This window comes from Silurus aristotelis (assembly GCF_946808225.1).
Source record: "Silurus aristotelis genome assembly, chromosome: 4".
In the NCBI taxonomy this organism is placed as follows: domain Eukaryota; kingdom Metazoa; phylum Chordata; class Actinopteri; order Siluriformes; family Siluridae; genus Silurus; species Silurus aristotelis.
The window spans coordinates 18,136,526-18,252,643 of record NC_139577.1 but is presented as its reverse complement, the minus strand read 5'-3'; the positions used below and the strand labels follow the sequence as shown (position 1 = coordinate 18,252,643).

At 36.9% G+C, this 116,118-nt stretch overlaps 8 protein-coding genes across 11 annotated transcripts; 4 read left to right on the top strand and 4 right to left on the bottom strand.

Moving 5' to 3' along the window:
- Positions 1-25,019: 25,019 nt before the first annotated feature.
- On the top strand, positions 25,020-29,445 carry gdf10a (growth differentiation factor 10a). Its single transcript, XM_083539506.1, has 3 exons — positions 25,020-25,539; positions 26,105-27,006; positions 27,394-29,445. Exons 1-3 carry the CDS (start codon positions 25,311-25,313, stop codon positions 27,583-27,585), a joined length of 1,323 nt encoding a protein of 440 aa, XP_083395632.1. The 5' UTR covers positions 25,020-25,310; the 3' UTR covers positions 27,586-29,445.
- A 378-nt stretch (positions 29,446-29,823) lies between these two features.
- znf488 (zinc finger protein 488) lies at positions 29,824-34,031 on the bottom strand. 2 transcript variants are annotated; one of them, XM_083539505.1, is made up of 4 exons: positions 33,644-34,031; positions 32,950-33,169; positions 32,573-32,804; positions 29,824-32,429 (listed from the first exon to the last, which is right to left on the bottom strand). In XM_083539505.1, exons 2-4 carry the CDS (start codon positions 33,163-33,165, stop codon positions 31,414-31,416), a joined length of 1,464 nt encoding a protein of 487 aa, XP_083395631.1. In that variant the 5' UTR covers positions 33,166-33,169; positions 33,644-34,031; the 3' UTR covers positions 29,824-31,413. The 2 variants fall into 2 exon arrangements, with proteins under 2 accessions (XP_083395631.1, XP_083395630.1); XM_083539504.1 differs by lacking the exon at positions 33,644-34,031 and having other exon boundaries at positions 32,950-33,263.
- An 840-nt stretch (positions 34,032-34,871) lies between these two features.
- antxr1d (ANTXR cell adhesion molecule 1d) lies at positions 34,872-54,281 on the top strand. The gene is made up of 18 exons (XM_083539503.1): positions 34,872-35,294; positions 37,221-37,292; positions 37,415-37,486; positions 37,577-37,658; positions 37,763-37,793; positions 37,895-37,968; positions 38,063-38,131; positions 38,247-38,327; positions 38,448-38,508; positions 41,134-41,232; positions 41,433-41,502; positions 44,583-44,661; positions 45,471-45,566; positions 45,665-45,700; positions 47,063-47,161; positions 47,506-47,673; positions 48,283-48,363; positions 53,345-54,281. Exons 1-18 carry the CDS (start codon positions 35,134-35,136, stop codon positions 53,615-53,617), a joined length of 1,704 nt encoding a protein of 567 aa, XP_083395629.1. The 5' UTR covers positions 34,872-35,133; the 3' UTR covers positions 53,618-54,281.
- Positions 54,282-55,864: 1,583 nt separating this feature from the next.
- Positions 55,865-70,758, bottom strand: rrp12 (ribosomal RNA processing 12 homolog). Its single transcript, XM_083540626.1, has 34 exons — positions 70,517-70,758; positions 69,882-70,102; positions 69,707-69,790; positions 69,418-69,494; positions 69,023-69,128; positions 67,964-68,080; positions 66,698-66,836; positions 66,464-66,591; positions 66,263-66,361; positions 66,054-66,145; positions 65,854-65,965; positions 64,449-64,549; positions 64,122-64,236; positions 63,802-63,944; positions 61,978-62,099; positions 61,810-61,874; positions 61,544-61,706; positions 61,150-61,304; positions 60,941-61,008; positions 60,631-60,724; positions 60,212-60,370; positions 60,019-60,099; positions 59,831-59,936; positions 59,106-59,213; positions 58,857-59,014; positions 58,675-58,766; positions 58,176-58,334; positions 57,831-57,997; positions 57,598-57,708; positions 57,242-57,288; positions 57,083-57,158; positions 56,904-56,971; positions 56,354-56,436; positions 55,865-56,268 (listed from the first exon to the last, which is right to left on the bottom strand). Exons 1-34 carry the CDS (start codon positions 70,653-70,655, stop codon positions 56,166-56,168), a joined length of 3,858 nt encoding a protein of 1,285 aa, XP_083396752.1. The 5' UTR covers positions 70,656-70,758; the 3' UTR covers positions 55,865-56,165.
- Positions 70,759-71,565: 807 nt separating this feature from the next.
- Positions 71,566-82,395, bottom strand: zdhhc16a (zDHHC palmitoyltransferase 16a). Of its 3 annotated transcripts, none has more exons than XM_083539491.1 (11): positions 82,295-82,395; positions 79,085-79,318; positions 78,770-78,964; positions 78,568-78,653; positions 78,446-78,474; positions 77,843-77,976; positions 77,624-77,719; positions 75,421-75,497; positions 75,187-75,310; positions 74,722-74,792; positions 71,566-72,229 (listed from the first exon to the last, which is right to left on the bottom strand). In XM_083539491.1, exons 2-11 carry the CDS (start codon positions 79,310-79,312, stop codon positions 72,127-72,129), a joined length of 1,143 nt encoding a protein of 380 aa, XP_083395617.1. In that variant the 5' UTR covers positions 79,313-79,318; positions 82,295-82,395; the 3' UTR covers positions 71,566-72,126. The 3 variants fall into 3 exon arrangements, with proteins under 3 accessions (XP_083395617.1, XP_083395616.1, XP_083395618.1); XM_083539490.1 differs by lacking the exon at positions 82,295-82,395 and adding an exon at positions 81,432-81,605; XM_083539492.1 differs by lacking the exons at positions 77,624-77,719; positions 82,295-82,395 and adding an exon at positions 81,432-81,590.
- mettl18 (methyltransferase 18, RPL3 N3-histidine) lies at positions 81,897-84,171 on the top strand. Its single transcript, XM_083539493.1, has 2 exons — positions 81,897-82,150; positions 82,282-84,171. The coding sequence occupies exons 1-2, from the start codon at positions 82,028-82,030 to the stop codon at positions 83,155-83,157; spliced, it is 999 nt and encodes a 332-aa protein (XP_083395619.1). The 5' UTR covers positions 81,897-82,027; the 3' UTR covers positions 83,158-84,171.
- A 119-nt stretch (positions 84,172-84,290) lies between these two features.
- pgam1a (phosphoglycerate mutase 1a) lies at positions 84,291-86,642 on the bottom strand. The gene is made up of 4 exons (XM_083539501.1): positions 86,375-86,642; positions 85,533-85,807; positions 85,211-85,391; positions 84,291-84,864 (listed from the first exon to the last, which is right to left on the bottom strand). Exons 1-4 carry the CDS (start codon positions 86,511-86,513, stop codon positions 84,695-84,697), a joined length of 765 nt encoding a protein of 254 aa, XP_083395627.1. The 5' UTR covers positions 86,514-86,642; the 3' UTR covers positions 84,291-84,694.
- A 4,297-nt stretch (positions 86,643-90,939) lies between these two features.
- On the top strand, positions 90,940-92,600 carry marveld1 (MARVEL domain containing 1). The gene has a single exon (XM_083539502.1). The coding sequence runs from the start codon at positions 91,507-91,509 to the stop codon at positions 91,993-91,995; it is 489 nt and encodes a 162-aa protein (XP_083395628.1). The 5' UTR covers positions 90,940-91,506; the 3' UTR covers positions 91,996-92,600.
- Positions 92,601-116,118: the final 23,518 nt, after the last annotated feature.

Here is a 116,118-nt window from a genome sequence, read left to right as displayed (position 1 = left end):
AAAACATGTAAAGTATTAGGTGAAGGTACATTAAGAACAGATGTGAAGAAAAATGTCAAGAAAAAATGTGCAATTAAGTTGTGATTAATCATGATATAACTTGTGACAAACATGTAATACGATTCGATATTTTAATCGACTGACAGCCCTAATATTAATATGACGTGAGGTCCAGTTACCAGCGTGACACTTAAACAGGTAGAATTAATAACTACTTTTTACTTAAGTACATGTCAGAGTCCAAACCTCTATACTTCAACTTTTACCCGAGTATTTTAAAACATGAGTATTTGTACTTCTGCTTAAGAATGTGTGTACTATTGCCACCTCTAATCAGAGATAACGTTTGTCTGACCTGAGCAATGTCCTGAAATTCGAAATTCCGGTATTGATTAGTTATTTAAGTAAAGGTTTAGTGTGACGGCTAGAAAACACAGCCACGTGCCAAAAAGTGTGCATCCCAAGTCATCCAATTCATCCAAGGCATTGGAGTATTTTATATTAAACACAACAAAGAAGATTGTAATCTGCAAGTTATTGCAAAGTGGAGCTATTGTGGCATGGATGTACCACAGTGATGCACAAGGACATGAAAAGAATACACACTGGAGTCACGGATGAAGGCGAAACATCAGCACGGTAAGCAAGAACTGTATAATCCTCATGTGAAAATGGTATAGATTAATTAAGTGCTATTGTGTAAACCGATTGTTTGCTAACTTCGGGACAGTCGCACTGGATCTGTTCTGGTGTGACTCGCAGGCATCAGGTTGTGCAATCAGTTCACTCGTGACATAGTGATGATTCAATTGAAACGATGTGAACAAACACTAAATCAATGAGCAGCAAATAACACTGCAAAGAACACTGTTGTGGTTTTAAGCTAATGCTTATGCACTTGCACACCAATGCATATTTTTTCCTTCTTTTAATCAAGCCTGTTAGCTTTCGGCGTTTCTCCCGTCCATTCTCTTTTTATAGCATGTGTCGACTACAACTGTAACTTGTCTGTTTTCAAACGTGTTTTACTGTGGCTTTACCAAGTTCAAATGCTTGTTTTCAATGTTTGTATATTTAATTCATGCATATATCATCATTATACAACATTATACAACATTAAATTAATTATATATTCTAGAGCTTTTATCTTCACAAATAACAAAATGCCTGTGCATTTTTCAAACAAAATTGTCAAAACAATGTTGCATGCATTTTATATAGATAGTTTTAGGCATGACTGTCAACTTGCCATCTACAATTATCATTAAAAACAATACAAATGTTAATTTACAAACATTGCTTCACCTTTATACTCAAATGTTGTTTTCTTTGGGTTTTTTTTTTTACATTAAGAAACAACCCAGCATGAGTGAATTTGTTCAAATGAGAAATCCCCAATGCACTCAACAAGTAGTTACTATAGTTTTTAAAACGACATTAAAGGTGATTAAATTCAATATGTGGCTTTTGCTTTTTTTAAAGTACACTTTTATACATAAATACCTTGTTTTATATAGTATATTAATAGTAAGTATTTTTTTTATATAATAAGTCCAATCAGCCAATTAATAAAAAAATTTTTATCATCGTTAGTTGCAGCTCTATTTGGTTTCATAAGTGATCAAATAAATATATTTTTTCTTGTCTTGTCATAATTCTTGTCTTGTCGAGGATGTGGCAGTTACCAGCAACATACGGCATCATTGTCTGTGGTAAGTTTGAATGAATAATATTTATTGTTATATTTCACAGTTCCTTCACAGTTACAATGTCAGAATGGCTGGTTGTGAATGGCAGCACACTAGGATTAAAGCTACAAAATGCACTATAACCGAAGGCATTTCATTATTTGTTTTGTCTGTAGGCTCTTTCTGCTCCATATCAAACCAATTCATGCTAAGCATTGACCGAAAGATCACAACTGAACATTTCTACATTGATCTCAGCAATGTGCCGGATGTTTGGCAGTGACTACTGTTTTAACATTCTCATAGCAGACCATGCTGATCTTGAATGGAGAGTGAATTAAGACTGGACATAAACCTTTTTTGACAATTTCTTAAGAGTTCATTGGCACAGATATCACTGGACACATTATTTTTTGTTTCTTTGTTTGGTTTTGGATTTACTTGTTATTTTGTTTTGTCTGTGGCTTATTTTGCATTTATGGAGTTTACAAAGTAAAAAAAAACCTCTTTTTTTGGATTCCTGTATTAAAGAGGGATATACTCAACCACAGGCCATCCTGTGAATAAGGCGAGTTCTTCTTCTGATGAAAAAAAGAAGGTTTTGTACATATTGGAAGGCATGGGGGTTTTCATGTCCTTTAAGTTTATACATTCCTACAGAAAGTATGGTTATGCTTTCAAAACAATTGCTTTATGATTAATCTGTTCTGTTATTAAAATGTGTGCTGCCTTGTTCAGGTTATTAAATACTGTATGTTGCTTCTGGTAAAGTTTGTAATTATTCAAAATGTTTGTTCTGCAATGTGAAGCGAACATGGAGCACATTCTTTACTGCTGTTTTGAGAAGAAGAATTTCGGTTGTCCGGTGTATGTATTTAATATGTAGTTGCATTTAGAACTGTACAAGTTGATATTAATTGTTATTGTTTGTTGTTATTTAAAGGTGTAAGGATCAAATTCATCATCAAAATCATCATTGCTTTTCATGCCATTCAAGAATAAAATAAACTGAAGGACATTATTTTTTTATTTATTTATTTTTTATTTTTTTTTTAACGATGGACACAACTGTCAGTATTTTACTGTAGATTTTACAGTTCTCTTATAAGTTTACCTAAAGAACAGTGCAACTGTTTTACAGTAGATTTCTGGCAATCACAGCTGCCACTGTAACAATGATGTAGCACATATGACCTTTTGGACTATTGCCATGCAACACAACCCCCATTATTTCACGACATGCTAAGACACAGAGTGAAAGAAGGGATACTCAATTTGGTGACTTCAGAGGTAAACTATGAGCAATGGTGAGTCAAGTCTGATTTGCATCCTATTAAATAGTTCAGGGATCCTCCAAGGACAGACAAAGTCAACGAAGTAACCAAAATCAATACTGAAAAGCACTTACTGTTGGATGTCTGTAGGTTAAATGGAATATGTTTTGGCATTGGAGTTATGTTTCACTATTAAACTTGCAAGCAAGATGAGGCCAAGGTTGTGAAATATAAAAGGTGTTGCAGATGTGGGAACAGGCCTTGGTTTGGAAGTGATGCTGTTAGCTGTTCGCATCAAGTGAGCTCATGTGTTCAGTGACAACCTTCCATTGTATTGTAGATATGTACTTCTTTCTTTCTTTCTTTCTTTCTTTCTTTCTTTCTTTCTTTCTTTCTTTCTTTCTTTCTTTCTTTCTTTCTTTCTTTCTTTCTTTCTTTCTTTCTTTCTTTCTTTCTTTCTTTCTTTCATGAACGTTCCTCACTGTCAGCAACTTAACCTCTCTACCAGCCTCACATTGTGACAGAATGAATAAAAACACCTCTGTGACAGCCCTCATCCCCCAGACCTAGCCACTCTGATGAAATAAAAACAAATGAAAGTTTTTTTTTCTTTCAAAAACAAATCATAAATTCAACAGGAGAAAGTGAATCATCTAGTTTCAGGCTCATTGGCAGGGTCTCAAGTCTCAGCCCATCTTCCGAACTCAAAGTTTCCACGACATTAGAGCAATTATCATAAGTTCTTCCAGGGAGTCGGAGACATTGAATGAGTACCCGTCTTCAGAATGACTGTGGGTTGGCTCTGCGTTCTCAAAAGCATGTGTGTAAAAATGAACACCTTTCTTTCTAAGAGGTGCTGTTATTCTTCTCTGCAACACTGTGTTCATTATTTAGATATTTTATCTCGAGACATTGTGAACTTTGGGAAGTTTCTTGTGTAATGGTGATTATGCTGATGTCATTTCCCACCACAGCTCAGGCGAAATCTACATTGCGTGTTTTAAGATGATTAATCAAAATGATATCTCAGTGCTGTATAGAACCCAGTTTAAACAGTTTCACTTCTGAAGTCAACACTATCCATACGGTGCTTCCGTTTCTCAGAGCATTGTATATATTCAGACAGTTGATCATTTTAATAGGGCATAACAAATAATAGATATTGTTTCAAAGTGATTAATCAAAAGAGTTTTGCAGAGCTTGTTGCATAGAATCAGGCAAAAAAACAAATACGGCTCATGTGTCTGATAGATATTAGTCATTAATAGTTTAGAGAAGTGGTGAAAACACTATTAAATGTAAACACAATGAAACACAGATAAAGGAAACAGTCCGTACAGAAAACCAGATGCAAGGTTCATCCAAAGACTGCGCACAATAAGTAATAGCCGAGGTTTGACTTTTATGAAGAAAACTTGGTGACAAGGTCCTAATTATTGTTTAATTGCTATGTGTTGAAAACAGGCTAGTTAATCAGAATGCTGTCTTCTATTTGTTAACTTCTGAGCCCAATCAAAGGTATAATTAGCACCTGCTTTCAATTATATTACTGCAACGTCAAGCTGGAGTTACAAATAGATAAATCATGTCTTGCATCACAGAAAATGTGCCCAAATTAGAAAACTATTAAAGTGAAGTACCAGAAACTTAATCTACCCCGTGAAGATCGTTTATCTTCATCAAAGAGGGCTATCCTTGAGCAACTCAGCCGGGGCATGTAATTGAAAAATGCAGAGAAATGTGATTGTTAGCAGCGATAATAATTCATTATGTGGAGCACCAGGAACTCAGAGAGCCATTTGTTTTCATTAATGCAATTTTAAATTACGTCTGTGATTAAAATGTGACTTTGACAGCCAGAGGGGCCTTAATCGAGAAGACAGGCCTGATAAGACCTTTAATTCAGGTCACTTGTTTCCAGCATATGAGCCATGTGAGAGATGCCTTTTACGTACCGCCTTCATTTTGTGCTTGATTTGTTTCTGAGTCATCCAAATTGATGGGCACAGCACAGTGAGTGCATCATTTTGCCCAGCAAAAACACAACCTAGAATCACAAAGTCACCAAAATCACTTCACTCTAAAAAAAAAAAACACCAAAAAAATACAACCATAAACGGACTCTTCATTCAGCATCTGAATGACATTTGTCAGAACAAAAGAGCAAAAGTAGGTCACTGTCATACAGATAACATCAAATGACACTGAGTTGTTGTTCCTTCACTTGTCATATGGTGCTAGAGCAGCAACAGCAAACAGTTTCGATTGCTCTGATGCTAAATGAGAGTTGATCCATTATGTCACAATGGGAAGAACCTCATCAGATGTGAACTGGAAAAGGTTATTTCATCAGAAGGATTGTGTGAAAGAAAAAAGAACTCATTCTGACTTCATATGAAAAAAAGAAGCTGGACAAAAGCTTAATCTAATGGGATTTGCTTCAGAATGTGTGAGGGGATACAGTTACACAGAGTAATCATGAAGAAATGGGTGTTTGCACTAAAGAAATTGTACATACATTTGTTTTTTGGTCTTTCAACCCTCAGTTAGCATGAAATTTAACTTTCACAGTGTTCTTTTGGTGTGAAAAGAGAATATTGTGTTTCTAATCCTAATCCCATGATAAGAAATATGATTAACATTACTGAGTTTTAGAAAACCAAGACTTTGGCTATGCCACATCCATTTATTTTACTGAAGAATAGAAATACTGGAAATAATGAAAACATCAAGGCCAAATTTAGGAACCAATTCTCATTAAGTATGCATTCAATTACAGTAAATCTGTAAAACAATAATATATAAATTAAGTAAATTGATTTTTAAGCATTATAAACATACATTTTCCATGCAAGCAAAATATAACAAATTAATTAATGTTAAAAGCATATTTGTTATAAGTATTATCAATTTATCTGACAAAAAATTATCTGCTCTTGATTTTTATATGGAAATCTCTCTCTTTTTTTTTTTACAGTCATGTCTGTGTGGCTGGCATGCTTTGCTATGTGCTTACTATCACCTGCTGTAAATGTGTAGTTTCCTTAGGCTCTAATGAAAGGCTCTTTGTTTGGGTCAAGTGAGAACATGGCTGCCAATGACATCATCTGTTAGGATGGAAATACTGAGATAAAAATGGGTTTTATTTTTATTCATACTGTACAAGTAAATGCAAAGACATTAAGGAATCATTTACACTGACACATTCTTAACCTGTGTTAAATATAATGTTAATAAATGTGGAGGAAATGTACTCTCATGCTTTAAATCTACCAGTAGGTGGCACAAGTGGCTTCAGTGATATCAGGTAATTAAGATGAAGTTTATAGAGTTTGAATTAGGATTTAACTTATTATAGTATATCATATTTCTAATATTGTCATATTTATGAATGTTTTATATGCTTTTGGTTATTTTAGCCCATTATACATTTTTGTTGTTTTAAAGAAAAAAGAGCTTAAGGTTAAGGAAGGATGTATTTTTAACACTGTAGGAGTAGAGTTGTGCACTATATGGACTAATCCCAGGTGTTTACAATTTATAACTGCTGAGCTGAATTGGAAATGAGTTACAGCCTCTCCTTAAATGCAAAATTTGCTTGGCCAGCACAACACACTGACCACAGAGAGCAAAAAATCATGCTAAATCAAACTGCCTATTTGTTAATTGCAGTCACTAACATATAAAGCCAATTATATGACATCTTTGTTTATTCCTATTAATTAGTGCTCTAACCTTATTGACAACATGCACTATTATTAACAAGCATAATTTTTTCTAAAAAAAATTTTTTTTTTATTTTGTTTTATTCAGCAGTAATGTGACACCACTGTTAAGGAGACATTATGCCATAACAACCTGCTTATTCTGATACAAAAGTGAACACATGGTTCTTTCTCATACAGCAGTGAAATCAGCTCAGATTACTACACTTCAACACAGTTTCAAAAGAAAGCTAAGAAAAGGAAGCAAGACGGTCATAAAGCATGGTAACTTGGTAACATTGTATTCATAACATTGGTTAAATTTCATGGCTTTTTGTCCAAAAACAATAGGAGTAATTCGAGTAAGAACATGATGAATGAAGAGTAGGTAATTTCTTGTTCACATATGAAATGTCAATGAATTTAAAATGCACAAGATTATGTGACCCAAAAAATATTTAATTGGAGGAAGAGAAAAATGAAAGTTTAAATTTGTGCATTTATTTTTTCTCTTGTTGTTGACGGTGCTTCTGTTGTTATTGCTGTTGTTGCTGTGTCATGCATAATTATATACTGATAAGAATGCTTGTGGTGTGTATAAAGAATGCCATTGTGCTGTTGCTCATTTACATTTTACTCACTATGGCCCTGACTAAGACAAAATGATTATGAATGAATTAATGAATCAATCAATCAATCAATCAATCAATCAATCAATCAATCAATCAATCAACAAAATGAGAAATGTCAAAAAGTCTGCATGTAAAACTGAGCCAATCTGATCTATCCAAAAAGAAAGGGATGCCATAAATTTCTGCTATAGGCAAATAGTAGGTCTACAGTTCCTGAGAGCATGATTGAATAAAAGCCCCCCCCTTGCTTTTTTACTGCTGCCATATAAGGTCACTTGCATTGTGGTTCCACATGATTAATGTCACGCAACAATGAATGCTCACTCATACTCCCTTTTTGTGAAATATGAAATTCACAAGTCGTTAGGCAGTGAAGAAATATAAATTTTGCCACCTCTGTCTATATAGCAATCCAAAAAGCAATAAATCATAACTGATCTGCTACTTTCTCTGTAAAATTCACACACATATATATATATATATATATATATATATATATATATATAAATTATACAATATAATCTATATAGCAATATCTTATGCCCGAGAGATATGCAAAAGTTTTCTTTTTGTTTCTTTTTATTGGTCCTATAGTTATCCAAGCTATTTATTTGGTAAATGTGAATAATGAAACACTGATGTTTAACATAGCACTCAAAACTTTAGTCATAGTTTAAGATTTCTGATGTGCATTGTGTGACTTTAGTTTTACCTACACTGTGAGTCACACCACATCGCTCAGCGGGTTAGTGTGACTAATTTGCAATAGAAAGCATTTGTACATGGCAAGGCCTTTAGCAATTTATGTTCATGGGTGGCACAGCGGGGAGAAACGACAGGCTTTGTACACAGCGTCATCTCGCAATGTCTTATTCAGCCCTAAAACAGAGCTGCTGTGTTAGAGACATGAAGCAGGTTAGCAAAAATAAATCACAGCTGCAATAGGGAGAATGAGAGTTGTATACTGTTTACTTTACACAAATCCCTAAACAAACCATTTCAAGAGGAAATTAGTGTTTGGTCCATAGTGTAAGCGGTTCGTTGCTTTGTATAGTTACACAGCTGTCAAATTTACAAAAAAGAAAAATGTTTATTTATCTAATATTAACCTAGCGCTAAAAAATGTTTGGATAAAATGAACCGAAGCTGGAATTAACCCAGGCCTTTGGTTAGCAGTAGCACTTTTAATAGAAATCACCTGTTTTTAAATCAACTGATACTTTATTAATGCTTTGAATCCCAGTATGTGTAACATTTTTACAAAAGATTAAAGGAAAATTCTCGCAAGTGTAAACTGCAAACCAATCATTTCTTTCACTTGAACTCTTTACAGTCGAAATAAAGTTCTGCTGCTGTAAAACACTTAAACACCTGCTCATATCTGATGACTCAAGAGGTAAAAAAGTCTCAGAACGCACGCCAATATGCAAACATATGTACATGTATACCATATTGTGCTCAAGTCCGTTATCAATATTCAGCTGTTTACTCTATGTATATACACACACACACACACACACACACACACACACACACACACACACACACACACGTACTGACATGAGAGAAGAAATGTAAGATTTCTGCAAACAGACCCCTGTCCAGTGATGGCTGGCTGCTAATAGAGTGGTCAGGCAAGGCTTTTATGAAAGGTGTAAACATACCAACATGCTCCAAGAAAAACAGACTCTCCAGTCTTGACATTTACCCTGGCCAGAGCTGGAGGGCTTGCACTTTACTGAGAGAAAAGCCTCATTGATGGCAACTGCTGAGGTTTCCTTCCATGTTGAAAGTGTTGGGGCTCTGTAGGTCATGGGGAAACACTTGCTTTTTCCACACTAACCAGCCTGGAAGAAGGTGGGCCTGGGGCTATCCCTGTTTGGACAGGAACGTATGAAAGTCTTAAGGAAATGGTAAAGGGAAATCTGTTTTTTCTTTTTTAAATACAGTGGAGGTTTTTAGTCCCTGGAGAGAACCTTTTGAGTAAAGGTAATATGAATAGCTGCACTTTTTACACTATGGCAAGATCTTTGGGAGAAATTAAAATGAAATGCATTAATGATTGTACATATTTAATGCAACAGATTATCAATATACCACCCAGCTTTTACTTTTTGCATTCTGCCCATGTGTTGCTTTTGTTTCTGCACTGAATAGAAAACTGGTTAAGGAATGTGTTTGGGGTCCTGTGTTCTTTGTTTAAAGTTTGTTTTGGTTTTCATTTTAACAAGCTTCTGGTAGTTAACCTCAGTACTGCAAACACTAACAGCACAGGAACCGAACTAAACACAATCTTAACAAAAAAAAGATCCAAATGAAAAATAAATGGTTTTCAGCTGGAGTCCTTGTTTGACTGTATCTCCTATTTCATCATTATATATTCCATTTGAAGAACTTTACAATACTTAGAGGCCTGTGCTACACTGGGATACTAAGAATTTAGAACTTTCTGTAATTTTGAAACCTTGGGATATTATATACCCAGCACTGACACTTAGAGAGCTATGAATATTTTGTTTGACTTAATTTAATTTTCACTATTTCTGATATATATGACACCTGTCTTAGCTCTATTTCAGGCTTTACTGCCTACATAGAGCATTGTTTTTTGCTAAACATAATAGTAAAAATAAGATTATAACTTTTGCCATGTGTGAAAAGACGCTGGCTTGAAGAGTTAAGAGGCAATCTGGAATTACTTAGACTGGCACATTAGATTTTTGCACTGCAGTCAGAAATCCTTTGAAATATATGTGGGAGTTTATAGTAAATGATCTAAATTAACTGTAGAGGGTTAACACTGTGGCTCAAGCACAGACTGTTTTCTTTCTAGAAAGCCTACAGATAAAGGACATCAGAGCAGCATGTCACACCTGCTACTGACTTGGATGCTGCCACAGCTGAGATCAATTACCCCTTCGTTAACACCATGGCACTAACCGGGCATACAAAAAAAAAAGATTTGACCAAGAATGACAGGATTCATCAATCCTCTGCTGCACCAGATGTGTCAGTGTTACAGCAAAATGCTGTCAAGGACGAGTCGCCAGTTCCCATACACAGGCCACCATCATGGTGAATTTATTTTTCTTCCTCTCTTGAAATATTATGTATTCTTTCATCTTTAAACAATTTATGAAATGCTTTTTGGGATTTCTACATGTGCAGACTTTATTCATTTATTTTACTTTGTATATTGACAAAGAGCTCATAGCCACAATAAGTCTTTCAAAGTGAAAAATATGCTGTAGGACGTTCCGCTAGTTTTGCTCTGTTTGCTTTAAGACCCCTTTGGCTTACTGAGCCGCTTCAGCTTGTTGGTTTTACTTTCATAGCAGTCTCCTTCATCAGTCTCCCTCTGCTCTGAGGGCTGCCACTAGAATAAGATTCCTCCAGAGCTAGTGTATAACTGTGATTGTGCTACGCTTTGGCAGAGGCCATCACTTTCCCAGCTCACCCCGTGGATGTGTTTTCAGCATGCCCAGCAGGTCTCTTATGCTCCACAATGGCAGCTTCATTCACAGCCTGAGAAGGCCAGCTGGTGTGAGAGCTAACCAAATAATAGCTTTATCTGCTCCTGCCTACTGACCTGCAGGAGAAGAGCACATGACACCCTGTAAACCTGGACCACAGATTTGTGAGGGGGGAAAAAATCCCGGGAAATTTCAGGGGCTATAAATGGTATTAAGACCAAAGCTCTAGAGAAAAAAAGGAGTGAAAGAATTCTTGAGATCATTCAGTGTTGCAGAACCATAAGCGCGAACACCAGCACTTTTCAGTTTAATGTTCTCTGGTTCCACTTTGTTAAAGATGAAACTAATCAGTGGTGCATGTAAAATTGGCAGCCATTCCCATGCCTATACGGTATCCTACACAGAAAAATAAATAGATAATAAACTTGTCTTGTCTCACTATTAACTTTTTTTATTTCACTAAATACATTATCTGTTATATTGTTACTCGTATTCATTTTAGAGCCACGTGAATTAAGCAGCATAAATGTAATTTTTTAATCAGTATGTGTTTAACATTTTATTAGCATTTGTTTGATTTAAAATTGTTTCCATCTATCTTTCTTTATCTCTATTTATCTGCTATTTTATGCTTAGAATTATGCTGTTCTTCAATCCTGAGAAGTCCAATGATATAGTGGTTTTGATCATAACCCATATTCATATTTCATCCAGGCTACAGAATGGTTTGATGTTTAAAGTATGTGTGCATGTCTTTTAATCCTGAGTACATGTATCTCCAGATCAAAGAGCAGAAGTATTTTATTCTCCCAGTCCTGATCCTATTTGATTTAGGGAAATCAATTGGATTTTGGAGACTGTTCATGCCATTAGCAGTGGTCTATTCTGGGCAGAGGTTAATGAAACCATGGCATTTGGGTTAGAGTAAATACCCAGAGATAGCAAAAAAAGGCCAACTTTCGGAGTACTAAATTACATTAGACTTTCACCTTGGGTAGCCCTAGATTAATATCTATATCTGTGGTTCTGGAAAACCTCCCAATATAACAATGACTTCGGCTTCAAATTCATTTTATCTGTGGCCCAGGATCTCCACAATTAGTAATATAAACTGTAAGCATACAATAGAGATTGGGCATTTACTTTATTCTCTTTGGCATGATGGATGTCCTTGCAAAAATTTTAATTTTGAATAGTTGCAATAATTACATCTTTAGTTCTCAGAATAGTTTCTTAAGTAAATCATGTATACATACAGTAATTTATTAGAAACTGATATTTTAATATTTCTTTTAGATCACTGAGCCTCTAATGGCCATCACAGTGTTTGTGGAAAGGTAACTATTAAATCTGAAATCCTGAGACAATATCCTACATTTATAAATTCTCAATCCTTCATTTGACTACACACATGTGCATTTTGTTAGAACATCTTTTTCCATAATGTGGAAATGCTGTTCCTTTAGCTGTAAAACTGATCCTGTCTTCATCACCCTGGCCACATCTGAGCTGATCCAGTCAGGAGCCTGTAAGCTGGGCTCAGAGCGCACATATACACAATTGCCCCTGTGCCAGAGTGGCTGATTGTGTGATGGGGAGTGACTTTCTGACCTGTTCACATAGCTAATAAAACATTCATAGGGAGAGAGGAATTCCAGTGTATAGTTTTCCCCTGTCTGTGATGTATAGAATCCTGCGGTGACCCCATAGAGAGTACTGTTCTGTCTGCAAACAAAGGTCTGCTGTTTCCCTCCATGTCATCACGAGCTACGGCAACACTGCTAACTGCTCACCGCTAAGCCAATCATATATTTTTCTTCCTTCACAAAAATTCTCTCAATAAATAGTGTTTCTCTGCAATCTCCTCTTCCCAATGTTTCTTATTTTGACTAATGAACTTTAGGTCCTGCAGGTGGCCAAAGGTTCTGTGAGGTTTCTTGTGTTAATGAAGGGAAAAAACTTTTCTTTTGTGCTTGTTCTTTTCCACTTCTGATTAGCCACATGTGCTTTAAGTCTTCCAGCAGTGCATTAATGCATTCGTTGTTTTGTAGGTTTGACAGTGTTGTGAGATTCTCTTTTTTGGTTAATTATTTTCTACCTTTATAAAGACTTTATTAAAACACCAAATACAATGCCACAGCAGGTTGTGAACTCTTTCACAATTGTTTTGGTAGGAACAACTTTAAACATCAGCTTGAATTATGCTATGGGCTACTACCTATTAATATTGTGAACTCCATATTAGGTTAAGAGTCAAGACTTAAATAAACTTAAACAATGTACACTATTTTTTAAGTCAGAACAGAAGATGTAGTCTTTGCTAAAAGTTTCATCAAATAGGGGTCTTTTTTTCTTCAGGCATCAAAGTGATCTAGATGACATAAGAAATATCTCATCGCCTATTTTCCTTTTTTATTTTATTAGCTGTTAGTAATAAAAACTATTTTATTAGTTGTTTTTGTTATTTGTTGTACACTGGATTTGATACAGTTGGTGTGGTTCCCATTGCCATTGTCACAGTATGTGAAATAGACACATTTTATTAACTGTTATGTCTATTGCTCTTAACTCTTAAAACTCTGTAAAGCTGCTTGTTTGTTATGAAAAGCGCTATAGAAATAAACTTGACTTGACTGCTCCTTCCCTACTCATAAACAAATTGTTCATGGAGTGAGCATAGGGCATTATGGAACCTTCCCCACTGGGAATCAGCTAGTACTTAGTTGCTTGCATTTTTTACCTCTACATGCAATAATAAATCTACTGAACTAAGTGGGGCTGGAAAGGTGAAAAAAATCAGTGAAGCATTCTCTTATATATTTAAACAGCAACATTTATTTTTTTAATTGCTGATTACTTAACATTAGTAGACAGGATGTCATAGGTATGGTGTTGCCAGTTGTGAAAACTTGTAGAATGCATGGAGTTCCACCCCCCTCTTCTATGGATGACTTGTTATAGCTATCAAACAGAAGATGCTTCTTTATTCTTAATCCACTTGGTACACTAATCTATTCTGGAAAATAAACAATCTATGTGATACTTGTTGACATTTCCAATTCCATATTTCTTTATAAATTGTATTCAAATGACTGAAAGCACAAAAGAGTTATCAACAGCTTTGTTTAATATTACCTGTGGCAGCTGGTCATTTTCAGTAGATTCGCTTTTTTTTTTTTTATCTCTTGGCAATGACAAAGGACAAGGGTTTCTCAACCATTCAAAAAATATAAATGACTTGATTTTCAGTGTAACATAATCCCCTTGGAGCCACTTCTTGGCAGTTGGTTTCATGGTCCCCAACTGCAGCTCTCTAATCCCTACCCCCCACATGTGTGAAAACCTAGCACTCATGCAAAGTTTGCCTTGAGGTTGAGGTTCTGTTCACTAGTATGCTTTTGCAGATAGAAAATTTTAACAACCTCCAAAGACACATTTCTGGTGTTGGATATACAATGACACAGTTATATTCATTAACATATAAACTGTGAGCTGATGTTTCCTGAAAGTCCCAGGAGCCCATGACCTTAACCCTCACAAGGAACCCTAGGAGGAGCACTAAGCAGGAAATTACACACACAGGACTGGAAGCTAAATCGTTAAACTGTTACGTTTTGCTGAAGCTTTGACTGTTAAATTCTTGTTTTCATGTAATGATAAGTAGAAGACTTTAAATAAAAAACATTTTAATGTTTATTGTGCATATTTTTGTTAAATTGACTTAAAGATTAAGCCTGTAAATAAGATTTAATTGAAAAAACATTTTATTAAAAAAATTAAAAAAATATATATATTTTTTATTAACAAAGTTGTTTCCAAATCAGCAAATTTTATTTCTTATGATTAAAAATAATAATAATAAAAATTGGCATGTCTACATCGTCTTTAGCCAAGTAAGCATTGTTTTCTTGTGACCTCTAAAACTATTATTACCCTCATAAAACATACAGCAATCTGAGAACACTCTGGGAAGGTCAGCACTTTCTCCAGCCTATGTGATTTTTTTTTATTTTTTATCTCTTTTCATGTGGCGCACTGGGTCGCAGCCTCTCTGGCGCTGGTTTCCAGATCCATTTGGGAATATGGAATATCAAGTGTAACTGAACTCTTAACTTTTACCATTATGCTGCAATTTAGCAGATCAGCCCTGCATTTAATGGTCACTGATACCATCTTAAAATCGCACAAATTAGTAATTTGGTGCAGTTTACTACTGCTGTGACTAAAGTGTGCACCGTAATTCACATCTCCAATTTCTTTGCTAAGTTGTTGAATTCTTTACCTTGTAAAAAACACTCATTTCCTGTCTTATTCATTTAAATGTGATCTAGAAGAAGTATAAAGCTTTGATACCAGCATGTGCTGAGGTACTGTACTGTTAGGAAACTTATATCAGGTTAAACGCATCTTAGCTCTCTGTTAGAACGATCATCTCTGCAATTCAGAACCCTGAGAAGATATGTGCATCATAAGTATAATAGTAAAATAAATTAAATATACTACATTTTAACGCAGGCACGAATAACGAATGTTCACAGGCATTCCCAGAATTGTTGTATATTCCCAGATCTCCATGATGGTACAAATCAGATTTATCTTCCATGCTAAATTGTGCTGCAGCCTATGTTTTGTAGACTTAATGAATTTGAATACCCATAGGCAAAATTATTCATTTTTTCCCTCTTTGAATTGTATAAAGTCTTGGCACATGTTTCAAAAAGCCATACTTTCGCATCAGACAGGTAAAGGCAAGTGGTAAATGTGTCTAGACATCTGAGGTTAAAGTAATTAATGAGCTTTTCTTGCTCTGAACACAGTGTTTGATCAGAAATTGTTTGAGTTATATAGCCTAGGGATGATTTTATTTCGACTGGTAGAAGGTTAAATGAAGTACAGCAATGTGTGTTTTAATAGTTTGAGTTTAAAGGACTGGGAATTTACATGGACCTGAAGTTAACCCAGTATTATGTTATAAAAGAGAGGAGTTCTTTTATGTGGCATGCTTTACTGTTTTGGTGTCTTATAAATCATTGTAAAGGTGTACACTGATGGAAATAAGTAGGGTGTATAAACTTACACTGTACCATGAGTCTTGGGGAAATAATCTGCTTCCATCAAGAGAAAACTGCATGCAATTCTGTACATAATCCAATCTATCCACATTTTATTATTTAAAAGCTTGGCATTGCACACATGCATGCAAAAGCTAGACCTCAGCCATGCTGATATATGCGGTTGGAAGTTTTGTGAGAAGCTTATCATGCTTTCATTGTGAGGAAAAGACAGATGTACATACTAGCCAATCTAGCATCTGGATCCATTTTCCTCAAAGTGGGGAAAGAAGAGACATCAAGAGATGAGACATTTTTGTCAGACTTCATGCAAGTTGGAGGACATTTGTATACTAGTGTTTGTTGTATTTGTCTGAGGCTACTGTAGTCCAGTGAAAAGAGATCCATCATATTCACAAATTTACAACAACTATGAGAGAGAGTATGCTTGTTATAAAACAACCACTTACTGTGCATTAATAAAAGTGCATGACTTAATCTCACAATCCAAGCACAGGCTTAGTTAATTATATTTAGTAGGCAAGTTTGAAAAAAAAAAAAACCAAAAAACTACTGGATATATAATTCCAGCTGTAATGCAAACTGCAATTTCTTTTTAACCTTTTAGGAAAATGTATTGATTTTGTAACAGACATTATTGACTGTTGATCTTCTTAAGTATTTATCACCATTTTGCCCAACAACCAATCGCTGACCAACATTGTTTGCCAATGCTTTCAAAGATCATTCACTGATGAAAATTGTTTCCAGTATAGTCATTCACTTATTACCATTGTTTTTCTCATCCCCACAATTTAATCTTTATTGTAAATCTTTACTGTATTTATAAGTAATAAAAATCAATTGAATTAATCTTTAAACTAATCTACTTAATTTATGTCTGTTTCCCAATTTCCCAATTGCCACTACTTTTTCTGCTTTTTTTTAATAAGTATTTCATTTTGTAAATTGGTTACTAATTGTTTTCACTCTGTTCTACATGAATACTTGTTGTGCCATGACCTATGATATGTTTCATTTTTCTATATATAAAAAAAAGATATATCATTAAGGAATAAACATGTCTATCATATATCATATCACATATCATATCATATCATATCATATCATATCATATCATATCATATCATATCATATCATATCATATCATATCATATCATATCATATCATCCATCCATCCATCTTCTACCGCTTATCCGAAGCCGGGTCACGGGGGCAGCAGTCTAAGCAAAGATGCCCAGACTTCCCTCTCCCTAGCCACTTCTTCCAGCTCTTCCGGGGGGAGACCAAGGCGTTCCCAGGCCAGCCGGGAGACATAGTCTCTCCAGCGTGTCCTAGGTCTTCCCCGGGGTCTCCTCCCAGTGGGACGTGCCCGGAACACCTTCCCAGGAAGGCGTCCAGGAGGCATCCGGAACAGATGCCCGAGCCACCTCAGCTGACCCCTCTCGATGTGGAGGAGCAGCAGATCTACTCTGAGCTCCTCCCGAGTGACTGAGCTTCTCACCCTATCTCTAAGGGATCGCCCAGCCACCCTGTGGAGAAAGCTCATTTCGGCCGCCTGTATCCGGGATCTTGTCCTTTCGGTCATGACCGAGAGCTCATGACCATAGGTGAGAGTAGGAACGTAGATTGACCGGTAAATCGAGAGTTTCCCCTTGCGGCTCAGCTCTTTCTTCACCACGACAGACGGTACATCGACCGCATTACTGCAGAAGCTGCACCGATCCGTCTGTCAATCTCCCGTTCCACCCTTCCCTCACTCGTGAACAAAACCCCAAGATACTTAAACTCCTCCACTTGCGGCAGGAACTCCCCACCAACCTGAAGTGGGCAAGCCACCCTTTTCCGACTGAGGACCATGGCCTCGGATTTGGAGGTGCTGATTCTCATCCCAGCTGCTTCACACTCGGCTGCAAACCGTCCCAGTGCATGCTGAAGGTCCTGGTCTGATGAAGCCAACACGACAACATCATCTGCAAAGAGCAAAGACGAAATCGTGTCGTCACCAAACCGGACACCCTCCGGCCCCTGGCTGCGCCTAGAAATTCTGTCCATAAAAATTATGAACAGAACCGGTGACAAAGGGCAGCCCTGCCGGAGTCCAACATGCACCGGGAACAAGTCTGACTTTCTGCCGGCAATGCGAACCAAGCTCCTGCTTCGGTCGTACAGGGACCGGACAGCCCTTAGTAAAGGGCCCCCGACCCCATACTCCCGGAGCACCCTCCACAGGCCGCCGCGAGGGACACAGTCGAATGCCTTTTCCAAATCCACAAAACACATGTGGACTGGTTGGGCAAACTCCCATGAACCCTCCAGCACCCTGTAGAGGGTATAGAGCTGGTCCAGTGTTCCACGGCCTGGACACAATAGAATAGAATAACATTAAATTTAATTTAATTAAACAGAAATATTTGGCATATCATATCATATCATACCAAATATTTCTGTTTAATTAAATTAAATTTAATGTTATTCTATTCTATTGTGTTTGTTTCTATTCTAATGTATTCTATTAAATTCTAATATTTTCTTTTCAGTACCACTGTGGTCACACAAGATTTTTATTACATTCAGGGTCTGTATTTTATGACTTGCTATGATTTAATACTAGTGGTTGAATTTTTTCTTTCTTGGTTTGAAATTGATCTTGAAGATGAAAATTCACATCAGAAAAAGAGCAGACAGATTGCTTAAGGTTTCATTTAAGGTTTCATTTAAGTAGATATATGTTGAGGCAGGTTCCAGAAGATGAGTTTACAGGTAACTGAATTTTACCTTTTATCCAAATACCTACACAGCGTTTAAAGGTAACAAAAACAGCTGAGAATGCATTGTTGATTTAGGAAGTCTGTGTTTGCTTGCACAGGCATATGACATGATTAGGTTTAGCTGCTGAGATAAAGCAATCAAGATAGCACAATCAGAATTTGCAGTTCTTTTGCAGTGTAAAAAAAAAAGCTTTATGATTTCCTCCATAACATTATAGTAAAAAAAAAAATTTACATATGTTTCCAACATTACTGCAGCAGGAGGTATTCAACATTCCAAATATTGGGGAAGTGCTACCTGTAACTGAAAATGGCAAAAACCTAAGAGGATTTTACTAGGTTTATGTGACTGGATAAAGCACAGGTTTCCACTGGCCCTGGCCCAATTTGGTGTTTTCCTGTCTCCAACCAAATCTGTTCCACCTACATGATCAGCTAATTAACTAATTAACAGCTGTTACCTTCAAGAGAAAGTAGGTGTGTTAAAGCATCAAAATCTGCAGGTTAGGGGGGACATGAGAACCATATAAAGTATCACAGCCTTTGTCTTTAGTAAATAGGAATTGGTGTTCTATTAAGCAACATGGTGCTATACCAATATGATTGCCAATATAAACATTAACACATTAAAATGAACATTCCACCTTTCTTTTACATGAAACAAGTGTGAGCTGAGAAGAAATAGTGTAAAATCGGATTTAGTTTTGGTTTCTGAGCAATGCCACAGAAGAGCAATCAGGGAATGTCAGGGGATCATGAGTTTAAATTCTGAAACTTTCCCAAATATTGGAGGTGCTCTTTGGATGGATAGAAAAGCAAACTGTTTTTCCTCTTTTAATCAAAGCAACACTGGAAAATTGTGGGTGTTATGTATTTAGAAGAAGGTAGATAAAGCTTTTCCCTGTGTGTGTTACACTGCCTTGTGATGCAGCATGAGCAGCAGTTTGATGTAAGATGTGGTTAGCTGGCTTCATGTGTGTCAGAAGGCACCAGCTTTTATCCTCTTCTAATTGGTGATAAGAATTGGCAGGGGTCCAAATTAGAGGGAAATTGTGTGTGTTAATATGTGGGTTGGTGTGTGAGGGGGTGTCTTGTTTACAACAAGCCTTTTATTACTGGAATGGCCTAACCAGCTAGTATACAAACAGAGTTTGTACATACAACTCATTCTGAGTTGCAGAACAGACATCTTAACTATTTGGCTTTTAACAATGACATTTGAGAAATGACTGCTAATACCTGTCTATTTGATTTTACCATCTTAATACACAACAAACCCAAAATAAAATAAGTCAAAGCTCATGCTTAAATGCATGTACCATTACGAAAATTTTAATATTGAACAAATGAATAGAAAATAGCAAAAAATAGCAAACAGCCAAGCCAATACTCAATCAGCCTCAATGTATTCACACAGCATATAATAAAATTCTGAAAAATAGCTAAGAAAATGTTTTAACCATGCATTTATCCCCACGTAGATACTTTGTATTCTAAGAATTTAAGCAGTTGTTTTAGAGTGTTACCTACAATGGCCTTTTGTCTGTCAAGTGGAGCCTAGAGGTCAGTGCTGAGACAGCTTGGCTGCCATTTCTCTCATTCACCATGTCAACTTGTCACATAGTCATTATCATCATCCTGAACTCTAGTCTGCCACTCTTTCTCTAATCACACACATCTCTTCATAATTAAACCTATTTTCATTGGTGCACACAATAAGAATTGTAGATATGTTGTCACATTTACACATTTATTCTACTAACATGCCAGTGAAATACTTGGCTAAAAGATGAGCAGAGTAGACGTGTGGTAGTTAAGAAATCAACAACCTCATGGTGCTACTACTTTTATGAAGACATTCAATATGTACAAAGCATGGTTTGTTCTTAGGATTCAACACAGGGGAAGGAGGGGTCAGTATTGAAGGATAGCTAATTCTGATTGACAGAGAGCCAAAGATCAAAGAGGAGCTGTTGCAGGAAGTTCAGCAATCACAGTAGTAAGGGGTGAAATCATGTTAGCTACAAAGCAGCAGCAGTAGAGTCTTTGCAACTCAGACAGCACGAGACTTTCATTACCTCTGGACCAAGACAAAGGGACAGTCTACATCTACTTACAGAGCCAAATGATCTCATCCCCTTTACTGGGCCAATGGCCTGAACTGGACAGACAGAAGGGAAACGGACATGTCAGTCTAGCTCTTCCTAGGACCACAGGCACATAAGTAGCATGCAGTCATAATTTGGATCGAAATTCTAGCTGTCTGTGCTACGCTGAAACTCATCTGTTTTAGATTTTTTTTTTTTTATGGGGGGAAAATAAAAAAAACATGTTGTCTTACAAGCGTGACAAAAACCACTTCGCATGCTATCTATCTATCTATCTATCTATCTATCTATCTATCTATCTATCTATCTATCTATCTATCTATCTATCTATCTATCTATCTATCTATCTATCTATCTATCTATCTATCTATTATATGTAAATCATTCTAGAAAACAAAGCCTGCCAAAAAAAGTCACAAATTCTTTATTATGCAACTCAGATTTGATATGTTTATAGTGTAATAAGTTTGCAAGTTTGGTATATTTATTACAGAAATTTACTGCGGAACAGAATTTGACTGACCCTAAAGTTACTTTCAAATGCTTTCAATTTGCCCTTCATGCTGAAAGGAAGCTATAGGGTTTCAAAAGCATATTAGTGAACACTGAAATGTGAAATGGCTGTCCTGCTGATTGCATAATGGCCTGAAAGCTTGAGCATTTGAGTTTGCCTGAAATGATTGATGAACAGCCGGCAGAATAGAGAACTGCAGGGCTAATTGGGTTTGCCTCACATAGCTATACAGCCAACAAAATAGAAAGGCCAAAGACAAACAGAAGCAGCAGCCAGTAATTTACCTTCTCACTTACGGAAATGTCTGCTGACAGTTACAGATGGCTGTTTAATATATGTCTGGGCCAGTGCCATGGATACTGTGCAGAATGTAAGTGAAGCTTGTGGGAGTTTTTTTCTTCTGATGAAAAAACTGGGCATTTCAAATCTCATGTAAAATGGACACTTAATATTACTGTTTGCTCAGCACTTAAAGAGTGACACAGCAAATGAGTAAACCAAAGTAAATCCAAAGAAGATCATCAGTACAATGAGGTTTTTGTATTTCCTAAAAGTATGCATCAGAGTAAAAGATATAAATCCAAAATAAATATTTCATTATCTTAAATAAGTTGCAAATAAATCTCATTATTTCACTGCTTACAAACCACTGACATAGTTGCGTCTTTTGCAAAAAGTCTTTAACAAAAAACATCCAGTCAGTGGATTGGAGGGTTGTGTATAAATAGAAATACAAGCACAGTTTATGGGCCACTAGCTGTTTTGTAATAAAAGAAAAACGTACACCAAGTGTCCTCTCTACGAAATACTTCTGCCTCCATTATGAATTTTAACTATTATTATACTATTAGGAAAATAAATAAGTAATTGTAACATTTACATTTGCATGCCATGAAAGAAGCACACTTTATTGGTGCCACAAAGATGCAAGTTTCTGGTGACACTCAAGAGTCAAAGATCTTCTATGACCCAGAATTAATTTGGATTCCTTGACCCCTGCACTTACTTTGCTAAGTGTTAAAACAAGTATTTGGTAGTATTCCTAAGATTAATGGGTGAACCTGCCCCTAGTGTTGCTCTTTCATGGTATGCAGTTGACAAAAAGAAGTTGGGAGGAGGGACAGATGAAGGAGAGTTACAGAGTAATTTTCTGATTTACTCAGCAACAGTGTCCTAGTGGACAGAGTCTCAAAACGTTTTATGTGGTCATAAGACACATTTAAGGGTAAAGAGAAAAGGGAATCTCCAGTGGAGTCCCTAAAGGGCCTGAGAAGATGTTTAATGGTGCTGTGCTGCTGTTAAGACCAAGCTTTTACCCCCTCTCTACTGGAGCTCAGAGCTTTCACAGAACCACATTGTTGGAACAGCACCACAGAGACGCCGATGAAAAAATAAATAAATAAATAAATAATCAGAGGTGACTGGGGCGTACCCCTGGCGAATTTCTTGGGACTGAAAAGTGTCGATAAAATTGAAGAAAAAAAAGAGAAGCCAAACCAAGTCTAAGTAGATTTGTTAGGATAAAATTATAAACGTTTTACTTTTGTAATGACATAAATTTAGTGAAGTATAGTCAACCAAACATACAAATAAATTAAATGTGAGGTTGTTTGAATATGCCACTGTTTGCAATGGACCCAGGCTATGAAAAATGATGGGCAAAAGATTATACCTAATAATTCAAACTACTTTGAAATTGCTGTTTAAGAGGCTATACTGTAAAAATATACACCTTTTTTATTTAATTATTTTTTTATTTTACACTTTTTAAGTGTTAACTAATATAGTCTCAGTGTGTGCTGTAGATGCATGTCCATGCTTACTGTTATTGCTCTATTATTAAGTAAGTAAAGATAAAAACAGTTTTGCACAAACTTAAAAGTAAGCCGAAAAGGGAAACAAAGAAAGGACAATATCAACAAGCATTTCAACTAATTAATAGATTTAATTTACTAAACACAACATTCTTCATAGTGGTTGAGGACAGTATGTTTTTGGCAATTTTCCAGCTGCTTTACCAGTTTAGGTATAGTACTTAAATTAAAACAAAGATTAAAGTTAAAAAGAACTAATTATTAGAGTTGCTGAAATGCAGAATCATGATCCAGCATGTTGCTGCTCAGGTTTAAAACAGCAACAGAAACAGAATTTCAGTAAAACATCTGCTTCAATTGATGTTTAATTCGCCTGGCATTTGTTCCCTTTTTGAACAAGCTGATGTGAGCTTGCTGAATTCTGTGTATTATCTTCAATAGATTTTAACCAATATTTCACACCTTAAATATGTCAACAAAAATATTAGTATCATCCAAAATAATTCAGCAAATATTCCTAAATCATCTGGTTTTAGGAAGAAAAGACAGTGTCTATTAAAAAAGCTAAAACTCACAGGCATTATATATATAAAACACTCGTTTAACGTTCTGTTTGTCCATTTTTATAAAAAATATAATTAAATAAATATAAAAGAGTCTAAATTAAAACCTTTTACCCCACACACAATATTTCACAACGTTCTTTTTTTTACATAGATATAGAAGATATAGAACTGAAGAATTATTTTTAATCACTACATTTGTTTTGCTGATGCACCATGTCTCAAAAATTTACACATCCAACAATTAAAACCGTCCGTGTGGAAACATGGCAAAGTTCTGTTTGGCGTCCTGATGATTTACGTAATTTAAAACACCATAATTACTTTAACCAATTTACAAGAATATTTGTCTTCATGCTCTATGTTGACTATGGTTTCACTAATAATAAACATACATTTGCTTAAAGCATACATATTTATCTATGTCCATTAAAACATTATTCAAAGTACTATTAACTATTAACTATTAAAAGCTTGAGAAATATTAATTTAAGGTACATTTAGAAAAGATAAAAATGTGTAATTCACCACGAATCACTCTCATGGCAATCATTCGATTAATCACGATTAAATATTTTAATTGAGTAACTTATTTTAGTGGAATTCTTTGAAGTTTTCATGAGCATTAGTGCTGGTTGGCACAGATTATTAAATCAGTTGGATAAATGCACTTTATAAATGCACTTTTCGAGCTATGCTGTTCTTATATCCAATCAAATCCACTTAGTTTATTTCTTCTGTGTTCAATGCAGTTGAATAACATAATTGACAGTTTCTAGTGTCACAGATGTTGAGACATGTAAGTCTGAGTCAATCATCATCTCTGACGTTGTCAAACCATATCACTAACTCATATCATTGTTAGTCTGGAAATAATATCATGAGCTTAATATTAGCACATTTAGCATTAGGTGAATAATTAATAATCTAAGCAGGGCATAATTAATTTGTTTGACAGTCTGATTTTTATAAATAATAGATAGATGAATAATGAAAACTATTGAACTGAAAACTATTGCTATTAAAGCACAACTGTATGAGTGAGTAAAGGAGGTTTTGCTGAGAAAATGTGCTGCACAGTGTGTCTAAGTGAACAACTTTATCTGGAAGGTTAAATCTTTTTATTGTTTATGTTATACTTACGATTTCAATTGTGCTTTACTTGAAAAAACTTTTTTTCATATATATGATTCTCAAATGTCTTGTAATAATTAATACAATAATATACCAGCTTGAGCACTAAGGATGTATCTTATTTCAGGTCTGGTGTGAATGCTGATCCACATGCTAGGTTTCCTGCACTTTGCATGGTGTAATATGAGGTATTGCAGTAGTAAGTGTGATGTGTTTGCTGTCAGGTCTGTGTGCTTTCGCCTGCTTTCTGTTGGTTCCTGAGCGCGTGCGTCAGCCTCCAGTGCAGCAAATGTCCTGAGGCACGTTTTTGGTGGCGCTCAGTAGAAACACGCGCACATTCAACAGGTTACTCCAAACACTGCGGAGTCTCTCCTGATACTGTTATTCAGCACGTCAACAACAGGAGAAAAAGCTACTAAATCTGATTACATGGACAATTCATCAAGACGGTCGTCTGCATGCGCAATCTAAAAGCTTTGTAGAGTTTTTTGTTTTGTTTGATTTTGTTGCGCGCTCGTACTTTTTCAGCTAAAGACCGTGCACTTGGATTTTATTTCTAAATCATGGCGTTTAAATGCATTGTTTTGGTGCACCTGCTACTCTTTTCCATCATGCATATATCTGGCTATAAAGTGTCAGACTTCGTGTTGGATGTCCCACCTGGTGATGTCAGTGACAGCGAGGAAAGCGACAGGGTTTCACGGCATATGTTTAAACTCTACGAGAAATACAACAGAGAACAGCACTGGCCAAAAAGCACCAATACTGTGAGAAGTTTTAAAGCCAAGCCTGGTGAGTTTGGAAACATTTCTTCTTCTATATAGTGTGAATTTTACGCAGTTAAAAAAAAAAGTCTAATTTTACTCTTTCACTCTTCAGTCCTGAGCACTGTGTTTAACTAATGCATTCTCTGTGCTCATTGAAGAATAAGACAAATACAGTATATTGTATATACAAATGTCCTAAACTTCTTTTTATATTCTTCTGAAGTTATGAGATGGTCACTGACTAAACCCTCACCAATAAACTGCATCCATGTGCAAATGAACTGCAATTGAACCCAGAAGCATAAAAAAGCTTTACGTTGGGTAAATTCAACAGATTCCCAAAAATATTTCATTCTGCAAAAGCATTTTATTAGAATGTTTTATTAATATCACATTACTAGATTCTAGGCAGGCTTATAAGGAAGCTTAAATAATCATCTCCACATGGTTCCAGCTGCTTTAGGAATAATTTTGTCCCTCCCAAGAACAAAAAGCCTGCTGTGAAAGTGATTTTTCTTCTTTTTTTTCTTTTTTTCTTTTTTTTTTTACAATGCCTGTATAACCACCGGTTGTTCTCTGTTTCCCTGCAGAAAGCTTGGATCAACGAGTTTTGTTTTACCTAAATCTAACCTTGCTTCAAGAGTCTGAGCTCGTTCTCACCTCCACACTTCACTTCTTTTTTGACAAGCGTCCACGCCAGAGGTCTTCGATCTGCAAGCGCTTCCACGATTCTTTGTGTCGCATCCAGGACCATCATTACTTACCGCCATTTCATCTTTTATTCCGAAGTTGTTCCGCTGATTCACCTCTGGGCTCAATGATAGGGAACATCACTTTTTACCCACACAGTAGAGGGGTATGGCAAACCAAGGATGTGTCTCAAATCATAAAGGAAGCAAGACTCAGGAACCAGGCTGTGATAACAGTGGAGTTTGACTATGGCAAAAAATATCAGAGGTACCAGGACCTCTTGTCAGCCTTCAGCCTTCCATACATCCTAGTGTATGCCAATGACCAAGCAATTTCAGAGCCCAACAGTGTGGTCATGAGTTTACAGAGGTATGACCCGTTCCCTGCAGATGAGAAAAGCCCTCAATCTTCAATCACTTCAGCTGATATGCGGGTTAAAAGGGACTTGTATTTTCCTGACCCTATCCAGAACAACGAGCTTCCTGAGGTGGAGTATCACAGCTTTAAGGAGCATGATAATTGGGAAAGTACTTATCTAGCACTGAAGCCAAAGCCTCCCAAAAAGGAGCAGAGAAAGAAAGACCAAGGGAATGTTGACAGGCCAAACAAGTTACAGGTTCTCAGCTTTGATGAGAAAACCATGAAGAAAGCACGGAGGAGACAGTGGAAAGAGCCTCGCGTGTGTTCCAGGAGGTACCTGAAGGTGGATTTTGCAGATATTGGCTGGAGCGAATGGGTCTTGTCCCCTAAATCCTTTGATGCCTACTATTGCGCAGGAACGTGTGAATTTCCCATACCTAAGGTCTGAACAAACCTTTACCGGGTACCGTACACTCATAGATTAGAGTAAATAGTTTGGACATCTTGAAATATTTAAAAATGCCAGAGAATTACTTTAGCAGAAAAAGGCATTTAGTTCCAGCATTATTGAAGCACACAATCATCAGGTGTAATTGCATTTGCATCATTATAACTTTGACAGGGGTATTAGAGGGACTTGTTTTTCTTGAATACCTTTTTTCCACTACTTAAAACAGTCAATTGTGGGGGTTTTAAGTGTTGTGAAATGTTAAGACTGTGTCCTCACATATGCTAAACAAAGATATAGACAGGGAAATGTGTTAAAATGTTTATTTTGTCCATTATGTAAACTACATTCTTTAATTTGTTTTGTTCTTCTCTATTTTAGGTTGTTCGCCCTTCCAATCATGCAACCATTCAAAGTATAGTGAAGACTGTTGGTATCATTCCAGGCATCCCAGAGCCCTGTTGTGTACCTGAGAAAATGAACCCACTCAGTGTCCTGTTCCTGGATGAAGCCAGAAACATTGTATTAAAGAATTATCCAGACATGTCAGTGGAGACATGTTCTTGCCGATAGGCACAGTGGTCAGTGGAATAACCACATGTGGAGACACAGGCATGTCTTGTGGTTACAAAACCAAAATGAAATGTGAAGAGGCAAATTGTCTGTAGCTGCCACATACTGTACAATGAACACTGCAAAGTGATGTAATTCTGAAGGGCTTTACACACTCATTCATATTTACAGTTTTCTGTATTGTATAGATTCTTTACTCATAATGATGAACTGTATCTCTGAGAAAACACTCTGTAAATGTATTAAGAGGTTGGTTCAGTAGTTATTCCATTGCTGCTTTCTTTAAGTCGTTCATTTTAATGGCAAATAATGGCAAACAGTAATGGTTTTTTTTTTTTTTGCAGAGATTTCCAATAAGATGCAGAGTTTATTTAAATTATGCTTAAAATTAAAAATATCCAGAGTAGTAAACACTTCTATAGTACAGCAAATCCAAGCACAAGGTAGTCCGAATGCGTGGCATTTGAATTCATTACTTTGTCAATATGTATTGCATAACATCAGCAGACACTCCACAGATGGAGATTCAGCTTTGAAAGCAGGCTTCAGTTTCACGACTGTTAAGCATTGAACTACCAAAAAGCCACTCATATTTAAAAGTTTTCCTTGGAATATTTCCAACTGGTTGTGTGTCAGATATAAACTTCTCACCAAGGTCACCCATGTGTTAAATTATCCTCAGACAGGTTGTGTTACCTTTAGAGATGCTATCAGAATTATGATTATGTATTATCTTCTTATCCATGTCTACATAACAGTATTTAAAAATTGACCTAAGTGTGAAAGATTTGGGGAGAATGTATTTGTATACAAAACATAAGGTAAGGTCAATGATACAGTATGATATATATGTTAGAAAATGTATTTTTGTAAATGTTTGTTTAATTTTAAATTATGAGCTGAAATTAGTTATATGTATAGTGATATATATATAGAAAATGTAAACTGTATTTGTAAAAGTTTTGGTTTTGTAACAGCATCTTGATATTTACTGGTAAACAAAGGTTTTGTTTAGAGTCTTTTGTTGTTAAGATCTCTGAATAACATGTGAAGAGGGTCACCACTGATTGCTCTCTGAAAGAACCCTTCTCCACTTCGACATCAAAAGAAAGGACAGACGAGTTCTTGCTTCTCCTAGTCGACGTTTCAAACCCACTTCAAGAGCAAGCGGGACTTTGAGAGCAGGATGTTAACGTTTTTCGCACAACAAATGATGTCACTCCTTTCAGACACACTCAAGACATTGTCATCCACAGCAGACCAGAAAGCTAATGATTTATATGAACATTAACCAGTTAGTGGTATGATTTTTTTTTTTAATAAGATGAATTAGTTTTTTGGTTGATGTGTATTTACAAAACAAATACATGATGTGGTAATATTTATGTAATGTGTCTGATTCTCATGAATGCATTTTCCAGATTTATGACTGTCATGTGGTACCAAGTTAATGATACATTGCACTCGAAATGCATTTAAATCATTTTTGGCATTTGTATGATATATTCTATACAAATAATGAATGTGGTATTCAGAAGATGGTGAATGAACTAATGTTAAATGATTTTATTAAGTTTTCACAAGTTCATTATATAGCTAGCATTGACTTCAATACTAGCACGTCAATAGAGCGCTTTAATTTAGCAAATCAAACATGTTTAAATTTGTGCCTTACTTTTCTTACTTACAGTATATCAACCAGCACCCACTAAACAAATTTGACATAATCACCAAAAAGGAATCTCCAATACCAGGATCTGCTTTGAACTACTTCAATAACGGTAAATGTTTTATCAAGATGTAAATATTAGGCAGTTTGCGATTTTCAAATGATGCCAAGTCAATAAAGTCTGTAACTAAGAGACAAGTATTGCTTATGAATGGAGAGAAGACATTTTATATACAGTTAAAACATTTCCTTCCTCATCTGATTAACAGCTACTGCAAACTGGTCACTAATTATGACAGTATTATACTGGAATTTCTTCCACAAATTGACGACATCCAGCAGTAAAAACTGCTGAGGAGGAACGTTGACTTTCCTATGAACTCTCTCTCTCTCTCTCTCTCTCTCTCTCTCTCTCTCTCTCTCTCTCTCTCTCTCTCTCTCTCTCTGTTTTTGAGAGATCCCCATAGTCTGCATGTGATTCTTATTCAAAATATAGTACAGGGCTCCCTCCACAGGACTGTGAGTGTATGTGGGGTCAATAACTTATTTGTGATATAAAAACATACCTACACTGATGAATTGACTTTTACTCAATAAAATATTATACAAGTCCTCTTATAAAAGTACTCTTTTTTCATACATTTACACACAAACTCACACAAATACCAAAAGATACCATACTCAACATGAATTTAAGAGCTATAAATTCTGTAAGTATTAACAGAATATTTTTAGAATAAATAGAAAGATAATTACTGGTTTAGCTTGTTAAGCATTTTTACCAGTTTATAATGTTTTTTGTTTGTTTGTTTGTTTTTACAATTCATACTACTTCATTATGACAATTTCATAGTAACCACTGTCACAAATGGATTTTTGCAACATATTAGTATCTAATGAGTGACATTAGCCTATTAGTCGATTCTCTAATATTTAGAGAATGGCCAAAATTCATAATGTTTGCTAATTCTGCTTTCTAAATCCCATAAGGTGACTTCTTTGAATATTACTGCTGAAGAAGCTTGAATGAAAATCAGTAGAAATGGTTGAAGTGAATATTTAAACATCTAGAATTTTGTTCTTATTGCCCCTAAAAACATACAGTCAAGATGAATTAAATAGTTCAAGTTGAGTTTGAATCATTGTTTTTTAAATGCTATTCTGGACCAGTGATCATAATATAAAAATGTATTACAATATACTAGTTTATTGCATCATATATGTAATTTCTTGTTAAATTGAATGAATCATAGATAAGCCTGTTTTTCTGTTTTATTGTGCGTAACAAATAATATGCATTACATACCCCAAATTAACATCTATCCATATGCAATAATCTAGCTTCATGTACTTGGACAGACATTTTCAACACTTAATTTAAAATATTTTACAATCCTTAAGTCATTAAGTACTCAGTGACTACAACGACAATTAAGGATGAACTCACACATGCTTCTTTGCCTTAAAAGCAAGACTTTTACTGACATAATGTGTCACCAAATATATAACATATAATATAATAGTATATCATTTTCCAAAACAACTATTATCAAATAAATACAGATTTTTTTGTCCTTTTGTTTTGATGAATGTGACTTTATCATAATGATTATTATATTAATCATCTTAATTATAAAGATGATTAAGATTCCATTATTACCTTAAGAAGTTATTACTTTGACTATAGTGCAACTATTAACAACTAATTAATACAAAAATATAATGACAACAAAAAAAAACCTACTGATGGATTAGTAAAGTTGCTAGTGATTAGTGAAATGTCTAGATGTGGCTCTATATTTTTAAACCTGAGATTTATAAGGCACTGTTGGCTGTTGCACAGCCTTGAAATATTAGTATTGTGTGGTTCCATTTTTTCTTTCATCTATCAGAGAGTGGATAGAAAGAAGGATAAGATAGACAACTAAGGTCAAGAACTGAATTTTGTTGAGTTCTGTTGCCATCTTGTGGAGAAGCAGAAAAACAACATCTGATTAAATGACCAGATTAGATTTCCTACTTTTTAAATATGGGTCCTATTTATTTACTTACTTACTCCCTTATGATAATAAGAGAAGTAAGTATTATATGTTCCCATATAATGGCCGAATATTCGCATGAAACCATTCTAAACCAAACAGAACATTCAGGTCCATCGTTTAGTTATGTGAAGTCATGTGACGCGAGAGATGGTGACGTTCGCGGAAGTACTCGTGACAGATGGGGCAGGTAAGTTTCTGCTCCCTTCTCCTCCGACCCTGAGCCTCGGCGGCGAACTCCTTCTTGTGGTGCGAGCGCATGTGAAACACCAAGTCCGAAGTCATCCGGAATGAGAGGTTACACTTAGCGCACCAGTTCTGCACCGTGACGCCCAGGGAGCTGATGGTCGGAGGAAGTAGAGGGAGCGAGGTGGTGGGCTGTAAGGGGCCGCTGATGTTCCTGCCCCACATTTCCGGTGCGTAATGGAAAGAACCTGGTGCGCAAACCGGGGAGACTCTCTGTGTACACGGGTCGCCTTGAAACAAGTGCGAAGGCAACATCTTTCTGTATCCTAAAGCTGCCCGCTCTGAAACATCATCCACAGGACCAAACTCTCTCTGATGCTGCTGGTCCTCAGTGATGCTGAGTTTTCTGGGCTTGCAGAAAGCACTCTTTTGCTCCTCATGCGCACTCAAATGCAAAAAAGCACTGGAGTCGGAATGAAAGCCCAAATCTCCATCTTTGTCCAATTGTCCAATTGTTATATCCTCTGTTTTAGATGACGGTTCCGATTTCGCTTTCTGGATCGCCGCAAACGCGCTGCACTTTATGCTTTTTAACTTAGAAGTTGGTGAACTGGAGACTTTCATGGTCGCCTCTGTAAAATCGTGCTCATCCCCATAGTCTTTATGGACGCGACCCGTGTTGTGATTGGTCAGGTTTTTTTTCTCCAGCAAAACAGGTTTTCTGCATCTTGGACTCAAAGTTTCTTCGTACCTCCTTTTTCGGTCCTCCGAGGACCTTCTCTGTTCCAGGTCCCTCGCGATGTTGTGGAAGTCAGTAACACTGCGCTGTCGCTTCTGCTCGGTGTCTCCTCGCAATGGCTCCGTTTTGGCTTGTGCGCACAAAAAGCGACAATGAGCCAGAAAGGGGTTTTCGTGCTTGAACGCCTGACCGCACTTCCTACAAGAGTAACCTGTATAAAAAAGAAAATCAATATTATAACACCTGTATGCATTTTAGTGTATGAGCAAGTTGGACCACAGTTCTCATAAGAAGTAATGCATATCTGAGACTATAGACGCACATTAATAACGTAACTATATGAGCAATCCTCACCTTCTATCAGGGCCCTGGTTTTAATGTCGCTAAAGCCTAAAAGATGAGACAGTTCCTCGTCGTACCAGACGAGAAGTTCCTCCTCTTGGCTAATATCTCGGATAGTACGGAAATACAGCTGGTCTCCTTTCATATAGGCCTCTGTGTTCTGTTCTTCTGCGTCCACAGCAGCCTGCACCAATCTGAGCCATGGAACCACTAAAGGAGAACTCTTTAATGCATCCGGATCTACCTGTTGGTAAAATGTGGTCAACTGGTTTTTTATTCTATTTATGCACATACTAAAGAATACTTGCAATAATTGCATGTGTCGTGTTGCCCAATAATCCCATAATACCATACTATTATTGTTGCTCTATGAGGCACAGACCACTCACCCTGAACACATAGGATTTTCCTCCTCTGTCGAAAGACTTCAACGCGATGAACGCTATTGTGTCGTAGAAGGTGTTATGAAGCACACAAGGGCCGAAGGACACACCGGCCGGTATGTCCTGTGTAACCTGGACACTGGTTAAGAAATCGGGGACGTGATGGTGGAGAAATTTGCTGTCGTTGGTCCATAAAGAGCGCCGCATTAAACTATGTTCCATAGTCCTGAAAAACATGATAGTATTTTAGAAATTCTGCAGAATAACCTGATTAATCAATCCATCAATCAATCCATCAATCCATCTATCTATCTATCTATCTATCTATCTATCTATCTATCTATCTATCTATCTATCTATCTATCTATCTATCTATATATATATATATATATATATATATATATATATGTGTGTGTGTGTGTGTGTGTGTGTGTGTGTGTGTGTGTGTGTGTGTGTGTGTCTATCTATATGTCTATCTGTCTAGAAGAATCTACTAAGTCTGGGATATAATTAAAATATTATGCCTTTTTAATTTTCTGTGTTCTTATTTGCTGATAAAAATAAAAATACACTATAACACTCAATTTTTCGGATTCCGTTTTACATCAAATGGCACTGATTTATCCAATCCGTGCCAAATGTCGTTCACCAGCATTTCTAATGTCAAATTTAAATAAAAAAAGTTAAGGGTTTAACTTACAGAGGGATGACGGGATGCTCCACAGCTCTGGGTCCAGCAGAGGAGCACACAGAGAAGCACACAGAGAAGCACACAGAGGAGCACACTGAGGAGCACACTGAGGAGCACACTGAGGAGACGTGTGTCTGTGTGTGCGTGTGGGTGTGTGATGAGTCTGAAGTGTGGGTCCGATCTGCTGCCGCTCGTCTGAGCGCCTCTGCATTTTTACAGCGCGCTCATTAGAGAGGGGGGAGGTGAGAGACCACTGAGATCTCCAGCACAAATAAGCAATTATCTCTGAGAAACTACGAGACTCAGAGTAATATCAGACACCAATGAAATGATTATGCAGCTCTTTACGCAATTCATTCAAACCTTCCTAAACAAACAAATATCAATTTTAAGTTAAATAATACATAATCGTATATCGTACAGCAACAACAATAATAATAACAATTATAATAACAACAATAACAATTATTATTATTGTTATTATTAATAATTATAACAATAATAATAAAGTCCTGATAATAGAAGCAGGCAAACAATATCCGAGGACTAAATATGGTATAAACCGCTGCATTCTGAAATTATTACTATAAAATTATTTTATTTCCATAATTGGCAAATCCAAGATTAAGTTTCTCACAACTAAATGAAACTTAAGAATTCAAGAACCATTGTTGTCGTTATTGTTATTGTTATTATTATTATTCATGATAATATGTAGCAACAACTTATTACATATTATTAGTCGGGGGTATTAGTGGCAAATGTTTTCTCAATACTGTATGAAATCGTGTGTGTGTGTGTGTGTGTGTGTGTGTGTGTGTGTGTGTGTGTGTGTGTGTGTGTGTGTGTGTGTGTGTGAGAGAGAGAGAGAGAGAGAGAGAGAGAGAGAGAGAGAGAGAGAGAGAGAGAGAGAGAGAGAGAGCCTTGAGGGACAACTTCTTTGACCACTAAGATTAGTTTAGAATAGAATAAATTGTGTGTGTGTGTGTGTGTGTGTGTGTGTGTGTGTGTGTGTGTGTGTGTGTGTGTGGATCAGATTTCCAGCTAAGTCCTGCTTTATCTACTGTACTCTTGTGCTGAACCCAGTGATCACTTCATCCAGAGACAATGTTGGCCAGGTTGTTATCAGGCGCTTTTTTTTTTAACACTAAGTATACATGAACATTATAAATCCTTTACCCAGATGTGTCTTTTGTTAAAGTTGAATGCTGCATGCACAGTAACTGAGCATTAGAACAGCAGCAGGTTTGGTAGTGTAGTGCAGTGTGTTTGGGTGAACAGCACTTCCTCTGATAAAGTGCACTCTCCGTGTCCGGAGTGTGCACTAGAGGAGGGGCGATTCAGGATGGTTAGGAAGCGGACACTGAAAGCACTGCTGCGTTGAACACACTGACAACTCGATGGCATCTGAGTGGAATATGTTCGCAGGGAGAGCTTTGTTTCTTTTCTGAGGAATTATGCGAAATCTGCGTTTTGTCTCTTGTTCAGTGTGGGACTGAATGAGTTGTTTGGGAAAGATGGCGCGCCCTCGGCTTAGCTTTGGTTTGGCTGTGGTAGGAATGGCGATGCTTATTCTTCCAAATGGAAAAGCCGAGCCTAGTGTTAAAGAGAAGGAGAGCTCTTGTCAAGGCGCCTTCGACTTGTATTTTGTCCTCGACAAGTAAGTGCAGCTCTGAAGAGTCCATGCGTTCCCATTATACAGATATACGCCGAGTCGCGCGTGCCAAACACCACTTAACCACGAGGTTCATTATTACACCTATTAAACAGCGTCTGCATGCTTGTATTTACATTCCGCAGCGAATAGGACATGAAATAATAAAAACTGTCCACTCATTTTACTGGGTTAGAGATTAATATTACATCCAGTCAGGTCATTTGAATGAAGATTATTATTTGTCTCGACTTGGACTTGGATCTCATGTGTTTCCTGCATCTTTAATATAGCAATTTTTAAGAATAAAATCTATCTATCTATCTATCTATCTATCTATCTATCTATCTATCTATCTATCTATCTATCTATCTATCTATCTATCTATCCTCCCTTATGTTGTCTATCTGTTGGATGTTTATCAATGTAACAGTACCATGTAAATAGAGATATTTGTGTTTGAATATACTCAATAATTCACAATAATGAACATACTGTACAGCTGATAGTCACCTAAAGTAACTTGCTTGTACTATACTATATTTTATGGCTATTATCAGCCTGTAGGACCTCCTTCCTCCTTTCCAACACCCAATACAGGATAGTGTAGGTCTCAGCTGCTTGTCCTCTGCAGGAATTAGGGAGTGTTTCTGAAGCATCCAGTATATCCCGATCACAGATTAGCAGCAGCTCTCAGAGATCTGTGAATAGCTTAACATGCTCTAACATGCTTGAGTACAGTAGTAATGACTTTACTTTTTATCAAAAATGCTTATGCATGAAATGGACTTCAGATTACTAAGTCGACTAAAAAGGGAGATTTGTTTTTCTAAATAAACACACAATAAGGCAACAACGCATCTTCACATATTTGAATTGTTTTTATTGTGGAAAATTAAATCAGCATTTTTAAAGTGATACTGAATTGGTTTTAGGCTAAGAGAAGTAATTTATTATTATTCAAGCATTTGTCCATTTCTCATATTAGACAGGCATAAGATATGTAATTCTGAAATAGATATTATGAAGTTATTATTGTCATTTCAGTCAAAAGCATTAGATTTTTCAGTATCATGTTGCATGATACTGAATGTAAGTATCCACCAATTTGCCTTTTTTTTTTTTTATGTTTTCTGAGGGTAACTTAATACTAAACTTATTTTTTTTGTCTATCATACAACCCCAATCTTAGTTGTTCTGGAAAAATAGATTTAGTAGATTATAGTAAAACAAAAAATAATCACAAGTGCTTTCGAGTATTCTACTATTATTACCGAAGTACCTATATCATTAATGCAATTATATTCTGAATTATTTATATAAATGTTGGATTGAGTTAAAAATACTTACTATTCTTTTTAAAAAATCTGCTTTTGGTTTCACTGTTAGAATCTGTGGTAGTTCCTTTATTTGTAACAATACAAAATGATGCTGAAGAGTTCAGGATTGAAAACATCTCTAAAAACAATATGCAAACCAAACTCCATAAAAAGAGTCCAGTGCCACATTGTATAGTCTTCTTCCAGACAGGACATACGCTATGTTACAGCATCAAATTGCCAAAATAGGATTAGCAGTGTCTTAGATTGCATATTTGATTTGTTGAAGATGTTGGTGTACATGCCAGCTCTACTCTCGCTCTCAACCAGTTACTCTTGGCTCTTGCCATCTGTTCCAATTCAACAGACTTGATCCATGAGAGGGGGGACACACAATCATTTGACACAAAGGCAATTAGACCTTGTAGAAAGCACTCTGGTGCCTGTAATTAATTAGTAATCTGTATTCTTTGCACAAGGATGGTTCACCAGGTACTTCAGTCAGACCATTAAATATAATAATTAATGATTCATAATAAAAAAAGCACAATTCAGTGGATATATTACAGTGCAGATATCAACCAGGTTGTTCTAATGGTGTGCTTTAACTCAGATCTGGAAGTGTCAAAAACCACTGGACTGAGATCTACTCCTTTGTGGAACATTTAGCAGAGAAATTTATAAGGTATTTCATGTTCTGGTTTTGTTGGTATTTTCTCTTTTGATAGTATATCAGTCTGTGATATTTAATGCCATAATTTTCTCTATATATTTTCATAAATATTCAAAAATGTATTACTTTTATAGCCCAATGCTAAGGATGTCCTTCATTGTCTTCTCTACACGTGGAAGTATTATCATGGGACTAACTGAAAATAGGTAAGACAGCCAAACCTGTCAATTTATTGTCCTTGTTTAAATAACATGTATAGCTTATAAATCTGAGGCTCTTCTTTCCTTAATAAACAGGGATGAGATCACAAAAGGACTGAGCGTGCTAAAGAATGTTGTACCAGGTGGTGACACAAATATGAACCTTGGATTGCAAAAGGTATCATTTAGTGCTTCTTATTACACTTTAACATTTACCCTGATGTTTTATTTTTTAATGTATTTCGACATAAATGCTTTGCTGTACTTGCTTTGCAATTTCAGGCAAATGAACAAATATATCATGGAAATTATGGTGAGTTTCAAACCAATATGCAGTAATACTGCATTTTACCTGCTTGCTTAAACCAGGTAATCTACCATTGTGTGATATTTTTTTGTTTTTTTTGTTTTCAGGGACAGCCAGTGTTATCATTGCTTTGACGGATGGCGAGTTAAATACATATCAGTATATCACAGCACAGCAAGAGGCAAGTAAACAAGCTAGTGGTGGCCTTTTTTTTTCGTTTACTTAATAGTGCATCGTGTTGATACATTTTTATACCTTGGGGTGTCTATGTGCAGGCACAAAGGGCCAGATCTTTAGGAGCCATCATGTATTGTGTTGGAGTGAAAGACTTTAATCAAACACAGGTACAAAGTACAACACATAAACAAATTATTTATCACTATGCTTACTGAAAGCTTTAGTATTTGGTTGCTTGTAGAGTCAGAGAACCTACAAGAATAACATTGTACTGTGTGTTAGTTGGCTACTATTGCAGACACCATTGAGCATGTGTTTCCTGTTGTGGGAGGTTTCCACGCCCTGAGAGGAATGATCGATTCCGTATGTTTTGTATTGTGATTGTTTCAGTTTGTCTTTATAACAAAATAAAGCTTATGATTATAGTGTTTAACGCATCATATTTTGTAGTTTTATAATTCTTTCTTTTTTCTTTTTTTTTAGATAATCAAAAAATCATGCATTGAGATTTTAGCAGCAGAACCATCAAGTGTGTGTGCTGGAGGTAAGAACTTTAGCAGAGGTTATATTATTTAAATTGTTTTGTACAGGGATTTCAAACATTTTGTAGTCAAGGACCCCATTAAATATAAAATAAATTCCACAGATGCACTTCATGAACTTTAATTACATTATATGTGTAATCTTTTTTTTTTATAATACTAATAAGAATCTAATTCTGTTGTTAAACTTTGCACTGACACAACTGACAGGTTCAAGCTGACCATTTATTTGACTTGACTTTGTCAAGGTTTGGAATTAAATCCATTTAGTTTACTAACTATTAGATATGAGTACATAATAAATATGATATACCCCAGCTATGCTTCATGGACCCCCGGGAGTCCCTGGATCATACATTGAGAAACAGAGATACTAGCTAATACTGTGAAGGACATACAAATATATAGAAATTAAATATTTAGGATGCAGAGGTGGGGTTGCATTGCTTTTGTGTCTTTTTACTAAATGGCCGCTTGTAGTATAGTGTGTCTACCGAAGATTGCTCCACACAACTCCTCAGAAAATGAAAACTGATTGTCTGAGCAGCGCTAATCTGCTCAGTAGCCTTGACACAGTCAGTGTGCTGTAAGTGCAGCTTTCTGCAGTAAGTGCATACTAAAAAGGTCATGTCAAGCCTCATCCATCCTGTGCACTATACACACACAAGTGCTTAGTGTCTAATGAGCTGGCTAGGAGCTTGGCCATTTAAAAGCACATATCCCAGACAACGGGTCAGTGTATTACAAAGTAGAAAGGATAAAGCAGGCTTTAAAAAAGAAAAAGGAACAGCTCTTTGATATTATTTCATCATTCTGTCACCATGTGGGATGCATGAACAATTATAGAAGATATTAGAGATAATTAATAGAAATATTCCATTCATCTTAATAACCTATGATTATGTTGTTACAGAAATTTTGTCAACTGTTTTTTTAATAGTATCTTTAAACATTTGTATTAATGACTCCAGCCCAATCAAATTTGCATTTCAGTTATTGATGTATTGTTGGAATGAATTTATTGGAAATGTTTCATGACCATAAATGGCATCATTAGTGGAGCATATTGGCCAGTAATGAATAAAGATGCCCTGAAAATATATAAATTGTGAAAAAACACCTGGACTAAAATTTATTTATCACCACCCATTAGGTTTAATCATTGCATATTGACTTGCATTATTTGGTAATGATGCAGAGAAGGATGCATAAACCCACAGTAGATTCTTACTTTTCACATATAAGCTATAATTTAATAGCACATGTATTGCTTATTCAGTTATTGACAGTGTCATGTTCAACCCTCTCAAGTGTGAGGCTGATGCGAAGTAACCAGGCCACACAGGCTGAACACAGGTCATCTCTCACCACAATGAGAACACAGCCTGATATTTGACATGACAGATTATTGCGCTGATGACTGCTCAGCCATTGCCCCAGCAGCCCAACGTACATCGGCAGTGATTGAAGCCCCATCTTGTACGTATCACTTTGGCTCTGTGAGACCTGGCTAGTCAAGGTCTAAGGTGTTGATAGGAACTGTCGGTTTTCTCAGCGCAGTGTGACGGGTGCAGGTCCACTGCGTACCAGCCCCTGATCACCATTTTGCCCCAAGTAGTATCCACTGCACTCCACAGTGCTGACCTTTATCCCCCATGCTGCCCTGTCACAACCCGACACACCAAATCTGACAGTAACAAAGGATGAAAAGGACATGGATGCTGCAATCAATGAAATTAAAAAGAATTGGTGATATTAACCATGCAAATGTCCCATTAGGCGGACAGCACCACAGAAAGCCAGGAAAGGCAGATTGAGGCTGAGACATGTCTTTAGAATGAAGGCAGTTATGTTTACTAATACATTGAATATTCGTATAGTTGTTCACATCTATTGACAAACATGAATTAACTGCATTATTTTATATATTTGTTGTACTTGTAAAGAAAATAGTATCTGATAGGATGAGGAACCACAGTTAATGTAAGGGTAGGGTAGGTCTTGCAGCAGTAGCATTCACTTGACATTTACTGGCTGCAGCATATCTTTAATGGAATCATGGGCAGAGATGGATTTTATTCACTGAACTGTACAGTTAAATGTTAAATGTCGAAAAAATGCTCATCTACGTAAAGATTTTCTTTGAAAATGAGGTGGACCTTTTCAGCACAGTTTCTAAATTCTTCTCGTAATCTTATTATCACGCCGCATCCTGTAACACTTTCCGCAGTCGAGTCTGTTTTTCTTTCTAACATATGCTACGTAGAAGCCATCAGTAGAGCTACAGCAGTGCCTGAGGCAGCAAAATGGTCAGACAGCCAGCTTTGTCAGCCACCAATGCAGTCTGCTCTTCAGTCAAACAATACACAGAGATGTGAGAACTACATGACTTTTATTCTCAGTGAAAAATATGATCTCTCACTTTATCTGATTGGGCAGTGATTTTTTTTTTTTTCTTCGTTTTTTTTTTATTATTATTATTTACTAAGATGTAATCACAATCAAATTTTCTATCATTTCTTACTGTATATATATTTTTTTAAACAATAAGTCACTGCTAATGTATGTGAAAAAGAGTAGCATCACTGACCGTAAATATAAACCATTCTGGTGTATATTTCTTGCAGAGGCATTCCAAGTGGTTGTAAGAGGCAACGGCTTTTTGTACGCTAGAAACACAAATCAGGTCTTGTGCAGCTTCAAAATAAATGACACAGTCACAGTGAGTAAGTAACAGTGAGTTTGCATAACTGTGCAATTTTTCCTAATTATATTAATTAGTAACTGTGGTGGATTTTTACATACATTTATTTTCATTGGTAAATGTTGCCATTTGGACATTTAAAATGGATGATGAATGTTTAATTAAGACCTCTTTCAAGCATTTCCAGGTTATTTATTTACTGTTTCGCTTTTTCGTTAACAGATGAGAGACCTGTAAATATTGAAGAGACACTTCTGCTTTGCCCAGCACCAGTTATAGATGAAGTTGGAAAGTAAGTGTGAAAGCTGATCACTACCTTCTTTGCCCTGATACATCACTAACCTTGAAAGATTTGGGTCAGTGTCATTGTAAATATCCTGCATCAGTCAAGCTTGCGTGTATTAACACAATGAGACACCAGATGTGTTGTGCAGAATGTTTAATTGCCATCTCTATGAGATGAGAGATAACTGCAATTGGCTTCTCTTATTTGAGAACAAGTGAATGTGTGTATAAGCCTAGAGCATAGAGAGCTTGCAAAAATGAGCCCCCATCCACAGAATCACAACAAATGAGCTGCTAGTAGACGCACTCTCTGCTTCAAGCTCGCTGCATAATATTGAGCACCGCTGGCTTTAGACACCTTGAGGAATTTATGTCTTGTTCTTGTCAAAGTAGATTTTCTGTGATTGAACCAGTTCTTGTCAGCTGGGGAAAGGGCACCATTTTCTAAATGACTTTATATATATTTAATATATTTATATATATTTAAGCAGTTTGACCAATCTCCTCTCACCACACTCACTACCAAGGTACCTTCACATGCAGAACTGCTTCTTACTACATGTATTTATTTGCCCCCTCCCTAATAACCTAGATTATCTATTGTTACCATGGTTATGACTTGCTCATGCTTCAAAGATTCTCCCAATCTGGTTTTATCTGGCAAAGAATGATTTAATTTGTCTGTACTTGACCATAATAAACAAAGAAACAAAGGTGTATTTTTTTAATTGCTGTTAATAATATTAATAGTTTATTGCTAATGGGCTATTATTAACAATGCATTATTATTTATTAACAGTAAACCTTTTTTTAGCAATATGTAAGCCAAGCAAAAAGTTAGGTTATGTATTTAACTCGGAAGAAGTAAATGCAAATTGAGCTTTACCTTTACTCATGTGTTCATTATGAGTGCACCTGTATAATACTGTAATTAAGAGATTACAAAGGATCATGATAAAGACCATGTTGGTAATAAAACATACTTTAAATAACAGAAAGGTCATATGTAATGTATAGCACGGTTTTTACAGATTTGTGGATGGCTATGTGAGCTGTTTGTCATGTTTAGAGAGAAGATGGTTGAGAGGTGGGGGAGAGTAAGATTTTAGGGCAACCCCCCCCCCCTCATTTCGATTGGAGCCTTGCCTTATAAAATAAAGTTGTCACTGCTGTCACCCAAATGCATGATGACTGAAAGGCTCTTGGACAATGTGCTTAAAAAGGGCCAGCCACTGCCTGATTGATGGAGAGTTAGATGGCTCTGTCACCGGAGCCCCGTTCATTCTGCTTCTGCTCCCCCTGCCAAAGGGCTATCAGGGACTGAGCAGGTCTTCCACACAAGAGCAAGCAGTGCAAGGGACATAGGGAGAGAGCTAGTAATAAAGGGGTTAAACCCTTAGAGTAAGTTATTGACAGCTCTTCTTCTGTCTGTTTATATAAAACGTGGGATTGTCCCAAAAGAGAAAGCGTGGATATTTTTTATTTCTACCAGGCTTGAACTGTAGTGCCCATGATTGAGCCAAACATGGAAGCATGTCAAGAAAGATCGTGTATTAAAAGTGTTAAAAGCATACCAAAAAGATATTTACGCTATCATTGAGAGATGATAAGTTGGAATCTCAATGAATTTATGTTCACCTTTTTGACTAAAAGTATTTCGAATAAGGATTCCAAGAGAGATTTATCAAACAGAACCACTCTTTTGATAATAGTTGTTGATGTTTTCATAGATGTACATAAAAAAGGGCAATTAGCACATTCCTCCAGTGTTTCAGCTTGTGCCTTCTTGTGTCTCACAGGAAACTTTCATCCCTTACAGCTGGTAGCTGTTGAATCTTTTCAGATATCTCGTTAATGTGACAGAGAAAATGGGGGAAAGCTTAGTTTGAATAGGCAATATGGGGTGTGAAGGAGTTTATACTCCACCAGAACATATGACTTTTTTTCTTTTTCTTTTCAATTTCTAAGATTGTGCTCTTAGACTGGTCAGAGCATGTCCTTTTCCTGTTGTGCCTTGTCTTTGGTGAACCTTAAAACTAAACTCACGGTACTTTTTTATTTGCTGCTACTGATTATTTCTTTAATGATAAATAAATTATTATAATAAATGGCAAACATGCATAAATTGCCATTTAAATGCCTTTTCTGATGAGTTCTTCTTTTCTATTCTATTTCTATTCCATTTCTTTCTTTATTTTATTTTTTATATATAATATGCAATGTATTAAGGTGTAAATCAGTGATACAGGACATAATGATTGAAGTGAATGTACAGTATTACATTTTTATGTGCTTTCTACTACTGCATGTCTGTTATAGAAATATTATATATATTATATATTCTATAATATTTCTATACACAAATTGACATCATCCATTGATCTATAGTAGGAGTCATTCTTATAATTATTTCTGAATTTAATAAGCTGTGAATGAACAGTCGTATAAAAATCCCATGGCATTGAGTTGTTTTCTGTTTGCTTACTGATGTTACTAACTAAGCTTGACAAATATGCAGAAAATGATTATACATAATGAGCAAATGTATGGGTGTGCCCCTGCTGTTGTGATAATGACTTGGGGCTTTTTTTTCTGGGGCTTTTTAAGGAGGAAGAGAAGAAAAATATTTAGCTTTTTCCTTTGTTTCCTCTTTATTCTGTTTTTTAACCCAACCCACTTTTATAATTTAACTTTTCCTTGGAGTTTAGACTTTATACCAATCTATCATCCCATCTTTCCTGATATATCATCTAAACCTAACATTGACATTGACATTGATGTCTAAATGAAATGAAATCTGATGTCTAAATGGCTCTGGCCAATGAAATGAACCTTTCTACATTCTCTCAGCATTTTGATGGTGAAAACTGATAAAACAGCAGATAAAAGTGCACTGGAAGTAATTTAGGCAGCTTTTTTCCCCTTTTTTTCTGTAGAACTGTAAACATTTAGACTTATCCAGCTTTATAGTCCAATCTGCCAGGTCGGAGATCTGATGGAAGAAAACTGAGACAAGCTTGTACAAGCCATTGGAGGAATGTTCTGGCTAAAGGTTTGATTTGTATCTGTGTTTGTGCTCTGATGCAGGGTGATATATCTTCAGGTCAGCATGAATGAGGGCTTGTCTTATATCACTAGTTCGGTGCACATCACCACTACTGAATGTGTAAGTATATCCAGTGTGTGGTACTGATTCCTGATGCACCACATCCCTCTTATCCCAAACACTTAAAATATTTGCACATCCACATTTTATGAGTGGCAGAATCTCATCCTGGATACTATAGACTTGTACCACAGGAATGTCACTACAAATTGAAAAAAGATCTCGAATATCATCAAGTTTATCGAGTATTTTCAATAATACAATTTCAAGTAAGCCAAATATTATTGATGGTTATATTTAATGAAAATATTTTATTAAATGCATAATGAGAACTGCAGCTACCATCGAGTTATCTTAGTGCTGTAACAACAAATAAAAAAAAAACTTTTTTTTTTTTTTTTTTTTTTTTTACACTTTTCCTCTGCTAGCTTTCTTTTTATGGGTCTAAGTTGATATTTTTGTAAAGTTGCTACATTACAGTGTTTATTGATAATAGTGTTACTCAAAATACAATTAAGCTAAATTGCTGTTGAGGACAAAAATTCCAGTGCAAAAAAAACTAATAAAAAAGATAATGTTCCTGTGTCTCTGATTTCCTTTTAGTATCTCTCTGCCCTTCTTTTGGTATGCATTTTCAAGTTTTTCTTTCCTTCTCTTTTCTCTATACTTTTGAGATCTCCTCTGCTTTCTTTCATCAGAGGAGTCTGTTTAATTTCAAGTAAGTTCACATTCTGATCTGTGATAGTTCCTCTTAGACTTCCTAAGTTTTCCCTTCATTCTTCTCTACTTTGTGTTGTGTTTTAGCTTGTGCTTATAATTGTGCTGGTTTGGAAATGATATAAATGAATGATGTATTTGTCTAAATGCAGTTCGATGGTACCATTCTCCTTATTTCATTACTGGTGATTTTCCTGCTTGTGGGTCTACTGCTGATGTGGTGGTTCTGGCCTCTGTGCTGTACTGTGGTAAGTATCCACATATTACAGTTTTTTCTCTTTGCTTTCTTTAGTATTATTATTAATAATATGACTTTTGATAAAAATTCATTTTGTAATATAAACAGGTCATTAAAGAACCACCTCCTCCACCACCTGAGCCTGTAAGTTGAATTTTTTTTGTAATACATTTGTATTGTATTGTTTATTTTTTTTAATCATCACTGATCCAATACCTTTTATTGAAAAGAGGGCTCATGCCAACAAATTGGATCAAATATCAAATGTCAATATCGGATTATTGTACTAATTATATTACAAACTACGTTATTCTTGTGTGTATATTAATAGTGAAATACTTCAGGATTAAACGAAAAACTTATGTTGAAAAGATTTTAAAGTAAACCATATTTGACCAGAGAAGAGAAAGTGCTGTTGATCCATCTCTAATAGTACCTCTACATCAGCAAATATAGAATCATGACCGTATCTATACTTTTAATCAAAATCTCCACAATAGATTGAATAACTTACAGTGCTGTAGGGTTTAAATGGATTTAGGACATGCCCACACTATTCCTTTCATTATAACATTTTCAATATTGTTTTCAGGCCAATGTAACTGAGATAACATTCTTCAGTCTTAATGGATTAATTCAAATGGATATAATTGAATATAATTTTTCAAATACATTGTGGATATTTTTAAATGTGTGCATTAAATGTTATCAGGATATTTGCTTATTTTGTAGAAGCAAACGTACAAAATAAATCAAAAACATTAAATTAAGACATGACCAAATGTATATCCACTTAAGTTATATATTGCTTTGAATAGCAGCACATTCTGAAAGCAAGGAATTGTGGAGATATATTACATTGACATTAACTATCGTTAAACCACCTCCCCTAAGACCCAATATCTGTAAATTAAACTATGGTTTTAGATCTTCTGTATAAAACCAGACTGGTTTTATCATAACTAAGAAATGTCTTCATAAAGCTTCTCTGGCTTACATCTGACTAACCCAATTAGTGTCACTGACACAGTGACATATGTGCTGGTAGTGCAGCAGTGCAAGTGAACAACTAAAAGGAGAGAGTCTAGACTATGACTCCAGCATGATAAAGTGCAAAGGGACGGTGCAGCAGAATGTGCAGAATGGCCCTCTTGTCTTCGTTTTGTTCCCAGAGGTCAACGGCGAGCAGTCACCAATGCTGATGTGAAATAAGAGAGCTTTGTGGGAGTATGCTTAGAGTGTGCATCTGTGCTACTTAACACTGAATCTATAAACAAGGACCCCTGTCTGCTTAGGTTTAATGGATGCAAGTTTCCCTTTAATTAGGAATAACAATAAGCATGCTATTTGTGTCTTTTGCACTATTCAGCTGTGTTTTGTTTGACTGGAAGCAGACTAAGAGTAAACTCGAACAGAAACGCTTTTAGGCCTTGTGCACGCTGTGACTCAGGTTTAAACTTTTAATTAAACAAATTACTGTTTGTGTGTGTGTGTGTGTGTGTTCAGGAGTCTGATGACGAGGATGGAATGCCAAAGAAGAAGTGGCCTACAGTTAATGCCTCTTACTATGGGGGCAGAGGTGTTGGAGGCATTAAACGAATGGAGGTAAAGGGTTTTTTGCCTTTGTGATTTTTAAAAACTTTTAAAACAAAGTTTTAAAAGAGATATCAGGATATATTGATTTGCTGAGCAACTTCGAATTTGAGATTGATGCTATTTGAAAATATTAAGTATTACTACTACCATTTATATCAACAATTTAGGACAAATATGACATGAGCCATATGCCTTCTAATTAATCATTTTGGGGTTTTTTTTGTATTGTATACGTATATTGTAGTATAATTACGTATAGTATAAGGTGTAGGTCAAAATTGCAAATACACAAACGTAAGGACTTTTACGTCCTATTTTCTCTACATGAGGTTTGTTGTACTGCTATTTGTTAGGTGCGCTGGGGGGAGAAAGGCTCTACAGAAGAAGGCGCTAAATTGGAAAAACCCAAGAATGCAGTGGTGAAGATGCCTGAGCAGGAGTTTGAGCCCTTTGAGCCCAAAACAAAGAGGTCAACAACACACGGTCGTTCACAGCAGAGGAAGTGGTACACTCCCATTAAGGTACTGAGTCTCTCCACAGATATTAGGCTTTAGATTCATGCACATATGAATAATCAACCTTTATTTTTCACATATACATTAAAGCACACTAAAAATATGTTCTTTGGATAACCTCAGCCTTTTTAAGTCAGAGTGCAGCGTCAGTCGTGATGCGGCTCCCTCCTGAAGCAGAGAGAGTTAGTGACCTTGCTCAAGGGCCCAACAGAAACAGCTTTTGGCTTGAAATCCCAAATTTCCTGCTCATTAATCCAGAGCTTTAATCATTAAACCACTGCTCTGATATGTAATACAGATGCAGACAGTGCAGATAATGGAAAAAGAAAGGAAAGAAAAGAGACTATGTGAATTTTTGTTTATAATGTGTTCCTAAACATTAAATGCAATTTTAAATGGATAAAAAGTACACAAATAAAGCAAATAAATGAAAATGTTAATTGTTGGAATTTTGCTGTTTTGTAAAAGTAATAAGACTTTTATCAATGTGGACATGTAGAAAAATATCCACGACAAGATGGTTTGATGGGGCCTGTCATGGTTTATTTCTTTACATCATATTGATTTGTACACATTCGGTGAGTGATGTTTGCTGGTGTTGTCTGCCCTGTTCAGGGGAAACTGGATGCCCTGTGGGCGCTTCTCCACCGTGGGTATGACCAAGTGTCCCTCATGAGGCCGCAGCCAGGAGATCAGGTAGGAATAATATATAAATCCATCCAAAATATTATTTCATGTATTTGCTGTTACAGTCTGTGTCTGAGTGAGATCTATGGAATGTAGTTTTATCTGGCTTTAGTGCCTAGAACTGGCATGTCTTTTTACCTTATAAGGAAGTTTAGGGGCTTATTCAGAGACTGGTCTTTTTTTCTTCTTCTTTTTGTGTTCACTAGTATATAATTTGATGTGCATGATTTCACTTTGTGAATTTTGTATTGGCTGCATTTGGTGTTTGCATTTGTGTGCAGAAAGAAAGAGACAACAATATTAGTTTTAACTGGCTCTTTGCTGCTGCTCAGCTAAATAATTTTTTAGAAATGTAAATCTTGCACAGGTTGTTGCAAACAGCGTTTTCTTGTAGTTCACTGAAGTAGGTTCGGAGATAAGAGTGACTCCATAATCAACCTGCACACTAAAAAAACATGGTGAACCACCTTCAATGCTAATAGTGACTTTCTTTCACATGGAGCAGATTTGCATCAATACAGTCTCTCCTTCAAGTCCATTACCATCCCATTTTTCAATGTGTGAGATCTTCTGCGACACGTTGCGTTATTGTGCCACAGCAGACCGTATCATGGCAACACATCTGCAGGGCTTTGAAAGGCATCTTTCATGTGGGATGCAGCGATGAAGACCATACAGTCTGATTCTATTGAGATAGCCAAGCTATTGCTCCACTCTCACTGTGGACTGACTCATGTGAATTTTCTGCTATTGAGCTGTGCTGCAGAATAGGCTGCTTGTTTGAGGCAGGGTCAGTGCCCAGCTGCTCTATATACTGTGCAGAAGCTTTGAAAAGTGTTGGGAAAGGCAGCAGATTCACTAAAGAAGAGGGTTTGGCCGATAACAGCTGTAGCATTGAGGCTGGTTTGAACATGTCCACAGTAAGCCATGTGTTTCATGCCCACCTGCAGGACAATGTCTCATGAGCTGCCCAGGCACAGACATACCAAAGTGAATACATTTCCAATCTTCTAGGAGTCACTCTGTTCATGTACTCTAACACACTCACTGTTTACTATATTTCCTTCACTTGCTGATTTCTCTTCAACTATTCTTATTCTGTTACTTAAGTAAAAGAATAAAACAAAAGTGTGTGGTAAGGTATTAACCAAATGATATTATGCATTGTAATATAAATAAGTTACACGTTCTAAATATACTTCATGTCTTTCCAAATCCACTGCAAAAACTCTTTGGCAATTTTCTGTCTCTTATTTCTCCTTCACTCTTTTGTCTGTGGTTTTTTTTTTTTTTATTTGCACTAGCTAATGGTATTTGTAATCAGTTCCTATTTTTATGTCCTTCAATAGTACTGTGAAATTGTAGTATTTTTCAGTTTTGCTCATATGTTAGCTGTTTTTGTGGCAACTGTTCCTATTAATCTTATCCTCTTCTTCCACATTAAACAGCCGGAGAATTTGAGCCTGTTTTAACTTTTCATGTTGTAACTATGAAGTTGGTTTTGTTAACTGGACACTATAATAAGACTCTTTAAACAGGAAGGAAAACCTCTTATCCTGCCAATTAAGATAACATCTCAGATTATATGAGTGTATATATATATATGTGTATATATATATATATGTGTATATATATATATATATATATATATATATATATAAAATAAATGTATACAGTTTATATATATAAAATTATAATATATAAATAATTGTACACAAATTCCTGTAGAAATAAAATAGAAGTGTGTATAGAAGTTGACGCTGAAGATTCGTTTAATTTTAAAGTGTGACTGAGCACCTGGATTTGCCAATAGTTATTAATATTTATTTTACTTTCATTTCAAACTAATTAGGCTTAATTAATAAAATGTTAAAATGATTTTCTTTTTTTTTTTTTTTGGAGTTCACGTGTTTGTTGTTTTTTTTTTTCAGCTTTAGAAAAAGGCATGACAGGTGAGAAGAGAAAAGGCACTTTGTTAATATTAATACCCGACATTAACAAAAAAACCTATAGCTAATATATAACACAGAGGCCATTTAGGTTAAACTCATTATGTAAAAGCTTCAGTGCACACATTGTGATGCAAAGGTGACAGGTTTGTTTTATTACTTTCTAAAGAAAAGAGTTCTTGTCCCTGAAAGTTTTTTTCTGCTGAAGCTTTTGTCCGCCTGGTTTACAAGGCCACTCTGGTTGAAAGTGTGTAAGCTTGCATTTTCGGTGTCTGCCCATTTACTGCTAAGACAAAGCAAATGTATAGAAGAAAGGGGGAAGTGTTTTGGTGTGTTCTTTGGTAATGACCTACAAGTATGTGAAGGCAAAACGGTGCATATTTCGCCCCTTGCATATCAGTACAGACTAGCAGGATTTCCCAGTTAGCAAGAGAGGATGAAAAGCATGTGATTTTATGCTTTGAACTGTATTTTCCTCTCAGGTTGCTCCACAGGTCAGATCCAGAGCACCCTCAGACATACTTGGTGGTCTGATTTAACAGCTTTTTAAACCAAGAGCCCTCTAATGTGACATGGGGCAAGTGAGCCGGGTAGGTTTAGAATTTTATTGTGCTTGACCATTGTTGGACGGCATTGGGGGGGGGGGGGTGATGGGGATTAATTCATGGGTGCCTAGCTGGGAGGCTAAAGCCATCACTCTAACAGTCATGTGTGGTGAATGGGACAATTTGGCGAGCAGCAGAGCAACAGCCTCGCACCAAAGTGAGCATATGGGCCGAATGAGAATGGAGCCTCCTGAATGGCGTGCAGATGTGCTAGAAGAAGAAGGGAGAGCAAGAGAGAGGAAGAGCAAGGGGGCAGGGGAAACAGAGAGAAATCAGTCCATATGGTGTTTTAACTACTGTGGATGTCCCCCAGCAGGCTTCAAGCTTCGACAGCATCTCCACAGCAGTTTGTAAAAAAGAAAAAAACATGTCAGAACAACACATTAGCCACCAGCCCACCTGATGCATTGCTGTACACAGACCTAGAGCACATTGCAACCACTGCAGTGTGTTCAGGCCAGTTTGGAGAATAATAGTGAATAATTAGTGTATGCACTAGAATAGAAAGTTAATACCTGTGGATTTTGTACACATTTCTCTAATTGTGCTGGTGACTGAATAATACTATTCTATTATTACTGTATATGCAATACATAAACAGTAATGAGTGTATGAGGCTAAAAAGATGTGACCTTCTTTTATGCGAGACGGCAAAGATTCAGTAGACAAATGTGCTTATAAACATAATACATATATCGGTGCACATTTTTGAAGATAAAGCCCTCTCTTTCCTGTGATTATCAATAAGGAGTCACTGTCTGTGTGTACTGGCTGTAAGTTAATGTGAACTCTCGAGGATTTTTAAGAATGTGTCCTCGTCGCTATGGTCATCGCTATGGGAAAAATAATAATAATAAATTGAGGCTCTTGGTCGCTTATCCTAGCCTCGATCCAGTGCTGTAGAGACCTGGAACAAAAGATGGAATCACTCCTGGCATGGTCTGGCTCGTGGCCTTTAATCTCTCCATCTGTTTGTCTAATGAGCAATCATATAGCATGGCAGAAAGTGGCACCTCCCTGACGGCTGCTCTCATCTCCACTCAAGTGAACGTAATTCAAATGGATTTAAACGAGATTCTGCCCCTGTTTTCAGAGTGAACACTGGACAAATATTCATGAGCTAGCATTGTGCTTTATTTTGTTGCTGTTAGCCAATAGAGCAACACCAGCCTTGTCTTATTAAGCGTATCTGATTGATTAGAATAGATCCCACAGCCTTTATGATCTAGTGAGATAAACGTATAACAAAAAAAAATTCTTCATAAAGTTTAATAGAGGAAATTTATACATACATTTGTTGTTTTTACTTTTGATCTTTATGTAGATGTCATTTTAGATTACAGGCATAGAAAATAATATGAAAGTTTATTTTATAATGGCTTTAAATACCTATTTACTATCGAATAAATTAGGTTAAATAAAGATGGGTCTCTAGAGACTTGTATATCTGGTGGTCTGACAAAAGAAGGAAGTTGTTACACTTTCAGAAGTTTGTGAGTTCCAAAATATTAAACGTTTACTATTTCAAAATAAATGGCATGTAAAGTACACTCAATACCTTTTTTCTTTGCTTTGACCTTTAGTTGAAACCCTCAAAACTTCCTGACAATGGCTTCTAAATGTTTAAGTCTTCTGACAATGATAAATTACTTGGCTTGTAAGAATGCAGGGTTTAGTTCCCAAAGCTTTTGGAGGATGGGTTTTTTTTTCCCCCCACTGCTACTCATTCTTCCCAAAGTGCAATGCTGCAACCCCGGGATTTTCACAACAACATGATGGCAGACAGCTGAGATTTTGGGTGTTTGATGTCTTGTGCCTATTTGGTGGTCATCATCTGGGCAAAGATTCATAGAACTCTAAGGATAGGATTCTCATGCAAACATCTTTTTTTACAGTTTTCTATTTTTTTGGGTTTTTAATTGTTTTTTAAAATAAAGAACAATGCTGAAATTACTTTTCCAAAATACAATTTGATAAGCCAAGAAAAACTAATTTTGAATGATCATGTTTAGGTTATTTTTTTATGGCTGGTATATAAAAAAATAAAAAAAAAGATTTTAAAATACTTCCTAATGTTTTTTTTCTTTTTTAAGGCATTATTTAAAAGTGTGTACTAAGTTATTTACACAGCATTCACAAAATTCATTTTTTTTTATTAAATAATTTAATTATTTTCAAAGTGCCATTATTTATATGTATAATAACTTTGAAAATCATGGGTTGCCCTTTTGCCTGTGCTTTATGGATCCCACTTTCTCTAAGCATAAAGCTTTTTGCATTCATAGTGAAGGTGGATTGCATGTGTCATTGGGACATCTTTGCTAAATACTAAACAGATCTGGATGGTAAATGCACGCACGCACACACACACACGACAGGGCGGTTAGCTTTAACTCTTAACTGTCACTTATCCTGCCATCTGCTGTGTGCCTGCAGGGGCGATGCATCAACTTTACACGGGTGAAAGATGAGGCAGTTAGGGCTCCACAGTGCAGCCCTTCTCCACCTCCACCTCCTCCACCACCAGCAGAGCACCGGCCCCTGATCCACCCCCTGATCCACCCCTCCACCTCAGCAACTCCCTCCCGACCCACACGCTCCCCACCCAGGCCCCCACCAGTGCGATCACCGCATGGACCCCCACCATCACGAGCCCCACCAAGACCCCCTCCTTCTCTTCCCTCACCCTACCCTGGGAACCAGCACTGAGAACTATGCAGAATCCTGAGCACCCTAATCTAAGAGTTGTTGCTGGACAGCAAAAGAAAATTTAACTACTGATTATCGAGAGAGATTGAGGAGATGTGATCTAATGTGCATTGCTTTGGGTTTGCGAACTATCACATTACTCAGAAAGTCTTGAAAAGTTTTGTTTTAAGTTTGAATTTGAAATTGATGTATTATATGACTGAACGTTTTAGCTAAAAGCTGAAGAATTGAGGGTTTAAGCATGTTTTAGTGTAGAGTACTCGGCTGTATGAAATTTAATAAGGCACTGCTCTTGGATCACTTGTTTAGACCTGTAAAGTAGTCTAAAAAAATAGACATTTCAACTGCCGGGCAGTTCCATCTTCTAATTTATTTAGTCTTGGTTTCCTGGAAAGCACTTGAGCATAGAATGACAGAGTTTCCGCTACTGTTATAGAACACTAAGCATGGCCTAATTATGTAAAACTGTACTGTGGAGGGGAATGCAGGGCTTTGGTTTTCCATACATAGGTTGCTTCAACTGCAGACTACATAAGTGTAATTTTGTTTAGTTACTGTATTGTTTTTGAACAACTTTCTTTAAGAAAAGAAAAAAAAAAGAAAAAAAAAAGACACATAGCTAACCAAATATCACTGCCATCTATTAAACATTTTTACAACTGAATATACATAGTGCTTTTTTTTGTTGTTTGATTTTTCAAGTATTAACTGGTTCTTCCAAAAAGACAGCAGGACATACAGTGAATATTTCCTGTGTTGTGTCTCAGTCTGCACTCCTGATGCCTCCTCTGAGCTCCATTTTCTCCACGAGTGCCACAGTGACCTACATCTGACACACCAATTCAACACATGCCAACACAATCAAAACTTACAATAATAGTTAAAAGTAAGTTTCAGAAGAATTATGTGGACAAATGTTTATTTTGTATTAAAATAGTGATTTCTGTTTGGATTAGGACCTACCCTGATGTTTGGGAACCAGCAAAATTATTCATTTCTGCTTATACACTAAACACCTACTACCACCATATTCCTTAAATAGAAATGTAATAAGCAGGAATGTGTTTCATATAAATATGATTGACAGTTAATTTGCTAGTCAGGACCTAACTTTTCTACCCCTGAACATCACCACATGTGTGTTTATTATTCCTCTTACTAAGAGGAAACTATGTACATCAAGGACCTTTTCAGGTCAAACTTTTGGAAAGAACATGGATGAGTCACTAAACACTTCACAGTCCAGCTCCATCAGTTCAACAGTGGCTTCAGTGCGACTTCCACAAAACTCCACTGTACAACTATAATAAGAATGCAAAAAAGATTTTATATATATGTATATACACACACACACACACACACACACACACACACACACACACACACACACACACACACACACACACATCCCCTGCCAGTGCCTATGAGCACTTACCTAGAGGCTTGCAAATAAGGTTGCCCAGGTAATGAGTTTTAAAACGTTTACCGATACAACAGGCACACAACTGCAAGAGTGCTGTGTTCTATGATATTTTAGAGAAGGAAGTTAGGACGTTGTCCTTGACGGTGTTTTAGCAAGAGTTTTTCCCCTAAATTAACATTTAAATTAACAGCACTAATCCACTCTCATTCTCCAGACCCTTACATGTGGCATGAAGACTGCAGATCTCCTGTAGAAATTAATAAAATGTACACATCTGTCATAAAAACAAAAGGTTCTACATGAAGGATCGGTCCAAAAGCTGTTTTCAATCTGTTTAGACTTTACAGGAAGTCGTCTCTCCAAGGTAAGCTTCAGCAAAAGACTGAACCTGACTTTAACCTGCAGATACGTTTTGCATGGTGGTGAAAATGCTTTGGATGATTTTTGCGGCTTTTGTAAACCATAAACTTTAGTGCGTCAATTAAAAACAATTCTTGAAGTAGCATAAGGAGTCCTGGGACAGAGATACAACTTGTTTTCACGCTTGTCTTGTTATATTGTGAGAAACATTGGCCCCTACTGGATAAAGTAAAGAGTGCACTAGAAATAATAATAAAAAAAATGTTAAACAGGGTTTTGGGTTTTTGTTCTCATTATCTTGGTTAATAAAAATAATAAATGTAGAATATAAGAAGTATATTTTTCTAATAAGCCTATCGTTAAAAATGTCCTGTGCTTTACAAGTCTTTTTTGTGGGAGAACTAAACGTAGTTCTTTTCCTTTCCTCACAAAACAATTGGAAAAAACAGACACAAGCAACTCCATCCGTTTTAGCCATGTTTACTTTCCAACACAAATATTTCTCACAATACAGCGATGCGCATTACACCCATTTCCACCTTCAAACCAAACACTTTGTTGGAGAAGAGCACACACACCGAACAGAGGAACACAGTTTAGTGGATCAGCTTTCTTAGTTGTTCAAGTGCACCATCTGTGAAACTTTCCTCACATTTCAAGGCCACAAAACATGCTGATAAAATGATCCAAACTAATTCCTCTTTAAAGTAGTCCATAAATAAAACTGTCCATCTAGATTTGGATATATTGCATTATTAATATGCCTCATGTTCTCCTTTTATTTTTCTGCATTTTTTTTCCTGACAATGCTCCCTTCTTCGCTCCTTTGACCATGCCCTTATACTGGCCCTGCAGTTTCGCCTTTTTCCTGTGAACACAAAAATCGCTGAATCAGACTGAGCGAGTCACAAAATATTTGTAATACATGTTTAGAGGCTTCACGGCTTCATTACCTGCGGTTGAGTTGCACCTTCTTAAGAGGGATGTAGGCATATGGGTCGTGTTTCCCCTTCTTCTTAATGTCACCTTTTCCTTTCTGCATTGACCACACACACTTATTAGAAACTTAACACTCGTCAATGGTTTTAAACATAAGTTTATGTAAAGGAATACTGTGTTGCACTAGGAAAATCAATGGCAGGGCAACGAGATTAATACTGATATGAGGCGTGTTGCCACAACAAAGACAATTCTTTTCGGCACCAGAACTTACTGAAGTCTTTTATATATTGCATCCATTTGTCAATGATCAAAAATAGTCATTTACTCAAGAATGGCACACGGTAAGAGTATCCATTTATAATGTTGACATTAAAATATCAATTTTGTGGATCAGAATCAGACAGAGACAGAAACTGTGATAGCACAAAGCCCTTTGACTGTTGTAAGAGTACCGACACTTTAGACTCCTTGCATAAATGTTAAATATCCAACTTCTTACAGAAAATGTAACAATAATCAAAATGTTATTATGGAAAGGCTTACACACACAACCAACTTTACCTTAGCTTTGTAATCAGCACCTGACTCTTCTCTTCCTCCAAGAGGTCTGTGAATTCCACTGCCACCAGCTTCAGAGTTGAAACAGAGAAAAAATGGTTATTACCTTATAGAAAGAAATCTAGTTTAAAATAATGCTGCAGAAAAATACATTTCCAACATAGACTGTTTTTTGCTCATACCTTTATATTTCATTTGTGGCTCAATTCCCATATCATCTTCCATATCATCTTCAATTTTCCTCTTTTGGCTCTTTTTCTGCACAAAACAAAAAAAAACATTATTGAATGCTTATCCTCTTGAGCACACAGAACACTGTTGAAAGATCACCAGCTACTCACTGTTTTCACTCCAGCCTCTTTCAGGATGTCATCGAGTTCCTGGTCATCTGATAAGGAAAGAAAGCAATTGGATTCAATTTACTGCAAGGACACTGCCATTAAATACCTCAATAGACAGAAATTGAGATTCCTCGAGATGTACAGTACAGTACAGTATCATACATTAAATGTATTCAAAATTATGTTACGTATAGGGATATTGTGGGGCCTTGAGATGCGCACAAATCGGGTTTTAAAACAGCAGTTGTTGGAAATGCACATTTCTCAAAGCCTGAGAATCATTTTACAATTTTACTACATCCCAATTCACACTACACAGTGAGCCAAACCATGATTTCTCAAACTGCAGGTCTTACCTTTAGATCCATCATCTTCCTCATCATCATCCTTAATAATTAATCTCCCATCTGATGTCACCTTGAAGCCATGGTCGATCTTGGGAGTCTTCTTCAAGTCGGGGTTGGTGGCTACACAGAAGAGAAACATTTAAAGGAAATCGATTTAACCAAAATCTAATTTAAACTTTAATACATATTTATAAATACTATCTAATTTTCCTATTGAGAAAAAAAAAACATTAATCCCTTACAAAGAACTCTCTGTGCTGCTTTAGGATCCAGAAAGTTGAGTGGTTCATCAGACACTCCTTCTTTCAGCCAGGCCTTCGCCTTTTGTTTAACTGGCTTCTTCTGGCCTTTTTTAGGCTTCTCATCCTCAGAGTCGTCAGAGTCCGTCTCTGCCAGGACATCCTCAATACTGCAAGCAAAGAGGAACAGGATGTTCATTTTAGTGCTTTTATCTCTCTCTCTCTTTAATCTCGCCTCTAAACTCTAAAAATGTGTTGAGAAAATATTGCGTTCTTCCGTTGTGAGCGGACCATCATTATGCACGTTCACACTAAACCATGAAAACAAGCATTAAACAGCTTGAGTACCTGTCAGTCTTGGCTTTAGGAGTGTCTTCATCGCTGTCTGAACCTTCCTCCTCACCCTTGTTCAGCAGTTTGCGCCTCTTCGTTCTGGCCTCCACTTTACGGATGTTTGCCAGAACTTTGTGAAATTCTGCAGGCAGCATGCTTTTGACCAGTTCAAAACTGAGCACAAACAGGGAACATTTCATTTAGAGATATATATATATATATATATATATATATATATATATATATATATATATATATATATATATATATACACACACACACACACACACACACACACACACACACACACACACACACACACACACATATATACACACATACATGTATATATATATATATATATATATATATATATATATGTATATATATATATATATATATATATATATATATATATATATACATACACATATATATATATATATATATATATATATATATATATAGAAATAAATATCCCAGTGGAATGAAGCTTTTGAAGAGCTCAACCTACCCAAACTTGCGGATTAATTTAGTGAAAATGTTTTTCAGGTTTGCCCTGCAGTGTCTTCTCATATCGTCTTTAATAGCACCAATGCCTTCCATCTAAAAAAAAAAATACGGATATTAAAAATCCTATTTGATCCACATTTGGACAGTAGAGACAGATTACATATGCGGCACTTGTATACTTACAATAACAGTCACATGACTGGCTAGAACTTTTACATCCAGGATGAAGAGGATGACCTTGATGAAGGCTAATGAGGCCTTGACAATTTCCCGGGTCCTGCAGGTGAGCAGCAAGCAGATGTTGCGCAGGAGCTGCTCCAGTGGTGATACATCTATTGAGTCTAAATAAAACGATGAACCAAATGAAAACCATCCCTCTACACAATGTATAATGTAATACTCTGTAGCTATCCAAATCACAATGTTGCCTACCTTTGAACTGAAATACAATTCTGGTAAGGGCCAGTACAGTGCAGGTAATCATCGTGACTGATCCAGTGAGTCCAATGTACACATGGCCCAGGTACATATCCAAGGCATCTGAAACGTACAGGGGGGGGCCTTCTTTTAGCACAGCACAACAAACTAATACGACACCTGGGGCCAGTCACTGCACTATTCTGATCTGCCTAGACGAATGTCAGGTGTACAATACAAAAAATATAATTTGTCTAATATTAAGTAGCAGCAAACCTACATTACATTATTAATGTTGTTCATTCCTTTACAAAAATGTAATTTAGGACCAGATTGACAAGAACAAGAATATAATTATATAAACACTGCATTTTCAGATATTTAGAAATTAATGGATACAATGTTCCCTCTATACACTAATATAATAAAAACCCTGCCGTTACTATAACAACTTATCCTAACAATAGGCAGCAGTACTAGCACAACAGCAAAAGCATCAGCCCAGACAGCAAACTGACTGTCACTACCCTTGAATGTTCCATCATTATTCTAATGCATATGAGCAATGCAGGTAAGAACGCAACCTGAGAAAGCAAAGCGAGTTTCATTAAGAGACCACATGATCAAAACATTTAAAACAGCCTGTAAATGAGACAAATGCAATAGAGAAACATTTAAAATGGCAAATCTACACTGCTATGGATTTTGACAATGAACCTTGAAAAAAAAAAAAGACTTACCTGTGGAGTCTCCACAGAACCGGATAAAGGCATTGCCGATCTCTACCAAGAGAGAGTAAGCATTTTTGCGCGCCCCGATAGAAACTTCTTTCGTGCAAATTATAACCTGACAAGACATTAACGTATTATGAACATCCTGACACAGAACGAGAGAAGGGAAAAAGAAACCTGCAGTGTGTGTAAGCTACCTCAGGAAGAAGTGCTGTGATGAAGTCCTCGTGCTCCTTATTTAGCTGCTTCACAATATGACTGAGGCACTTCAGTCTGGGCTGTACAAAAAAAGAATAAATAAAACAGTCACCTTCAGTGAAATAAACATGTGTGGATGTTTTAGCAGTACTGGGTTAACATTTTGACAGTAATGTTTCCCAGAGCTCATACCCTTTTGGCAGGTGAGGATGCGTTCTTCAGATTGTCCAAAAGGACCACCTTTAGCTGTTCCAGATTAGCCAAGACGAAGCGCTTACAAGGCTCTCTTTCTCCTCCGCACATCTCCTCCAACACCCGGTACGCTTTCTTCTGAATACCAGAGTTCTTACTCTGAGCAAACAGACACAAACAAAAACATTTACCACATTTGGCAGACGTCTTTATCCAGGGCAACTTACAACTGAGCAGTTGAGGTTTAGGGGCCTTGCTTAAGGGCCCAGCAGTGGCAGCTTTGTGGTGCTAGGATTTGAACTGGTAACCTTCCGATCCAAAGTCCAATGTCTTTACCGCTGAGCTACCACCTCCCCCAAACGTCAGCAACAGCAATAAATGAAATAAAATAAAATCAAAAAGATATCTGTGAGGCATACCTCCAAATAGGGCTTGATTTGTTCGTATGTGTGCGTCATTGCCTCCTCGTCCACAAATGCAGACATTGCTACCACTAAATCCATCACTGTTAGCCTGGGGGAAATGAAAAGCAATTGGGTACACTTATAGAATCGTGTTTAGATACAAGTTATTGAAATAAATTCACATTTCTAAAATTGTACATTTTATCTTATTTACAGAGGAATTTTAACAGCCTTCTTCATGAATGCTACATTTAATTAATATTTCATTCTTTAGAAGTAAAATATAAGCCAGATGTTATGCGTGAAACATGGAGTGTGGATTTACCGGGTAAACTCAGTGCTGTCAGGGCTGCTGAGCCTCTCCAAGGCTTTTTGCAGAAATGAGCCTACCATCTTAAAATAATAATAAATAAACAAAAAATAGACACCATTATTAAAAATGATTTCTTATTTAGTAGAATATCAATTTTGCATACATGTTTTAATAAATCAGGTAAGGTATAAGGAAAAAAAAAAAAGAAAAAGGTGAGCTACCTTGTGGTCAGAGACTGTCAGGTAAGCTCTGATGGTGTCCAGCACAGCCAGCCTGGATGGGTCACTTTCCCCAGGTGCAAGCTGCTGTGTGTGCACGTTAAACAGAATGGGCAAAAAGTTCTTAGCAAAGCGGCCCACTTCTGCCTTCTCCTCCTCTGCAGCAAAGAACAAACAGCATCATTATTAATCTGTAGTGTGAGTATACAGAAATACACAAAACCCCAATATTCACAAGGTCACATTAGTAAGCTGGACTTGTTTAAGCATGATATTCCCACAAGCAGTAAATATACTGCAGCTCCTATACTAATACAGTAATATCTTTTTCCAGTTCAGGAAATTGTGCTCAAATGGAAAGGTAAGGATTGGCTTTAACAAGTAAGATGGTATTGACCTGTCTCACAGCTTTTGTGGATTAGTGTGCGCAGGGCTTGGTAGATGCACATGCGGAGATCAGGGCGCTCAGTGATAGCCATACCCAGCGAGCGGGCAATGCTCTTAAATGAACTAACCAAGTCTGTGGGCTTGGTGCAGAACCCAGGAAGCATCGTCCATATCTGTGGGACAAAATGGATAAAATGATTTAAAAAAAACAAAAAACAACAAGTAAATCATAACTCTGCAAATCATAACCAGGTGCAGGGAGTGGTACACTGTTACCTGCAAATCTAATGTTTGATAAACTTTTGCCACCAGCTTCTGTCCAGTCTTCTCCAATTCAACTGCTAAAAATATGAATCCAAAGTTAGAAAACCTGCTAATGACAACATTATAAAAGCAACTTCTAAAGATGTGTGCATGCCCTTTTTATCAACACACTACACACACCTCTCTGTTTTAGTGTGGCTCCCAGGGGAAGGAAGTAAGAGGTAAAGAATTCCAGCTGTGTGTTCTTTACATTGTCTCTGATAACTGGTATAAGCCAGCTGCGTGGAAACTCCAGGTCATCACTGGGGTGGGGAAGAGAAAGAAAAAAACCCAAAAACTCAGAACACATGATAACACACTTATTACGAATATCGTTAATGCAGGAACCTAGTAACACAAAAGGGACAGTTTAGATCGGGGTTTTGGTATGTAATAATGCAGTAAATATAAGTGCCAGTATCAGGTAAGGTAAGGACTACAATATAAACAGAGAAAATAAAAAAAATGTTTACTAAGTATTTATTTTATTTTTTTGTACTTATTTTTCATTCTTTTTATAATATATCCTAAACAACCTGTAACACAGTTGTTTCTTTCTGCTCAGTCTCATCATGTTTCCCCTAAACTTATTGTGCATTATTATTATTCATTTGTGTCGTTTTTCCTTCAAGACAAGCAGCACACCTACAAAAATATCAGACAGAATGCCAGATAGACTGTACTTAAGAATATAATAATGTATTTAGGACTACAGAAAGGTTTAGCTCTTTCATTTGGTACTCAGTTACTACTTAGTACAGCTCATACTCCGTTAGAACGGTTACAGTCACTGATGCGCACAATAAAGTGCATTTAATGTCCAAACACTTCATTGATAAGCACTCATGAGTGATGCAGTTTAAAACACAGTCGTGAATTCTTTCGAAACATGAGCAATTTTACTCTTGCAACTATGAAACTCAACCCCTGGAGTACAGTTCAGCACAATCCAAGTTGTAAACAAAATTCGCCATCTTTTAACATTTATCTAGGAGCAAAACATGAAGAGAACAGCACATCCAATACTCCCAACCTACTTATTATGCAGGTCAATTCTTAAGCAATTTTGAATTAAATTGATTTTTACCAAAGTCCAAAGGAGGTATAGGTTGCTGGCAACCATTAGAAGTAATTCTAACATAACAATTTTGCCATGTTGTGACTAGCTATCTAAGGATTTACGGGTTTATTTCTATCTCTGATTGTTGCAACAACTAATTCGATAAAATCAATAATTATCGATAATTAAATTTGTTGTCAACGAATGCAGTTGACTTGCAATTTGAGCAGCCCGAGATTTGCAAGTCAAGATAGCAAGATAACACAGCCGCTTGCAAAATGGCGGTGAGTACAGGGTCAACCTGGAGAAGGAATAGAAAAACACACTGGAGTCACGGATGAAGGTGAAACATCAGTACGGTAAACAAAAACTGTATAATCCTCATTGTGTGAAAATGGTATAGTTTAATTAAGTGATACTGTATGAACTAATAGTTTGCTAACTTCGGGACAGTCGCACTGGATGTGTTCTGGTGTGATTTGCGAGCATCAGGTTGTGCAATCAGTTCGCTTGTGACACTGATGATTCAATTCAAATTATTCAATTAAAACGGTGCGGACAAACACTAAATAAAAAAACAGCAGCCGCAAACGATACATTTTTTCGTCGCTGTTGTGGTTTTTAGCAAATGTTTATGCATTTGTACAGCAATGCATATTTTTTTTCCCTTTCTTTTAATCAAGCCCGTTAGCTTTCAGCGATTCTCCGTTCCATTCTCTTTTTATAGCATGTCACGATTTACTGCGGCTTTACTACATTGAAATGCATGTTTTCAAGTTTGTAAATTAAATGTATGCATATATCATTTAATTATTATACAAAATTTAATTCATGATAACAGAAAGAATCATGCCAGCATGAGTGAATATAAACAGTACAACTTTGATTCTATGGTGATGACTTACTCTATCCCTGTGATGAGAAGTGGGACAGCATTGAGGACCACCTGTGGGCCCATGCTCTCCACTGCACCTCCTACTGCCAAATCCAACTCTCCACAGAATGGGAACTGTGGTGTGGCACGCAGGTCACTTAAAGACTGCAAACTCTGTGACATAAAACGCACAGGAAAAAATGTGTGTAAATGGGAAACAGAGAATTAACAAAGAATCAGCTAAATAAATAGCACTTATTTAATTCGCTAATTAACACACTGTTTAACTGAAAACTGGCAACATTCCAGTGAAAATATTAATACCCAAAGCAATAATTAAACCAGCCTTACCTTCACCATAACAGGATGAGCCTGTTTCCCTGCAGCCCTGTAGAAGCAGCCAAGAACCTGCAGCACAAAAGGCCATGAAGCATGGAAGCGGTAGGACAAGCCCTCCTCCACAACACTGAAACGCAAGACGACAAACAGGAGTGAATGAGACAAACTCTTTGATCCTCTGCATAAAACTGGACTGTGTTAAATTTAGACTTGGATTATCAATACACAGTTGTAGCTGTAGTGATTATAATCATAACATAATCCTAATTTGTGGTGATTATATATTGGATGAATTTTGATAAAAGACCTAAAAATACATATGTACAAATTCAGACTCACCGGAACATTTTACAGAGGTAAAGCCCATTTCCGGCAGATGCACTGGGTAGAACAGGACCGATCTCTGCCATATGAGGGGCCAGACACTCATTGATCAGGGTCTAGGATAAAAAAATCCAATTGGCTCATGCAGAGAATAATATAGTTTGCTCTCACAGCAAGTTGATGACAGTTTATAATCTACAGATAAATACAGTTTTCATAGACATATAAGCAATTGACTATTTGTAAAGAGCTTGATTGACAGACGTTCTTGTCATGGCGACATGGCTTGTCAGACATAGCAACAGTAACTGAGGAGGGCAGGTTTTGTGAAGGACATTCCACAAAATCGTTTAGGTCTGCGAGTGACCCAATACAAACATGCCCAATAATATAGTCCCACCCCTGACACTTGATTAACGACTTTTAATGCAAGGCATCGGAAATGCAAATGCAAAAGGAATTGCAAATCAGAGAAAATGAAAAAGCAAACGTGGCAATTAATGTTGCTATTTAAATATGACATTGTCATAACTCGTAAGAGACGGGAAATAACTCTGTGAATGTACGTTGCTTAACCATTTGAAATTTGGCATTTTTTTGTGCATTTTTTTGCGAAAGCAAAAACACAAACGATAATGCAAGATTTACAGTTATGTTTGGATAATGTCACAATTAGTGTCCACATATGAAAACTTAATTGCAAATAAAATTTTTGAATTTTAAATTCCTTTTGAATATTGTCTGGGATACACTTCCATACAGTCGTTTTGCAATTAGACACAAATAAAACATGTTGACATGTATAATAATGGAATTCCACTAAAATTAAACTATAGTATGACTCGTTCTTTGCAAAATATAAAAAACAACATCCCTCCCCAATGAGAAACTCTCAACATAAGCAATTATTGTCTATAGTTATAGACAATATAGTTTTAACACTACTTTAACCATTATTAAATATACAACTACATAATGATGTACAGTCAACCCCCGATAATCCACGGCTCGGAAAATCTGTGGGTTCTCATTTGAAACCTATCCAACAGCAAGTTGCGGACTATCTTAAAATTAGCGGGAATCCGCAGCAGGGCCGAATAACACTATTTTTATGTATTTTTTTATGTAATAAAGTGACAATGTCTAGATTAATTCACTAAGGTACCATAGAGGCTGCGGGGGTGCGTCCAATATTCATGGATTTTCGGAACTCAAAAGACCGCAAGTTCCTGGGGACCATTGTATACACATGGCCCCAGTTATAAAACCACTGGTGTTGCTGTCACAACTGGTACATCAAAATAGTACTCAACAGAGATGATACACCTTTAGAAAGCCTAATTGCTAACTCAGATTACGACTGAATGCAATCGTATTAAAAAAAGACCATATAAAAGTGTCTACAGCATTTATAACCTACCTTCAGAGTTTGTGTGGCAGCAGAGACGACCTGTGTGTGTGGGGAAAGGAGACAGGACATGGAAGCGGAAAACAGACGAGGAAGGTGACCCAGACTCAAAGCGCGCTGCAAGCTAAACACAACAGATTTCAGCCTTTATTTACTTACTGAACCACACAGTATAGAAATGCATGATTCCAATACTTGAAAGAGAACAGTACCTGGATAAATGAACGTGGGCTTTCTCCATAACAGCAAGCCACGCTAGCAGTGGCTGCAAGTCATTTTCACTGGGGATGTAGTCATACAAAGCCTAGCAGAACGAAAAAGAAAGTTAAGACAGTATAATAATCAAACAAGTAAGTAAGTAAATAAATCAATCTCTGGAGAAATATAATTGCATACAATGATGCATGTGAGTCAGATTTACCGTTATAATCTGGGCATTGAGCTCTGCAGACATAGCTGAGGGGTTTGGTTTTCCGCTGAAGAGTTTGTGAAATGCCTGCATCGCGCTGGCTGTCACAAGCTTTTTAACAAGAGAGAAAAATATAACTTGTGTACAAGTCTACATTACAGTATAACTATTTCAGTATGTACAAAGCAACTGCAAATAGTGATGTCTTCTCACCACATGACTCAGGGTCATCACACGAAGAAGAGTCTCACAGCAAGACTTCACTGAGCTGTGAGGAAATGCAGTAATCAGCTCTTTCAGAAGCCCCAGCACATGCAGTGTGGTCGTATCTTCCTTGCTGCCTATTAAAATTAAGCAGGAAGATTGATGTGCGGAGATACACTACATTTAAATGAAACCTCAAAAACTGAGGGACATGCCAAAGGGAATGCACTGATACCAGCCTACCTCCTGCCTGCTCCATCTCTTTAATGCAGTACTTGGCTGTGGTAATGGCAGCGGGGTGATGGTTGGGAGCATTATCTCCAAACATGCAGTCGCTGCCACGCAGGATGGCGCACACTCCCTGCTGCGCTGCTTTACGCACCTGCAACACAATTAAGAAACAAATTAAGAATTTATCAAAACAATTACTTGTGATAGATTAGGCGCATACAGTGCAGAGTTGCAATGCTAAGAAACTAAGGAGTATATTATTATCGAATAAAGGCAGACACCCATTTGACATCACATGACCAAGAAAAAAAACTACAGACACTTTTCTGTAGCCTATTGGCAATGAGATTATTTGCAGTGGTTCACTTTGCACAAACAGTTCCAAAAGGAATTTAGCAGTGTGTATACAGGGAAGTCTAGAGAGCTAATCAGACTGCAATCTCCAAGAGTCTGGAGCTTGTGGTCAGAAATGCATGCAAAACACCAAACATGGATGGAAATTGGCTAGAGAATGCCCAGACTGGACCACTCTTTACAATTTTGACATCAAACCTTGAGGTAGCAACAAGAGCAAAAGTCTGTGTTTCGTTTCACTTCTTTCAGCCAAGAACAGAAAGATAAGTCTGCAGCGGGCATAAGAACAATGGACAGTGGAAGACTGGGAAAACAGTCTGGTCAGATGAACACTTTTGGGATGTGCTAGAATGGGAGATTTGCAGCATTAATCACTAGGTATTGCATGATACAATTCAGTCAACAAGGACCTGAATTTTAAGGGAATGTTTCAAGATTTTGCAAAATTGATGCAATGAACAATTAAGACTGTTTTGTGAGCAAAAAAAAAGCCCAATTCAGTATTAGTATAATTTTTCTAAAAAAAAAAATGTATGAGTGTATGTCATGGTACATATGGTTTTCTGTACCACTGATAATCCATATATAAACCCTGCAACCATTCAAAATTTGTCAGTAGTGTAGCTTACAATTTAGTGTTTTCTGGTCCATGTCTGATTTGTTACACTCTACCCACATGTAATAACTACGGGTCTTCATCTTTTTTGTTAGACTGATACTTATTCTGTGTCAAAGGGTTGTGGGAAGTATTACTTTTCTATACTCCTTTTTCTTGTCACAGCATACCCATACCAGCTGCCAAAAAGTGTCTTTTGCAATCTAAGCAATATTGACTATACAGGAAAATATCAATAAACATTTTTCTATGCTATGAGATAGAGATATAGATATATATAGATATAGAAAAGTCTTTGAAATGCTAACCTTCGGCTTGGAATGGACAGTGAAGCTGAGTAGGCCATGATACACCTGCAGAGTAGATGGATAACTCCACACAGAGAGATCCTGCTTCCTCAGCAAAGTGGCCAGACAAGACAAGATCTGCAAAAAAGATATAATTGAATTTAATGTTCTTTAGATTTATTCATGAAACATTCATAGGACAAATGAGAAAACTAGCAATGTGGCAATTGTGGCATAGCATCCTCTTATTTTCAACTTTGTGATGGCAAATAAATCTACCGTAATTTCCGGACCATAAAGCACAGCTCGTCCACGGAACGAATTAAACTCATAGGTCAAGGTACCACTGTATTTCTCTGGGGGGGTTTATCTTTTGTCATCGCCGTAAGTTTTACTCCCGATGCCGTGCAGCTCAGAACACAGGTGAGGTGCGTTTGTTCATTTCCGTTTGGAAATTTCATTAGTCTAATGTTCTGTCGCCAAGTTTTTTGGCTTGAAGTTTGTGAAACCGGTAAAAATCCATATATTAGCCGCTTCGTTGTTTAAGCTGCTGGGTTAAAAACGTGGGAAAAAAGTAGCGGCTTATAGTCCGGAAAATAAGGTAAATTAGTAATACAAATTTTTGCGATACTTCCAGTGGCTAATGTGCATTTAAATGTGCTGGAGATTATTATGACTTAGACATACTATTAAACTGAAGACATATAGAGCTAACAAACCCTTATTCAGGTAGGTTTATGCAGAATATATAACAATAAAATATTACAAACTTCACTCTGCATTTATTTTTGTTTCCATTAAAATTGAAAAGTGAGAATGACAAGCCTCTGGTCAAACAACACAAACATATTTCCAGAATCAGTTTAATAAAACCTCTCCCAATCACCAATTAATGCTATTAAAGTGGTTTATAAAAAATAAAAAAATTTGTTGTTAACTATTGCCTCACAGATAGCTTTCTCTTCCTCTTTTTTTAATATATCTTTTAACTAGTTCATACACACAATTTTGGTATGTGTTCATACAGAGAAGACATTTGTGGACATTAAAATGCAAGAAATATCACAATATAGAACATACCCATCGAACACAAGACACACAGTCAGCAGTGGCTTGTTTAGACATGACATCCATGAAGGCCTTCGCTGTGTCTGAGAATTTCTTTATCAACACTGGCGCAGGCACCCTACAGTCAGAGAAATCACGTTAAAAAAAATAGCAATGCACAAATCACTCCCATATTAATAAACATGATCCCGCTAATTGTTTTTTTCAAAAAGGTCTAGTCCCTATGCAAAGCTCAACTTTACTGTATTTCAAATTATGCTAATTTTATGGACTGAATATTCAATTCTATTTGCAAAGTGCTTTTAATGACAGACAATGTTGAAAAGCAGCTTCAAAGAATTAAATAGATTACAAATATAACATTTAAATCTATAAGGTTTATGAATAATAACGTGAGCATGACAAACCTTTTCATTACCAGGCTGAGTAGGTAGGCAACAGCAGCCAGAGACTCACTGCTCTCGACTGCCTCAAGGGTCGTCATCTAATAAAAGAAAGTTTTTGTGGCCGGTTTACAAACTTGGCAGCACCAAGAAATATTTAGAAAATCTATTTACTAAGTCTTAGGGTACAAAACAAAAAATAAAAGTCAGTGATTATGTTAAAGCATTGTATAGACCTTTACTTCAATAAGTAAATAAATAAAATAGCTTTGTTTTACTAAACTGGTTAATTATGTTTGCATTTGAGACCCACCAAAGCAGCAAAGTATTCCGTCTCTGTCTCCTTTCCCCCTTGAGAGCGAATCACTTCAGTAACAGCTGCCAGTACAGCGCAGATCTAGATAACAAACAGCATGTATTTTAGATGCATTAGATGCACAAACAGATGCATTAAGTTCTCAATCACTGCAATCATATCTGAGGCAAACCTCTTTGTGTGCAGCAGAGTTGGACTCCCAGTATCGCTGAACTTTTCTAAATGTCAGATTTGAACAATCAGACAGTCCGCTCAGAAATGTGCCTGATGTCCTCTCAGTGAGGGCTGTAGTCTCCTCCATGGCATCCTCCAAACCATCTTTCTTTCTTCCCAGAGAACCAGTCTGAAGCTCATTATGGAGTTTTAAAGCATCGACCGTAAGATCACTTTTTTCTAAAAAACAAAAAAAATTAATAATAAATAAACAAATAAATGAAAACAATAACAGCATGGTATGCACAAAACTGAGTATTTGTCACTGTAATGGAAAAAAGTGCATGTATATGTCGTTTATCTATGGAATACGTATAACTTTAAACATACACAAATGCAACGTGAAATAAAGAACACATTGAGTCTAACAGGGCCTTGCATATTTCAACCAAAACATTATAACTGGTAGTTTTTAACTGCATGAAAATTGATGAGGTAACAACTTTGTCGGATCAAAATGCCAAATTATACAATGTTACGTGTTAAGAAGTAAATATAAAGCAAACTGTCGGTGTGATTTTTAACTAAAATTACCCACGTGTACACGAGGGGCTGCCCATTTAACTGCATAAACATATCTTGGCTAACTTTTACCTATGGGCCGGCTGAAAAACCGGCTTCTGGCAGCTTGTCGATATCGACTCGTCTCTGGGTTTGAATCGCTGCTGTGTCCTTTCTTCCATCGCTTTAATTTCTGAGCGGTTCCAGAGCGAAGTTTACCGGATTTCACCATTTTGCAGAGAGAAGTGATCCTTGGAGTGCTCAGCCACGCTTTCTCCCCGGCCTGAACGTCGCACTTTAGATGTCGTCATCACAGTGCGCCGTTGAAAAGCTACAGAGTGAACTGTAATTGAGAAACTGTACTGTAATCATTCAGTTTAAAAACACGAACTCTTCCCCGCACTGTACTAATTATCTCCAGGTCTACATTTTTAAGTATTATGACAATAGTTTAATTGGGAAAATATTTTGTGGCAGCCTCCTCATACAATTGTTTTAATAAATGCTGCACGTTGTATACCTGATATTAACTAGCATTAGTTTTAAAAAGGTATAGGATTACCCTTTAATAATAAAGCACCAAAAAATGCTTTGGAGCAATATTTCATTTTCTGAGGTCCAAAATGTCCAATATATTGTAAAAGAACATTAATAATGGAGACATTGTATTTGTTTAGAACAAGCTTTCCTCTCTACGCTGTGCTGCTACTTTAACTGGCTGAATTGTCGTTAATTACATCACTACAAGAAGGGACATGGTTAGTCAACACTCTTCCTGCACTTGTAGCATTTATACTGGTTTTGGTTATGCACACTGGGTGAAAGATTTGACAAATAGAAAAAAAACTTATTTATTTTCTCCTCTGCCAATTCCTCCCACACTCAATATTCTTTACATTTAAAGAGTTTGCTAGTGTTTCAGTGCATTTAAATCCCGGTTTTGCATGAAAAACCTGCTATATAAGTGTTCTAAATGCATTATTACATAACAGATTGTAATCATAAAAACATGGATTTATTTTTCTTTTTAAACTTCCATTTTACTGAGCAACAGTCTACTAAAAGTAGCTTAGTTTATTTCCAGTAAAAAAAAAAATGTTTTAACCTGAACTGTTAATGAAGTTCCATTCACAATAATTACAGAAGATGTATTGAATTTTTTAATATTGGTAAAATATTTGTCAGAAAACAACATGTAACAGTAAAAGGCAAGAGAAACCCACCACCTTGTCTTTATAATTCTTTAAAAAAAAAGAAAACAGACACAAATTGTTTATGGTTATAAGAACAACTATAAACTATAAATACAACCTTTCCCCTCGAAGCCAAACTGCAGTCTATGAGTCGGTGAAAATGCATATAAAGGAAAAATAAATACAGTGAGTATAAAACATGGACAACTGGTCATCATTTAGTCAGTCATAAATAATTATGATATTTGAGGGAGCACAGCTCCACTGTATGTCACAGTTTTTTCAAAGTAATATCAAATCCCGCCTTTGGAAGTGTGCTAGATAAAAGATCATCATCATGTTAAAAAAATTATATAATTCCATGGACAAGGTAAGTTCCCTTCATCACTGCATGTGATTTCATGTCATAGCTGTAAATCTGGGTTTGGCAGGCTGCATGATATGCAGGATCATGGATCCACTGGCAGGCATTGACTTGTCAAAAGAAATAACATCCGCTGAGACTCCAATTTAAACTGGGATCATGTCCTTTTTAATCGGGTAGATGTCCCACGTCAGTCCGTCACCATAAGGACTGTGTCCAGAAGGCAATAAAACACGAGTTAGCCAGTGACTGTGAAGAAATCAAAACACATATATTACATATAAACACAATATTACACTACAAAAATGACTGGTTTGCAGAATTTTAACCAACTAAAGAACGGCACAGATATGCTACTAAATCCTTATGAGCCTTATATGCCTTAAGAGTAATGCAGCTATAGCTGATATTTAATCATGTTGAAGCAGATCACTTATAGCATGAGTGTCATCCAACAATTAGTTTATAATAAATACAGATTTTTTTGTTTGACACTGACTATGAGCAGCAAACAGAAAATTTCTGCAACCTTTTTTTAAACTCTTCAGAGCTCCAGATTTTATAAAATCTTTCTTCTACTTAAACCCTAGAAATATGTCATTGCAATAGCATTTTGTTTAAAACAAATAGAAGAAGATGGATAGACAAATATGGCATCTAAGCAGAATTTATTAAATGTTTGTTTTAACCATGTACTGTTGAAGTATTGAAGGATATTCCAGACAATATTAGAAAGGAATTGCAGTTGCTTTTTCAATATGTGGACGCATATATTGTGACAATCCAAACGCTATTGCAAATCTTGAATTACAGTTTGCGTTTTGCTTTGGCCCTTAATTGTTCTGTGCTTCACAAAAAGCCTGTTAGCCACTTCACTTAGGTTGGCGAAGACAACATTACTGATATTGCTGTCCGTCAAAGCCACAAACTCATTTAACCGGTCTAAAACTTCTGAGTAGGAGGAAATCTGTAGAGTATGAACTGTCATCAACTTGATGCATGAGCATCATAATGGCTTTCACAATTTCAACAATGGACTACCTCCATTTTTAAAAACACTCCACAAAACCGTTTATTACTGGCCTGTTGGCCGTCGACTGTGAGTGAAATTCCTTTACATCTGCCTCTTTCAACCCAACTACCTGCATGTCTTTTCTCACCCCATCCATAAACCATCTCCTTGATCTTCCTCTTTCCCTCCTTCCTGGTGGCTCCATCCTCAGCATTCTCCTAACGATATACCCTATGCCCCTTCTCTGCACATGTCCAAACCATCTCAATCTCGCCTCCCTCACCTTGTCTCCAAAACTACCTACATGCGCTGTCCCTCTAATAAACACATTTGTAATCCTGTCCATCCTCGTCACTCCCAACGAAAACCTCAACATCTTCAGCTCTGCTACCTCCAGCTCCACCTCCTGTCTTTTACTCAGTGTCACTATCTCTAAACCACACAACATCGCAGGTCTCACCACAGTTGAATAAACTTTCCCTTTCACTCTCACAGATATCCTTCTATCACAAATCACTCCTGCTACTCTTCTCCACCCACTCCACCCTGCCTGCACTCTTTTCTTCGCTTCTCTAACACACTCTCCATTACTTTGCACTGGTGACCCCAGGTACCTGAACTCCTCCACCTTTTCCATCTCTTTTCCTTGCAACCGCACCACTCCACTGCCCTCCCTCTCATTCACACACATGTACTCTGTTTTATTTCTACTGACTTTCATTCCCCTTCTCTCCAGCACATACCTCCAGCTCTCTAGGCTCTTCTCAACCTGCTCCCTACTCTCACCACAAATCACAATATCATCTGCAAACATCATAGTCCATGGAGACTCCTGTCTGACCTCGTCCATCAACCTGTCCATCACCACTGCAAACAGGAAAGGGCTCAGAGCCGATCCTTAATGCAGTTCAACCTACACCTTGAACCAGTCTGTCGTTCCCACTGCACACTTTACTGCTGTCACACTGCCCTCAAACATGTCCTGCACCACCCTCACATACTTCTCTGACACACCTGACTTCCTCATACAATACCACAACTCCTCTCTTCACTTTGTCGTACGCTTTCTCTAAATTTTACAAACACACAATGCAACTCCTTCTGACCTTCTCTATACTTCTCCATCAACATTCTTCAAATAATGCGTCTGTGGTGCTTTTCCTCAGCATGAAACCATACTGTTGCTCACAGATGGTCACCTCTTCTCTCAGCCTGGCTTCCACTACTCTTTCCCATAACTTCATGGTGTGACTGATCAACTTGATTCCCCTGTAGTTACTGCAAGTCTGCACACCTCCCTTATTCTTAAAGATCAGTACCAGCACACTTCTTCTCCATTCCTCAGGCATCCTCTCACCTTCCAAAATCCTATTAAACAATCTTGTTAACAACTCCACTGCCATCTCTCCTAAACATCTCAATACTTTTACCGGTATGTCATCTGGTCCAACCGACTTTCCACTCTTCAATATAATTCCATTCCATAATTCCATAGAATAATGAAGTATACAAACAGTTGGGCTAACTGTAAATATATATGTGAGCTGAACAAATAGATGTAATACTTAACAGATAACAGATGACTAAAAGAAACAAGTGCATAAGGCTATTAATTATTAACTATACTACTTTTATTTTTGTATAAAAATAAGGTATAAATGCACAGACATTTTAGTTTGGGTCATAAATATTGTTGATTATTATTGCAGTGATTTGCTAAGCACCTTACCTTCTCTTCTCTATTCCAAAAAACACCTTCCAGTTGTTCATTTTCCCATAGTTATATGGATTCCTATGAACCTATTAGGAAGGGGAAAGATTTTTAGTTTAGAAGGAGTATTTTTTTGTAGCTAAATTAAATTTATTATCAAGCTCTCCTACATACACTCAACACTCTTATCTATACTATGTACAGTGGGGTCCAAATTTCTAGTTAAAATAAACAGGTTATGGAATTGTGTAATATTTAAATAACAAAAGAAAAAGATCTTCCAAATCTTACATTTTTAATATTTGAGATTCTACATATTTTAAGGGATTTATAAAAAATATCATTTTCCTCATGCCTAATCTCTTTCCTCACATACATTCTGGATATAATCTGATATTATGTATAATAGTATTGGTTTGCATTTAATCAGAAAATAATTTACTTTTAAACCCAACTCTGTGTGTATGTGTGTGTTCCTCCTACTTTTCCCCGCTTGGCTAAGCGTCTGGCCTCTTTACTGTTGATGTGCCTCTCAATACTGGTCTCTCCATGGGAGATGAGGACTGCATGCCACAAAGTCAGAGCTCCTAAAGCAATTGCTACCGTGCTGAAGGCCAGGAGACATTTAATTATAACCAACAAAGTATTTTCATTTTCAAAAGTAAAATCACAGACCGAATAAACATGCTGCAGAAAAGCACCAATTAAAGTGCTTACCTAGTCAGCACCCACATGTAGATAACACTCTTGTGAAACACCCGGTCTTTAAAGGTGAAAGGTGCTGAAGTTTGACTCTGATAGACAAAAGCAACAGTATAAAAGGCTGTATAAAATCTCACGTGCTTGGATATAGTCACAGATTTCTATATATTTTGTTTATTATTATTATTATCACAAAAACTAAGACAAGTGTGAATATATTTCATGTCAAATTTTGGGAAGCTACAAATTGTCTATTTTTATTGTGAATTTATTGTAAAAACCAAATATTATGTTTAAAAAATTGTATTTGAATTTTTTAAAGATTATTATGCCGATATTGTAAGACGGTTGTACAAATTTCAAGCTTATATTACCAGATAACCTCCAGAAATAAATGTTTAAATAAACAAAATGTATAGAAAATTGTATGTCTATATTAATTACACTTGGGATAAATTCGAACACAATCAACAGTTATATTTATTTGCTGACAAGATTTTTGCAAACAGGTCCACACCAAGTTCACTGTACCACTGCATTTGTTGCTGTTACAACGATATTTGACTATACATTAAATTTCAGTGAAGTAAAATGAAATGTCACAAACTTTGTGACTCATAGGAATAAATATATATTTATATACTATATTATATATATATATATATATATATATATATATATATATATATATATACTAATTTGTTAGTGAAGAAAATTCAGTGGCTCACACAGGTAAGTGAGAAAAACTAAATTAATCTAGGAAGATAACAGTGAGAATGAGAATAATGTTCACCATTTTGTCCACAAATTAAATGATTTAGTTAATTTGGTGTACAAAGCGAATTATTTTTGTATTAATAAAACAATTTGTTTCTTCTTCCCGTGGGCTCACCACCTGCAGGGGGGACCGTAAGGGACGGTGCTGTGAGGATTGGGCAGCAGTCGAAGGCGGGGGTCTGCTTAGACTGCTGCCCCCGCGACCCGAATTACGGATAAGCGGGAGAAAATGAATGAATGAATGAATGAATTTGTTTCTTTTTAAACAACAGAATCACTTGATCAGTAAATTTGTTTTTACTTTACTTGGAAATCAAAATCAAAAGAGCTAAGAGTATCTCAAAAACATTTTTGCAACTGTCTAAAATAGACCTCATCTCCAAAATGCCCAAATATTAAGCTATTAATGCTGTCAACAACAAATCACTGGCCAGCAAATGAGCAAGAATAAAGAAAAGGCACCCCTGAGGGCTCCTGTGCCACCATTTGCTCATTTCATATTAATTTCTTCTTGAACACAAAAATAAAATCTTGACTACGATTAAAATGTCTGATGTAAAACACTGGTAAAATGTTTGCTTTCCATAATTTAAATACAATTGTTTTCTAAAGGTGAATGACCATAATTCTTAAATAAGACAATGCTCCTGTCCACACTGTAAAAAAGTCTATCAGGCTCATGTTTTGGCCTTTTTGGATATAGAGAATATTTGGTCTCACATTTAACACAAACTAAATACTCAACTGTTTGAAGACATCGAAATTAAATGCACCAACATCGACTATTCATTCTGTAAAAAGCTGTCTGCAAGCTCATCATAGGTCATAATTGAATCACTAAAGATAATTTAATAATAATAATTTGCTGACCAATGATTTTGTTAATAAGATGATTAAAGGCTTTCATTTTCCCCTTGCTTTTGGCCAGGACTGCAGATACTTGCCTACCTGTTAAAAATATGGCATAACAGTTTTAAAATAAGCATTATATAAGCAAAATAAACTACTAGTGGAATTGCAGTTACAAGTAATAGCGAAGGCAAGTTATTTAAAAAGAAACCACTGAAAAAACTAGAGGATGCTAGTTCTTTATATCAATAAAATAATAATATTCTTTAATGAATTATGCCGTGTTTTCTATCTCATTTATAGAATGATTGGTAAACCAGGTATCCAAAGCATTTATGACCTTTACAACTATACATCCAAGAAAATTCCGTAAAACGTGTACAAATACTTACTGCACACATAGCCTGGGGTTTGTTTTAGAAACGTTGTGTGTATATTTTTGTATAAACTAGCATCCCCGTGTTACTCTCATTCTTGTGACTCATGCATCTTGCAGGCAAGTCTGGAAGATGACCTCAGAAACACCAAAATGAGTAAAAAATAAATAAATAAATAAATAAAGGCACACGGAAAGCCCCCTACATAATGATACCTTCAAAGTCAGAGTTTCTTGAGGAAGGATTCCTACCAACAGACCTACACCAGTCACTGGAACCCCCTGTTTTTCCATGTCCATGTGCTTCATTTGCTATTTAGTGAATAGAGAGAGAATTGCCCGATTTTTAGCAGAAGAAAGAGAAGAGAAGCACAAGTACAGAACAAGCACATCTATACTTATGGTTTAAAGTACAAGCAGTAGTTGTGGCCTTACATCTAAAGCGTAATATGCATCCATGAAGAGGTTTCGGCCACTGATGCTGCAATATATACAGCCAAGAGTCATGAAAAGACAGAAGGAGAAGAAGTAACGGTGGTTGAAATGACCGACACAGTTGTTAAGCCAAGCTAAAAAAATTCAGGTTAAGGTAAAAGTTTAAGCGTATCATCAAAGCAAACTCGTATCAATATATCCAGGGTTTGCTATTATTTCATAAGCAGTAATTTCAAGGATAATTTCCTTGGTTTAGTTGATCAACAATGCAGATCAGTATATTGAAGCTCACAGGCTAAAAACTGTTTTTTCTTTCTTATTTTCTTATACTGAAAACATTCAGATTATAGTTTTCTTAATGCTTCAATATGACTTAGCCGTGGAGTTGAAAGACTGCAATTAATGCCTCAAAGGTGCTGCAAGATTATTATTCACTAAATGATTTCTGATGGTGTTCAATCTCGGTACACCAGATTCAAAAGAATAATCCATTTATAAGTTCAAGTAGGCTCAATTTTGGAAACCACTAAGGGTGCATTACAACTGGAGTGGGATTGATATTGGATTGATGCTGATGTTTTTTATTCTTTGTGAAAAGGATACGACAGTGATGGTCCATTTTCAATATACATCTGCACAGAAAAGGCACTGTTAACAGCATGCACTGGATCAAAAATAAATAAATAACTAAATAAATATAAAAACATGCAGTTTATGGTTCTTACGTTTTGCAAATGCCGCAATGATGCGTTCTTGCTGGTTTGGGCATTACACATTTTTTGCAGACAGACACAAATGCAACATCGGTCTTCTAAAAGTAAAAGAAAGAAATCATACAAAATAAAAAATAAAAGAATAATTTGAAATTAAACCAGTCAAGGTCTTTTCACTAACTTTTTCTATATACTTGTTTTATAAGTTCTGAACCTTAGGAGGAGATCCAGGAGATGTCGTGGTGGCCTTGTAGTAATGGAATACAATCATTACCAATAGCCAGTGTCCGTAGCTTAAGTGCCATGCTAACCAGCCGACAGAATATGTCTTAAGAGCCAAAGGCAGGAGGCACAAATACGCAACTGAGAGCACAGAGCTGGTGAGTAGTACCACTAGAATAACAAAGACCTAAAGGAGGAGGAAAAAGAAAACATTTTACAAACGTCGTATAGAAGTATAGAAGATGACAAACCAATATGTTATTGACCATTTTATAAAATCAAAACCCATTTTATATGAAATGCTTACAATCCCGAACCAGCGGGTAATAACTTCCACCATCCAGAAGACCGGCTCAAAAAGGGAGTCCGTCACAAGATCACAGTTGAGGAGAGAGTTGTGGCCGAGGGAATTAAAGATAAGTCTGGTGTAGCTCAGGGGCTCCCGCACTCTCCGTGGCAAGCGGCTGTGACTGCGTCTGGAACAGTTGCGCATCCATCGCACCAACCAGTGCACAGCACAGGAGCACAGCCGCATTCTGACCTGGGAATACAAACGAATTTATGATTCGCATACTCATACCACGGTCAAAATTCCATCACGGTAACTATCATCACCTATATTTTGGATTGTAAGTTAATTTTTTTCTATTGTAGCTGCACCAACATTGTCGCCAAATTACATCAACATGGTAGACATAGTAAACATCTCACAATATATATACTGAAAATAAAGTCCCAAAAAACAAATTGTGCATTTTTCCTTTAGGTTATAGATGTCGCTCGTGTTTGTGTTCACATACCGCAAAAAAAAAACCTCTGTTTTTGTGCTCAGTCATTCACTTTGGGATGAAGAAATAGGCACATTTTTATACAAATTATTTAATTTTAAATAGCGCTTCAGGACTCGCACCTATCATTTGCCACCCTGTCACATCAAAAAGACAGACAGTCCATGTGTTTCAAACTGCAAACCGCTACAATTTAATACATTTAGCAAGATTTACTTAAAAAGAAAAAAAAAAAAAAAATTTATTATACATATTAAAAAAAACATCTCACCACAGAGACCAATAAGATCCATGGACTATTAGCCTTTCTGTGACACTTGTAAGCCAATTAGTAGAAGTATTTAGGGATGCAGTGATAATGATGATGGCCTGAAACCCTGAATCAGTATCAAATCGGATTTAACATGATCTGATCAGGTTACTGAGGTGATGACGTAAAAGTGGATGATGTTGACTGACTCAACCATTTTCTTCCATTTAAAAATTAGGACATAAAAGAACACAAAGCCTTCCTAGATATGAAATTCGAGCGATTATAAATTCAGTAATGAGATCATCCAAATAACTGACCTGAACGTTTTCTCCGACCAAGTCTATGATGACTCTTTCCTACTACATGCATTAGTTCCCATTTAAACACAACACACCCAGCAAAAACAGGGCGATGCTCGATCAGAATTTACTGAGTTACTGATTGGATGGTCAGGGGTTCAAGCCCTAGTATCACCAAGCTGCCACTCATGGGCCCTTGTGCAAAGCCCTCAAAGGTGCTTTATCATGGCTGACCCTGCGCTCTGACATTCTAGCATCACAGGGACATGTGAAAAAAAGAATCTCAGTATGCTATATTGTTCACGTAACAAGTATAAAGCACCTTTACCTTAAAAGCAACACAAGAAATATTTTCTAACGTGAACAAGAATCAGCTCTGACATCAGTTCTTTTTATTTATTTTTTTTTAATGTGGAATCACTTTAGCACTAACAGCAAATTGCATTGATGGCTTTTATTTTCCAAAGTAAAATCAGTTTGCAGGGTTTAAACATAATGAACATGGTAGAGGATTAACAGTACTGATGGGAGCACTCACAATCTGGAACACGTTCGATTCTGCTCTGCTGTACCTTGTCTCAATTCTAAGACAAAAAAGCTTTAGAAAGATAAAATAAATACAAAACCTACTTTAATATACTGAATAGGGGGTTATTAAATAAATCTGTAATCTAAAAAAAAAAAAAAACCACTCCCAGGGCGTTAATACTACTTTCCCTGGATTGCTGGGTGGGTTTGCCAGATGTTTAATCTTTAGACTGTCACTGTGCATTGTGTCATGCATGGCAGATTAATGACGAGCCCCGTATTGCGCATGCGCCTTTCATATTTCACTCATTAATAGAAATTCAAGTGACGTCATATTGCATTGTATGCATTTGTTGCTTAGTCCTTTATTGTCTATTCGTTTTATGTCTGTGTTTAAGATGTTTTATTTGAACAACAACTAAAAAAATAAGGTCGTACTACAATGAATTGAAGCCTGTCTGGTAAAACGCCGACTTGAATTCGAACTAAACCACAATATAAGTAAATCCTGACATTCTGCATTCCGCACAGGGCGTCAGCTGAATCTTTAAAAATGTCTTTATGAATGCAGTTATTCCATAATCAAGCCCCGACGTGTGCATTCAATCTGCTATTTAATTTATAATATTGGATTTATTACGCAGGATATCAAAATGTACAATTCGAGCAGATCTGTCACAATAAAACAATGTTCCATTGATTCTAACAGCCACCTGACCAGAAACAGAGAACACATGATTATGGTTGTTATTATTATGGATAAATTCGTATTTTTCAGATCCTCACCCGAGTGTGTTCCTCTGGTAAAAGTAAAAAAAAAAAAGCCAGATCAGCTCACGATGCTTCAGATGACAGCTTTAATCGAGGACATCTGTCATCATGTAGCCAGTTAATCCAGCGCGAGCGGATTTTTTCCCCAGGTTCGGCTCGGCTCAAGTCTGTGGGGTGGAACTGCGGTGGATTGTGGGAATTGTATTGTTGTCGTTCGCACGATAATATAGAATGTTAATAACACCATGATTGTGAGAACTGTGGACAAAATATGCGTATACAAACGCACAATAACGAATAGTACGTTACATTTTGTTTTAAATTGTGTTTTTTGTTTTGTTTTTGTATTAATTAATTCATTTGAAAAAAAAAAATATATATATATAAATAAAGGACACAAAACCAGAAAATAAAACGGCAAAACCTAGTCGCTAAAATAAATATTAAAATAATCTAGTAAGTAATAATTAAAAAAATGCACAAAAAAAAGATTAACACTTCCCTGTCAAAGCGCAAGAAAACCCGGAAGTTCCGCTGGAAGCATTATGGGGCTTGTAGTTCAGTAAATCACCGCGACAACGTGGACAAGTCAAACCCTCCGTTACACTGTGATGGCGTTTAGTTTTAATTTCGATATTTCATCACATATTGAACAGAACGATAGCAATGTAACTATAAATGAGAAAGAAAATAAAGGAAATCAGGATACGGCGAAGAAGCAAAGCCAGGCTGAGGTGAATAGCCAGCTAGCTGCACTGGAGAAAGCATGCAGCACTTTATGTTCCTTCTATATGTTGATTAAAACTATAATTTTATAGACTACCATCACATATCATTATTCATATGAACTTTTCTGCATATACAGGAAATCAATGTACCGAAGAAGGTGAAGGAAGCCCATGAGCATAAACATGCCCCAGATCTTCTTTCACACATTGAGAACTCAGTCACTGAGACAGTCACTATAGGTGCATTACCACCTCTCCTTTACCTCAATGAGTCAGTATTTGAGCAAACTGCCCCTGAGCGAGAGGATGCTGAGAAGGTCCTGTCTCAATCCATCACCCAAAACTCTGATCTCATAACCGGAGTGTATGAAGGAGGTCTTAAAATCTGGGAAGGCACCCACGATCTTCTCGAGTATGTCGATGATGAAGGGGAGATGTTCTCTGGGAAAAAGGTGCTGGACCTGGGCTGTGGAGCGGGACTTCTTGGCATTCTTTCGTTGAAGAGAGGCGCGAGCAAAGTCCATTTCCAGGATTATAACAGCACTGTGATCGAGCAGCTCACAATTCCAAATGTATTCCTTAACTGTGAGGAAGAGGGTGGTGATGAGAATAGAGATGAAGAGGGTAGCCCGGCATCTAAACGGAGATCTGTGGAGAAAAACCACGCACTCGTTGATCGGTGCAGGTTTTTCTCAGGGGATTGGACTTCATTTCTCTCACTGATTCAAAGTCAAGATCCCACCCTCAAATACGACTTCATCTTTACCTCAGAAACAATCTATAACCCTGAATACTACACTTCTCTTCATGAAGTGTTTCATAAACTGCTTGCTGAAGAGGGAGTTGTTTATTTGGCAACCAAGTCTCACTATTTTGGAGTTGGAGGTGGACTGTATTTGTTCGAGAGCTTTGTGCAAGAAAAAAATATCTTTCAAATCAAAACTTTAAGGGAAATGGATCAGGGACTAAAAAGGCATATTGTTTCTATGAGGTTCAAGAAATCACCTTCATAGCACTCACTTTCCTTGTATGATCATGCAAATGAGTAATATGAATATTATTTTAAAAACAGGGACTGTCAATGCAGTCTTAAAGATTAAAGGAAAAGACATTAAATTTGTTCACGTTGAAATTCTTGCTATGTGTCTGGTGATTTTAATGCTACTGTGTGAAGTGAAAACTGTATTTTACTCTTATTTTGGTAAGTTCGAGGTAGTGGGCACACTGATCTCATATGGTGCCTAACAGTTGGAAAAATTAAATGAACTCGAACACAAGAGACAACAATCAGGTTTTGCTGTTAGCACTGAACATGTGCTTTTCTTTACCATCTCACTTGCGACTATGCAACCCAGTTGTGCTGAGTTAGCATTTTAAGAGATGAATGAGCCATTGACTGTATTCACATAAAGAAAGCCAGACAGATTAAAGGACTTAAGTGGTGCTGTATCGCTCTTACAATACAGATACAATAATCAAAGACTAATGCTGCATTGGTCCCCCCCCCCCCTTACAAGTGGTAATTACTTGACACAATTCCTTTAAATGCCTTTACACTGCAAATTGAACAGATGAAGTTGGGGGAGCATTAATGCTGCCATGTTTGTTAGAAACATGCTTGCCAGCTTCTCCTCAATAAACTGTAAATTTAATAAACATTTGTATAGAATTATACAGTGATAATCTAAAAGGTAAAAACTGATCTTTTGTTTACACCTGATGCTATGAGCAGTCTCATTTTGATTTGATTAAATAGGAATTAGAAGAGGCCATTTTTTCTGACTCTAGGTTTAATAGAACAGACTATCAGCAGATTTGTTTCCCTACTAAAATGGTCTTATAATAATGCCTGACCTTCCTCAAGGATTTTTCCTCAAATGTTGACTTTGACCTTTACAATATTTTACTACATCCTTGCCTTACTAAACTTCCCCCTGAAACACAGGGCTGTGCAGGCTGCCAGTGAACAAGTATGAAATGTAGTGCTGATAATGTTTTGTATATAATGCGTTAAAAATAGGTTTCCAGAGGTAATAGTGATGTGTATTGCACTTATTTGGCTTCTACTCAGGGTAACACTAATTGATTATAGTATTTTAATATTTGACAAAATGGAAAAAAAAAAAAAAAAAAAAAAAAAAAAACGTTTGGGAACAAAAGTGCCTCATGTTTATTCCTTTCAAAGTGCTTCACATCCAAAGACAGAGTAATTTAGACAAACATGTTAATTGTTAAACCATATCGTTTAAATGTACAATCTGATTACACATTACAGTAAACTCTGCAGCCTAAAGCTCAAATTCCTGGTCCATGATGAAATATGATTGTATTTGGTTAAAGGTTGTCGAGACTGATTTGATGGTCCACAAAGGTATTTGGTCAATAAATATTTTTTGTAACTACTTTTCAGTCAGATATACTCAAGAACTACCAGTGTGACAACACTAATATACAAGTTTCCAAACATGCACTGAATCAGGGTGTATAATGAATTTAGCAGTAGCTTCTTTTAGAGCTTTTCAGTGCTTTTAAATATTCGGTCTATGGAGACTACTTCTTAGCCTTGCCCTGTGCCGCCACAGCCTCCATGGCCTTTCGCACAGTCTCCTCATCTCCCAGGAACTGCATTGGCTTGATGGGCTTCAGGTTTTCATCTAGCTCATAAAGTATGGGGATGCCTGTAGGGAGGTTCAGCTCCATAATGGCTTCTTCAGACATACCTGTATAATAGACAGTGGTTTATTTTACAGAGGTAATCAATACACAAATTAATGCTCAATCTTGAGTATTTAGAAAAGAAGTGTAGTCTAAAGTGTAGAGGACACACTGTAATTGCTAAGCTTCACTGCAGGAAAATTAAGCAAACAAGATTAGATTCTGAAGAATTAATTTAGTAAATTCGGTAGTTTTGCTTAATAAAATTCATAAATGTGGCTCAAGGTATTTGATTCTTTTAATAAATTTATGCATAAAATTTCACAGCCATAAATGTAATTTATTCAATATGCAAACATTAATAAAATACTGGTTACGTGTAATGGCTTGAGGATCGAGAACGCAACATACCTTCCAGGTGCTTGACGATGCCCCTCAGGCTGTTACCATGAGCAGCAATCAGCACCCTCTTGCCCTGCTGGATTTGAGGAACGATCTCTTCATTCCAGAATGGAAGTGCACGAGCAATTGTGTCCTTCAGGCTCTCACAAGCAGGCAGCTGGTCCTCGGTCAGGTCGGCATAGCGCCGGTCCTACAGACAGATGAAACTTAAAACTCTTGACTGCAAGTAGAGCATACTTATAGATTTGTGCACTTTCCAACATGCCTTATCATCCAATTGCACAATTCGGTTCAACTTTGAACCACACTGCACAAATATACCCGTGCTCACCTTGCTAATAACGCTGTAGTAGTCATGGTCTGCCACCATGGGAGGAGGTGGGATATCGTAGGAGCGCCTCCATATCTTCACCTGTGCCTCACCATGCTTGGCAGCAGTCTCAGCTTTGTTTAAGCCAGTCAGGCCACCATAGTGGCGCTCATTCAGGCGCCATGTCCTGTGCACAGGAAGCCACATCTGGTCGATGCCATCCAAAACAAGCCATAAGGTACGGATGGCCCTCTTCAGAACAGAGGTGTAGCAAATGTCAAACTCAAAGCCAGCATCTGAAAAGGAAAGAGGGCGTTTTAAATGTACAGGATCATGATGTGACAGCTTTCATGATGTGTTATTGAAATGCGCCTGGATTAATAGTACGAGTATAAAAAGAACGATCAGATCATCAGGATTGAGAAATACAGGTCTATAAGGACACATGAAAGAACGCACGTTCGATGCAGCACGTTCACCGCCGATCAGACCCGCCCCCCTTCTCGCTATTGGTTGAAAGAAAGCGAGTGGAGGAAGCCGATTGGCCCGAATGGAAAGAGACCATTTGACAGACGTTGAAACATAGCGGAAGATGGAAAAATACACCTCCTTCACTTGAACAATTTTTTTTTAAACTAAGTTTAGAATGAAAAAAGGTTCACCGTCATCTTCAAATTGCTGTCACCTAAACCTCAATGCAGACTGTCACAAAAAGCGCCAATAATTTGCGGAACAAGGGCAAAGTGCTTACTGGACGGTGAGGTACGCCTTTGTAACCAAACCCAATCGTTTATAACTGAGAAACTTATTTACATCCAATATTTTTTTTTTAATATAAAATAAACAAAAAAACAACCACAAACCATGTAAAGCCTGTCCGCCTCTCTTGGCCTCCTGAATCCCAGTCTCACTAAGGTCAGCATCAAACCATCCGCAGAAGCGATTCTCCTGGTTCCAGCAGCTCTCCCCGTGGCGAATCAGCACTAATTTATGAGCAGCCATTTATATATAATCTCTTTTTTCCAATATTAACTGTACCGGGTAGCAATTAAGAGCACACAAGCTGAAATCGTGCAGGTTGTCGACCTCTACGAAAGCTTGAACACGTACCGCCTCCTTGCTTTAATTGGCTGCTCAGCGTCACTTTCCGCTCAGGATTCCACCAATCACAGCACGAAATCACAGCACGAGACTCCCGGAACTTCCTAACGTTCTCCCCGCCCACTTTAGTTACTGCAGAGAGATGTACTGTACTGGAATGTCTCTTATATTCAAATAAAAGCAATTATGTTTTCTACTTTTCCGTAGTCTTTTTTTTTTTTTTTTTTTTTTTTTTACCAAATATATAATCGCTGCAATACAATACAATTATATTTATATTAGATCCAGATGACGATGGCGGAAAAAGCGCTGACTGGACAGAACGTTCTATTAACGTTAGAAAAAGGTTCTCACAAATAGCAAAAAAATACTAACCTCAGGGAAAGGTCCTGTGTGTGTCCAATGATAATTATAATATAATGTGATTCTGTATAGACAGCATGCGAAGTTATTTTCAATATTATACGATTTAAATCTTTTATAAAGTTATATTTGTATATGTAATAATGTGAAGCGCTGTACTGTTTTATACGCCTTGTATATAAACAAGGATAAAAAATCTTATTTAAACTAATTCCATTTGTTAAGCATTGCTGTCAACCTTTTGTTTAATAAGCATGTACAGTACTTTAATAGACTGTTTCGGAAGAGCAACAGTGTGAACTCAATCTTACAAAACAAGGCATTAAAGTGTTACAGCAAGAGGGCGCTGTTGGCTAACAGCACTAGTTATTAAAATACAGTATTTTTAGGAGGATGTTGTATTTCTACGTTGAGTTGACTGAGCCAAATCCTGTCTTTCAAACATAAACACGTATCGGTATAAAGTTTTATCTTTATGTTTTCCTAATGTTTTAATGTGAATGATATTGGTAGTAAGAAAACTTAGTACCATGTGCAAAATAGAATGTGAATCAAACCACGTGCAATATCATACCACGTGCAATATCATACCACGTGCAATATCATACCATGTACAATATCATATTATGTGCTATATATATATATATATATATATATATATATATATATATATATATATATATATATATATATATATAAAATTTATATATATATAAAATTTATTTTTTTAAACACTTCTGTATATATAGAATGTTTAATATATTTTTCAATTATATTTTATATTTCATTTATGTTTATTTTGTCTTGTAATCTGAAGCAGTCTTTATAAAAAAAGATTTCTCTTAAAGATTATAAAGTCTAACCTCATCTTAAACACAGGACTGCATTAAGAAGCGAGGTTGATGTCTTTCAAACCCAGCATTTTCTTCATGCAGCTTGTCAGTGACAGTTGTGTCAGTGGTGTAAACTCTCCTATTAGAATATTTTAATAGATCATTAAAAAAAAAAAGTACAACTTAATGTATTACAAATGCAACTGCCTATCTACCATTTAGATAGGAAAAATAGATAGAAATAAAGAGAGCGAACGAGAGAGAGAGAGAGAGAGAGAGAGAGAGAGAGAGAGAGAGAGAGAGCGAGCAAAAACTTCACCCTTCATCATACACATTATTCCATAGATGATTATATTGTTCAACATTGGTTTAGAGACAGTGGCATTGAGTAAAAGACAGGAGTTGGAGCTGGAGGTAGCAGAGCTGAAGATGTTGAGGTTTTTGTTGGGAGTGACGAGGATGAACAGGATTAGAAATTAGTTTATTAGAGGGGTAGCACATGTAGGACGTTTTGAAGACAAGGTGAGGGAGGTGAGATTGAGATGGTTTGGAAATGTGCAGAGGGGGGACATGGGGTATATCGGTAGTAGAATGCTGAGGATGGAGGAAAAGAGGAAGGCCAAGGAGGAGGTTTATGGATGTGGTGAGGGAAGACATGCAGGTATTAGGTTTAAAAGAGGCAGATGTAGAGTACAGGGGGGTATGGAGACGGATGATCCGCTGTGGCGACCCCTAATGGGAGCAGCCGAAAGAAGAAGAAGAAGAAGAAGATTAACAGTTTAATAGTCAAGTTGTTGATTAGATTTTAGCCCTCTAACATCATCAAATTTAATTAATATAATAATAAACTGTTTAAGTTACGTTGCATATAACTTTGCATTTAACATTAGTCTATTATGAAAAAAGGAGAAAAAAATGATTACTTGGAATGATTACACAGAACCAGCAGTCTCATACTGTGATCTTAAATGTAATGTAGAGGCCTGCATTCAAAGAGACTACAATGCCCATTACTAAATAGCCATTACAGACTTACAGGCATAGCAACCCTACAATTTTTGCCCTTAGTACATAACAAATGCAATAATTATCCATCTTAAAAAATGTTATGCATAAAACAACAGACCCTTTTTAATGCAAAGTGAAGGCAAATTATGTATCGCATTGTCTACAGAAATTGTCTACAGACGTTACATATACAGTGAGGAAAATAAGTATTTGAACACCCTGCTATTTTGCAAGTTCTCCCACTTAGAAATCATGGAGGGGTCTGAAATTTTCATTGTAGGTGCATGTCCACTGTGAGAGACATAGTCTAAAAAAAAAAATCCAGAAATCACAATATATGATTTTTAAACTATTTATTTGTATGATACAGCTGCAAATAAGTATTTGAACACCTGAGAAAGTCAATGTTAATATTTGTTTGTTTGCAATTACAGAGGTCAAACGTTTCCTGTAGTTTTTCGCCAGGTTTGCACACACTGCAGGAGGGATTTTGGCCCACTCCTCCACACAGATCTTCTCTAGATCAGTCAGGTTTCTGGCCTGTCGCTAAGAAACACGGAGTTTGAGCTCCCTCCAAAGATTCTCTATTGGGTTTAGGTCTGGAGACTGGCAAGGCCACACCAGAACCTTGATATGCTTCTTACAGAGCCACTCCTTGGTTATCCTGGCTGTGTGCTTCGGGTCATTGTCATGTTGGAAGACCCAGCCTCGACCCATCTTCAATGCTTTAACTGAGGGAAGGAGGTTGTTCCCCAAAATCTCGCAATACATGGCCCCGGTCATCCTCTCCTTAATACAGTGCAGTCGCCCTATCCCATGTGCAGAAAAACAAACCCAAAGCATGATGCTACCACCCCCATGCTTCACAGTAGGGATGGTGTTCTTGTGATGGTACTCATCAGTCTTCTTCCTTCAAACACGTTTAGTGGAATTATGACCCAAAAGTTCTATTTTGGTCTCATCTGACCACATGACTTTCTCCCATGACTTCTCTGGATCATCCAAATGGTCATTGGCAAACTTAAGACGTGCCTGGACATGTGCTGGTTTTAACAGGGGAACCTTCCGTGCCATGCATGATTTCAAACCATGACGTCTTAGTGTATTACCAACAGTAACCTTGGAAACGGTTACTGTTGGTCCTCTTTTCAGGTCATTGACCAGGTCATTGACCTCTTTTCAGGTCATTGACCAGCTCCTCCCGTGTAGTTCTGGGCTGATTTCTCACTTTCCTTAGGATCATTGAGACCCCACGAGGTGAGATCTTGCATGGAGCCCCAGTCCGAGGGAGATTGACAGTCATGTTTAGCTTCTTCCATTTTCTAATGATTGTTCCAACAGTGGACCTTTTTTCAACAAGCTGCTTGGCAATTTCCCCGTAGCCCTTTCCAGCCTTGTGGAGGTGTACAATTTAGTCTCTAGTGTCTTTGGACAGCTCTTTGGTCTTGGCCATGTTAGTAGTTGGATTCTTACTGATTGTATGGGGTGGACAGGTGTCTTTATGCAGCTAACGACCTCAAACAGGTGCATCTAATTTAGGACAATAAATGTAGTGGAGGTGGACATTTTAAAGGCAGACTAACAGGTCTTTGAGGGTCAGAATTCTAGCTGATAGACAGGTGTTCAAATACTTATTTGCAGCTGTATCATACAAATAAATAGTTTAAAAATCATATATTGTGATTTCTGGATTTTTTTTTTTAGATTATGTCTCTCACAGTGGACATGCACCTACGATGACAATTTCAGACCCCTCCATGATTTCTAAGTGGGAGAACTTGCAAAATAGCAGGGTGTTCAAATACTTATTTTCCTCACTGTATGTATTCAGATTACAGTATTTGATTAACAGGTGAGATCATGGGCATAGGATGTAATGATCCGCATAGCTAAAACAATCCACCTCCCTTCAAACTTCACTTGGTATGTTCTTCACCTCATGTGCATCAGAATTTCCACTAAAGAACATGGCTTTTTTTTATATGAGTATGTAATTTCAAAATTAATTTACACAAAATATTCCATAATGAGAACACTACTATTTCTAATAACATTATTAATATTAGTATTAGTATTATTATAATTAAGTTTCTGTCTTTGTGGGGTTTTGTTCTGGTTCTCAGTGTTCTTCCATCTGCTGTGCTTCTTACCAGAATCTTCCCTAATTGTTAATAAAGATGAATGAATGTCACATTAATCATATCTGAACTGTTTAGTGATGTTTAAACAACCTATTGCTGCATACAATCATGTACTTTTCTTTTACAAACCGGGATATTCTTTGTTTCATGAAATCAGAATGTATCAATGTTGTTTCCCGTTTTTCATCCTCCATATCTGTGGGTGTGACCCTCAGAGGGAAGGATGGTTAGGGTTTCAGCCATCCCTCTCCAACTCTCTGAACCTCCTCCTGTGGCTGCTGGAAGGAAAAGAGGGGGAGGGAGACAAAGCCTTCCAGGCAACAGCCACAGAGGAAACGGAAGGGACGAAACAGAAAACTAATTTCAAAACTTCAAGTCTTTGCTCAAGCATTGCTGTCTGGGATCATCTTCACCTTTTTCAGATTTTTCTACAGACTTGGTTTGAAAATTCAACCTTTGTTTCTAATCTGCAGTTGATTCTGTGCTTGTGAGAAAAAAAAAAAGCCTCCACCCTAAAGAGAAGGAAGACCGCTAATCCACTGTGAGGAGATGTCCCCCCAGCCACAGGTGACAAGGAATTTCCAGGAGTTCCTCAAGAGCTTTCTTGGGATTGTACGGATCCTTCAGATTCTCCTGGGAGCTGGTCTTTGGGTCACTGTCGCCTCCAGCAAGTATGAGGGCTCCGTTCACTTTGTTCTCTTTGTGGCCGTGCTCTTCTGGCTTCTCACACTCGCCCTCTTTTTTCTCACTCTGCTGAACAAGCAGGACCTGGTGCCCATCCTAGGAGGAGATCGCTGGTTGTTAACCAATGTGATACATGACGTTGTCGCGACATTGCTTTATTTGTCTGCGATTGGCATTATGATCTACAAAACGTCAAAGAACTCCTACTGCAATTTACCACATTACAAGCACTCGTGCCTGTACACCGTCTACCTCACTGGCTCCGTGTTCGCCTGCCTGACTGCTAGCGCCTACCTTCTCACAACCATTTACGGGTCCTGCAGAAAGTGCCGGGGTGAACAGACTGTGGTGTGAAAACCCAACACAGGACACATAAGGGATGGGGGAGGGATACTGCTCTTTCTCACAGAGAGTCCTGAGAGGGAGAAAAACAGCCCTTTTGCAGGGCGCACACAGCTGGCTTATGAAAAAAGATCTTTCAATTACTTTTAAAGCAAAGGGTTTGATCCCCTTATCTCAGGCTTCCAGGTTGGTCAATTTTGTATAAAGTAATTTAAACTCATTTATACCTTTTAGCTACATAGATATGTACTTTATTTTATATTTGTACTACTCAACAAGTTATGTAACACAGTTTCATGTTTTCTTCTATGTGTTGTCTGTCACAATCACAGCCCAACATGCAATCGGATTCGCTGAGTTTGTAGCATTTTGAAATCAGTTTTTATGATCACATAAAGAAGTGTCTTTTTCTAAGACTGCATGTGCATAAGATTGATATGGTGGTGTATGTGTGCAGTCTAGTAGAATGAATCATTTGTCAAGAATGTATGACAATATCCTTTGCTTAACAGCATCAATGTTATGTAAAAGTGTCTATAAGTATTTATATCTTACACAGAGCAAGTGTCAAAGTGAAGAAATAATGAATAATAATAATAAAAAAGATCATCTGAAAATCCTCTCTGTCAGTAGTTTGGGGGGGGGGGGGGGGTGGGTGTTGTGAGTTTTGGCTATTCTAGTTAAGTCCAGATAAGGCTAAGGGACATCAGCCATAATAGCATTCCAAAGCAACCAGACTGCTCCTGCACTCCAGACTGAGAACGATTTGAGTAGATGAGCAAAATGTGTTTGTTTAGGCCCCATATGCTCAATTTGTTTTGTTAGATATTTTAACCAACCTGCTAGATATTAGTCTTTTAATAATATGGGGAGCAGAATTATAGTAAAAGAGAGTCTCCAGAGAGAAAGAGGAGGAGTGTGTTAGTGTTATCTCTGAATAATGAGGGTGGGCATCAGATTTATATCAGCATTTATATCTCCTACTCATTTTTTAAAGAAATTCCCGTTTACTTAGTGTTGTTTAAAAAGACTCAAATTCAGGTAAGTATCCTATATCTGATTGTGAATTGCTTATTGTAGCTCTAAAAAACTAGGAGATAAACTAGAATTAGAAGATGTCCATCTGTTAATACCATAAAAGGTATGCAAATGTAAGTACTGTAGCCCTCTTAAGTTCAGTGCTAATTGCATAATCACTGTCTCTCTTGCAAAAAAGGAAGCCCTACATGAACACTGATCACCAGAAATCAACAACAAATGCTTTTTTTTTGTATTCTTATTTTTAGTTGTATGATGTTGAACATTGGAAAGTGTTAAAAGACTCCATTCTGTTTCTCGGCTTGCGTCTATGACTCGACTGAACATGCCAATAAGCCTCTCACTAAAATTTCCCCCCAAGCAGCAAGCCTGTACAATGCACGGTCTGTTCCTCACAGGGTCAGTTACGGCCTTGAAACTCTCTGAATTCACAATTTTTATGTACTGAGCAAGGAAAAATTTTTATTCTCTACTTCTAAAGGCATACCATTAACATGTGAGCGGCTCTAGATAACAAGTAAAAACACATTTTAAGCCAGAACAAACTTTATGAAAAAAAAAAACTCTTTCAGCAGTAGGTATATTAACTGCTCAAGCGTTTCCTGTATGTACCCAGACTACAAATACAACAGTCTCAGTGTTATGGCTTAGACAAGATCTCTTTGAAATACAGTTAGAATTTGCTTCATTAAATAAAGCATCTGATTATCATATTTTAGCGATTTTCGAATATTACCATTTCACTGAGAGAATTGAAAGTTGAAATTGAAATTGAAATTACTGTTCATAATAACCACCAGAGCAGCATACTGTGACTCCAAACAGAGCTCTTGTGTATTCCCAAGACAGACATAACACCAGTGTGTGTCATAAATTTGTATCATTATAGTGTACATTTCTGCAGGACAGCTGCTGATGAATAATCTTTCATTAGAAGACCTCCACCCAGAATAATAGTGTATCCGGCAGAGCTTCGATGAGATCAGGGCTGCACATGTGGACCCCGCCAAGGCAGCATTAACCACACACTCCACACTGTGCTGAGACACACATTCCTCCAAGTGACGCACGCGGTACAGGATAAAATACACCGAGAGAGACAATCAGATGAGAAAACCCTGAGACCCAAAGAGTTATTCAAACATTTTAATGGGTTTTAAATGTTAATGTGATGCAAGACTCCACTGAAACGGATACCCTTGTTTCACTGCTGCCTGGATTTAGATCCAATAATATGTAGCCATACACAATACAATATGCCATCTATGACAGTGTGTTAAATAGTTCCAAGTATTGTTTAATTTTTCAGTAGAACGTTACTAAGAACACATGCTTCCGAAGATAGAATTGGTTTTGTGAGTAAAGAGGAAGTTACGTTACATCCTGTTTCTTAGGTGCCATGTTTCAGTTGAATGTGGTAGAGGGAAGGACAGTTTGTGGGATGGACATGCTATTTATAAAATTCTGGAAATACCAAGACTGCAGATTTCACTGCCAGCCTGTAGCAGATGGTAGAAATGTCTTATTAATTCCGGGAACATTTTGCCAATTGTACTTTGTGTACAACGTGCTATGAGGACAAGAATTGAGCATAGATCTGTAGGTGCCAGCTTTCTGCTAAACCAACATTCGCAGTGACTTCACCTTGTTTTTCCACACTTCTCAACACTGCCATGGGAACTTCAAACACATGTCTGTAATTGAGTAAACACAGGGAGCCTGAATGACTAAACCACCAAAAGGAAACTAGTATTTGTTATTTATTCATTTATTTATTTTTGTAAAAGAGGCCTATTTGTGGAACAGTTGTAAAGTTAAATGTTTAAAATATCAACATCAGAAAACTTTATTATTTTTATTCTGTCAGCCTAATTTCAACCCAATACTTATCATTGTAGGCATTATGTCTTGTTCCTATGATAAATTCAGCAGATTAATGATCTGAGATACTTCAATGCTATTATGGTAATGATATTATTTAAAGATAGTATGGGTCCACACACACACACCCACACACACACACACACACACACACTAGAAGGAGCCATGCTTTTTATCTTGTGATAAAAAAAAAATCACAATCACAAAATAAAGAAATTGAACCAAATATCAAATATCCAAAAAAACATTTGACTGCATCTCTCTGCACCAGAGGACGTGCTGTTATTGAAAAAAATAATGCACAACAAATTTGTGTGATGCTGTTGATATCCCTGAAATTGTATTCGTCTTATAGCACAGATGTATGGCCATGATTTACATTTTTACTGAACGACATGCCATATTTGAACTGCTGTTCATTCCAGTATTTATCATTTTTCTCTCTCTCACAGCTTGTGGTATTTTCAACCTGTCTGGGAATCTTAAGGATTTTGCAATGATGTGTCAGGGTGGTTGATCTATCTATCTATCTATCTATCTATCTATCTATCTATCTATCTATCTATCTATCTATCTATCTATCTATCTATCTGTCTGTCTGTCTGTCTGTCTGTCTGTCTGTCTGTCTGTCTGTCTGTCTGTCTGTCTGTCTGTCTGTCTGTCTGTCTGTCTGTCTGTCTGTCTGTCTGTCTGTCTAATCTATCTAATCTATCTAATCTATCTATGAACGTTTGTGAACAACTGACTATGAGATTTGTATCCTTTTTGAACATCCCATTCCACACTTAATCCCCATTTGCTGTTATAATAAAATGCACTCTTCTGGGAAAGTGTTTCACTATATTTTAGAGTATGGTTGTGCAGATTTGTGCTCATTTAGCCGCAAGTAAAATCAAGTAAAGATGTAGAGACCAATCTCATGACAATCATGCGATTTATTGCAATTAGATATTTTAATCGATTGACAGCCCTAATATTAATATGACCTGACGTCCAATTACCGGCGTGCCACTAAAACAGTAAGTAGTTGTTTTATGCGTAGTTCACTCTGTTAATAAACTATTCACTTTTAAACAAAAAAGTCTCAGGCACGCCTATTCTTCTGTGCTCTTTTTTTACTGCACGTGCTGGTGCATTCAAATGGCGTCTCACACACACAACTTATAATTCTTACAATACATGGTATGTCACATCCTGCTGACCCTATATAACATTGTAACAGTAGTAATTGCTACTTTTTACTTAAGCACATGTCAGAGTTTAAACCTCTTCACTTTAACTTGAGTAAAAAATTACAGTGAGTACTTCAATCTTTTAGAGAGTATTTTAAAACATCAGTATCTGTACTTCTACTGCATCTGTTCTTCTCAACACTAATCTCAATATACACTCTCAGTACTGCTCTTTTGGTCTGGCCATTGCTGAGTGTTAGCAAAGGCAGTTATGACAATTGTATACATATGCAAAATAATCTTCTTCTTCTGCTTCTTCTTCTTCTTCTTTCGGCTTCTCTCGTTAGGGGTCGCCACATCATCCGACTTCATAACCCCCCCTGTCCTCTACATCTGCCTCTTTCAAACCAACTACCTGCATGTCGTCCCTCACCACCCCCATAAACCTCCTCCTTGACCTTCCTCTTTTCCTCCTTCCTGGCAGCCCAAGTCCCTTCTCTGCACATGTCAACCATCTCAATCGTGCCTCCCTATTCTTGTTTTCAAAATGTCCTACATGTGCTGTCCCTCTAATAATAATCTAATAATTTCTAATCCTGTTCATCCTCGTCACTCCCAACGAAAACCTCAACATCTTCAGCCCTGCTACCTCCAGCTCCACTTCCTGTCTTTTACTCAATGCCACTGTCTCTAAACCATACATGCCAACATTGTAGGTCTCACCACAGTACTAGTACCTGGACTTCTCCCTCTGTCACACTTTTTCTTTGCTGCACAAATCTCAAATGAACTTGTAAAAAATGGAATGGAATTATATGGAACTATAAAACCATCTTGAGCACTCTGACTCAACCGCTAACAAATGTTTTTGATAAGCAGAAGAGTATAATTGCCAAATGCCTCAGGAGATGATCTCAAATTAAATGCAAATGAATTTGTTCATGTAACACTGTGAATATGTCTAGTAGGTCCGTTCTTTTACCTTTTTTCATTTTTTTTTTTTTTTTTTTTACAGCGGCCAAATTTCTCAAGCATAATTTTTTATGGGTATTACAGTTAAAACATTTTTTTTTTTTTTTAGAAGGTTCCACTGCATATGTGTTTTTAAAACGTGTCCACTAGAGGACGCTAGAAGCTTTCTACTCCACCATATTTAAAGACGTTTTACATAACAGCCACATTGTACATTGTATCATGGGTCCAAATGAACTGTTCAGTTATCACAAAAAGGTGAAAATTTGAGTTTTTTTTTCCATTCAGGTTTAAAATATGTAATGATTGTTTATCTAGGGCCAGGAAGATTGTGAAGGACCTCAGACATCCCAACATTGGACTTTTTTCTCTGTTGCGCTCAGGGAAGCGCTTCCGCTCCTTGAAAGCAAACACAGAGAGAATGTCTAAACCAGGAGACACCCGGCAACTAGTACCTGGACTTCTCTCTCCGTCTCACTTTTCCTTCGCTGCACACTTACTTTTGCACTATTGTATGTCACTTTAACTTTGGACTGGCACAACACAGTGTCACTTCATGTCACCTGTTTTATTATTATTATTTTTTTATCCGTATATTCTATTTCTATTTTCCATGTTTCCATGTTGGACAGCAGTAGAAAGCATTTCACTACATGTCGTACCATGTGTCTTATGATATCATGTATCTGATATCATACATATGTCAATAACATATCATATATTGTTACTTTCAGCATGAATTATACTTGATTTCTTGAAAACTTTGTTCCTCAGCTTCTTACTCTGCAGACATATGTCTTCTTTTAAATGTGACAATGAAGATTCCAGACAGCTTGTCTCCCATTTCATTTCTAGTTATTTCCCAGTGTTGCGTCTGTCAACAGCCTCATCACTCATTTTAAATCATTCCACAAGAATGAGCTGTCTAAGAGAAAATCTCAAGTAAATACGTCGCAAAATGAGATTTCAAACACACAGAATCAACATGCACAAGAAGATATACAGAAATTGATGCAGTTCTGAACTTGTGTTTCATTATATTGCTGGAATTCAATGTATTAAGTATTAACATGGCTTTTACACACACTGTTAACACAACCCACAATTAAATAAAACAAACAAACAAAACCCATACAGGAACAGTAAGACATGTACACAGAATAAGCTGAAAGAGGATTAACGAGTTAAGTACTCAAAGTTAATAATTATGTTATGCTCTAAATACCTGATTTGTAATTGACAGATGCTAATTTAAACACTTGAATGCACAAGTTGAGTCAGTTGAATCACGGTTCTAAATTAATGCGCTGCCTTACAAACAACTGATACAATCCTACCATGCAGTTACAGTTGCATACAGAGCGAGACAGCTTTTGTAAATGCTCTCTAATTACCTTACACTGCTACAGAGATGATTCTTGCAAAAAAGCTTAAACATATAAGGTGATTATGGCAATTTTGTTAAATAAGCTCAAGATAAATTTGACAAGCTAGAGAACTTAACGTTAAATAAGAGTGGAGGAAGGTGCACACAGGTGGACTATGTTCTATGTAGGAGATGCAACCTGAAGGAGATTGGAGATTGTAAAGTGTTGGCAGGGGATAGTGTAGCTAGACAGCATCAGATGGTGGTCTGTAGGATGGTTTTGGAGGTGAAGAAAAAGAGAAGGAGAATGAAGACTGAAAGAAGAATAAGACGGTGGAAACTGAATGAGGAAGACTGTAGTGTGAGATTCATGGAAGAGGTCAGACTTGGGCTCGGTGGTGTTGAAGAGGTGCTGGATGATTGGGCAACTACTGCAGAAGTGATAAGGGATACAGCTAGAAAGGTACTTGGTGTGACATTTGAGAGTATTTTGAGCAGCTGATGAACGAGGAAAATGTGAGAGGGAGAAGGTTGAATTGTGTGGAGATGGTGAAGCAGGAAGTGGATAGGATTAATAAGGAGGAAGTAAGAGCAGTGATTAAGAGGATGAAGAGTGGAAAGTCGGTTGGACCAGATGACATACCGGTAGAAGCATGGAGATGTTTAGAAGAGATGGCAGTGGAGTTTTTAACAAGATTGTTGAACAGAATTTAGGAAGGTGAGAGAAGAGGTGACCATCTGTGAGCAACAGTATGGTTTTATGCCGAGAAAGAGCACCACAGATGCATTATTTGCTTTAAGAATGTTGATGGAGAAGTATCTAGAAGGTCAGTAGAAGTTGCATTGTGTGTTTGTCAATTTAGAGAAATAGTACAACAGGGTACAGAGAGTGGAATTGTGGTACTGCATGAGAAAGTCAGGTGTGTCAAAGAAGTATGTGAGGGTGGTGCAGGAGATGTATAAAGGCACAGCAGTGAAATCTGCAGTAGGAATGACAGACTGGTTCAAGGTATAGGTGGGACTGCATCAAGGATCGGCTCTGAGCCCTTTCCTGTTTGCAGGGGTGGAGGTATGTGCTGGAGTGAAGGGGAATGAAAGTCAGTAGGAGTAGAACAGAGTACATGTGTGTGAATGAGAGGGAGGGCAGTGGAGTGGTGCGGTTGCAGGGAGAAAAGGCGGAGAAGGTGGAGGTGTTTAGCTACCTGGGGTCAACAGTGCAAATTAATGGAGAGTGTGTTAGAGAAGTGAAGAAGTGAGAAGTGCAGGAAGGGTGGAGTGTCTGCAAGAGTGAAAGGGAAAGTTTATAGGACTGTAGTGAGACCTGCAATGTTGTATGGTTTAGAGAAAGGGGCATGGAGTAAAAGACAGGAGGTGGAGCTGGAGGTAGCAGAGCTAAAGCTGTTGAGTTTCTCGTTGGGAGTTACGAGGATGGACAGGATTAGAAATGAGTTTATTAAAGGGACAGCGCATGTAGGACGTTTTGGAGACAAGGTGAGGGAGGCGAGATTGAGATGGTTTGGACATGTGCAGAGGAGGAACATGGGGTATATCAGTAGGAAAATGCTGAGGATGGAGCCACCAGGAAGGAGGAAAAGAGGAAGGCCAAGAAGGCAGTTTATGGATGGGGTGAGGGAAGACATGCAGGTAGTTGGGTTGAAAGAATCAGATGTAGAAGACAGGGGGGTATGGAGACAGATAATCCGCTGTGGTGACCCCAAATAGGAGCAGCAGAAAGAAAAAGAAGAAGAAAAAGAGAACATAACAATAAAATGAAAAATATAATGAAAAACAGCACTGCAACAATGATTTTTCTCTCTCTCTTTCTTTCTTTCTTTCTTTCTTTCTTTCTTTCTTTCTTTCTTTCTTTCTTTCTTTCTTTCTTTCTTTCTTTCTTTCTTTCTTTCTTTCTTTCTTTCTTTCTTTCTACATACCTCACAAGCAAGAGTGTAGTTATACTAAATGTTGTTAAGGCTGTGAAACAACACATAAGCACACAGATGTTAGTGTGATATTGCTTAAAGTATTACTTTAAACATTGTGCAAACTGATATTTCAGACACAATATGGTCAAATGCTCTGTTTTTTATTCCGATAGACTGAATAGATCACAGAAACCTAGTAGTCAATTTTTACCCCTTAATAACTGTACTCACTATATAGCTAGCTAGATTATCTTGATTTGTGCATTTCCATTGATGCTGCTTCTGCTAGTAGAAGTTGACTTGTATAATTGACATATAATTAGTGATATAGTGACCTGTGGATGAGAAAATGTAAATTAAACCATGTTTTGCACTAGTAATTTGTGTCTTGGCTGCACATGTTTGATTTACCAAAGTTTACTGAGCAAAATTATCCATAACCTCAATATTAGATTCATTGATTTGCTTTGTTAGAAGGCTGTGCCATTTACTGCAGGCATTCATTATGCTAGAATTATATTTTTGTACCAAATGCATTAGGTCTTGTACATGAAATTACAGCAATTATTTATTACATTTTCCGTATTCATACAATCTAACATAATTGCTTTTTGTGCAAATTTTTTTTTTTTAATTAGTACTTTTTAGTGTAGGAAAATAAAAAATAAAAATGAAAACCTTAACGGAAACCATAGGAAGATATGGTTATAATATTAAGGTAGACATGTACTGCATTTGGAACGATTTATATTTAGTCTTTTAGGCTATTTCAGATTTACATGTGATGCTTTAAAAGTGGTTGCATGATATTAATCCTGCAGTCACTACTGAGTGCTGCAATAAACAGATAAACAGATGAATGCTCTCACTATGACATAGCACTCCTTCACCTGCCTGTTGCCCCTGGCAAAGCTTGCATGGTCAGAAAACGCTGGTGGGCATATGGCCCTGTGTGGGGGCCTAGGGAATTGTTCATGCGATCAGACTGCTCAGGCCGGAGTTTAGCACAAAATATCATGAGCAGATGGACATGTCTGACATTTACCAACCAGAAAACACAGCAAAGAGATTTTTTGTGTGAACAGAACATCGTTACTTGCACATAACTGCAAATGACAGCATGACAAGGGAAAATATCTTAAAATATGAATTTATATAATGTGTCTAAAAAAATGTCACAATAATAAAACATAATTCTAGACATTTATACCAAATCCAGGTTTAGTAAGAATATTTTCATATTAAGAAATGTTCATTATTAGAAACAGATTTGCCTATTTTTAAACATTTTCTTTTGCTGAGATATTGTATTTTGCAGTGCATGCTTCAGACGTATTAAAATGAGGGCAATGACATTCTGGATATATGGGATCATTAAAGCACATGCTGACAAGGTTGTTTCAACCTGCTGGCCTTGCATTTGTGGTGTTGGTATTTGTACATAATCTTTCATTTTTTCTAAGGATTTAAAATATAAATATTATCATTTGAAATGTTCTTTATGCTCTTGCATACCTTCATATTCAATAAATAAATACATAAATAATATAAGGTCCAAGGATTATAGAACTATGTCTAATACCCTCCTTGTACACCAGTGTGTTGCACACTAAATAATTAACTACAGCCAAATGATTACAAATTTGGGACATGGTGAGCAAAGAATGGAAACTTTTTCTTAGTAGGAGTGAATGTCATTTTCTCAGAGCACAAAACGTAACATAGAAACTATTTCTTGCTGCTTAAATGCCAAGGCTGATTCTTTCCCATGAACTGCAAAGGATCAAGACACAGACAAATGCTTATTTTTGGTTTCCTTCCAAAAGTAACAAAAAGCAGAACATTAGAATTCAAATTCCACTGAAAAGCATTGCACCCTGAAAGTCTAAAAGCAGTTAAAATATTTTTAAAGAATAATCTGCCAGATTTTAAAGAACTATACATATAGTATTGTATACATTAAATATTGAGTGTACTTTGTTGGAATATTTTCTATAATTTTTATTAGCATTTTCATTTATTCAAAGTTTATTCATTGTCATATGTACAGAGTGTGTATGCATTGTTTGATGTTGTTAAAGTGCAGGTGGATTGCAGACATTTTGACAGCTTGTATTTTCATTACAAAATGAATAAATTAGGTTTACAGTTGAAGCCAAATGATTTCAAACAGTAGATTAGAGACACATTTATTTTGGATTTAATTCACTATAATCTGAATGATTTTTTTATACAGAAGATAAGGAATGTCACACACTGTTATACTGTTTTTTTTTTTCTATTTGTAAAACAAAATGAAAACAAGATAAATCACAGCAGATTTATTTTTTTATTGTGATTATACAAGTAACAATATTAGTGTGGAAAAAAGAAACATTCTAGACAAAAAAATAATAATCTGTTTTCATGTCTACGCAAACTCTTTAATATTGAGCCATGTTACTTTTCTGAGAATGGATTGATTACATTTAAACTCAAAAGTTATTATTATACACTTGACACCAACTAAGTAATTCAGATAAATCCCAAATAAGGAGCAACTGTTTCTGTAGGATTTTTGTTGGATTTGGTGTTCCAGCCTCTCATTCACAAATCTGCCATCTGCTTTATATATAGATATACAGTAACTTAATGAAGTCTTGTCATTCTCTGGGTGAAGACATACAGTTGGTTATTCTGGGTTAGCAAGATTTTGGAAGACTGAATGTTTTTTTGCCCAAAGTTTAAAAGCAAGTGTAATAATATGATAAGAGTGTTAGAGATTTGTTGGACATATTGTCTAAAGGAACTGTTATATAAATAAATACCATACTTTACAAATGTCAATAGTTATTATACTGCTATCTCCAAAATATTACAGTTTATTTTATTTATTTAAAGATTTTTTTCCATCCCTAGGAATTGGTTTGTTTATAACTGTTGTCCACAATTATGATGAAATTTTAGGCAACAACCCCGAGCTTGTACATAAGCATGAGCATTAATTGGGATGAATTTCTGATGGGTTATGCCAATAATAAAATCACATGAGGCAACAAGATGCTTTTCAATGAAATGTTGTAACAATTATAAAAAAATGTGAAAACATTCACTGACAATGAGAAGAAAATATTGTTAAAGCTTAGTCAGGTTATATGGATTTTTAATCTTTCTGGAGTCTTAACTAACCATTTACATGCTACATATAAATGACATATACAGAAGTATTATGAAGCCTTTTAAAGTATTTGATTTTCTGATGTTTAATATTGTGTGTAAAGCTGTATTTGGTGGAATAGAATAGAAAAGAAAAAAGCTGCAGTATAAACACACTGAACTTCAATTTACTTTCCGTATAACTCTTTTCAAATTTCTGTATCTGTGCCATTGCCATTGCCATTGCCATCTGTGCCATTGCCATGGTCAACAATTTGATGTTACTGTGAAATATGAAAAGAAAGCAAGAAAAGCTTGGGAAGCTACACTAACTCAAATAATTGAACAGCAGAGTGCTATAACAGACCAGAAAAAATCCAATGGCCTTGGAAGAAACAATTATGAGTTCGAAATCTCATATAATAGCACTGTCAGCACATGAACGTTTTGTCTGGAGCTAAACAATAAGGGTTTCTATGGCTAATTAGTCTTGAAAAAAGCCTAAGTCTAATATCACTTGTGTTATGCTTCACTTTCAGGCAATCTGTTCAATGATTCTGGGGTTAGTGGATGTGTAATGTGCAATTGTTAATATAAACGTGGTGAAGGAATAATGGTCTGGAGCTGTTTTTTTCATGTGCACATTAAACAGCACAGTTGCTATTGTCTTTTCTTTAGCATGACAATGTTTTTGTACATAGGATGTCACAAATTCTCTTATGTGAATAGTTGATAATGATATGGAATAAGTCTCCTGGACATGATTAGACATGATGTTCTCTACATCAAAAATCTTAATGAATGGAACACCATTTGCGAGCAGATATCAATAATCGAATTTCTAGTGGAAAGCCCTCCCAATACCCTTGATGCCTTGATACCTTGATTTAAGTTATCTAGTATGTTTCATGTAGGGTAGATCAATCACCCACACTGTGTATTGCAGTTTAATAGACTTCAAGAAGATGAAGGTAATGCTCATTGCAGTCTCATGACAAAAGAAAAAGATGAATTGACTCCAGGCCTGGATTTCGTCTTTCTTGATTGTGGGAGAAGTCATAATGGCTGATGGGCATCTTATACAATCATGCTTGCTAGTGAAATATAGCAGTATTTTAATCAAGTTCAGGGTCTTTATTTTAAGATTTTATTATTTTATTTTTTTGCACAGCATCCACCATGGAATAGTGCTCCTATAGGTAAGTATAATCCAGTACACATATAAATGTTTTTATTTATTTGTGTATTGTTTATTATTTGATCTATCTATCTATCTATCTATCTATCTATCTATCTATCTATCTATCTATCTATCTATCTATCTATCTATCTATCTATCTATCTATCTGTCTGTCTGTCTGTCTGTCTGTCTGTCTGTCTGTCTGTCTGTCTGTCTGTCTGTCTGTCTGTCTGTCTGTCTGTCTGTCTAGCTAGCTATTATTTATTTATTCACTTATTCATTTACTTTGCTATACATAATAATACAGGGCATCTATGTAGAAGCCTCAGCATTTTGTGATTTTCAGAAAAGCTGTAATCTAAGGCTTATAAGGTTTGAACTTGCTTAACATATTCCATTAACACTGTTCATCTTTTTTTAAATATGATGTTTTTAAGAAAAATAAGAGATATCAGAATCCTGTGTGAGCATATGCATTGTTAGATAGCAGATATTATAGTGATTCTTAACTAGTAGTCAGAAAGGTTTTTTTATAAGCACAGAGATATCGAGGTGATTCTTTATGATGTAGCCTGGCATTTACTAAGGAACAGAGAGGGAAATAGAAGGGCCAGGACTGATAAAATCGAAGGTGTAATTTTAAGCAAAATATTTTGTTGGAGAAAATACAATACAATATTGTATACAACGCTGATTAAAACCTGAACCCTCGTTCAAATCTCAAGAGCCCTTGTGGCAAAAAATTATTCATTTAGTAATGCATATGATTTAATAATATTCTCCATTTAATCAAGTACCGTACATCTTAATAGTGCATCCTTAATATTTACATAATAAAATGAAATGTTATATTAATTGTCTTTCGCTTCTATTGGAAACGTTTATTAATTTAATATCGTTATCAAAGTTCATTATTGAATGTTAAGATGCAATGCAGAAACCCAGCCATTATGGTTGCATAAGCCAGTGCACTCTTAGTACCAATACCAAGCCTGGATAAATGAAGAAAGTTGCGTTAGAAAGGGCATCCATCGTAAAACGTGCCAAATCATATATACGGATCACAAATCAGAATTTCATACCGGATCGGTCGAGACCCGGGTTACATGTGTTACAAAGTTACGGCTTACAAAAGTGTACATGTGCCGAGGAGGGACATGGGGTATATTGGTAGAAGAATGCTGAGGGTGGAGCCACCAGGAAGGAGGAAACGAGGAAGGCCAAGGAGGTTTATGGATGTGGTGAGGGAAGACATGCAGGTCGTTGGATTAATAGAGGCAGATGTAGAGAACAGAGTAGTATGGAGATGGATAATCTGCTGTGGCAACCCCTAATAGGAGCAGCCGAAAGAAGAAGAAGTAGAAGATTATTACTACTACGAATACTAATACCAGTAGTCTTCTTCTTTCGGCTGCTATGCACATGTACTCTGTCTTACTCCTACTGACTTTCATTCCCCTTCTCTCCAGTGCGTACCTCCACCTCTCCAGGCTCTCCTCAACCTGCTCACAACTCTCACCACAAATAACAATATCATCCGCAAACATCATAGTCCAGGGAGACTCCTGTCTGACCTCGTCCATCAACCTGTCCATCACCACTGCAAACAGGAAAGGGCTCAGGGCCGATCCTTAATGCAGTCCAACCTTCACCTTGAACCAGTCTGTCGTTCCTACTGCACACTTCAATGCTGTCACACTGTCCTCATACATGTCCTGCACCACCCTCACATACTTCTCTGACACACCTGACTTCCTCATACAATAACACAATTCCTCTCTTGGCACTCTGTCGTACGCTTTCTCTAAATCCACAAATACACAATGCAATTCCTTCTGTTCTTCTCTATACTTCTCCATCAACATTCTCAAAGCAAATAAGGCATCTGTGGTGCTCTTCCTCGGCATGAAACCATACTGTTGCTCACAGAATGTCACCTCTTCTCTCAGCCTGGCTTCCACTACTCTGTCCCATAACTTCATGGTGTGACTGATCAACTTGATTCCCCTGTAGTTACTGCAAGTCTGCAAATCTCCCTTATGCTTAAAGATCGGTACCAGCACACTCCTTCTCCATTCCTCAGGCATCTTCTCACCTTCTAGAATCTTGTTAAACAACATGGATCACTAGTCTACACATTTCCATCTCCATCCTTTATTTCTCTAACTTGCAGCACATCCTTCTCAGCTTGGTTCCTCTGCCTGGCCAATCGGTACAAATCTTTTTCTCTTTCCTTAGTGTCCAACCTCTCAGCTCCTCATATGCCATTTCCTTGGCTTTCGCCACATCCCTCTTTAACTGCTGGCACATCTCCTTGTACTCCTGCCAACTTTTCTCATCACTCTGTCGATCCCACTTCTGTTTTGCCAACCTCTTTCCCCTTATGCTCTCCTGCACTTCCTCATTCCACCACCACATCTCTTTGTGTTCCTTTCTATTTCCAGATGTCACATCAAGTACCTTTCTAGCTGTATCCCTCATCACTTCTGCAGTAGTTACCCAATCATCCAGCATGTCTTCACCACCACTGACCTCTTCCCTGAACCTCACACTACAGTCCTCCTCCTTCAGTTCCCACCATCTTATTCTTCTTTCAGTCCTCACTCTCCTTCTCCTCTTTTTCGCCTCCAAAACCATCCTACAGACCACCACCTGATGCTGTCTAGCTACACTGTCCCCCACCAACACTTTGCAGTCTCCAATCTCCTTCAGGTTGCATATCCTACATAGAACATAGTCCACCTGTGTGCACCTTCCCCTACTCTTATAGGTCACCGTATGATCATCCTTCTTCTTAAAATACGTATTCACCACTGCCATTTCCATCCTTTTAGCAAAATCTACCACCATCTGCCCTTCTACATTCCTCACTTTAAAACCATACCTACCCATCACCTCCTCATCACCTCTGTTCCCTTCACCAACATGCCCATTCTACATGCCTATTCTCAATCTACCACTTCATCTAAATCACTCCAGAATCTCTCCTCCATCTCACAGCCGACTTGTGGAGCATAGGCACTGATGACATTTATCATCATCCCTTTAACTTCCAGCTTCACGTTCATCACCCTATCAGAAACTCTCTTCACCTCCACAACACTCTTACTGTACTCTTCCTTCAGAATCACACCTACACCATTTCTCTTTCCATCCACTCCATTATAGAACAGTTTAAACCCACCTCCAATGTTCCTGGCCTTACTCCCTTTCCACTTGGTCTCCTGAACAAACAACATATCTACCTTTCTCCTCTCCAACATATCAGCTACCTCTCTCCCTTTACCAGTCATAGTACCAACATTTAAAGTACCAACCCAAACCTCCACTCTTCTACACCTCTCCTTTTCCTGCCGTCTCTGTAGACGTCTTCCTTCTCTCCTTCTCCTCCTTCAGCCAACAGTAGCCCAATTTTCACCGGTACCCCGTTGGTTAACGACACCTGTGGCGGTCGTGGGTAACCCAGGCCTCGACCGATCCGGTATGAAATTCTAATTTGTGAGCCGCATATTCGATTTGGCACATGTTTTACGCTGGATTCCCCTTCCTAACGCAACCCTCCCCATTTATCCGGGCTTGGGACCGTCACAAAGAGTGCACTGGCTTGTGCCTCCCTAATCACTGGGTTACTACTACCAGTAGAAATAATAATAATAATAGCTCATGCCATATGCCGGACAAAAAAATCAAGCATCCCCTGAAGAATATATTTAATATATATTTTCATTTAGGGAAGAAGTCTTCAGTTTCAGTGCTTGTATCAGAAAAAAATGCTGTTCCTTTAAAATTTTTACCACTGCTTATGAGTTGGTTTTATTTCTTTTCTCCAGGTGCTAAAAATACTTAGCTTTGTGCCAGGTCATATCACACCAACCTTTAGTCATTTTTTCTCCTATAACACCGTAACCTGTTTTATCAGCAATTTTCTAGCAATTTTTGTTTAAAAATGTAATTTATGTAACAGACAACACCTTTGTAGATTTTTTTTCATTAGATATTTTTTTACTTTACACAGATTTTCTTTATAATGTCTCTGGTTTTGCAAAGTTTATACAAATTACACTTCCGTAGTTGCATATCTTTTACAGAACATTGTTATGCTGTGATTTCAGATACTCCCGCAGGTGTGTTAACCAGAATGCACATCTGAATCTACATTGCTAACATGACCTTAACCTTTATGCAGGAAATTGTATGTTAACCGATTAACTGAAGTTCCCTTTCAGAAACCTGAGCTGCGTCAACAACGCTTTGAGAACGCTTCCGTGTGACCATGCTCTGAATCACCTGTGTAATCTGTCCAACAGAACAGTGAACATCACCCCACTAGTGACCAGGAAGCTATAGGAACAAGCACATGCGGTGAAGACAGCGTTAGCTTCTGTTTGTTCGGGCAGTGCTCTGTTTGTGTCTGTTCTACGAAAGGTAAAGTGCGGTAAAATGTTAAGAATGATTAGCAAGCAATCTTTCCAGCTTTCCAGCAGTGTGTGTGTCACTTGCCTGAAATTTCTTCAAGAACAGTTTGCCAAAAGGTTTTCTCCTTCCACCCTAAAGGTTTACGTGTCTGCTATTGCAGCTTATCACGCTCCCCTTGCCGAGCAGTCACTAGGGAAAAACCTGTTAGTGACACGTTTCCTTCGTGGTACCTTGAGGCTGAGGACTCAGGTGTTACTCAGAGTGCCTGTATGGGACCTGGCCATTGTCCTGGAGGCCCTATCTGAGTCTCCCTTCGAGCCCCTGTCTGAGGTGCCATTGAAATTCTTCACAGTCAAGACTGTGTTCCTACTGCCCATATTTTTCTTTGAAGATTGTTGGGGATCTACGGCCTTGACCTTTGTGCCACTTATGGCCCCTCTGTCCTTCGACCGAGCTGTGTCCATCCACACTAGGCGGTGATTCGGTCAGTCTGGCAGTATTGGACTCCATAGCATTGTTGACACAGCAAGAGTTCCTGAAAGGAAACATCTCTAAAGTACATAAGTAACCCTGGTTCCCTGAGGGAACGAGATGCTGTGTCTCTTTGCCACACTCCCTGCATCCCTGTGAGCGCTTCCTTCACTCTCGAACTAGTGCCGTCTCCACCACATGTTCTTATAAAGCTTCCTAAGCAACGTTACCCCACTGATGACTTTGCGCTGTTCTTTTGGACAGATGATACACGTGATTGAGAGTGTGGTCACGCAGAAGCGTTCCCTAAGCGTTGTTGACGCAGCGTCTTGTTCCCTCATGGAACCAGGGTTACATACTTAACCTAGAGACATTCTGTTAGATGTGATTTACTATAATGCTAACAAGTGCAGTAGTGTTTTCATGTGTGCACAAACTCTGGAAAAATTTATAAATGTAAAGTTTAACCTAAAAAACTTTAGGAAAACATGGTAAATCTACCTACATATTTCTTGGATTTTTGTGTAATGTCTTGAAAAGTATTTTTCTTCCTTTTAGCAAATAGAAAAGTAGCAATATGTTTTGGTTTGACAGACTTCTTTTATGGTCTAGCAGGTTCCCTAACTAATTTTAGATGTGAAACTCATTCATTCATTCATTCATTCATTTTCTCCCACTTAATCCGTAATTCGGGTCGCGGGGGCAGCAGTCTAAGCAGGCCCCCGCCTTCGACTGCTGCCCAATCCTCACAGCACCATCCCTTACGGTCCCTCCTGCAGGTGGTGAGCCCACGGGAAGGCAGTCCCACATCACGGACCTTGATATTTCCCTCGTAAGGGACCCCCGGAGCATAGAGGGTTAAGGGCCTTGCTCAAGGGCCCAAGAGTGGCAGCCTGGCGATACCGGGGCTCGAACCCCAGACCTTCCGAACGGCAACCCAGCGCCTTAACCGCTGGAGCCACCACTCCCCTGTGAAACTTAAGAATCAATAATCTGTAACCTTTCTCATCATCTGTGGTGTGTGGACAAATGTGATAAAAGCTACATCATCAGTGGTAAGGTTAACTTCAGATGACCTCTTGATTCTCTGTGTCAATGAATTGTGAAGCAGAATATGAGAATCTGTGTCAGGAAGACATCTTTAGATTACAGTGGGAATTCACTTATGTCCTAATGTTCTTGGAAACCCAGGCTTTCCTGAAGTTTTTTATCAGGGCCATGGAAAACCATAAACAGCTATAATCAAAGGTCAGTGATTTAAAAGAAAGTTTTAAATGTTCGTGCATTGTGTTCAAATGTCACATGCCATCTGTGGATTTGTAAGCCAATTCAAATGTGTTGTCATATAGGAAAGTGGGGACCAGTTTATTGGTAGGATTAGTACATTATATGGCTGAAATTATGTGGACACCTAAACTTCTTCTTTCGGCTTCTGCAATTAGGGGTCGCCACAGTGGATCATCCGTCTCCATACCCCCCTGTCCTGTAAATCTGCTATTAAATTATGAAAGAATCCTAGAAGATTTATAAAGAGGCTGTGATATAAATGTTTTTATTTTTTTTTTTCAAACAGCAATAAAAATACAAGTCTTTGAAATGAATTAAAGTCACAAATTCATATGTAATATAAAATCTCCTTTACTGTAGTCTTAGTAAGAAACAAAATTCTATTACATTTTATTTGTATAACGCCTTTTTCAATTGACATTGTCTCAAAGAAGCTTTACACAGCCAAAGAAGTAATAAGGCTATATACATTTTTTTTTATTGCCTATAAGTTTGTTCCTTATAATTGTTTATCCCTGACAAGGATCAGTGGTGACTGTAGCAAGAAAAAACTCCCTTAGATGGTATGGGGAAGAAACCTTAAGAGGAACCAGACTTAACAGGGAACCGATTCCCATCTGGGTGGCAAGGAAAAAATATCCATTCATTGTAGTTACATTGTTGCGGTGTCTAGTAATAGGTGCAGAAATGTAGAACTATTCATGCAAACTGTCCTGAGCCACTGCAGTAGACTGTTGACATTAATTATCGGTCAATAAAGGGACTTCATGGATCTTTAGGCTATAAATGTGGAACTATCCCCAGCTGTGCAGGGTGGTCTCAATTGAGGACTCCACCCAGAAGTAGGACATCAGGATAAACCAGGCAGAGCCGAGCAGAAGAAAGGACAGGAACACTGGTCACTGGAACCTCAGAGGCATGTTTACTCGACACAGAAATAGAGAGAGAGAGGGAGAGAGAGAAGAGGGGTGAAAGGAAGAGAGAAAATAAAGATTGTTAAGCATTATCATTGTTCCATTGTTTCATTGTTTAAGGACACTGTACAGTGTGATCAAAGTGTAAGTTGGGGCTCCAATGAAAAAACATCTAAGACCTAAGGCAGACATGTGTTTTCATTCCACATTTGAACAGTGAGACTGTGTCTGAGTCCCAAACACTAATTGGAAGGCTGTTCCTCAACTGCGGGGCTTTGTAAGAAAAAAAAAAGAACCTCTTCCCCCTGCTGTATTCTTTATTATTTTAGGTACCAACAAATATCCAATCCAAGTAGGTGTGGGGGATCATAATTAATAAAAAGTTTGCTCAAATACTGTGACGTGAGACCGTTCTGTGCTTTATATTGGCCTGTAGTTGGACAGCTGACAGGTGTTAAGTTCAGGTTTTAAATTAGGGGGTTGATAACTGCCAATTTGAAAGATGTAGATACATAACCAGTGCTAGTTTATTGTATTTAGAATTACTTCTGGAATTATCTATATAAGGAAATATGTACTGTAGGTAAAGGATCTAGAACATAAGTTGATGATTTTGATGCGGAAATAAATTAAATTATTTAATTCACTTGAATGGGAGTTAAACTTTGTAATTGATGATCTGTTATAATTATAGTGCTGCATACAAGGTTATTTATAGTATCATTTGGATTTTAATAAATAATATTTTTGTCTGATGCTTTTAACTTTATCATTAAAAAAGTTTATCACTGCCTATTGATGGTTAGCATGTTAGTGGGGTGCTTCTATTCCTAGTTAATTTTGCTAAAGTACTGAATAAAAAGCTAGGATTATGCTTGTTATCTTCTATGAGGATAGAAAAACTTGTTGATCTAGCAGCACTAAACTATCCTGTAACTCAGGATGCTCTCCTTTAATTCTATTTGAAATATAGTTTGAAAGTTTGACTACATTTACATTCTAATTTTCAAATGATCTGTTTTAAGGTGCACATATGATCATTATACCGCAGGGCATTTTTTTCTCTTCAAGTATTACATTTTTAAGGGGAGATACATTATCTGGGGTGTAATGGAACATTGATTCTAGACATTTAGTAGCCTAGTCGTTCTCTGCGGTGTCAGATGGTGATCTAATTAATGGTGATAACTCTAAAGATTATTGATTATACTTGCTGCAGTAGTTCAGGTGAATGAATTTTTAACATGTTAACGTGGTGAGGTACTTATACTATGACTGTGGCAGATTTTAAAATAAATTAGGTGGTGATTTGAAATAGCTTTAGACTGTAGAGTTATTATTAATTTCTTATATTAATTCAAATGTTAGTATTAAATCCAAAGTGTCAAGTCAGGTCAAGTCAAGTTTATTTTTATAGGGCTTTTCATACCAGACATTGTCTCAAAGCAGCTTTACAGAATTTGGGGTTAAAGGTGAACAACTCATAAAATAGCTCAACAATTGCTATCATCATAGATCCAACACAAACTTCTCCATACCAGAGCCTTTAAACACTCAAAGAGGTCTAATGTCCAAACTCCACATGAATTAGGATCCCAATGGCTCTGGTATGTCTACTAGTGTGTCCACCACTATGAGGAGGTCCGATGACATTCTGATTAATCCCTACTGAATCTAGAATGGCCACAACTGCTGTTCCTAAGGGGAACTCTTCCTGATTATCAAAATGAATATTAAAGTTACAGACAATTAATGCTTTGTCTTAGGAAGTAGCTAGATTTAAAATAAAATCCGCTAATTCTACAAAATCTGAATAATGCCCAGAGCTTGCTTTGGTCATCTTTAGCACCATTAAAAGTATTGTTTATCTTCATACCTACTTAGCAATGATGCTTTAATAATCAAACATATTTATGCATTGGAGATCCCTTATAACTAAATCAGTTCTTCTCCTTTTTTTTTAATGATAAAGCCCTTGATTTATTTATACACAGTATATTATATTTGTGTAATAACTATGTAACTATGTACGAACATAGCAAAAACTATGGCTGGAAATTTGCACATAATGTAAATGGACAAATTAGATCAAAGTAATCATTAAGGAGTTTTTTTCTTGCATTTATACTTAAACACAATACAGTTTTCAGCATAGGTCACATGGGTCCTGCCTTTTTGGATGAAGCCCTGTCAACTCATGGGTGTAAATTGTATTTAAAATAGTCTTTGGATTTAGTTACAAAGCAAAGATGCAGCCATAAGCTCTGTGTCCAGGTAGTCCAGCATGTACCACTGGTTATAGGGGTTTGATTCAAGTGTTAAGTTGATTGGGCTCTTAGTGTTCTAACAAGAGGCTTATTCAGAACCCTTTTTAAAAAGTTGTAAACGCTGTTGTAGAGTTCTTTACAGGGGAAAATGGCTTCTAGATTTTCTGATACATAGTAGTTACTTTTATCCCTGTGGTTACTTTCATCTTCTTGTGCATCATGTGCAGCAAGAGTTGATTGTTTGCTTCAGTTAACTCTGCCTCTGACTGAATCTGGTAAATCAGCTATAATTATATGTGGCTGCATTTTATGCATACCTTACTTTTGCTCTGTAAGTGAATCAAATATATCAGTCTTGCTAATGTATTTAATACAGTGCTTCAGTACCAGATTAATCACAAGCAAGTTAAGTTCTTGGCTCAGTGAAGAAATTGTGATAAAAAAAAAAACTCTTAAATTAGAAGCTCTAATAGAATCATCTCGCTGTTCTGTATAAACCAGCTGAATAGCCAATTGCACAACTCCAACAGTATACCTTTTTGTAAGACAATACTCTTTCATCATTAGCACAATATTCTGTAACCAAGCAGCAAATTAATTCAGCTATAACAGAGCTAGAAAGAAAAGGCATGGGTGCAGTCTTTAGGCAAAATCTACCCACACACTCCAGGTACTGAGTATTCGCCTCTATTTTAATTGTAAGCATAATTAAAGATCAACATTCATGTAATATGTGTGAGACTTTATGAACATATAAATGTGATTGCCATTTTTTTAACACACACATTCTGTTAATTCTTTTTATATTCCATCTTGAAATAACATTATTATACACAGAGTGTTTTTATCTTGATAATATTACCAACTGGGATTTTGTGGTAGAATAATGTGTTTTGGTAACACATTATTCCCTCATGGGCAGATGAAAGTGACTTTTCTTTCCTTTGAAAATATCTGTGCCTAGACCTGCCAGATGTTGTACTTATTTGAAATTCTAAACGTTGATGTATATTAATACTAAAAAGCAAAAACATATATTGGGTGTTAGCCAGATTATTGTTCAGAATGGACACAAATGCTTATCCATAGTTACGTAAATAAGAATTTCAGAATCTATGCTTTGTTACTTATACAATGAAGATCAATATTTTTTTTCTGGCAAGTGTGAAGACAAAGATACATTACTGTAAAATATCAGCAGAGGTACTTGATTTGCACCCTGCTTGGGACAGATTGTTTTTTTTATTTTTTATTTATTTTTTGCTCAATGCATACACATTGTTGTATTATTTTAATATAGACTTGTTTTATTGTGTTGCATTTTTCAGTCTTTAATGAAGCCAACTGCAAGTTCTCTGAGAACAGTTAGACACATATACATTAAATGAATGGGTTCCTGATTTTGCCTAAAAGCGATGAAACTAATGTTCTTTTTAAATGCTATTTGTTATTATAATTTTATTTTATTTTAGTAAAAGAAATTAGCAATTTTCTATTGAAGCAAACTTTAGGCAAAGTAATAAATAATTAACTTGATTAAAATTAAGTAATTATAGGTGGCACAGTGAGTATTGCTGCTGTCTAAAAGGTCTCATGGATACTCATGAGCATGGATTGCTTTCTTTGTGAAATATATAATGTGCTGTATAAATGTATATAAATTATAAATAATATATAAAGATATACAATTAAATATCAGCTAAACGAAAGTGGGATCGGCAGAGAGATCAGAAAAGTAAGCAGGAGTACAAGGAGATGCAGAAGCGGGTAAAGAGGGAGGTGGCAAAAGCCAAGGAAAAGGGATATGAGGAGCTGTATGAGAAGTTTTACACTAAGGAGAGAGAAAAGGAGTTGTCGCGATTGGCCAGGCAGAGGGACCGGCTTGGAAGGATGTGCTGCAAGTTAGAACAATAAAGGATGCAGATAGAAATGTGTTGACTAGTGAGGAGAGTGTGTTAAGAAGGCAGAGGGAGTATTTTGAGCAGCCGATGAACGAGGAAAATGAGAGAGAGAGAAGGTTGGATTGTGTGGAGATGGTGAAGCAGGAAGTGTATAAGATTAATAAGGAGCAATTGAGAGCAGCGATTAAGAGGATGAAGAGTGAAAAGATGGTT

Excerpts from the sequence above, each read along its gene's own strand:
- gdf10a (XM_083539506.1), top strand. The coding sequence starts at position 25,311 with ATGGCGTTTAAATGCATTGTTTTGGTGCACCTGCTACTCTTTTCCATC. Across the intron at positions 25,540-26,104 it reads AAGTTTTAAAGCCAAGCCTG|AAAGCTTGGATCAACGAGTT; the intron begins GTGAGTTTGGAA and ends GTTTCCCTGCAG. Across the intron at positions 27,007-27,393 it reads GTGAATTTCCCATACCTAAG|GTTGTTCGCCCTTCCAATCA; the intron begins GTCTGAACAAAC and ends TCTCTATTTTAG.
- znf488 (XM_083539504.1), bottom strand. The coding sequence starts at position 33,180 with ATGTTTTTCAGGACTATGGAACATAGTTTAATGCGGCGCTCTTTATGG. Across the intron at positions 32,805-32,949 it reads GAAAATCCTATGTGTTCAGG|GTAGATCCGGATGCATTAAA; the intron begins GTGAGTGGTCTG and ends TTTTACCAACAG. Across the intron at positions 32,430-32,572 it reads AACCAGGGCCCTGATAGAAG|GTTACTCTTGTAGGAAGTGC; the intron begins GTGAGGATTGCT and ends TTTTTTATACAG.
- antxr1d (XM_083539503.1), top strand. The coding sequence starts at position 35,134 with ATGAGTTGTTTGGGAAAGATGGCGCGCCCTCGGCTTAGCTTTGGTTTG. Across the intron at positions 37,794-37,894 it reads AATATATCATGGAAATTATG|GGACAGCCAGTGTTATCATT; the intron begins GTGAGTTTCAAA and ends TTTTGTTTTCAG. Across the intron at positions 47,674-48,282 it reads AGTGGTACACTCCCATTAAG|GGGAAACTGGATGCCCTGTG; the intron begins GTACTGAGTCTC and ends TGCCCTGTTCAG.
- rrp12 (XM_083540626.1), bottom strand. The coding sequence starts at position 70,655 with ATGGTGAAATCCGGTAAACTTCGCTCTGGAACCGCTCAGAAATTAAAG. Across the intron at positions 69,495-69,706 it reads CGGAATACTTTGCTGCTTTG|ATGACGACCCTTGAGGCAGT; the intron begins GTGGGTCTCAAA and ends TTCTTTTATTAG. Across the intron at positions 57,709-57,830 it reads AGCAGCACAGAGAGTTCTTT|CCACCAACCCCGACTTGAAG; the intron begins GTAAGGGATTAA and ends TCTTCTGTGTAG.
- zdhhc16a (XM_083539491.1), bottom strand. The coding sequence starts at position 79,312 with ATGCGGCTGTGCTCCTGTGCTGTGCACTGGTTGGTGCGATGGATGCGC. Across the intron at positions 75,498-77,623 it reads AAGAAACTCTGACTTTGAAG|AGTCAAACTTCAGCACCTTT; the intron begins GTATCATTATGT and ends TTTGTCTATCAG. Across the intron at positions 72,230-74,721 it reads TTTGGAATAGAGAAGAGAAG|TCACTGGCTAACTCGTGTTT; the intron begins GTAAGGTGCTTA and ends ATTTCTTCACAG.
- mettl18 (XM_083539493.1), top strand. The coding sequence starts at position 82,028 with ATGGCGTTTAGTTTTAATTTCGATATTTCATCACATATTGAACAGAAC. Across the intron at positions 82,151-82,281 it reads AGAAGCAAAGCCAGGCTGAG|GAAATCAATGTACCGAAGAA; the intron begins GTGAATAGCCAG and ends CTGCATATACAG.
- pgam1a (XM_083539501.1), bottom strand. The coding sequence starts at position 86,513 with ATGGCTGCTCATAAATTAGTGCTGATTCGCCACGGGGAGAGCTGCTGG. Across the intron at positions 85,392-85,532 it reads ACTACAGCGTTATTAGCAAG|GACCGGCGCTATGCCGACCT; the intron begins GTGAGCACGGGT and ends ATCTGTCTGTAG. Across the intron at positions 84,865-85,210 it reads CATCGTCAAGCACCTGGAAG|GTATGTCTGAAGAAGCCATT; the intron begins GTATGTTGCGTT and ends TCTATTATACAG.
- marveld1 (XM_083539502.1), top strand. The coding sequence starts at position 91,507 with ATGTCCCCCCAGCCACAGGTGACAAGGAATTTCCAGGAGTTCCTCAAG.